Raw genomic sequence first — 127,662 nt, 5'->3', positions numbered from 1 at the left:
TCCTATACACCCACAAGGCCCCCTTTCCTTTGTACACTGCCTCTTTTATTATATCACGTATTATGATAATGTATGCACATGTATTTACATTTGCCAAATAGATCTGCCCCTCTGATAAATAACTTTTTGCCAGATCCAGATGGTTTTTATGTTGCCTCCAGTTCCCCTAGAGACATAGATTGTAACAAAGTACAGTGTAGTAAAAGGGTCAAAAGTGCTGTAAAAAGGTTGCAAATCATGTAGTAGCTTCATTTTGAAAGTGCTGGTGATGTCAAGCCCTTTTAACCATGAAGTTGGCTCCCTATAGCCACATAGATTGTATTAACTTTGACATAATGAAAAAAGAAATCCTATTACACCAGTGCCTTCCTCCACATACCTGCTCCAGAATGAAAACATTCCAGTCACTAGTTAAAAGCACAGCAGCTCTAGTCAAAACTTTGATTTTAAAGTTTGATTCTCTTTTGTGAGACCTTCTGCCTGTACTGACATGCACACGCATGATCACAACAGACTTTATTTGCACGTCTTTCGTTTTTGGTTTATTAATGCAGCCAGGCTGTTAGCTTTGCTTTCCCCTTCCAGTGCTGTCTTGTTGGACTGGATCACTCTCTGGCACTCTGGAGTCACAGGGAGAGACTTCTCCCCTGCTTTCCCCCACCTAAATACACCAACACTCAAACACTGTCATCCATCCGCACACACACACAGCTGCTGCAGCTACCTCAAGCCACCTTACCAGCAGTCCCGTCACACAGACGGCTCCACCTCCACAACAAGGTAATTGTATAGATTAGCAATGATGTGTATACTTGTCAGGACTATGAGTCCTGGTCTGATCATGGATTTGATATGCAGGCTTCACTATAGGGTGCAGAAATATGAAAAAAAAAAAGATAATCTGCAGTCCATACCATACAAGAGCTATTGTTTCTTAAGACCTATACATCTTGTTATCTGTCCTGGGACTGATTGATCAATGCTCATGTGATCAATAGAACCCTTTCATTGTCCTGTCCTTGGAAGGGCCTTTTTACATATCCTTAGAAGATTAACATCCCTGATCAATAGAACACACACAAACCAGCTACCTCATATCCCGTTAGTGTGAAAATAAACCACAACTGCTCTGTTTTGATTTTAACAGCTGTTGGCTTTGGAGGCCCAGCTAAATCTGAGCCCTGACCTTGATCCTCATTCAATTTGTCCACTTACTGCTCACCCACTCGTGTCTTTGTGAAAGCATTCAACTACAGTAGGTGCACGAATGCTCAAACAGCTGCACTAGGACCTTTGGACTTTGAGTTTGTTGGCTCTGTGTTGTACAGAAGACAGAAAACTAAGACCAACCTCGTAGAATTAGTGCAGCATGTCTAATAAATTGATCAAATGAAACTAATTACATCTGGTGATTTCTTTGAGCAAATTTAACCAGACTGAATTTCTGTCACAGTGTCATTAACACAAGAGGCAAATGCCACACACAACATATATATCAATTCTGCTTTCAACCCCCCAAAATCACATGTATTCTCACAAAAACATGTGCAAATAGTCCTCCAGCTCCAGATTACAGCATTGTGGAGTGCAGCAGGCGACAGGGGCTTACACATCAAAGCAGAAAGACAGATACAGTTGCCTTAACAACCAATGCAACATATTTACTGGGTCTTGCTACTCTGCCCCTTCAGTTCGCATCATCTTATAGCTACTGTGTTATTGCTATTGTCAGGATTCAGTTGAGTCTCAGGGAAACTGAGCCTGGTGCAGACGAGACAAAAAATACTCAAAAAAATTAATGTTGCCAGTAAATAAAAATTGTTAATCTTAAAAAATTGAAATTGGCTTCTTCAGGTCTGGTGAACCTAATTAGATTGGCACTACTGGGAAAGGTTGCAGAAACATAGATATATTGTCCTCATCAATGTAGGAAGCTGTTCCCTTTATTTAAAACTGGTCATTCAATGAAAACCAAACAAAAATCATAACAAGACTTTTATTTTAATAGTGGACCCGTGTTGGTGACCGCACATACCTTTTGTTTAATTTAACAGTACCTTCCTGACATATCCATTGTCTTCTGTGTCAAGTATTTAATATTTGATTGTCATTATTTCAACCAGAAACCACAGGAAAACACACATAGTAAGCTCTTAGCATAATGGCTTGTCATTTGTACCACCACCAATATTACAAGACATGTAATATTAGTCCTGCTGTCCAAACGGTCTGCAGTATCAGACTGCTTATCTTACAGCCAGAATGATAAAACATCCGTTGGAGTCAAACACTGATAAGTGATTTTGGTGGATAAGAGTAAATAGATAGGCAGAGGGAATAAGAAACCAATTTTTCATGCAACTTCAGATAGCTAAATTGTATGTGGTGTTGACTTTATGTTTCTCTCTTTCCTTTCCTTATTCTTTGACTATAAGCAATGGAAAAAGTCACAGTCTTCTTGCATCAAAAAGAATCTGGCATTTATTCTGAGCTTTGAAAATGGGTTTAGTTCTTATCTCTAACGGTGCGCATGATAATTTCCACCATGCCTACTGCTCGTTCTTCTAAGCTGGGTCACATTTGCCTTCTGTGTGTGTGTTGATATGTGTGCAAAATAGCAACACAGAGTTAGAGGGAAAGAGGCATAACGACAAATCGGGCAGAGTTAAATGTGTTTGTGTGTGTGTGTGTGTGCCTGTGTCTTCTGACAGCCTGAGAGTAAACAGAAACGATATTAATCCCCCCTTTTGCTCCCCCTGCCCTTGTGTTTTCGTCATTTTTAATAACATGGTTTCTATTCAACAATTAATCCAATTAACAAGGATCCAGATAATTAATGAACATGCGTTTAGCCCCTTCTGTAGAGAGCCTGTTAGCTCACTCACAATGAGCTTGGAGTGCCCTGGGTTTTCAACTGAAAGTATGCTGATGCAGACAATGGGGGCCCTCAGTAGGTTCCCTGTAGCTAGTTGCAGCCTGTCTCAGGGGCCACAGCTGCAGAAAAGTGAGTGGGAGCTGGTGACTTTGTTGAGGCAAAGCTGTCTGTGATAACGGCTGTGCCTCTGCAGGAGGCGAACAAAGGCCCACAGGCTCTGATAACATGTATACATACAAACAAGAACAGCATCTTTCCTTTTTTATTTTGACTTACTAGTTTGGGGACTGTGGGGAAAAAGTACTGGAAGAATCTGGGTCATTTACATTTTGAGGAAGGTGTGAGCGCAGCGCAAGAGAAATAAATATCCTTCTAGCAACCACAGCATATACAGAACATATACAGGGAAATACATAATGCACCTATTTTTCATTTTAATGTATGATAAGGTTAAAGTATGATAAGAATGACATAACAAATACCCTTTTTGTGCTCGTATGGAGCACAAACATGCACTGCTCCACTCTGTTTTGTGTGTGTTCATATTGAAATAGCATGTGTGCATCTGTTATTGTCAGTGACTGCACATTAATTATTTGTCATAAAAATCCTGAGGTAAGGATTGTTGACAGTAACAACATGGATATGGGTTATGGAAGTGAAAGTGATGGTGGGACAGGACGATCTGATTTATATGGGATGGGAATTTTTAAAAGCAGCAAATTTAAGGACCTCTAAACCTTGTTATACACACTCACTTTAAATGTCAACGCACCCGATCTTATGCGTTGTGCTGACATTTCACCATGTTGCCATTTAACTGTGTCTATGTTTTCACTGTCAAATGACTTCACGATCATAAAATTAAATGACTGATCAGTGTCCCACTGCAGCAACACAGGAGCGGCTGACATGGTTAACAGGTTTATGAGCCGAGATCAAATCAGTTTTATTCTCTTTCAATTGTCTGACAACACAAAACAGAGAATATATGCAAATGAGAACAACTAAGCCGTGAGCCTGGCTATACCCTTAATAGGTGATCATAAAGAGCAGGAAGAATTGAAACAGTGATTACCAACTGTTGGTAAGGGGGACCTCTACATCATGTTGTATGAGACACGTATCTGCAGGATGGATTACAGGGTTAATAAAGAAGGCCGGGAGGGGAACAAATTTGAGCTATACCAATATTTTCCCACAGGTTCTTTGGCCTATTTGTGGCAGGAGAGGGATACGAAGTAGATCATGATGTGTGTAGGACAGGACTTTCAATAAAACTGTAAAAATGTAACTGGTCTATTTTATATTTTTAACAACCACAGGTTATATTAGACATAAGAAAGAGTGTATTTTGTTCATACACTACAGGTCATACTGTAAGGGAGATGTGACAGCTAGTGGAGCATTACATTATGACACGGCACGAGGAAATATCTATCACAATGGAATCCGAAGCTGCAACATTCCAGCTCTTTTGCACTACTAGTAACTGTTTTGTACTTTCACCACTGCTGCTATTCACCATGCTCTGTTTTGTTAAAGGTCACCTTGGGTGTTGTAGTCTCGATGCTCCAATGGATTGGCAATCGGTTGATGGAAATGGCTCTTGGTCTGCCTTTTGTTGCCCACATGGGAGAGGAGAAGGCGATTTGGGGAGGGAGGGGGATAGCTGGAGCAATGAATGAAGGATGTTATACCCCCCTACCTCAAACCTACTAATCATCATTCAGCAGGAAGAAATGACACATACCATTTTACAGTAAGAGACACTTGAACAAGCTGAGGAAAAACAACTTTCACCCACTCATCCTTCCTCATTCTGTCCCTTGTGGAGATCACAACGCTGTCAATACAGCTTAAAGAAGCCCAGCCAATGCTAAATCTGTCCTCAGCAATTGTTAACAGTGCGGAGCCGTTCCTGTTCCTACAGAAGATGCCTGTATTTGTTTACTTGCTCGTTCGCCTGTTTGTGTGCACCTGCCAGCCCATAGCAGGGAGCGACACGAGTGTTTGTGAGTGATAAGACCTGTAGGAGAGGAAGAGTAGGAAGAAGAACAGAGAAAGTTGGGGAAGGAGAGTGACAGAGAGAGGCAGAGAATCTTCATTGATCACATCTGCTCAGACAAGGATTGATCCTGTGGTGTGGTCTACTCTGGGATCTGAGCACACTGACAGTCACACACATGAGTAAAGATAAGAGAATCACTCACAAACCCAAACAGTAAATCAGTATGTGAAATTTTAGCAGAATTTATTATTATTTAAGGGGCGCTTTATAGAAGACTGTGCAAGGAAATCAGAATATCAGCTTCTCTTTCAAATTGTTTACATTATTTCTCTGCTCCTGAATTGAACCTCTGAATCAGACACCTGGCATGTGGAGAGGCAGATAGATAAATCTCCATTGTGGTGTCCTGCCTCACACATGCTCAGTAGCTCCCTGGACGTGGAGGGAGTCCACCAGGCACATGTGAACAAGACAAATCATTCCCAGTGGGGCATTTATTTCTGTTGCACAGCACAATCCCCTCATTGTTGGTCCTAACAATCTGCCTTTTGAGACTATAACATTGTAATAAGACAGCAGAGCAGAAGAAGGGACAAGAAGAAAAAAAAGAGGAAGGATGTGATAAAGGGGGAGACAAATGAAGACTCCCTCAATGCTTAATAAATCCTCCACTGTACACAGGGTTATGTTACAACACACAACTCTGATCATATTAAGTGTGACCCTCATGGATGAATTATTTGATTTTCAACACAAAGCGAAACACATTCAGCTTGTTTGTTCAGATAAGGGAGTGTGGTGATGTCGTTAAGTGCCAGTTGTCGCCTCAGTTCTCCTCTGTTTTTCACTTGTGAAGGGAAAACAGATAAACAAGCGGTGGAGCCTGTAGCCCCCGCCACCACCCCCACCATCTCCTCCTCCTCCTCTTCTTTGCTCTCTTTTTCCTCCTTCTCCAGCTGACTGCTCCTAAATCTCGGTTCTGGCCAGAGTTAGACAGCTCTCTCTACCAGGTGACACAACATCACACTTCCCTTCATCCATCCATCTTGACGCGGCCCACACAGTCTCTCCTTCCCTTCATTACTCTCCGCACTGGATTCATCTTTGACTGCTGGTTTGTCTCAGAGCTCCGCGCAACATATCTACCTGTCTCCCTCTTTATTCAACTTGTTCTTTCTCTCAAACGCTCTTACACACACACACACACACACACACACACACACACACACACACAGAAACACACACAAACATTTTCACGCCTTTCCTCTCCTGTAATTGTCTTTTCCTTCCTTCCTCTGTCTTAGCCTTTTCTCTACTTTTCTCAATCTCTTTTTTCCCCTCCGTCAACAGAACGCTATCGGCGTGCTTGTGGAGCTTTTGTTGCTCAGCTCACCACAATACAAAAGCCTTTGTCGGCCTGCCACCACTGTGATGTGGTGAGACAGAGATGCGCAAGGACAAATTTGAGCTCTGTGGAGCCAGTTTCCAAAAAGTCACTGTTCCTCCTGAGATAATGGCTCAACCTGAGTGCTGGAGTAGCTGGTGAGCTATGAGCCAGGTACGCCGGTAAACACTTGCCTGCATATTGGACTGTGTCGGTCTGTGTAGCTGTATGAAATCTGTGTATAAATCGCCCCATGTCAGTGCAATGCTTAGCATTTCCATCAGTCAAATAGCTTGCATGTGTTCTTCAGTGGGAGTTATTGCTGGCTGCAGGGCAGTGGCAACTGTTGTAAGGGGCTGAACTAGCTAGGCTAATAATAAACCCGCAGCTGAGTGAGTGCCCACAGGCCTCAAATCGTCTGGAGTTGACCCCTGGAGTCTAGTTGCAATGGGGAGTGAGGATTAGGCCAGGTTGTGGATTAGAGGATTTCACCCTTGTAAAGACGAAGACAGGTGTGCAGGAATACAGCATTAACATTGTGGTTGTAGCAACCTGAATGCACCACTTTGGACGCCTGTGGAAAACATGCTCACTGACAGTGTGATACATAAAGTGTTTTTCTCCCCAAATCCAGTTAGCAGTAGATGTTATACTACAAACAAACAAGAACACATGCACATAAGTGTGAGCAGTGAAACAAAGTAGAAACAGTACATATGAGCTGAGGAAGAGGAACAAAAGAGAAATGGATAAGTATAGAGAAGTAACATGTTTGATCAATACAATCTATAGTTCACAATGAACAAGAAATAAACAATTATAAATTAAAAAAAAAAAAAAAAAACTCAGAAATCCTCTCAAGTGAAAATAATGTGGTTTTATCTGCGACAGATAGTATCTGCTGTAAGGAAGTAGAGCATGATGTTATAACCTGGAGGAAATAGTCTGAATGGGAAGCAATTTATTTCCTTGTGTACATTGGGGCACCTGCAGGCATAATATGATCAATTGCTTATTATGACTAAGGGAAAAGGGTCAGACTTTGGTGATCATAACCATTTTTGCTGTGTAGTAAATTTAGATTTGAAGTATTTGTTAAAGTCTGAGAGCAGGACAAGATAAGGGAGAAATTCAAGTAATGTCACACTTGGTCTTTCCAGCCTGTAGGTCTGGACCAGCCATGCGTTGATATGTTTGATAGGCCAAATAATCTCAGTGGCTGCCTCCATTCCTGCTCATTTCACAGCTTGCGTGTATAAGCAATTATAATATGGTGTTTGTTTTTTGGTATTTGCCATTTTTGGTTGTGTGTTGTAAAATGTTCATATCCTGGCTAAGGCCTGTAGATGTGTGTGCAGCTCGACACAAGACCATATTCTTCGAGGCTCCTTTCCAGACTGTCACCTTTCTTAATGAGCCTCAGTCGATTTCTGAAGAGGTCGAAACACACACCATTTAGCATTGAATGCACATTTGTGCCTGTGATGTGACCTGATTAAGCCAAAGCAATCAGAGTGCCTGGCCCTTTAAGTGTTAAGAAGTGTACTCAAGGCAATTTCTTCACGTTAAAGGTTGTATGGGCTCTAATGAACAGATGGAACACCTGAGTAAAATTTCTGACCAACCTTGTTCAGAAAAATTAAATCTGACACATAACAAAAATGTTTTTCATTTTTCACTTCGTTCTAAATTTCAAGTTGTCCTCGACCCTCTAAGCTCTCCTTTCATGCTGCCAGCTGCTGGACTGTGGCTCAGTAAAATTGGACAGGTGAAACGGGACAGCGGGGCATCAGTGATACAGTTTGACAGAACTGCAGGCTCAGAGTTTGATCCGCTCCTCAAGTGAGAACAGAGGCGAAATTCTACCCAATTTAAGAAGTAGTTCATGTGCCTGTACCATTGCTATATTTGTTTTGCTATGAAGCAGCAGTTATTAAGGTGAAATATATGTTTTGTGTTGAAAGGGGACCGCTCTGCACACCTTTTCGTCTTTCACTGCATCAAGCAGATCAAACAGCAGGCAGAGAGCAGCGCGGCCGGGTTCAGCAGGGTGGAACACCTATTCTGTAACATTCTTTTCCAAGATGTGCTGAGGTTGAAATATGAGCGTTATGAACCTGTCTTCTGGTTGAGAACAGATTCCTCCGCAGGCCTGTAAAGTTTCTTTCACTGGAGACATGACTTACAATAAGAAACTGTGCAAGTGTCCTTGTGAGTGTCAGAAATCAATTACGCTATGTTTCCCCTGTGGGTCGCGGGGTTGTATATGTATATCCGCAAGTGTGTGGCTCTGTGTGTGTGTAGGGAAAATACAGTCACTAAAACTTCCACTGTAACTGCAAAGAAGTTTTCACTGTTACTTTAACACAGTAGAAAGGGAAGAAGGAGACAAGCACCTTTAATCTGTGCAGTGTGAGAACGCAAAGTTGGTTTAAATATGTCTAGTGAGTTTCTGGCTGGTCTTGATAAACAAAGAATGCACGTATGCTGTCATGCACAAACGCTCACAAATAAGCCTGCATTCACACAAGTGTTTGCTAAGATCACTGTGGGGTATCTGAGTTCAAAGGAAGGTAACCAAAGTCTGCATATAAGTGTGTGTTTGTCTAGAGGAATGCTGTTGGTTGTCATTCTTGTAGGTCTTCCTCTGCATGTTTAGACAGGCTCTGTCTCCAGCTGGGTTTGTGACAGAATGGGTACAGTGGTACAATACAATACAAAACAGCAGAGCAGATTTGATTAGAAGCAGAGCAGGATGAAACAGTGCAGATTTACAAATGGCCACAGAAAAGACAGGCCTGCATCAATGAGATCCCTCCTTTCCCCACCTCTCAAATGCCATTAGCACCTTTTCAATTAAAATCTTTGTACAGATAAAAGCTTTCTTTTGTTTAATTATTAATTACATTCTAAAATATCCCATATGATCTAAGTGAAACTTGGTGTCTTCTGAGTCGTACTCATGCCCTGCATGCTTGAAGATAAGATAGCTGGAAAAAATGCTGCAGGAGTGGTTTGAGAAGTTTCTGTGGACCTGTGGACTTTTTACCTTGAAATCGTGTCACCATGCAGTGATGTTTTAACAGTCACCATTCAAGTCTACAGGGTATTTGTGTTTTGACAGTCAATAGATGCATTTTGAGTGTTTAGTTTTACTTCAAATCTTTGTAATTTTCTGTTTGTTTTTTTTTCATACATTTTGAATGAGTGTGTGATTCTTTTCACCCCCTGCATATCTGTTTTTTTTATTTTTTTATTTTGGTTACCTGCTTGAAGTCTGCATCAAGGCTTCCTTATCAGCTAGCTGAAGAAATCACTAAAGTAATCCAAAAAATAACAACAGGCAGATAAGAGATCTGAATGAGGCAAATTTGTTTCAACTTGTATTAACAAGTTATAATTATACATACAGAGAGACACACCTCATGACTCACTGTTATAAATCTAATAGGGTTTAAAAGAATATCCTAAAAAGCCTGTGGTGTGGAGCAGAGGAGGTAGTGTTGGGTTTTAGAGAAGTTAGGGATGGATTTAGAAACAAAAGGAGAACAAATGGAGTGAGGTGGAGATTAAGGGAGTGCTAGGATAAAGAAAGGGATACGATACGGGTTTAATTTAGACATGGAGGTATAGATAAAGGAGGACCGACTAAGAAGTAAAGGCAAGAGTCTGTGTCAGGGTGATTGAATCCTTCAGCTGATCATGCAGGACTCATAGGTAGGCACCATGTATTTGATATTTATGAAGGCATCCTCTCCTCCATAGCGCTCAAACACCTCTAAAGTCTCCTGAATCAGGTCACCAATGTTCTCTCTCTTCTGCTGACTGTAGTCGATGCCATCTCCAGAATTTACTAGGAACAAGAAAACAGAAGAACAGACAGAGTTAGTTAAAAAAAAAAACCTCATATTTTAGCTCAGTCTGGGTAGTCACAGGCTGTGAGGTTGATGGTAGGGCTCACAAAGCACCACCTGTGGCCACGCCGCACTGCTTTTGCTGCGAACTGAGCTGGCAAACGCCATCCTTCCATCTGACTTCAAACCCAATGGACAGACAGAATCTAATTTTCTCCTCTTATGCTATGGCCAGTTGGGACCAAACTGCAGAAGAGTTTTTAACTGTTCAGTTGAAAGTTTAATGAGGCAGCCTGCAGAGAGAGAAGCAGCGTAAAGGACGGAGGAGTTAGTGATGACACTGCTGTTGAGCAACGTTGCGTTGATACAGATAAGGCAGGAGCAGTGACCTGGAGCCGAGCTCTACAGGTAGGAATGTGTGAGCTTAAATGTGTGAACTGGGACTAGAATCAGTAAAACAAACCTAATACAAACCACAGCCTCACACGTGTGAGCATGTTTTTACGTTTCCTAGGTGTTTGTGTACATGCATCATTTTGCAATGGCAAGTAGACACAGAAAACATTATACACCTGAGGTCAGTCATAATGCAGCATAGAAAGCTGCAGAACCTCCCCTCCTGCAGGACACAGACACCCACAGACACACACACACACACACACAGAGTGCCATAAAACACACAAAATTGTACAACAGAGCTCCTGCGCGCTAGGGGAACTTGTTATCGAAAAAACATTCCTGAGGTGTCCAGCCTCCACTCCTTCCTTTTTCCTCCCTTTCACCAGCAGGCACGCTTAAACACACAGAGCCACACAGGCACACAAACACACACACACACACACACACACACACACACACACACACACACACACACACACACACACACACACACACACACACACAAACTACACAGATCGTGACTTTATCAGTGCACAGCAAACTGCCAATCTCATGCCACTGCACTGGGGGCTCAAAACACTTTTCAGAGAGAAGTAAATACAGAGAGGACTGAGACTGGCACACACACACATGCACACACACACATGCGCACGCGCGCACACATACACACACATATCTAGGGTAGTCACAAATATTTGATAAAAATAAAACAAAGTATAAAAAGAGAAGAGAAGAGAAAAGAAAAGAAAAGAAACGAAGAGAGAGTTTGACAAGTGTGACAGAATTAACAGCAGCACTTTAAGGAAGACCCCTCAGCCCCTTCACTCAGTCCTAATTAGACTTGGAGAGAGAAAAGGACATTAAACAATTCTCTTCCACTTTTTTCTAACACTCCATCTTTCTTTTCCAATCTTTTTAGACTGTCAGTGTCCCTGACACACAAAACCTTCCTTCTCTCTCTCTCTCCTCACCTTTCCACCCATCCATGGCCTCCTCATTAAAACACAAAGAGAGCCAGTCCCATAAAGTGGGCTGTTAAGCAGTAACACATCTATGATCTCAGCTTTCTGCTCAGCATTCACTCTCCTGTTCTACATCAAAGACACTGGGAAGAATCCTCCTGCCGTGCTTTGACCGTTGGTTAGCCTAGATGCAGTGCAGCTTTAATAGCTTTGGCTTTATTTAGTAGCTATTTAGTGGTTTCCTTGTACAGGAACAGCAACAATAACTGCGTGTGCTAAGGAATGCAGCTTTTACATAAGAAAAGCTCATGTTCACACTAAACACTCTGCTGTGTTTCATTCTTGAGTTACCCACAACACTGCACCCTACTAGTTAGCAGATTCTTAAACAGCATCTAAAATGCAGCCTGAGTCCTGCAGTCTGAGCAATAAGAGAGGAAGGGCAGAACAATCGGAGGAATGACAAACATATGCTGTGATGTGTGTAGGCTGGATGGGAGAGCAGCAAAAAACAAAGAATAAAGTGACAGGAGTCAGGCAGGTCACTCACAGTCTGTTTCAGCACGCTGGTGTATGTGTGTGTGTGCGCACACGTGTGTGTTTGCGTGCGTGCATGCATGTTGGTGTGGGATAAAAAGCCAAGCCCGCGGAGATCCACCCCCTGTTAGTGTGGAAATGGGCAGCCAAAGCCAGCCCAGAGGGAGAGCTTGGCCTTCAGACGGAGAACACGGGGAGCCAGGGAAGAGGTGTAGTTTGGGAAGCAACAAAGCTCAGACTCCGTTTACTGAGGCCTGGAGGGGGGAGCAAGGAGGTCCTGCAAGGGGGGAATTGTTGCTGTTGCTATACTGAGCATTTCAGCCCTTTCCAAATGCATTTCTATTGCAGAGCTGTTGTGAGGGCAGCATCAAAAAGAAGAGGCCAGAGGATTTTGCAACGATTCTCAATATTTAAAGAGCAGAAAAAAAAGAAGTGCGTTTAAGGAGGGTTGGAGGGTGTTAAAAGCTGCCTCTCCAAACGTCCTTCAGCAAAATAACTTTTCTTTCTCGCCCCCCCCCTCCCTCCGCTGTGTTTTTTCTTCCCCTGCTTTCAGCAATATCTGCATCCCAGGGCTGAAAGAGGTAGAGAAAAAAAAATCTTTAAAAACAATCATAAAAAATCCCGCCCTGTGAACAGAGGGAAGAGGGCCCTAGTAGGAGTTGGCTGTCTGTTCCTGTGAGGAAGAGGAAGGGTCGATACAGATGCAGACAGGGGAGGATTCTCAGTGGAGTGACATTAGTTACACAGACGATGGAGGAAGAAAAAGAAGGTGGCACAGAGAAGGTGCTTTGTTTCTGCCTTTAATGCTAAATCCCCAGGATTGGATGAGTCTTTAGAACACAAACCAGGGAGGTGAGAAGAGAAATGGGCGAAAGAAAAAAAGACCTATCTATCTATCTATCTATCTATCTATCTATCTATCTATCTATCTATCTATCTATCTATCTATCTATCTATCTATCTGTCCTTTCATTAAGGCAACAGTGTTTTCTACGACCAACACTAAACATAACTACACATAACAACAGCTGCAGCCTTCCTCCATCTCTACCCTGCTCTTTCTCCATCCCTCAGTCCCCACAGTCCAGAGCAACCTGTCTTCCCACGTCAAACTGAAGACAAGCAGTCACAGATGCAGGCAGCGCTGTGTGTTTCAAATATAAAGAGGGTAGATTTTAACATTCGCTGTTGGCTTCATGGGTCAGATGATCAGACCTCTTTACAGTTTCATTTTTTCAGTGAAACTAATAAAGCTGTACTGGTGACCCTGACTTAGGAGTTGGGACAGAGGTCATTATGTGTATGTTGTAGGGATACAATCTCCTCTCCTTGCAGGAACAGGGTGACACACACACACACACACACACACTTAGCTCTAAATTCCAGAGCTAATTCAATATAATATCAACCTACTTGCCATTGTTTCTAATCAACTTACCCCTGATTGTGGAAGTTCCTTAAAAGCAGCTTAGAGAAGCAGGCAACCGCAACACAAAAGCGCTTTGATCACAGCAGCCAGATGCAGAAAAGAATCAATGAATGCGAGAGACCTGTTTTTTCTCCATGGGTTTTGGCCTTGCTTGAAAAGGGAAATGGTGGAATGCAAGTTATGACTGTGATGGAACAGCTTAAGTTCCAGGAATACTTTGTGCAGAAGCTGACTGTGGCTGCACAGAGTGACTGCACATGCCATTCTTTCTTCTATCACAAACCACAAAATGACAACCTTTCACAACCAGCCCAATTTTTTGATGATTTTATATCCAAATAAATAATATTCTGCCTAAAAAATGTTAGATAAATAAGCCAAAACTACATGAACACAATGAGGGTCACGTTCATATATTTTCTGTTTCACTTAGATTTTACACCTTTCAATAAGGCAGATTATGCAAAGAAACACTGCAGTTATTTTCTCTAAATGTATGGCTAAACACAAATAAAATAAAATCAGTCATAAGCTATGAAGCAAAATCAGATCCCAAGTGGCCCTTTGAAAATGCATATTTGACATTCTGAAGGTGTGACTATGCATATGAATTCCAATTACATGATCAACAGGAAAACAATCTGGATATTTAGACTATAAATGTGGATACTATGTGTAAACCAGGCCATATGGACAGGAAGAGGGAGAGGATCATAATAGTGATGCTAATGTGTGTGTGTGTGTTTGAAAGTCACAGAGGGTGTGAATAGGTGGTGGGGAGTGGATGGGACAACTGGAGGAGGCCTGGGATTAACAGCAGGGCTCTAATTAAAAGGGCCTCACAGTTAGGCGCCAGGCAAACCTCTCATAAAGAGACTCACACTGTGGCGGGGAGGTGGGTGAGACAAGGTGTGTGTGTGTATGTGTGTGTGTGTGTGTGTGTGTGTGTGTGTGTGTGTTTGTGTGCACGTGCGCCTAACCACAAGGGTCTGTCAAGGGAACTCAGAAAGACAGCTGCAAGAGAATATCTTAACTGTGTGTGTGTGTGTGTGTGAGTGTGTGTGTGTGTGTGTGTATAGAAGTATATATGTCCACATACAGACAAACATGTGGAGATTGAACACTAATTACATGTGACAAGAATAGAAAGATCTAGAGCGCATGCAAAAAAAGGAAGGCAGAGTATAGATATGTGTGTGTGGGTGTGTATGTACTTTATGTAATGTTAATATTTTTGTAAAATCCAATAAATATTTGTCATAAAAAAGAGAAAAAAGGGAAGAAAACAACCCAGGTTGACCTGGCATAGAGGTAAAAGTATTCTGCTCATTTATCTAAGTAAAGATAATACAACATCAAGTTGAAGAAAACTACAAAGAAAATGTGAAGAATAAACAAAATTACTGATGCAAAAACAGTGTTACAGCGTTGCTTGGTCTAACTACTCCATATATTGTTAGGGATGTTAAATTGCAGCAATGCTTTAACTTTAACTTATTATGTTTTACATGCAAAGTAATAAAATAGATTTAGGAAATTGTTATAGATATTAGATATTATTGAATGTTACAAAGTACTATGAAGACAAAAGAAATGATAAATAAATACTATTGAAGTAGCAGTACTTAAAACCTGTACTAAAGTATAGCACAATTTGTTACCTTCCACTTCTGCCTAAAACACTCTTCTTTTCCTCATACTGGTATTTCCCTCTGCCAAAGTCCCCAGGCGCTTTTTCCTCTAATGGATAAGCCAGAGGCTGACGGACGGCACAGCTGGGGCTCACATATACAATCATGCTCACAAACACAGACACACACATACACCCACAGCTGGAACTGTGCTTATTCCTACTCTGTTGCTTTTCCATCTCAACCTTTGTGAGTAATCAATAACACCATTTCAGCTTAACACAGCTAGCCACAATGAGGGCTGCAGCTTTCAGTTATATCACAACACACACAAACACACATGCACAGAAATCCATGCAAGGTTGCGAGTACAGAACTAAAACAATATGCTTAAGGCCAGCAGAAGTTTATTAAACCCCCAACCTCTGCACCAGGCATCATCTGTCTGCTCATGCTTAGTGAAGTCTAACCTTTGCTGTAGGTCACTGATCTCATTTTCCATGTGTTTATCCAGCCCAGCAGCATTCGGCGTATGGACTAGCTGCAGCTCAGTGCCATTTCAACCTAGTGAAAGTTGGACATCAGCAAAGCAGTATGCCAGGTAGAGTAAAATGTGTCAAGGTCAGACCGCACAGCAGAAAGTACGATTGGAGGAATGTGTAGACAAGGTTGAGACAAAGACGTAACCTGCTGAGGGGATGCTCCTGAGCTGCACAGGAACTAAAGCTGTTAGGCTCCTATCGATCTGGCTCCCACTGGCTTACTAGTCTACATCTGTACGTAGGTACACAGGAATTGAATTCCAATTCCACACTTCCGCCAAAATCGTGCCGTGTCTTTGGCTAATCTTTCCTTAGAAATCCCAGGCTGTAGGAGGGATTTCAAGCCCTGCTGAGCAAAGGTGAAAGGACAGCTCTTCCATACCTCACAAAACCCTCCTCTTGCTAATCTCTTTCAACTGACCACATAGACCTGGCCTTAAACAACAGCAATATCAGTTTGCTCAATTTAGTCATGGAATTAATGCACAAAAAGGGCTCGTCTTACATGATGGATCAATGCTATTTTCCAAGCTGTTACCAAGTCCATTATTGTTTCAATTACCACCATTCAGATAATGGTTATCCGAGTTCCATCTCATCCAACAGTAGCCTGCCTGATACACGCATCTGTGAATCAGCTTCAGTTTGCTTGTCACAGGACTAAAGAAAAGAGTCTCCTCAGGTTATGTTCATTTTTATATAAAAGAGATGGAATAGATGGGCAGCTACTTTTTAAATATTTTCAAATTAGATTTAATATTGTTCAGGGTGCATAAGTGCAGGCAAGTCAGTGGTGACAAATGATCTCTGTGGCCTGCTGTAGAGAAGTTTTCTGGGCCAGAAAGTAGACAGGGTATTTCTTCACAGGTTTGAACAGATAGTAGGCTGTGAGTAAGCCAGCATTGGCTACAGACCTACGCCACAGTGCAACAGTAAATCCGTACTCTGGATTCAGCTGTGCTGCACACTGAGAAGTGGTTCTCAAGGAACAAATATTTTTCTCCCAAAAGTTATGGATCATGGGTTAACAATAGAAGACTGCAGTTAGTCCAAATTACAGGTCTTTGGACAAATACCAACAGAACTAAAAACTGCAAGAAAAAATGTTGCCTTCACATTAAAACACAAAAGAATTAACCACAGAGGACCTACTCTTTCCCACTCTGCCCATCTCTGTGTCTCCCGGGCTGGGAGGAGAGTGTCAGTGCTGTCAGGTGTGAGTCAATGCCGTCAGATGCGATCTCATTACGCCAGCTTACCTCAAGGTTAGCAGTGGGCTGCTGGCTAGGCACAAAATCGATCCGCACCAGGGACAGGCGTTAAAGGCCATCGCGGTGTGCAGCGTGCACATCTGGACACAAGCCAAACAAGAACTGCGCTTTGAAATGCAAAGCCCCACTAGTACAGGCGTAAGCTTATAACATATATCCACAGAGCTCTGAAAGCACACTGTATACTTTGAAGCCATGTGGGATTAGTGCAGATGAACATATTAACATTAAGCATACTAGCACAAGAAAAATTTTGCAAACATTTTACTTGGAGCCACAACTGACCAGAAGGCTTTAACTTTTTGCAGCTTTAACGTTTTTCTTTATTCATACAGATAATGACAGAACTGAGTCTGAAACAGCTAAAGTAAAGGCCTGCAAAAATATAAGACATCATACACACTTCCTCAACACCTAGCCTGATGTAACCTGTGAGCCACATTTTACATCACCCTCATATCCTTTAATAATGTTGTCTTTTCTATATAAAGCAAACAAATGCTTCCTGGCAGAAGAAAGGCTGTCTTCTAATGTCTGACACATTTGAGAGGAATCCAATAAGCATTGTCAAGCTTTTTCATGCTTCAATCCATCAGACAATCAAAGTTTTATCTCAAGTTCAAAGAAGGTGTCCGACTCTACGTACATTCCTCAGAAAATCATAATTTCTTCTGCAGGTATGACAATACACAGGCATCAATTTCATTTAATGGCTGTCACAAATAATATGTTGTATTTGTGTTTTTATTCTGGGTGGTTTACAACCTTCAGTACCAGAAGCTATTGGTGGAAAAATTAATATTCATAGGAAACAGCTTGACTAGTGCACCTTCGCTCTAGCAGCAGGTGTCCATACACGGGGGATAACGGCACCTTGCTAAGGCTACCCACCAGCCCTTCCTCTCATTTACACATGTTAATGGGTACACAGAGCATATGTTTAAGTTGCTACAAGGAAACTATTCTGTTTTCTTTTTTCTTTTTTGAGATTTACGTTCGCTGAGAAATGAAGGCTTTTGAATAAAACATTACGGCACAGCTTGGACACGGCGTTGCTATTCTGTTCCATTAACACTGCCGCAGTGTAAGTCTGGATGCACAAATATTACATTTACACTCACATTATAGTCTAAATACTGTGAGGAAACAGATTAATGGAATATATTGTGGAGGCCTTCTATTGGTGCCACAGAATAAGGAAAGGGAAATCGAAAGAGCTTTACAATGGGGAAAAATAAAAAAAAAAAAAACAGAATTCAAATCAAGATGTGACTGTAATTTAATTTGAAATCCTGTAATCCAGGGTATTTCTTAACAGATGTATTATTTGAATAAGATAATACATAGTTCAAACAGAAGCTATCTAACTTATAGTTTGAGCTACAAAAACAGAAGATATGACAAAATCCTTACTGCTGAACGATGGAGACGAAGGTATAGAAAGAGACCAGAAAAGAGTTCAGAGGGTCAGAACAAACTGAAGGTGTTACAAAGCGGGTTAGAGGCAGGCCTCCTGCACCATCTGAAAAATATAAAGAAAAGCATTGGATGGGCTGCTGAAAGAGGAGTGACCTGGATGACAAAGGGAGGAATAGAATCAGAGGCATCATTCTTGTAGAGACAGCAGATGTCCAGACAGAAAATCATGTGAGTTTGAGGTGGAAAAACTGACAGAGGGAGAGACGGAATGAGAGACGTGAGAAGAAGAGTGACAGAGAGAGAGGAGGCTGAGCGGCGAAGCAAATTCGAAGCGAGATTCCATTTGTCCTCTTCACTCATCACAAGAGGAACATTTGAAGTGACACACTAATTTAAGTAAGTGACAAATCAAAGTCTATCAGTGATATTACCCTAAAGCGGGGCGAGTATCCTCTGCTCTTCACATTTTTGCAAGTCATTGAAGGAACGTGATTATAGTTTAAACATCAAAGAAATAAGGTGTGTTTTATCTCTTCACATGCACTGTATTATCTTCTTTCACCAAAAACAGTGTCATTACTGCAGTGTGAAAAACACCTGAGACACACACACCTGCCTACACACTCATACGAATACACAATAACTCTCTCTCTCTCACACACACACACACACACACACACACACACACACACACACACACACACACACACACACAAAGTAATGTCCACACACAGTGATGGGCTATGTGCCTGGCTAATAAAATCACTTTAGTCTTCATAACCACTTTAGCCTTGGAAGCAGACATCAGTGGAAGGACAGAAACACACACACACACATTTGAGTACAGGAATGAACAGTGAGCGGTCCAGCCCTTCCATTAGCCTAATGAAGTGGCTTCCTAAGATGGATGACATGACATCACCTCCACCACCAATCACAATATCACCCCTAAAAAACCTTCCACTAAAAGCCCCACCCTTCGCCCATTGCTTACTGCACCAAATGGACGTTGAGCATTCCCGAGCCCATTCGGTCCCCACACAACACTTTTATTGGTCTGGTTATTTATCTCTTTAATGCAATTGGCTTGAGTGGATGACTATGGATGCAGGAGAGCTAGTAAATCACAGTGGGCTGGGGGTGCCAGTGTGATTAAAAGAACTTTGGTCCAATAATGACAATGGCACCAAGCGGACAGCATGCAGTGTGTGGCATTCAGAGCAGGAACAAGCAGGGAGAGGGCATGGCAGAATGAGAGTACATGGACAATGAAGACTGAAAGCAAGTCCACACAAATGCAAATAAACGGGAAAATGCAGTTTTCAAGTTTTGAAGCACTGAAAAAGGACACTCCCTCCTAAGTACATAAACAACAGATGAAACTAAACTTTAAAGAATGCTGAGCTATGCTAATATATTAAATGACACGTGACCTCAGGTCCTTCTTTGTCAGGCGATAACGGTTTAAAAGTCCATCTGATGTGTCACGCTCGCGCTGGTGACAAACAATGGTAAGAAATGCAGTAAAACTAATGGCACAAATTTTGCTTGAAGAGATTTATATCCCTTTTGATTGCTACTATGGACAAGAAGCTTTTAGCGAACAAATAACACTATAAGGTCTTTTCACATTAATCTGTACGTGGCTTAAAATGGTTCCTGGTTGTGGGGACATGTCTTCGTCTTTCTCTCCGATCCATCCACTCTGTCCCTGGAGGAAAAGAACAGTGTTTATGGGTGGAAGGATGCAGGTACAGGCATCCATAAACAGTCCGTGCTTTACAGGCCGCAGCACGGCCCAAGGGCCCGCCAAGGTTTACGAGCGCCCAGGTCTTTTAAAGCAGCAGTGTTTAAGGATGGTATTTACATAAAGCAAAATAAGGTGCTACAGAAATGTTTATTAGTATTATTGTTTGTTAACACTAATCATTTAAAACCGAAACTGATTACGAAATGCTGTATAAACTGTGATGCCACAAAACCTTTGTAGCACAAGCATATGCAATTAAACCCACACAACCTTACTCAGTTTTATGTCAGTTCTATTTGGCCTCTATCATCATTGGACTTTGTGCCTTCAGCCAGATCTTTCCCTTTTTTTCTCCAGAGTTTTTCTTCTTCTCTTCCTCTCACTCCACACAGAAAAAGGCAAGTTGCTGATGAAAATGCAGAAGCACTATTAAAAAAACAGGCGTAGCTGCTCAACTGGCCAACTGATCTGTGCATGTGTGTGTGTATAGGGGTAATGTTTGTGTGCATCACCTTAACAGTATGTTTATTTATTATTAGCAGATGTTGCGGCCCAGTGGGGAAGATACAGTCCACAGATAAGCAGGGGGAGAGGGAAGAGCAGGGATGGGAGGATGGGGTGAAGGGGGCGGGTGGGTTTGGGTGGGTATTGAGATGTGCTGGGACAGCAGTACCACCCCAATATGAGTCATCGGACACACTGTCAGCAGCCTTCCAACATCACACACTGACTCATTACGCTGGAGGAGAATAGATGACAACAGTAGCCGTGATCAAGGGGAATGGAAGAGGCGCATCAGTGAGAGACAGACAGGGAGGACGTAGTCAGAATCAGCACTTATGGTGGTGGCACTTCTCTCAGGTCTATAGTGATGATGGCACAAAAACCTACAGATGCTTAGACATACATGCACAGCATGCTGAATATTCTCATGCAGAACTCTCTTCTCCTTTTTTTTCCTCCTAAAGGATTACTGAGCACATTTTAGGAGAATGTCCTCCCAAGAACAGTAACAGCATCAGCCATTTCAGAACATTTGTGAAAGACACTGATAAATGATGTCATCCTGTCAAAAGGGGCATCAGATCAGAAAATGCTTAAAGACAAAGGCATTTTGTCATATAGTTTAGAGGACAACTAAAGTTAGGACTCACTGCATCTTTAACAATATGTTTTACAGTTAGTTAAAATAGCAAGTGTTAACAACTGCTTAACTGAAATCTACTAAACTGCCTTGCAACAATGTCCTTGTATAATATATGTGATTCTAATACCAACATATTTTCACCAACATGTGATCAGTAAAAGTAAAGTAAATTTTCATACTTGAACTAACTGACAAAAGACTAAAATCTTGATTCAATATCAAACTATGCGCTACTGTACAGAGCGTCAATCCACTTGTTAAGGCAAATTTCAGCTGTGGGAACTGAACTGACAAAAAGGGCATATCGATATTGCTCTCTGGAAGACCCACTACTTTTCTAGGAAGTCCAAATGTTTACGACTGCTAAAAAAAAAAAAAGAGATCACCACCTGGTGTGTTGACAGAGGAGACAAATTCATAACATATGTCATAACAAATGCCATCTCAGGTGGGAAGCAAAAATGAAATGCCATGATTTAGCCGATTTACAGAAGAGATACTTGCATTCATTTCATTATGCAATCTTCTTACATGCTGCTGAGACTATGCACATGTTGTAGCGCTAAATGATGGAAACACAAGAATTAGCATTTCCTTTTGCCATATTTTAGAAAAACAGCTTTAATCTTTCAAACAACGCACATCCTTTGTAGTATTCTCACACAAGACAAATGCCTATACATGTGCATGTATGAATGTTTGTGTATGTATACAAGATAATCTGCGTCATTTGGTTGGAGCTTGAAGATGAGTGATAAATGAGTTTGCTGCCATGTCCTTCTACAAAAAAAAAAAAAAAAATCACCATGCAATTTCTACACAGAGCACACATCCCTCCAGACCAACCATGCACTTGTCTGTCGCTATGTTCACACTTGGCAGGTTTCATTCATAACGTCCAAATAAGTGTAATACATGCATATTATGGCAAGCTGAAACTTATAAGGTTTTCTCATTCGAAGTTGATGTTTGTGTCCATGTAGTCCCTGGGCTGACTGCTGTCTCCTGGTCAAGTGGAAAGCCGGACCATTAGGTTGGTAGATAAGGGACAATTTATTTGGCTCTTTTCTGGCTGTGGCTGTATTATCTGCCGTGATGCTATTTGTCTGAGAGCAGCCGAGCCGCCGGTCTGACAGGATGGGGAGAGATGAATGATGGGCTCTGAGACACAGCCAGTTTTGCTTCGCTGACAAACTGGGGCAAGAGCTGGAGGGATGTCGCGTGAGGAACGAAGAGACAGAGCAGGGGTGGAGGTAGGGCAGGGAATGAACACATACGGGAGACCACAGTGGTAGCCGGTTCGCCTGAGGACACAATTTACAGCACCTGCTGGCTGTGACTGATCAGAGGAAGAGAAGAGAGGGTAATGGTGTAAGGTTTGACATGAAATGAAGTGAGGGGATCAAGGAGAGGGTTAACCAGAGACACAGGCAAAAATGGAGTGCATGACAGAGAAAGGAGGGATATTGGGGTGGAGGAGGATAATAAAGACAGAGTGAAGAGTAGACGGGGTGGAAACGAACGGGACTAAGAACCAAAAAAAAAAAAAAAAAAAACAGAAAGCAAGTGAGAGATGAATAAAGACAAAAGGTCACTGGTGCAGGAATGTGTGAGGAAAAGAGATGGAGGGAATATATATTTGTCCCCTGATGGGAGTGTGTTAGGAGTCCATCTGTAGAGAAATGAGATCAGTACCTGACTTAGTGGTAGAGGAAGGCTTTCCTGCCCTGCGGCTTACACACTGACTGAACACCATCTCCCCAGTCTCTATTTCTCTTTCTGATTTCATACAACCTGCAGTGCGTTTAGTTTGCTGGACAATTCTCTGTGCATGTTGAGGTTTCTGTGCACGTGTGTGCACAAACGTGAATGCAGGTAAAGCCTTATTACCCAGACCATGGTCCCACTCCACCTCACTATCTTTTTTGCTCCATCCCAGCTGAGACCACAGAGGAATCTCCTCACAGAATCACCCACTAAATCATCTTTCCACCAACAGACACCTTGGCAAACATTCTTACTGGGAGCTTTCATTTCCAATCTAAACACACAGAAAGGTGGGTGTGCATGGCTGTGTGTGTATGTGTGTGTGTTTTGGGAAAAAGTCAACTAGTGAAGCAGCATGCCTAATGATATTTTTAATTATTTGCAAGTAGGTGTATATGCAGACCTGGACTGTGTTCAAAAGTCCATTACAGCAGAGTCCTGAATTTCTGCTCAGGGATTAGTAAAGCTTATCTTATCTTGTTAATAATGTGTAAATCTATTGCTATGAAAACACTGAAAGTGCTGTCCATGATTGGATTTATCATTTGTGCAGTTTAGAATAAGAATTATGCTAATCTACCTGATGCCATTCAGTCATTTCATATTAAGTCATATTAAGTCAATGGTATTTAACCAAAATACATGGTGATATTATTATGACATGTAATTTAAAATCATGTTTTTATAATTTTGAACTATTTTCTATTTTTCAAAGTAATGTTAATTTTGTCAGCCGCAGCAGTTACACCTGGCAATAAATGAGTATAAGTATTTAGCAGTACCTACATATACTGTTACTAGTGCACCTGTTTTAATGTAATAACATGTAAGTCACTTTGAAACATTAAACACTAGCCTAAGCTAAGTTTGAAGTAAGTACATGTAAGTGTACCTACTGTGGACACGATCACTTTTCTCAGATTAGAACACAGACCACAGGGTTAGGTAATGTTGTACACAAACCAACTGAACATTGTACTTCACCTGACACATACCCTTACATACAGAATACCACAACACAAATCTTCCCCTCTCAGGAAACCAGATGAAGAGAGAAACAGGCCCAGGCTTGGTGCTGGTGATGTGGTGACGGAGTGTGGGGAGGAGAGGAAGGTGAGCCAGAGGGGAGAGGCAGATTAGAGTGCCTGGAGGCTGCTGAGGAGGAGAAGGAGGAAGAAAAAGCGGAAAAGAGATGAAACATGCAAGAAGCGCAGCGGAGGAGTTAGCTAAGGGTTCATCGTATCTGACTATGATTACTCTGCCGCTGGGCTTACCTGATTACAGCACAGTGCTGGAGGACAATGAATAGACATACACACATGAATTCGTGTGCACAGACTCCCACATATAAGCTGCACACACCGAGGGCCTGAGGGGAAGCAGCAGCTGCAACTTGCTTTTCTGGATGGATTTGGACATCAGGGTAGATTGTTTATATCTACAAATACTTCTGTATTACATAAGGTGTGTGTGTGTGTTACATTCAAGAGGAAGAAATACATCAGATGTATTAGTGAGTTCACCAAAGCTATTCCCCCACCTCAGTCTACTCTGCTTTCAGAGCAATCAAGCATAGGCTCATATAATACACGCTCCCTTCTTGCTCAAACGTTCCTCTTGATCTATGTTTCATGCCTTGGCTGGGGTGTAGCAGAACGAGCTGAGGCACACGGCACTGCAGCACTCGTATAAAGTCACAAAATTATCCTGGCCTTATGAGGATGAGGAAGAGCGAGTAGTTAATTAATCACCAGTGTCTCATTTTCTCTTTATAACACTCATTTACTGTGTGGCTCATTTTTGTGTGTCACCCTGCCCTCGCTGTCTCTTCTCATTGCTGTCTATCGGGTTATATGGACAACAGCGGGGACTGTTGGTGGTTTTCTAATAGGTGATAGCTTTTTTTTTTTTTTTTTTTTTTTTTTTTGTCATCATCATGGTTCCCTGAAAGAAGCTGTGGATCTAAACCTGCATATAGTTTCTCAGCTGGATGGTTAGTCAATTTGAGACAGAAGATATTTAGGCATTTTGAAGAATCTGGTGTTGTCTGTGATCTTCAAACTACACTTTTTTGTTCAAGTATTGATTTTAAAATTTGAGTTACACCTAAACTGTTGTGTCAAAACAACAGTTTTTCTTTCATTGCAGACAGCTCTGGTGCAGGAATAATATGTCTATAAATCTATTGACAGAAAAGAATCGATAGTTTAAGTCATGTTTCAAGTGCAAACATTCTGAAATAACTTTTCTAATGTGAAGATTTTCAGCTTTTCTCTGATTTATATAATAAAAATTTAAATGTTTGGGTTTTGGACACAAGAAGACATCATAATGGGTTCTAGGAAAAATGAATATAATTTAAAAAAAAAAAATGTGTATCAATAATTTATGAAAATTTTCTGCAAGTTTCTCAGTAATAAAATGAATCCATAGCTGTGCACTGAAGTCCATCTTTCCCATGTCTTCTTAAATCTTGACTTCAAAGTGATGTATAAATATAAAGCATAGTACATTGTAAATCAATCCTTTGCAAATTATGATTTCAGGATTCAGGCCTTTATTAGCATTATCACAAGTGCGTAAAATGTGAAAAATAATTTGAGTTCCTTGCCCATGAGAGAGGGCACGAAGTAGAGTTGATTAGTCATTTGTGGGGAAGATCATTTATATTAATAACAAGTGGGAATCGCCTGCAGTCGTGCCTCAGCTCATGTCCCTGTGATGAATGCTTTATTGGTTGGGGTCCAATCTTTCCTGAATATTCAGTATACACACATATATATATATATATATATATATATATATATATATATATATATATATATATATATATATATATATATATATATATATATATATATATATATATATATATATATATATATATATATATATATTTAGATTTAATGCAGTTATGAATTTCATTCCGTAAACATTTCCTTTGAACCTATATTGGAGTAGGGCCAAATAATTAAATTCTCAGAAAGTTTACATCTTACTGCAAGAATTTGGCTCTTCAATGTCAGAACACACTGACCAACAACACCAGACAAAACTTAGATACATAAATTAGTTACTTATGAACTGCACCCTATGCAATCTGGGAAATTAACAGAGTGATATGAATGTTTGTCTATTCCAGCGATAGTGATTCAGTTACTTATGGATCGTCTCTGTCTCCCTATCTCTGACTCTCAGTTGTCGCAGGCACTTTATGTGGCTCCCTAAGGAGAAAGATTACACCGCTCGATCTGCTACAGTGCAATCAGACTTGAGACAGAGCCTTGAACTACACGGCCCACGGGCCTCTTTTAGCTGTATCCTGCAGTGAAGCAGCTGGGTATGGGTGTGAGTTAGAAAGAGGCAGTTGCAAAGTGAAAAGTAAGACTAAGAGGTGAAGAGAAGCGAGTCAAATATTATGGAATATGCCCCTTGAATAATCAACCTCCCAAATCAATTTGTTCAACGTCCAAGACACGCAGGCAGACTACAGACGAATGCATGGAGTGGGTGGCCGCTCAGCACGCAAGTCCATATCTCAGACAAACACACGACAGCCAGAGAGTCTGCCCAAGTCTAGAGAAGACATGGCCAGGAGGGATGCATATACTTTTTATTTTGCTTCTTTTTGTTCTGCTCATTTTTTCTTTTTTGATCAGCACTGCAATGCATAAACTTTTCTGCACTTCTTTAAACTATGACAAACTTGTTTCATTGTAGCTACCTTAGATGGCCAAAAGTGTGTGGACAGCCAAACAAAATACACAATTTGACGCTTTTGAACGTTTCATCCATATGTGACAGTAAATTTAATGAGAGGAATGATACCACACTCCTATGACTGGTAAGTATAATAAAACAGCCAGTGGCTTGGCTTCCCTTAGCAACTTTAAATGGTAAAATCCACCTAAAAGCCCCTCTAAGGTCGACTCATTAAAATGTTTTGTTAAATAATGTAAAATAACCACAGAATGTTATTTTGTATGGATAAAAGAAATTAGATGTATGGTTCAATATTTGAAAGTGCTGGTAGATGGATTTTGTTACCTTTGCACAGAGTTAAGGTTCCAGACTTTATGCTAAGCTAAATCTACTTACCTATTGGCCCTAGCTTCATTTTTATTGTACAGATATGAAGTGATATGAACTTATCTAACTCTCAGCAAAGAAACAGAAAAACATACTTCCCAATATGTTGAACAGTTCCTTTATTTGCTGCCACATTCACTGTTCTGACATTTCCACAAGATTTTGCAACCTGGCTGCAGAGATTTGCTCCCAATCAACCACAAGAGCGTTAGTAAGGTCAGGCACTGACGTTGGGCAACAAGGCCTGGATTGCACCAAAAAATGTTCAGTGGGCTTGAGGTCAGAGCTCTGCAGGCCAGTCAGGTTCTTCCACACCAAACACACCATCATTTTGTTACAGACTATAAATGGTGCATGTGGGTACTGTCATGTTGAAGCTGGAAAAAGTCTTGGGTTGGAAGCACAAATACTGAATGCTGTTGCTTTAAGATGTCAAACCCCAAACTCTGGAAATCTGTGAGAACTACACAAAACATTTGTATTTGAAATTATTTACTCTATAACTATAACTTGGAAATGTTTTTGTTCTTTTTATTTCAATCAAAACATCGTGACAGTAAAGGTTCCCTGAAAAGTGAGAGCAAGACAGAGAAAGATGCAGTGCAGTACAAGCAGATAGACTAGAAAAGGCCTGCAGGCAGCAACTGGCCCACTGTGCCCTGCTCAATAAAGGCTGCCACTTTATGACGCCGCCTCTCGGCAGTTTGATTTTAATACTCTTCCTCTCTCTGCCTCTTTCCTTCTGTCTCTCCCAGTTCCTTTATCTGTTTCTTTTGCCACAAAAAGCTCTGTATAGTTATTTTGTTTTTGAAGTTTTCTTCTACCTGTCTTTTCTGCCTTTTTTCTCACATATTCCTATATGGTGGAAATAGATTTAGAGTAGGCCTAACGTGGGGGTGGGAGGGTGAAGACTAGCTCTGGCCTAACCAGATTAGCAAGTATCCTATTTCTCACGCTGACAAATTAATTTCCGTACAAATTAAATGAAGGAACCCCCCTTGATAACTCCCTAGTAAATTGAAGATGGTTTTGAAGAATGAAATAAAACAGGAAAAAAAATCTAATTACCAAGGGAGTAAAAGAAAGGTAGGCTAATAAATTAGACACAAATAAAGCTGGGTAGCAAGAATCCTATATGGTCAATGAAACTGAGTAATGTGACACATAGAGGTTGCTACTGTGGTAGATATGGGTTCAGCAGAGATTCGGAGAAAGGGAGATGAAAGGGAGAGAAACACAGAAACAAAAACCAGCCTTGTCTATTACAGGATGTGCTATTTTCCTGCAGGCAATGTCGAGGCAGAGGTAAAATACAATAATAAATGTGTGGGAGAGGGCAGGAGATGGAGGATGGGGAAGCCGAAGAGAAAATAAACAGCACTCAGACAGACAAAAAAAGAGAAGGTTGGATAAAGAAGAGAAGAGTGGCAGGCGACCTGTCTGGGCTCAGGCTGTCCAGATCCACTGACATTTACAGAGTGGCCAATCGCTCCTTTCCATCCTTCCCTTGAAAAGTTCAAATGCTCACAGATCCACAGAGGAAATGCTACGCCATGTGGATTAATGCACTCTCTCACATTTGTTTGCAACCCCCCACCCCCGTCCCTCTTTGTCACATCTGTCACTCTGCATGTTTGTGCATCAGTCTGGTTTCAACTCTGTCTCCTACCTGTGTCTCAACAACGTAGTAGAAATTCCCAGTCTGACTCAGAGACATAGTAAAACTTTCCCTCTGTGTGTGTTCCCAGTGAGCTCTGGCCCAGCTGGTAGTTAGACAGGAAGGGCAGTGCAGAAACACAGGGAGGCTCAGACAGACCTAATTAGAACTGAGCAGTCACCCAGCTTTTTGCCCAGTAGGGGATCTCCCCACTACCACCTCCATGCCATTTACCCCCCACCACTTCACACACACAAACATGCACACACTGCCACATGCTTGCTGATACTCTGGCTGGCTCACTGGCTTGGAGGAGACACTGAATGCACTTCCTCTGACCTCAGTGTTTTCATTGTTTTTGTGGTGGCACAGAGGAAAACTAATATCATCGGTGTTTTTTCTCACTTATCATTATGAACAATGGTCTCAGCCTAGAAGGTATTGCTATTAAATGGAGCACAAGGCCACTACTTTCCTAAGTGTGTGTTTTAAACAGCTGTATGAAGATAGTAAGTTCTAACATATAAAATGGGCTGGTTCTCTGTTTTAGCACTTCAGGAAACATGGTAAAAACATTGAGCTGTTACAGTTCAGAAACTAATATGAAGAGAACACAGTATTTTGTCATAAACACCAGGGTGTCAAGCATGTCTCTCAACAACCAAGACTATGTCAGACCTTTACCTGAATAGCAGTCACTATAGTGATGGTGACTAGAGAATATCAGTGCATTGAATTTCTGACTCGAGTCAATTGCTTGAAAAACATCAATGCTGCGTTCGATGCACATCGGAGGTCGGTAATGTCCAAATTTGGATCTCAAAGCATTCTGAGATCGATGGTGGGAAATGTAAACAATCAACATGGCTGACTGCAAAAACGTAATTGAGCCGAGGTGTGTTGTAGAGCTCATGAACGAGAAAGAAAGATTGTGTTATTTATTTGTTCAAAAGTGATACAGCTGGGCTATAATTTACAGGACAAACAGAATTACTTATTTATCGACACGTAAGGAGAGCACACTGTTATGTTTCTTTAATCTATGCTGATGATAAAAATCAGACAAAAAGGTATTTAATTACCATTAAATATATTTTAGCACATTTGCTGATGATCTCTCCAGCTGTGGTGCTTGAACTTTCTCTGTCTGCTCCACATGAAGCCTAGAGGGAATCTGGCTGCAGAGATGATGGTCAGCCTGCCCTCTTCATCACCTCTTAATCAGAGTGCTGGCACTGACTGGCCAGAATTGGATCAACCTCACTGACCCCTGCTGCTGCTTTCCTTCCAGAGGTCAGCCTCACATCACTGCACTGTCTCTGAGGCAGCGGCACGCTCTATTAAATCAAAACTTATTTCTCCCTCTTCCTGCCTCCCTCTTTGTCTTTATCTCCCTCTGGCTTGGTGTATTAACCTGGGCATGATCTTTCACAGCTCAGACCTTAGTTACTGGAGTTCTTTCTCTTTATTCTGAGCAGTGCTTGAGTTTTGTGTAATAGCAGACATTAGTCTAGACAGAATTTTTTGTGCATCAGTCGATATTACCTAGAGCAATATTTATGGCAAATGATTAACAAAACCAGCTTGTTCTTTTGACCATAGGTAAAACAGGCATGCAGGCATAGTTCCTTTGATTAGATTCGATTGCGGGATAGCTGTAGTGTAAACAACGCTGATTGCACATTGTCTGCAGGAACCCTTACTTGATGTCCGAGATTAGGTTTTGATTCGCACTCCAGTAACTGGTAAACAATAAAAATCAAAAAATCAAATAAATAACCCTACCAGCTGCCAAGAGCAAGTTTTAGTAACAAACATGATTACATGTTTTTCATCTGAAAAGGCCACTATAATATTTAGACTAATTTTAACGCAAATAATCAATTAATAGTAGTTACTTATTTTATGCGCTTCAAGCTTAACTCAGTGTGACATATAGTAAATTGAAATGACAAGAGCACATTGTGTTATAACCTTAAAAAAAGCACTCTGTGGAAACAGATTACTGCTGGTCATTGGTGAATGTACTTGAATGTACTGAGAAATAATTAAAACCCTCACAGCTTTTGGACCGTTTCCATTTCACCCTTTCTTTTTGAAATTATTTCATTGGTTGTTGGATTGGTAAAGAAATGACAAACTTGCTTTTTGGTTCTACTGTTTCATTCACTTTTAAAATTTGAATCCAGACATACGGTGCACATGTCTGCATTACATGTACTTTAGATGCATGTAGATAATACCACTAAGCCACAGATAACCCTGATTTATCCACCAAATACAAACCTTCCCATAAATTGGAGTTATTTTCAGACATTATTTTCATGTTATAGCTCAAGCCTGCACTGTGTGATGACAGCACATGAAGCAGGTGTCACAGTAGGTTTTAACAAACACTCACAGACACATATAATGTAAAGACCTGCTTTCCTGATTTCCATATTAGAGCCACAACCAATATGTTGCCCAATGCTTTGCTGTGGAGTCATTCCCCTCAGGTATGTAAGCTCTTCATTAAAGCTGTGGCAATCGGGAGGTGGTGGGGGGGAGCGCTGCTCCTCGTAAAGAGAATAGATTACTTCCCCATCTTTCACAGAAAGCTGTTTGCTAGACTAGACACCCTCCTCCATTTTCATTAGCAGCTTGACTACTATATATTCTCCATATAATTGAGGTTGAAACCTTCTGCACTGTAATGGGGCTTTCTATAACAATCTTTTAAAAGCAAAAGCCTGCCACAAGCCCATATCATGCAGTGATATGGGCTCGTTTTGTGTATGGTGTATGTGTGTATATGGGTGTGTGTCTGCATTAGTATCAGACAAATCCCTTCTTGTCATCTTCTCATGCTATTTTTCAAAGGCAGCTTTGAATAAACAAAGACATGTCCTCACTTTTTAAAAACCTATATCTGAAAAATTAAAGATGGAGATAAGAAATCAAATCTCTGCTTTTTGTCAGGAAGATGCTGATTTGCAATGCACAAACAATTCAACAAACAATTAAAAACACCAAAGCTGTTTTTGTCAGGAATAACCATGCACTTAAATCGACTGTGAGATTTGACAACATAAGCATAATCTTTTAAAATCCCTTTTACATGCTTACTCTCGCAGAGTTTAAAAAGTCTCCTAATCGTGATTTTATTTCACTTCTGTTCTGTTGCTTTTATGTTCAGTCTAATGATGTTTTATGTTTGCTATGATAAGATATTTGTGCAACAGTGAGATTATAATGTTTATGATTCTTTTCTAAGCAAACAAACAACAGTATAGGTCAAAGAGATGGGCTAATCTGTGGCCTAAAGTTATGAAAACATGCACTGAAATACCATCACATAAATACTAATCTTGCATATTTGCTATAGGCAGAACATTGGGCTGCACCTCAACACACATGGCCATGGTTCACTCAAGCTTGTCGCCTTAAATTAATAGGCGAGAGAGATACTACACCATGGTATAATCCTGCATGTGTTAACTTGCAAAACACAACACAGGCACACATGTCCCTATCATCTTCAATTCACCTCAGTTCCTCAATCAGACTCAACATCTGAGAAGCCGACATCTAAGGCAGATGTAAGTTGATGAAAGGTAGCTGTCAGGACAGCCAGTGTTAACTTAAGGCAAATTGCCTGGTTAGTGCAGTTTAAATAACTAATGAAACATTTTGAGTCTGTTATAAAGCAGCTCTTTGTAGATTTTTCATTTTTTTTCTTCCAGGGGGAGAAAGGCTAATATGACCAAGGATGACTAGGATGACTAATATGATTTGGATTTGCGTTCCACTACAGAATGAGCACAAATACAGAGGAAATGCTGTGGCTTAATATGACAAAGAACAGTCTGCTCTCTGCAACAATAATGAAATCCATCAGAGAGATAAAAGTCATATATAACAGCATTGTCCTACCCATATGGTGCTATCATCCAAACCTTTGAAAACAAGTTCCTCAGTACCTGCCTGCACTCTCACTGCATCTTTTACTTCCATCCTATTAGCCTAGCTCGCACCATCAAACCGTTTTCCAACATGGACAACTCAGCGTCCCAAAGCTACTGTGGGTGATTTGTGGTGGTGTGTAAATTGGAAGTTGCGGTCTGAGTCAAAGCAGAGTCATAAATAGAAGGGAGGAGACGACGACAGCATTCTGCCAGATTCTGGAGGGGAATTAATGGAGGCCAGGAGCCTCAAGTAGCTGACAAACACATTCTTAATAACTATCTCATCAAACACATCACTCTGCTTGCTCCGTACGCCAAAGTGTAGAATAGCAAAGTGAGGAGGAGTGGGGGTCCAGGCAGGCAAGACATGCAGACAAGAGAAGATACAGATATTGACTGTAGCCCTGCCAAGATTAATTCAACATGTTGCTGTTTGAAAAAAAAAAAAAAAAAAAAACTCTTCACTTTAAATTCTTTCTTTTTTATTATTTATGTGGCTTTATCATTCGAAATCATTTCCAGGCATCCTTTGTGTGTTCTATATTAAACAACCCTAGCAAAAATTATGCATTATATACAAATTCTAGCATTCAATTTATTTATTCAGAGTGACTTGCAACTGCATCATATAACAAACTTCAGTTTCCAGATAATAAAAAGCATGCAACCAAAAACAAGAGGTTCAAAGGAAAGGGCTTTAGAGGCCTTGTGGTGTATGCAGACTGAATGCAAAGTGAATCTTTCCTTCACTTCTGTGAATTTGAGATGTGAATATATTTTTTGCAGTCTATGTGTGTTTGCATTAAAGAGGCAAAGTCCCAACACTATAAACATTAGCACTAGATAGCAAACAGCATTTATGGCACTGTGTGTGTGGTGTAGCCTCAGTTCAGACTACTCTCATCAAATCTGAAAAAAGCTACACTGTCACACACCAGTCACACAGTTGGCATAGAACTGCCACTGGTGTTTTAACATTCATTCTGATATGTCAGCTACTGTAAGTGCCTTTTTACTTTCATTCTGCTTAAGGTGTTCCGCAAAAACACTTATGCACTGCACCTAAGTCTTTCTATGACAGGGAAAACCCTGAACACACATGAAATGCTGATTCAGACCAGGGTCCCCCAGCCCAGTCTGACTCCTGTCCTGTCAAAGACAGTCTGTTTGCTTAAATTAATGTGATAGTATGAACACAGCTTGCTCTGGCCTGTGCATATCCATAATGTATGAGTTGACATGTTATTGGGTGTATGTCCACCACAATTTGTGTGTTCTGCACTGTAAAGTGATAACACATTGACATCTGTGTCATATACTGTATGCGCATACGTGTGTCGTTAGCTGCATAGCCCAACCCTCCAGGGGACCATCACTGTGTGAGTGTTTGAGAGAATAATAAATTCGAGAAGGGCAGGGAGATGAGAGGCTGCGACCACCAATCGATCCCTCTGCTGTTTCTCAAATTAAGAGGGAGGGATCACTGTGAGGGATGGACAGAGAAAGACAGAGACAGAGGGGAAGGCAGAGACAAAGAGACAGGGGCTGTTGAAGTATCTTGCGGCAGACGGCATTTCAGTTTGGAGAAGGTGGAGTCATAAGAGAAACAAATATATAGACGCACAGGAAGAGAACGAGATATAGAAAGAGACACAGATACTGTAACAAAGATTGAGGGAAGAAGAGTGAAAGGCAGCCATATGCTGACAGGAGTCCAATTAAGTGTCATCCCACTGGAGGAAACCATCCCCATCCTCTTCTGCCCGGCCTGCATGCCCTCAGCTTTCAAGGACACAGTGTTGGTTACATGGCGCCTCAGAGACAAAAGCATCATCACAAATTCAATAAGACCACACATATGTAGTAGCACTATTTCAATAAAGCACAAAAGCACAAATAACATTTTAACAGACTTGCTACAAAAATAGACATTTATACACACACAGCTGCAATTGTGCAGATCTCCTGAGGGGCTCAGCCTTTGGACGACCGGGGGACAAATTGGTGCCAAAGATGGCTGGCGCCAGCAGTTACTGATCCCCAGGTGCAGATGTGTGCCAGGGGCTAACCCATTCATCTCAGCTCTGCCCACCCACCAGGTGTTGCCCAGGGGCGCCACATACACTGCCCTGGAGTAAGCTAGACATCAAATACAAATACACACATCATGTCTCCATGCAAAAGACGACACAGAGAGATACACAAGCACACACAAGCACGTAGGCACAGAAATGTGTACATAAACTGTCTAGCCCATGTCTCACACACGTGGGATGTGGCCTTGGGGGCAGATGACTGTCTATTAGAGAAGCCTGGTTAATGAGTGAGGCCTCCGGCTCTAGTGGCTTTGGACTATAGCAGAGTGACTGAATGACTGTCTATGGTACTACAGTGGGATTAGAGGGATGCTTCATATTGACATAGAGAATAATTCAACATACTTTAATAAATCCCTTTCACATTCTGTGGAAGTGTGAGAGGAAACAGCAAATGGAAGAGAATAATGGAGGTCAAAGGTGATGGGTCCCTTGTGAGTGCTTATAAGCTCAAGACAGCAAAGCCCACACTTACACAAACAAATGCAATAATGCATATATCTGTACACATGCAAATACATACATACACATGCAGTGAATGGAAACAAGTGGTTCTTTTGACTGCAGGCACTGCAGCCTGAGGACAGGAGAAAACCCCAGAGAGAAACTATGGACACAGAAGAAAGGCAGAAAGAAACCGACAAAGATAGGAGGGGATGATTAAGAAAAAGAATGACTGTAAGAGTGGGGAAAGCCAGACTGCTTTTTTCAACGTGAAAAATGTGGAGAGACCCTGTTACAAAATTTCTGGCCTGCCTTAGAATTAATCTGGGCCGGGATGCAAACAACACAGTGGCTCAGCCTCGATGGGGTGCTGCATGTGGAGTGTGTGCTTAAGTGTGTGTTTGTGTGTGTGTGTGGGTGGCTGAAGGATTGGTTGCCAGGGAGATTCTGACATATCGAGCCCCACTCCCTGCTGCCCTCAGTTTAGCCTCGACAAGTCAGAGAAAACGCTCTGCAGCGGCCCGGCTAATTTACTGTCTCTTCCCTCTCATTCACTCCCACCTCCGTCTCTGCCTCTTCCTCTTATCATTGTCTTCTCCTCTTTGCATCAAAGTTGCAGGATTCTCTATTTGTAAATTATGCTTTTATCAATCATCATATATATTTTTAATCAGCTTCAGCTTTCCTTCTAAACCCATCCAGCCAAACAATCTATTTCCCCCTTCCTCTCATTTCACCTGGCATGTCTTCTTACATCCCCCTGTTTTCACTTTCCCCTTCTACACAAACTTCTATCTATCCTTCCCACTGTTCCTTATTTTTCTATCCCTCTTAGGTAGGGTGGCGTGGTTGGAACCTGTTGTTCTCATCTGGTGACAGCCAAACAGGGCCTGTTGTAATTAGTGTGGAATTCAAATGAGCTTATCAGGTCAAAAGCAGCTTAGTCCTCTAGGACCCTAGCAGGGTGGAAATTAGCCCTGCTCTGAGACAAAACACACACATGCATGCACATTACACAATACGACATTGTGCATACCGATGATACAAGCCAGATTCATTAACAAACATTTGCTGACAAATTCAGCCCCACTCTCTCCTCTCATTAAAGGATTAGTTCATTTCACATCAGGCAGTTAACAAAAAAGTGAATTATTAATGTGAGTGGCAACAATAACAAAAAAGGCAACAGCGGCAATGAAAGACTGTCATTGTGCTCAGTGAAAAAGTAGCTGGAGAAAGGGAAGCCAGACAAAGACAAATCAACATGTGCATGTGTATATATGCAAACACACACACGCACAATAACCATTAACATGCACAGATAAATAAACTTTTGATTTTCCAGAATGGACTCTCTCATTTATTAACAAAAATCTCAGACTTTAATCTCCTCTTTATTGGCAGCGTGCTGTGGTGGACGGGCTGAGGAAGCCAGACAGCACCTATCTCCATTAAATATCTCCACCAATTAGTTCTGGAAAAGTTGCAGCATTACGCAGAAAGGAGAGAGAAGACGAGGTACATTGATTAAGCACTGCAACAGCTGTACTAAAAAGATTATATTGAGTAATTTTAATTGTACTTGTTAGCCGTCTTCAAACATGAAGAGTTTTTTCTTTCTGTAGCCAAAATCTATAGGCAGAGACGGAGGTATTGGTTAAGGGTGTACAAAGTATATGATTGTACTTCAGAGTGTAATGTTGGGAGAACTGAAGACAGTAAAGCATTATGGGACACTTACTGTGATACTTCTGCATGTACATGCTTAAGTGTGTGTGTTTCCCAACTAGGAGACAAATGGAAGGCAGAAACTCCCATGCTCACAATGTTTAGAGCTTGAAAACAGAACTGTGAAGCAACGTGTGTGAGGCAGCAACTAAGTGCGTTTCGCTCTTTGTTCTGTCTGAAGTATAGCACAACCTGCTGAAACAGGAACGGCGTATCACTGGGGAAATATTCGTAACACATAGGCCTTTTCATTTAGCAGACTAGTAGTACCAATACAAATTTACAAATCAATGTAAAGCCTCTGTCCTGGCTTATTCTTGTGTTATTAAAATAGTGGCCTTAGCAGACTAAAAGAGAGCAGGCATAAACTAAGAGCCGGAGAAAGAGAAAAACAGTGAGCGCAGCACTGTTCCAAGGTGAGGGACACAGACAGCCACAGACAGACCCTGGTCATGGACCCTGAGAGTTAATGAAGCAGTCCTTCCCTATTATATCTGCCTGCATCCACTACAGCACAAGGTAACAGACAACCACACAATACTCTTCTTTCCTCCTCTCAGTCCCCTCCGTTGCCCTGAAAACTAATCCTGCACACAACTCATCCCTCACAACGCACACTGTAAACCACACCTGCCTCTGTCCCACACAAAGGTATAAATCTGTCCTTGTTTCCAGGTAATAAAGAACTTCTGATATAGTGAGAGAGCAACAGAGAGAAAAAGAAAGAATTAGGGGTGTTGGTGGTGAAAGGGGGTTCTGCGAATGAACTGCAGTAGCAAAGAATAAAAAAGATTTACTGAGGAAGTGGAGAAAACCTTATGACTAATGAAATGAATAAAAGCTTCCTGGTGCTGATGCCACATGTACGATGGTCAAGATGAGCACGAGTGACGACTCCAGTTGGAAATAACATGAGAAATCTGAAGATGACCAGTACCGGTCAAGGTTAATTAACAAAAAGGTTAAAAAATAAAATTAAATATGTCACATCATCTTGTGTTACCAATTCTTAAAAAAACTCATTTACATTCATGTACAAAGCACCATGAATAAGACAAGAATATCACCAGGAGGAGCTGGAGCTGGCTGCCACTGTGACTCATCTCTAGATAACTAGCAGAAAATGGATGGATAGGTGGATAAGAATATATTAATATAAAGAAACTTTTACGTAGTGGGCATGATGGTTAATTAAAAAGTTCCTTACTATAGTATTACAATTTTGAAAAATTAAAAACCAAAGTAAGTCCTGTTCCTACCTTGTGAAAAGGGTTGAATATACAGGGGTGAATAAAGAGTTTCTATGTTTTCATTCCAAATGCAACATGTATGCTGTCAAACTGATAAATGTGTTTTTAATATGCCTTTTTTTTTCCTAAATTCTCTTTTACTAAATTCAGCATGTTGGTTGTCAAATTGATGAATATGTTTTGTTAATTTGCTTGTGCTTTGCTTATAGTGTGCCAAGTTCTGTTGACCACTGTGCAGATAAGGTTAAATCACTCATACTATTTGAAGTCTGCTAAAGTGACTTGCTAGACTTTTTGGAGCCTCCCTTCAGTGATACAGAAGCCATTCAAGTTATGAGAGTGTCTGAGACAAGGGGATATTGCCTTATTACTGCTTTGGGTTTCCGCAGTACTTCACACATTGTATCTGATAACATTTCCACTAATATCAATATTGTATAACTCAAATGGTTGTCATGTCTCATTTTTCTTTCTTTCATCAGCAAAACAAGTCTGATGAATTGCAATTGCTGTGAAATGACAGCACTTTTCCCTTAACATATCTGATCTAGCTTTATCTTTTACACCTATGCACCAGACTGAGAGGGTGACTTTGTTGTGTTGTGTTTGATTTATGTTTGCACAGACATTCTCATATGTCCATCTGTTAGCACAAGTGTTTGTTAAAGAAAAGCTTTGATTTCCTCCTCGGTAATTGAACCTGTTTTGTCACCCATTTCCAACATAAACTTGACTAATACTGTACAAATCTGTCTTCATCACAATCAAGCAGGCATGAAACAGAAGTCAATATTATGCATCTTCATTCCTGTGGCGATATTTTAAAGTCATTTTGCTTTTATAACACCAGAGTAACAGACCTGAAATGCAGACATAAGGAAATATGCTGAAAACATAAAAGCACTAGAATTGAATTGCATATAAAAATAAACTAAATCAATTTTAAATACAGTGCGTGCTGATTACAATTGTCCACAATGTCAATAAAGTCTCCTGTTGTCTTGAACTTAAGAGTGAAGAACAACCAACGAGCTCTGATCAGAGAACCCCAGATTCCCATAGGCTGCAGTACTTCTTTATTATAGGCAATCACAAGAACAGGATTGTGAATTTGACGGGAACCTAATACATCGCGTGAACTTAAAACAGAACAAAACCTGCTTTTGCTACCTGCCTTGCTAAGGCAGGACTTGTTAAAACAATACAATTATGTTGATGAAGTTTTGTCATGTTTTGGGGGTTAAGTAAGATGTTTAATGGATTATCATCAGCATGGCAACACTAAGTCAACACTCTACCATTCAAAGGTTTGAACATGCTACCAGCCGTGCAACTGAACGTGAAACTGTGCCCACACTTTCGACTGGTAGTACACCACTTATCCTGTAGAGCAGGCCAAAAGGGTTAAAGGGGTTGGAACCTAGAAGTGGAATACACCCTGCACAGGACAGACACACATTCACAGGAGACAAACATTCACACCTTTGGTCAATTTTTTCGAGTCACCAATCAACCTAAAGCACACGTGTGTGTGGACTGTGGGAGGAATCTGGAGTACCAGTCACACAGACACAGGGAGTGTAGCATATGCAATGCAAGCAGAATCACACCCAGGACAGAACCTTGGGGAATAGCACAAGACAGTTTGAGTGATGACACATAATTTTAAATAGTGACTGAAAAAAAAACTCCTGTCTGAAAGGTGAAGGAGGACAACCCTTTAAAGGTCTTAGCCTCTCAACCATATCAAATGCAGCATCGAGATCCAGTACCAACACACAGCGCATGCTCCTGAATCACCATAAAGTGGCAGGGAGGCACAGGGCTGGCCTGGGACAAAAATATTGGCCCTGGAATGTTTTGTCCCAGATGCCTCATGACAATCAGTCAGATACCACCCAAGCTGAGTAATAAATTCTGTGGACAAATGAACCAGTGTGCTCACTCATTCTTGACCAACTCCCAGTATAGAAAATAAACAAATTCGCTACTGTCCTTGCTTTATAGGCCTTTAGTTGGCCAGTTTCTTAAAAGTAAAACAATAAATGAAATTATATCAAGCCACAAAGTCCATCGGCCCCCCAGGAAAATGCCAGTGTACCACTGAGGAGGCATGATGGAGTGTGCTTGAGTTTTGTGATTCCAGCTATTTTCTTAACAGCAAAAGCCAGGTTATTAACCATATCACAGGATGGTAGCATTTTTCAATTTGATTAGGGCTCAAATGACACAGAGGTAATAAGACAGGAGCGAATTTGTTGATTTCCTCATTTCCAAAGTACAGTTTATTACCTGAGCAGGTGATTAATCAGTTTTCATGTCTGCTATTGTTTCCGTCCTTAAGTAAGCTCGATTTCCATTTCACCATGGCAAAATCACATCTCCTGTTTTTCATTTCACAGCCATGTGCGAAACACATGAGAGATCTCAATCTTTAATGTGGCTAATGTCAGAGAGAGGGAGCAGAAAGAGAGGAAGGGAGAAATATGCAAAGACAGAGAGAACAAGACAGAGATGACAGCAGAAGAGAGACAAAGGCGAGAGAAATCGACAGTGATATTCTTGGACTGGATGTGAAGCGGTAAGTATGAGAGACTAGGGGGAGGAGAGAAATGTCACGGCCAACCTCTAATGAAGGGCCTTCCGGGAACTATAGTTAGATAAATTATTTAAAGGCTTTCATTTAAAAATGTCCAAAAAACTATGCTGCGATGATTTGCGCAGGGGCTGGGGAAAGGTCAGCTGTGTGTTGGGAGTGCTTCATTAACCTCCCACCACCTCCCTACCTCAATTATTTCTGTCAAAGAGCACCTGGGGGGAGGAGAAGAAAGATAGAGAGAAAATGCTGCGGTCAAGCTGATACCACTCTGTTGCTGCTGCGGCTGCTGCTCAGGAGATGAGTGCTGACGGGCTTCTACCATGTTTGACTTATCTCAAAACCTAGTGGCGGTCCATTTCAGGTGAAATGTTTGGGTGACTTCAGTGTTGTAAAATCCCCAGAGATGTGCAGGTTAAAGGCTGGATGAACTTGAATGTGTGCTTGCATGACTATGTGTGTGTGTGTCCGTGAATATGTGTGTGTATATATGTGTGTGCGAAGAATAGGGCAGGGAGGAAGCTGCCTGGTGCTCAGGCCTCGGGAGTGTTAAATGCTTTGATCTTTTAAAAATGTTTTCTACAACCGTGAAACTAACAGAGCTGCAAGAAAGTTTGATTGCTCAGACCTGTGCCTGTGCGCACGTGCACACACACGCGCACACACACACACGCACACGTACACACAAACACACACACACACTTGTATGAAGGAACTTTTTTTCACCAGTGCCCTTAACCATGAACAGCAGTAGGTTGAAACTTTTTCTTCTTTTTTTACTTTTTCGCTTACCTCATATCTCCTCCCAGTGCACGCTGACGAACACTCCCACCCTTTAGCCTACTATTATTAAAGCTAAGCTGGTGATAAACGGTTATAAAAAAAAAAACACACAGCTAAAATTCTGAAACAACCAACGTAGTCAGACACGCCAAATGCTCATGGAAATTGAGTAATAAACAGTCTGCAACTTTTTGCCATTAATTTATCTTAACAACACAACACATATATATATACTAGGTCAACAAACGTCCAGTGCCACAAAGTTTGCCAGAATGTGCTAATGAATTTTACTGGTGCACTTTCTGATACAACCTCATGAAAACACACCTGTGAGTGAATAATGTGCACTCATAAATGTGTCCTTCCCAGGGCAGGAATTCATCTTAAACTTCTTTGTCTTTCTCACTTTTTCTGTCTTGTTACTCTGATCCCATCCCACTGAGGCAATAGCAGGCTAATTGTCAGCCTGTTCCTCTAATGCCTGATTTCTGAGTTAGGGGGCAGCTGTCGACTTTCCTGAGCTAGTAAAGAAGGGAAAAGTACAAAAGAGAATGATAAGGAGAGAAAAATAGGTAGATGGAGACTAAATGTGATCTTCCCTTGAAATTCCCCTGAAATGTGATCGCTCTCTGAAATTTCAGTGAACAGTATCAAATGAAAGCAGTTTTTCAGACACATTCAAATACATCTGAATTACAAAAGCATTGTAGTTGGAGGACACTGTTGCAATTTTGACCCACTGATGGAATAAGGTGATTCAGTATTATGTTATTCATATGCCTTGAGATTTTGTATCAGCCTCAATCAGCCCTATTCAGCTGGCAAGTGTCAGGCTGTCATTCACATAACAGCCTTAATATAGACTGCTACATTAAAGAGGTGACTAATCAGGCTGACAGAGAAAGGTGTCACAGAGTGTCAATCCTTCAGGGCTGCTGCCTGTCTCTCAGGGAGCCCACACCATCAGCTCTGACCTCAAAGAACCCGGCACGTGCACACTGCACTGGCACGTGCTGAGTGCACAGGATGCATAAAGTGTGTACCCATAGCTATAACCACAAATCCATATATACGATAATACTTACCAAACCAGACCATGCATCCATATGCAATTACATGCACATGTGTGCACATGTCTTATACATACACAAACCTTCTAAATGCATGCTTCCTAGCAATATATATCTCACTGGGAATCAATGTGAAAGATGACTCTGTTCGATGATAGGCCTCTGTTGATGAGAGCTGATTAAAGAGGTAAAAAATGGAAACTCATCTTGATGTATTTGGGTCAATTTCACGTCCACAGCCGTTGCTTGGTCAGGTCTATTTCTAGCAGAAGTGGTGGCGGTAATTAATGGGTGATAACGGACACATTTAATTGGCTGTAATCTATTCGATGAAGTGAGGAGCTTCCATTCTTTTGAGGACAAAGGCCCACTGGGAGGGTGAAAGAATCAAGCCTCATCTGTAATACTGTAGGCATACAGTACGCAATGGACAATATATCAGCATAACAATGCAGCAACTGTGTGATGTGAAACAATTAAATCACACAGTACATTTAAGACAATGCAAACACACATCATTCACTATGAGCATGACATCTTCCTGCATGAACAAAGTGCAAATCTAACAAGCCAGAATAAAAACTGGCTGGTACTTAACATAAAACTCAATAAATCAGTTCAAGCAAGCAATGCGCTATATGTACTCACTGCTGCTTGGTTCCGCCCGAGAGCTCACTATACAATCTAGATCCTCCATATGATAGAGAACAGAAAATGCAGTCTGCCAAGCTCTCCTCCCAGAAGAGAGAACACTTATTTGCATTGAAATGAACTGAGGCATGTGTGTGTATGTGTGTTTTGTTAGTGGGGTGTGGGGTGGGGGTGTGGGCATGGATCACTAGTGATGGGGTAACTCCTCAAGCTCACCTCTCACATGTATCTCTCTTTACTTACAGAAAATGTATGTTTTCTGTCCATCCCCAGTGCTGCTGCAGTGCTTTCTCATCCCCAGTATGATCTACTGGAAAGTACATGCAGTGCCATTGTAAATCAACATGACCTTAGAAAACTTGCATTAAAATCTGTTATACAATCTGCTGTAGAATTCAGTTTGGAAGAGGTCATGTAGTGTGGATTTCATTTTAGCCATGTTGTATATCAGAGATGTGCAATTCCTTATATACCCTCATATAAGTGATACATTGTATTTGGCAAGAAGTAAAACAACACAAACACTCATGTGGAGATATTCTGATTAAAGTACATATTTCATCTCTATCAGTGTTATGGACCATTAGCTTCAAGCCTGCTAGTGGGTCTAACTTACTTGGCAACAACCCTTGTGATGTCCAGACAAGTCTTTATATCAAATGTGTAAGCCTACTGTTCCTACTCTGCAGGATTGCACAAGCCAGCCTAAGCCTGTAAACTCAGATTTTGCATCATTGGTCTAAAATGATCAATATTTTATGAAAGATGTATCATATTTTCGATATTATCTTAAAGTCTGGCAGCAAATCAGCTATAGGGCATGGATTAGATAATACCCCCAATAAGAAAGACTGTGTTATGATTTTAACTGACAATGCAATTAACCAAGAAAATGTCTATTGAACTTTCTGCAGGTTACACTGGGCTAAGTACAATATCACTCTGTTGTTTTGATTAGTCATTGACTATACCAAACAGAATAAGTACTCCATACTTTGTAGTAAATTGAGATCTGATACTCAATCATCAGCCTTTTGCACACGCTGGCAGGTGTACGGTTACATAATCATAATTTGCACATCTATCAAATGCAAAGAACTGCATTGTGAGATATCTGGCAAAAGGTAGCGCACATGCTATGTAGCTTTCATTTTTCATGAATTATGTTTGAGGGATGTTATTATATTCTGCATAAATTTTACAGTAGGAGTTCAGACATGAAAATAAAATAGTGGGAACTAAACACAGTCAACGTAGTAGCAAACGGGGACACAGCTGGACCCACAGACTATGAAGAAACTCAATTACAAGCAAAGCTCATGCAGTAAAAACCCAGTCTAAGTAAAAGTAACTAATATTTACTGTAATTTAATGTGCTGTAATGTAATGTAGTAGAAAAATAAAATACTGTGACTTATATGATAATATGTTAAATGAGTAATAATACTCTAAAGATTTAGAGTATTATTACTCATCCATTAATGTGTAAACCGAAGCAGTAGTTTGCTCTTGGAGCTGGTTGAGGTGGATGATTTTTCTATCTATTTTATACTTGGCCGCAACTAATAATTAGCATAATTATGGATTCATTAGTTAAGTTAAAGACTGGTTTTAATTTGTATTTCCAATTGATCAACTGACAGCCCAGTGTCCCATCCACAAAGGCTCTGACTGGCTTAGTTGTTCCTCCAACCAGCAAATCGGCCAATCGCTAAAGCGACACCAGGTACTTTTGAACTGGTCATCAAAGTTTGAGATATGGGCAGCGATTCAGAGCTTTGGAACCACACTAAGCTGAGCCTCTATGTGCAAAGCATTATCTATGGATCATAGCATGTCTCCACAGAGTGCTCTTTATAGGTAATCAATAAGCAAGCTGGCTCATGATGGCTCTCACTCATTATAGCTCTTTAATAAAAGGCCACCCTGCAGTGACTTCAGCTCTGGGTAGGAACACACACAGTCATATGAGTAAGCAGATCTCTGTTTAAATACATAAAACACAAACATGGAGGAGACAACAGAATTTGTTGCTCACAGGCAGCTTAGTCCAAATATTCCATAGCTTTTGAAATGCCACTACTCATTTATACCCTTACAGACATTTAGAGACGTCATGTTGGTGTGGACTTCTGAAGTGTCTTTGCCTTAATTAGTATGTGCATCAGCTTTTTGATAGGGTGCTGGTTGAAAATATTGGGAAAATCTCAAATAAAGATGACACACACACACACACACACGCTCTTAAATGTTCCAATCAGTGTACTGCGGCTTGCATTCATCATTAACTACCATTCTCAAGTTGAAAGCATCTTATTTAAAGTCGAGAGAGCTGAACTCCAAATTGTGTGGTCTCACATAACCTTCAACAACATATGCATATGCCTTTCCTCTCTTTGCTCCTCAAGCTGGAGATGTGTATCCTTGTCGCTGTTTCACAGTAGCTCCATAGCAGCTGTGAGCTCCACCTTGTTGCACAGAAAGACCTTATCTCAGGTGACAGAAGCCTCTTTTTTTTCTGCACTTTCTAGTGAAGGATGGAACCTCTTGCAAGAATACAGATCACTTCATCATATGTGTGAGGGACAAGGATGACAAGCTACACATGTCGGTTTTAGTTGAACCATTCACCAGCTTGTCTTCATGTCAGGGAAAACAGAAACATATAAATAGAGAAGGGGAAATGGGATATATAACCCTGCTTCAACGGCCACATATTCAACAAGAACAGTTCTGTCTCATTGGTGCACAGTCCTCTGGGCTATTGCTATGAGTCGTATCCCCTCTCCTCTGGTATGTTATGTAGAACGCATGGTGGAGTTACGCCATTCGGAGAGCCTGTTTGTTCATTACTGAGAGTGTTCACTGGGCTCCCTCCTCTCTGCAGAATGTTTGTCTCACTAGCTATGTGAGACCATTGCACAGGCTTACTACGCGTTGGGCAGGGAGCCTCCAGTCAGCATCCGTGCACACTCCACTAGAGGAGTGTTGTCCTCGACGGCTCTCCTGCACGGTTTGTCAGGAAGACATTTGCGCGGCAGCCTCATGGGCCTCCCCGTGTTCCTGTGTGCGTTTCTATTTACAGGATGTTGCGAGCTCATCCCTCTCTCACGCTGTCATGGGAGTCTCCCAGTCGTAATTTATATGAAACCAGTGCTTACGCATCCCACCTGGTGCTTGCTTTGCTTCGGGTCAGGCGGTTACTTGCATTCCTTTGGTTTTCGGACTCTTCTCCTGGGTGGTCGGGCCCAGTGAGGCGTAGAGCATTAGCAATAGCCCAGAGGGCTGCGCGCCAATGAGACAGAATGTTGGTTACATATCATAACCCAAGATTCTGGGCATAAATGAATGGGGCATAATGATGGGCATAAATGAATTTCTCTTCAGTGCACAGACACGAAGAGGGGATATGACCCATAGCAACAGCCCAAAGGCTGCGCCCAATTCACAGAATCTTCGGTTACGATAAATAACAATGCAATGTTTTAAATTAAATTTTAAATTAAATTTAAAATTACACTATTGCATGTGTCCTGGGTTCACAGAACATACACACACCATGCCCTAAATGAAAATACTTAATACAACAAACTGTGAGCCAAACTGCCACAGTACATCTCTATATGTTGTGCTATAAACATACAAAGAAAGCCATTCCTAAGCTACTGTCTAACACATGCTCAGCTCCTAAACAGACGTAAAACAATCTCTCTACATTTATTTTAAAAATTAAAAACTACTTAAAATGAACAACAGAGAACCTCATGATATCAAATCGAGACTCGATGGCTATGATCTATAAGCATCCTTATCCTGCTGGTATCTAAGGGGAAGATGACCTTTCTTTGCCCAGTGTAGCAGGGCTCCTGGCGGGAACAAAAGTTGTGATGACAAACACATAGGAGAGATCATGACCCTTCAGGGGCTACCACATGCTCTGAACACAAGCTTGAATTTCTGAGCTTGTACACCTGCATGCATGCATCACCACTGACACAAACTGTGTATGTTTGCTTCACATCTATTCCTCTAAATGAATGACTAAATAAGCAGCCATCTGAGTTTGAATTAACAACCTTATGTCAATAAAGTACTAGTCTTACACTTAAGGGAATATGTTAATTTATTTTCTTGAGAACAATAGCACTCTCATGTCTGTACATGAAATGAGGACACCCACTTCAAACCAGTGAGAAAAGCAAAGTAAAAACTATTAACTTCTAAATTTGGTCGAAAATACTGTGTTATCTCTAAGACTGAATTTCTTATAGTAAGAAGCTGATTGAGAAAATTGGTGGTTCACCTCCAAAAGGTGAACATGGCTATTCCATTTGGAACATATTCACACATGACCACACCTTCGCCATCACCGTACACATCATCTTGAGTGACAAGCATGTCAAACATCAACAGAATCTGATAGATACAAAATGCTCAAATAAAGAATACCTTATAGTTCAGCCTTTCTGTTTCTTTCAGTGAGAAATGGTAGAGAAAATATGTGGCTGTGTCAGCCTGCATCCTGGGGGTGTCGGCAGGCCACTGAGTAGTATTGTTACTATTACAAACAATAAAGTGAATGGATGAGTCTAGCACCTAAGCATTATGATCCACAAAGCATCTATCTAGAGCAGATTTTGCACTAGAGAGTGGCAGGCCACATCCAGCATATAGCATGGAGTTTTCAGTTTGCTTGACAGGGCCACTTGGGGGGTAGAAACCTTAATGTTTTAGAAGTTCAACATCTCATTCCATTCCCTGTTGCCCTATTTGCGTAAAGAGAGAGCTAAGAAGAACAGTAGGGCACATAGCATGTTAAGGAGAGATTGGGTTGGACAGTGAGAGAAAGCCATAGGGGAGCCTGGGATGTTCGCCTCTCTATCCACACTGACTAAATATTTGATGGGAGAAGGTGGTACGGAGTAGATGAGCTGAGGTGAGAGGAGGACACTCATGGGTGCATCTCCTCGGGGAGTACGTAAAGTGTCACCGGCGTGCAGGAGCTTGGAGGGATGGGGGTGGGGGGTCAGGATGTTAAAGAAGTTACACAGTCCAGCAAGTGAATTATTCATCTCACTGACGTCAACACTAGAACAGCATTATGGGTGGCCTGCAGTACAGAAGAAAGAGGCCGAAGCTTTTACCACACAGGCTCCACTGAACAAAAACTGAAAGCCATGCATGGTCCCAGATATGTCGGGAAGAAAAAAAACTAAAATGCAGAGACAAAAAACAAGCAGGAGAAGTAGAAGAACACATGGAGAAAGAGATAATATTGTTGGTACTGGAGCTTAGACAGTGTTAATTTTATTAGCCCTGTTGCAGGATATAAATTCAGGGCCTGTTTTTGCTGTTATAAACTATAGAAAAAAACAAAGAAATACTGGAAACATCCATCCATCCATTATCTACCACATATTTCTATCTCCCTGGCATGGTCCAGGGTCGGGGGGGGCTGGTACCGATCCCAGGTGACACTGGGCGAGAGGTGGGGTACAGACTGCTAGTCTATCACAGGGTTAACTCAGAGAGACAAATACTCACCATCACATTCACAGCTACAGGCAATTTAGATTTGCCAATTAACCTAACTCCAACCTACATTTGTTTGGACTGTGGAAGGAAGCTTGGGTAACTGGAGAAAACCCACCCCCCAGACACACACACACACACGCACACAGTGAGAACATGCAAACTCCACACTGATGCTCTTTCCACTCATTTTTATAATTATATTTTATGTTTTCATTTAAATGGTTTTTTTTAAGTCACAATATACAATCTGGTAATCTGGCATTCATCAAGGTCATCTGCATCATGAGTCTGTAAGAGACACAAAGAAATAACCTAGATCATAGCAGGCATACTTCACATTCCACATGGTGGTATGAAGCACACATAAATTATTGATGTTTATAGCCCCTCACTTGACTCTGAAGGCCATGGACAATTTGTGTGTGTGAGGGTTGTACCCTGAATGCATGCCAGTGTAACACAACAGATACTAAGAGTAAATAAGACAGTTATGTGGGAATTTTCTCAGTGTTTGTGCAGCGGTGACTGTGTGGTTGGCTGTATACACACAGAGACACACAGAGACACACAGAGGTCCTGACAATGGTCTTCTGTGCCTGGTGTGGTAACAAGATAATTTACAGATGAAGTTGCAATGAATGAATTATGCAAATAGCGTACAATATGCATTTTAAATTATAACACTGCATTGCCAGAAGCCTAATATTAAAATATTAAAAATATGAAATATTAATCTTTTCTTTCTCAAATGATTTTAACCATTAGCAATGTTGCAGCAGTGAAAGGTGTAAGTGCTTGAAGCACATTTTTTACAGATAAAAACTGCAAGTGGCTCCATTAATTTCAGGGAACACTGTTAACACTTATCAAGCAGTTTTCATGCGAACACATTCAAAAGATGCATTGGTTGTGATTTTACAATTTACAGTTATTTACAATTCATAAATGTGCCATGTTTTTTTTTATGCAGTGTTTCACCATCAATTCATGCAGCTTTCAGGTGAGCTGGCTCTTGTTGAGCTCTTTTTAACAAATATACCCATACAGCTGAAGCTTGAAGGTTCTGGCTTTAGGGCACCATCATTGTTTCCCAGAAAATGCAGTTTGGTCAAACGTAGGTTTTATGGAGTAAAGCACTCAAAGCTGCCATTAAATGGCCAGTAGAGATAATTTTAGGAGCACAGGGTCAGTGAGAAATAGAGATTTAAGTATTATGGCCCCAGTGTGAAAACACCAAATATCCTGACAGCCATAGTTATTCACTGAATGGCTATTACTTCAAACATTTCAAATAAAAAAGTGTCAAATATGGTATTTTATATTTTAGGATTTTTAAATATGAAAATAAAAGTTTTTGCGATATAAGTATTGTTTGTGATATGGAGCCAAAGATTTATGGCACATTGAACCATAATGTTTTATGATTAACCATTAAGTGTAACACAGATTCTACAGTGAAAAATGAAACAGAGGTGAATGTACATATATATAGATATACAGTGGGTACGGAAAGTATTCAGACCCCTTTAAATTTTTCACTCTTTGTGTCATTGCAGCCGTTTGCCAAAATCAAAAAAGTTCATTTTATTTCTCATTAATGTACACTCAGCACCCCATCTTGACAGAAAAAAACAGAAATTTAGAAATTTTTGCAAATTTATTAAAAAAGGAAAAACTGAAATATCACATGGTCATAAGTATTCAGACCCTGTGCTCAGTATTGAGTAGAAGCACCCTTTTGAGCTAGTACAGCCATGAGTCTTTTTGGGAATGATGCAACAAGTTTTTCACACCTGGATTTGGGGATCCTCTGCCATTCTTCCTTGCAGATCCTCTCCAGTTCTGTCAGGTTGGATGGTGAACGTTGGTGGACAGCCATTTTCAGGTCTCTCCAGAGATGCTCAATAGGGTTTAGGTCAGGGATCTGGCTGGGCCAGTCAAGAATGGTCACAGAGTTGTTCCGAAGCCACTCCTTTGTCATTTTAGCTGTGTGCTTAGGGTCATTGTCCTGTTGAAAGGTGAACCTTCGGCCCAGTCTGAGGTCCTGAGCACTCTGGAAGAGGTTTTCTTCCAGGATATCTCTGTACTTGGCCGCATTCATCTTTCCTTCAATTGCAACCAGTCGTCCTGTCCCTGCAGCTGAAAAACACCCCCACAACATGATGCTCCCACCACCATGTTTCACTGTAGGGATTGTATTGGGCAGGTGATGAGCAGTGCCTGGTTTTCTCCACACATACCGCTTACAATTACCGGCAAAAAGTTCAATCTTGGTCTCATCAGACCAGAGAATCTTATTTCCAATAGTCTGGGAGTCCTTCATGTGTCTTTTGGCAAACTCTATGCAGGCTTTCATGTGTCTTGCACTGAGGAGAGGCTTCCATCGGGCCCCTCTGCCATAAAGCCCCGACTGGTGGAGGGCTGCAGTGATAGTTGACTTTGTGGAACTTTCTCCCATCTCCCTACTGCATTTCTGGAGCTCAGCCACAGTGATCTTTGGGTTCTTCTTTACTTCTCTCATCAAGGCTCTTCTCCCACGATTGCTCAGTTTGGCTGGATGGCCAGGTCTAGGAAGAGTTCTGGTTGTCTCAAACTTTTTCCATTTGAGGATTATGGAGGCCACTGTGCTCTTAGGAACCTTGAGTGCTGCAGAAATTCTTTTGTAACCTTGGCCAGATCTGTGCCTTGCCACAATTCTGTCTCTGAGCTCCTTGGGCAGTTCCTTCGACCTCATGATTCTCATTTGCTCTGACATGCACTGTGAGCTGTAAGGTCTTATATAGACAGGTGTGTGCCTTTCCTAATCAAGTCCAATCAGTTTAATTAAACACAGCTGGACTCCAATGAAGGAGCAGAACCATCTCAAGGAGGATCAGAAGAAATGGACAGCATGTGAGTTAAATATGAGTGTCACTGCAAAGGGTCTGAATACTTATGACCATGTGATATTTCAGTTTTTCTTTTTTAATAAATTTGCAAAAATTTCTACATTTCTGTTTTTTTCTGTCAAGATGGGGTGCTGAGTGTACATTAATGAGAAATAAAATGAACTTTTTTGATTTTGGCAAATGGCTGCAATGACACAAAGAGTGAAAAATTTAAAGGGGTCTGAATACTTTCCGTACCCACTGTATATCTATCTAGATAGATAGATAGACAGATAGATATATTGATAGATTTTTTCTTTTTTTGCATGCCCATTAAAATTTGCTCTTGTTACTTGTTTATGGAAACATTATTTTGTGTAATTATTTTGTCTTCAAAAGTGATGCATGATAAAAAAAAATTGTAACAACAGTTACTGCTTATTCATTTTATTTTAATGGCAGCAATCAGAATGAGCGTCTTCATCAAATAAAAGAAATATCACATTTTGTTACACACTCTAGATATATAAGATTCATGTTTTGTGATGTCTAGGGGAATATGAGCTTTGGAGCCAGATGGAAACATTAGATCTGGGAGCTAAAAACTGTTGTCTGGATCCTGGACAAGACTTGGCTAAGACAACCTTAAAGGGATTTGTGTGAGGGTTTTTTGTTTTTTGTTTTTTTTGGCGGGGGAGAGGATTCTCAATGGTGAGCGTTAGAATGTAGAACGTTAGAAGGGAGTTTAATTACATCTATTAAAGATAGTAAGGCCTGTGACTGCCGCATGCTGACGTGCCAGTGTGAGAATGGAGGAGATAAGGTTACCTCTGTCAGTCCCCCTCTGTCTGTCACAGAAGAAAACATGCTGAGAGGGGGGAAATAATAGGGGGTGGATATATAAGCATGCAGACATACAGGAGACAGACACTGAAAATGACAGGAGTGGAGGCATTATGATGGATGACTTGCTTGACAAACTTAAGGAATTCTCAATGAGTGACCTACAAATGTTTTTGTATTTCAAGTCAGAAAAAAAGTAGTGAACTCTCTTTAGATAAGAATATATTTTCTTAATATATTAAAATGCCTTTTAGTAATTTACGAAAGGGTCCAAAATGTAGCTGCCCTTCTCCAAATTTAGACTACATATATAGGAAAAAATCTCATGCTAATGTAAGTCGCCTTACTCTTCTGCTGGACCGTATCCTGACACTGCTTAGAAAAATCTAATTTATTTCTGTTGTTTTACTGTGTGTCCTTGCCTGGGACTAGAAGTTAGGGAGACTGTAAAAATGCTATTTGTTATTTGTTTTGTGAAATTGGGCTTTTTTTACTTTCAAGCGGCAGGCCTGTTTGTGAAGGTGCGGCTGTTTATGAAAGCTGACAGGCAACCTGGTGCAGTGTGCAAATGCTGAGCCAAAGCGGGCTGGACAAATGTCTGCATACACACCAGTATTCTGTCGCTGGCCGCCTGTGGAAATGTCAAACACAGTGATGCGGTGTGAGGCTGCAGCAGAGCTCACTGCTCGCTACTAGGAAGTCATGACACACAAAAAGGCACACATAGGGACAGAGGTACATACACAACAATATACCTAAAATGACATCAAAAACTATCAGACTCATTGGCTCTCAATGACACACACATACACACACACACACACACACACACGGACACTGACGGAAATAACAAACTAGCCTATCGCCGTGATCCATGTTCAAACTGTAATGATTACCTGTCATTTGCAAACACAGCTAATGTTCATGCTATTCATCTCACTCTATTGTCTAATTTCGACACCTCAATAATTGTGTTACACATGTCAGGTCCCAGGAGCCCGGACAATCCTGTGAATCGTTTCAGAGTGCCCCAAATTCATTAATTACAGAGTCTGTTAATCTTATTGAGATGGAAAGGAATGGGAAGAGAAAAGAACCCTCATAACTCATCCAATTAGGTAATTGAGTGGTACTTGGATATAAAAAGAATGAAAGAAGCTGAGATTGAGTACTTGTCGTTCCATACTAGAACTTCATACGTGGGCCAGATTACAAGTAACTATCCAGTGAACGTGATCTTATTCATCCTAACATTCACTTAAAAGCTTTCTCCAGCTCCTTGTTTCTAGTTCATCAATAAATGTAGAAGATTTAGTATTGGAAATGAGTGAGCTCAATGAAGACAGGTGAACTGCTGTAGCACTTTTTAGAAATGTAGAAGTGGTGTGTATGTGCAAATGCATGCAAGAAATTTAGGGGAACGGGGAATTACATTATCCTGGAAGAAAGGCTATGATTAATTGTAACTGACCATCTGGAGCTCTCTGATAAACATTAATTACCAGAAAACAACAAACTCACATTTGTTTGTTCATTCAAACCTGTAGGGTGTCAAAGTACAATGGAGCACATCACTTCTAAGGCATCCTGTGTGATCACTACCTGAGATTACACAATACTTTTTTTAAACTTTTTTTTTTTTACAAAATTTAATTTGGAGGCTTTTGCGACCAAATTGCTATGAAGTGCAGTACACACAACTCTGTTGATCTTTTACATTGAGATGTTGGGGAGAGGTTGGGTTGGCTGGCCTCGGTACTTGAAGTGGTGCTTTGCTAAAGTTGCAAACTGCCTGTGCATAGATGCCAAATTCTGTTTCATCTTAAGCATACTGCCAGCCCCAGGGCTCTGTGCCATTTAAAGAGTGGATCTTATAATTCCCTTAAGTGCTTCAAGTTTCAAAAGGCACTATGTACAAATTAAAGAACAAATCAACAAATACAAAGCCAAGTTCTTTCTGTTCCCCTCAAGTAAGTAAATGTACATTATCTAACCTCATGAAACAATGGCAGCACATATATGTGGGACAAAAAGCAGCTGGAGACTGTCCATCAGAGTCTGCAAAGTAAAAAGTTTGAGAGGGTCAATCATGGACCGTGGGTATAATGTGTTTATCAGTTGAGTGTGTGTAGGTGTGTGTTTCTCTTGAGCAGTCTGACTGCCTGCCTGCAGAGCAACCTAGATTATGCATGAATCTAGCTGCTTATCAGCTGACCTTTAAATTGGAGCCGCAGAGTGACTGCAGGCCCAAGGGCTGACGCTCACACTTGATTGGCTGCTCTGCCTCAGACCTGCTGACAATAGAAATTAACTGAGCCAGGTGGGCATACCCGTAGGCGGAAGGAGTAGAGTATAGGTGTGGAGGGAGATGGGGAGGTGTGTGAGGGGGAGGGGGATGTATTAATATAAACATATATTTCCACAGTTTTCCTCAACAGCCTTTTCCTAAGCTTCACAAAAGAAGGACAGAGTCTTTATGTGCTGTGAAGCATGCTAACATGGAGCAGGTAAGAACAGATGAGCTTAGTATTACCTAGATTTCATAGCTCACTCACTCATGCTGTCTTTTCTTCCATCTCTCTCTTTTCTCTTTCTGTTTCTCCCACTCTGTCTGTACTTTAATGGTGGAAGGGCCGTGGCAGGCTGTGATTGCTTGATATATAGATATCTCCTGTTGGAGAAGGGTACACGGAACAGGAGACGGGGGCTGAAGATGAGGTGTGTGTTCTGTCGTCCACAGGGACAAGAAGCTCTGGGTGTCTGTGGAGGATGATGGATTACACAGGAGCCATGGGTTTAATGTGTGTGTGCTTGTATGTATGTGCATGAGTGTGTGTGAGCATGGTCCCCTGTGCTGTGTCACAGTGTACACAGTGAAAGCATGAAAGTATATTCATTTTTCAGAGCAGCTGGAAAAGGTCATTATATAAAGCTAATGTTTGTGAATGGGAATTCCCAGGAATTATCCTAACAGCACATAAACAACATTACAGTGTCATAGCACTAAACAGGAGCAATATGTTGTAATGTGGACAAGAACACAGGTAGCTGAGTAGACTGGCATACCCCTGGCCTTCCTGTCATAATTTAATAAAAATATATTGGATAGGATTTTCCATGTATATGAGCTCCATCCACAGCTGATAAAAATGCCTTTGCCTTCGTATTAGTGACTGTCCATGTCCTTCTATCAGGGCGCAGGATGGGGTTATGAGGTCAGCCATCTCTTCCTGTTTATTTCCACTTCACCGATCAGTGGGGGCTCTAACTGATCCGCGGTATTTATAAAGATGTGCAACATGAGCTGTGAGCATGAGTGCATGTGTGTGTCATGTGATACACAGATAAAGCAGGCCCCCGGGGGAAGACAGAGTGGCCAACCACAGTGCTGCATCTGTCACCGACACAAAAACCTCACCAGTCACCCAGGCACAGAAGACAGAGAGCCGCTATCACAACCTATGTGTGTTTGTGTGTTTAGGATCACCAGTGCACATGGGTGAGATCTTATCATAGCTGGCCACATTCGTAGCTGGAAGATAAAGGAGACCAAATTAACCAGATCACCACAGAGTGTGTGTGCAATATATGTAGGAGTGTGTGAGTTAGGGAGAGAGAGGGTTTGTCAGTGATGAATAGGGGTTTAAAAACCTACACCTTACAGATAAGCAGAGAAAATCATCACGACAACAACAACAATGCTACAATGGAGGCTCAAATAAATACCAAAGAGCCCTCCAGGCAAACATCAGCTACATTTAGACACAATGTACAGCGATGTAGAGGATGATGTCATCGTGAAAAACAGTCCCCTATGTAGTCCTTGGCCATTTATGCTTCACTTGAAAACTATGAAATAGCGAAGCTGAATGGAAGCTTTTAAGGAGCCAAAGCCTTTAATTAATAAGCTATTCTCAGAATGTACTAGCCAGTGGGTGGTTGAGTCATTTGACATGCCTGAGATTTGCTTAATACAATACTTTTATGTGTCTTTTATTTAAATCATGTCCAACCGTAAAATATTTTGTCTTTGTCACTAAATGTATGTTTAGTGTATGTGTAGGTAAAAGAAAACATCCAGTATATTGGATTTGAATGATTCACACAAACTGATTATCAGCATTAGCCTCAGACATCCAATACTGGTAAGGCTGTAGGGTAAACTAAACTACAGACTAGAGCTGCACAAATATGGTTTTTGTTTTCCTGATGCCAATTCTGACACCTCAACAGATAAAGAGTACCGATCAGACACCAGTATCTTTTTTTTCTATAGGTTTTTCACTGTGTGAAACGTATCAGGATTAGATTAAAGGGTAAGGTAAGGTAACATTGTGACATAATGGAATAAATGTACCTGATAGTGGAAACACTGAATTTTACATTTTTATCAATGTAATTAATGAAAGAAGAATCTGTGTTTAATATAGGTTAGTCATGTCATTTTCATAGATTACATGATTCATTAAAATAGGTAAGTATCATCAGCCGTATTGCCGCCCTATGAACAAATGTTTTCTTCTTAGAAAATTTAAAGTCTCTGTAGAGGAGTTTGTCCTTCCTTTGAGCTCAGAAGAGGAATTTGCTAGATGAGGGAGCACATCTCTCCTTCATAAAGAACGTTGTTGCATTTCATTAGGGATAGAATTCATCACACCAAGCAAACAAGAGAGCCATGCAAATTGCATTGGAGGAATTCTTACACTAACCTTAACATTGTCTATCACGTGCATATAAACACATACATACATACATACACAAATACAGCTGATATGAAAAGGCACAAAGCAAACAAAAGAGAGAGCTGATTCAGGAGACAAAAGGGTACATCAAGGACAGTGATACTGTGTGATTGCTCATTACTGCGCACTTCAAGATGACGCATTACTGTGTCAGTGGCAAGAATGGCAGCCAGCTGCCTGGAGTTAAACAGGCATATATTTTCTCATTGCACAACAGAGCTGTGTCTTCTTCAGAGGCTTAGATCCCAGAGAGGCTGAGCATGTGGGTCAAGAGTGTGTTCTCCTGGTCAGAGGTCCAGTGCTCTGTCTGAGTGAAAAGACACCAGAGGGTCCATTTTGGAGATGTCTGTTAAGTTCCAGCTCCGACCCTGGGAAAATAGCTCAGATAAGGCCTGCATACAGACCAATTTAACAGGTCACAACCTTGTCTCGGAGTGGGAGCGACACAGCAAGAGTGTGTGAACACAGCCTAGGGGATCTGTCCCATGATGAGATGCTGGTGATATCTAACTGTAGCTCTGACCCTACAGCAGTTGCTGTCAGCCTATTGATTCACATCTTGAATAAGTGGGGAGACAGGGACAGTCAGGTTGTGAACTGTAGATTCAACTGGGCCTGTGTTTGAATGTATATGTGTGTATATGTGTGTATATGTGAGAATGTGGTAGATATCTAGTAGAGCATTATGTGCCTGGGGCTGGCAGACCTAAACAACAGTGAAAAGAGAGTGACAGACACAGAACGCTGGAGCCTTCTTCTACACTGAATCCAACAGCTGCATACTGGACACAACAGATCTATTCATGACAGATGTACACAAATGTCAACATACACACACAAAGACTTGGCACATACTGGACAGTGGCCCCGTTGTGGCTCAGAAGATAAGAGGGAAGCCATGTCTCTATGAGTTACATTTGGGGACAGCCAAAGGGAAATGTTACCACACACTACTAGAAAGTCCTCTGTGTCCTCTAGTGTGTTGAACACAATGATGGTGTCTGTCTGCTTGAAGCAGCATGCTGGCTCTGGCTGAGACAGCCAGCTAAGCGTGGGATGGAGCTGGAGGTGTGTATAAGTGATATTAGATAATAGATAGACTTCAGTGAAAGCTTTGATATTAATATAAACAAGCCACAAAAAACAGAAGAGAGACAGAAACAAAGGCACAGACAGAGTGTGTGAGAGAACAACAATCCTAAAATGAATAGCGAACAACAGAGAAAGAACACAGACTTCTGTTTCACAGAGTGTTTTGTCCCTAAAAGAAAGGTTTCCATTCTATGTATTTAAGGTTGTCATTTTCTGTGTTGGCAGGGAGTGGGTGGTGCAGAACATGAACTAACACTTCACCTAACACTAAAACACCAGTTGGAGAGATAATAGCCCTATGAAAGAGCTGCACCTATCTATCAATGAACTTAAATGTAATCTTATTTACATATACATATCCGACTTTGGTTGAACTTTCAGTGTCGCTCAACCACAACTCAAACTAAACTTTAAAGAGAAAAATTCTACTGAATGTTTATAACTTGCTAAAGAGGAAGCACTGTCCTGGATTAACAGACTGTGTTCTGTGCTTTGACCACTATAAAATCACCTCTCTGTCCCAAACTGGTCCCTCTGGGAGTGGTCAATAGCAGGGATGTCTGCCAGGTGAGAGGTTACTCAGGTCTAATCAATGCCCACTACAGGAGAACAGACAAGCAGGCGAGCAGGTAGACAGGCCAGGGTGGTAACTACCAGGGAGAGTAAAAACTATTCCTGGTGGGGTTCATCGGCCAACTATTGAGCCTGTGCTGCAGAGAAGAAACCCACGCTTCAAAACGGTTTAGGGGATTGATTTGACAGCTAATTTACAGAGGAGATTTACATAAGGCCATGCTCTAATTTTTTCTCCATCCTTTGTCTTTCCCTGCTATCTCTTTTGGCTCTCTTCTTCCTTTTTTTAGACCTCAGCAAATAGTAACAGATAATGTACGCGAATTAAAGAGACAAGAGATTCAAATTGGATATTGATTAAGAGACTAAAGCCTTGTGTTTTCTTCTGTTAAAGCCTGTGTTTAAATGATTGATTCACAATGTCACTCTCCACATCCTACTGACTGCGTGGTGAGCAGTGTATGGGATTGGTTGTGCCTCTAAGCCTTGAGTGGGCCCGCATCATGTCACACCACGCTAAGGGCTTTGACACAACCACACAAAGAGGCCTGCCTATCTGATGCCAATCTTCCCAGGTCGTGGTGTCACCCAGGTGGAGGCTTAGAGAGAAAGCAAGGACAAAGTCTCCACCTCAACAGCATAGCACAAAGCAGCCTGACTGACAGTAGAAAGGACAAAATGGAGCTTCTCTGTCAAGTGGATGTTTAAGTGGAGGGAGAAAAAGGAAAAAGGTTTTAGGGACAGGCGCTCACATTGTCTCCACAGAGAAAAGAATGGACAGAAAACAGGGTGCTTTCTGTCTGGAAACCACAAGACTCAAAACAAAAAGAGACACTTTACACCTGTATAACGTTTTGCAAACTGAGCAGTTCTATGGAATCATCTGCTTTAACCTAACCACCAAAATAACACAGGAGACACACTTTATATGAATACCCATCACTGCCTAACAAATGTAATTCACTGATGGAGAAATAGCACTAGTACAAAAAATGATTTATAGCAGAAAGGTTACACAATGACTGTGCACCCAAAAGCACAAAGACACATCATGCTGATGCACCATCTGTTCATGAATTACCACTCAACTGTTTGAATGATTGGAACTCACTGTTCATGTTCTTGAAGATGTTTAGAATAGGGAGGATCTGTCTGTAGTAGGGCACTAGAGCCTCTCCTACCATGTCTCCGGACATCACCAGATGCTGCAGGACTTTCAGCGTGGTGCATATCACCTGCCGGTTCCTTGTATTCAGGGCATCTGGAGGGCAGAACAAATGGCAAAGTTCAGGAATTAAGCTCAGCTAAGGTGGAAGTACAGTAAATGTAGAGTGATTGTGATGTCTGCAACTATATAGCACATGTGAGTGAGTTTAGCTGACACATACAGCCAAAATACACATAAATCTTAACCCCTGCACACTCCCCTTTCCTTGAAAGCATTTCCTTTATAGCTGGGCTTTGATTTAGACTGGCTTGTCTGCAATCAGTGATTTCAAATGCACTGGGGAGGCAGGAGTAAGTGAGAGCCAATCACTGGGCTATTTGGCCTAGAGCTGCACTTAACTCCATCTCCCACTGATAGAGACAACAAAAGAGAACGGTGGAGGGAGAGATGGAGGGCTAGAAAGATCAAGAGAGACAAATATTTAGAGAGCGGGGGGGGGGGGGGCAAAACCCAATGTCATAAAGAGACATGAAGAGATATGACAGGCAGAGAGTGAAGGGTTCAAAAATACTGTAACTGCAATTAGAAACTAAGACTGACATATTTTTTGTTCTTTATTTTACTTATCTGAGCTTCTGCATGAGTGAAGGTAATTCCAATCTAAAACAACCATAACCCAAGTAAGAAAAACAGACTAAAGCTTAAGCTGTCAATTGATTTTTATAAAAAGAGGATGCTAACGGCAGTACAGATTTTGCCAAAAAGCACATACAAAATTCAAAATGAAAACCATGACATTGAAACAACATTTCAAAAGAAAGTGACATAAAGAAGAACAGTTAGCATGTTAGCAGAGGCACCAAGAGTCTGTGGTTGACAGGAGAATAAAATGTAGTAGCAGGTGAGAGAGAGAAGTAGCAAGGGAGAGAGAAACAGCAACAGAACTATCAAGAAACATTAACTACCTGGAATCAAAAAGCTAAACAAAAAAAACAAAATAATATTTTGATACTAGGTTTGTAATTTGATAAAAGACACTAGATAAATGCAAAAAATTAAAGTAACCAGCTTTAAACCAGTTTATTGGCCTCAAAGAGAAATAATGAATGCACAGAGTATCTGCAGTGGTTAACAGATGCAAAAGATGGGGTCCTGACAAATTGTGTTGCCACAGGTTCAACTGAAAACATTTAAGAAATATCCGTTTATAGTTGCACACACAATCTTAACACTCTCTCTCTCTTTTAGTCTATGTTTCCCTATACTTTCTTGACACCTGCTTTTTGAGATGTGAAACATATGGCAGGTATCTTACTAATTCCCTTCAAGTAATGTCACTAGAGGTGCACCGATCCTACCTTTTCCCCCTAATATCAATGCTAATTAATACCAGTGACAGATCTGAAATCACTGCATTTATTTTTACCACATTTAAACTCTGTAATTATCACTGCTTTGGAACTCATGGGATTCATTTGTATGTAAGGTAATGTGAGGCCAAGCATTGCTGTGGTACTAGAATACAGCATCCCCCACATTTATTTTATTTAACAAGGAGAATGCATAATATGTTATTGCACAAATATAACTAAAAGCTCATTTCCATGTTCCGTCCCTGGGTGGAGACCGCCATTAATGTGCAGGTTAACAAAATAAAATATAACAGTCAGTTGTGGTGAATTAACAAACTACACTTTGATAAGAGACACAATAAAATATCAATATTGTGAAAATAAAAACAATTTAGACAACACTAATTTCCAACTAGGGAGTATATATTAGCAATCAAATTATCATTAAGTTCCAGTGCAGGAATACATATCATAACATAGCTGTATAATGTTCACAGACCTAATATGATTGCTACTAAGAGACAGAATATTTTCACCATAGACAATAATAAAGCAATGTTAATTAAACCCTCATAGAATTCATTTCTTTTTCTAGCAAATAAATCAACAGAAACAATTAAAATAATGGCAAAGTACCAAACCGATAATCAGTATGAGTAGTGATTTCAGTGCCATTGTAACAACTCCCATCCCTACCACCATATTCAAATTGCCACAGAAGAATGAGACAGAACCAGAGCAACATCCCTAAATTATTGTGTGACACTCAAAGCACACCGCATCACCCACTGCCCGTATTAAAACAGCTCATATGCAAATACGAAACTGTCACAAACATACACACATAGTTGAATATGCACACAATTACACAAACATGCAAATGCACACACATACCACCACACATCCAAACACATTAAAAGCAATTAGGCAAAATGTCAGCCTGAGTCATGAGCACAGACAGTACTGAACATGGCAGCAACAAAATATGAACAAAGATATTCAGTGAAGAAGTCATATAAACAACAGAAGACAACACACAGGTCAAAGGAATGAAACATTTAACACTGTTCTGTGTGGGTTAATAGTATTTTGTGTGTATTTGTTAGACAATGACCAATTGAACCAGGTCCATTGTTCTTTGTCCATTTGAAAATGACAACATTGCCTATGCATGGCTTTTTCTCTGTCAGTGGCAGTGTCTGTGAGCCCTATTCAAGACCAGTGGAGGAGGTGATGCTGAATAAATAAATGTATTGTGCTTTATGCTATCTCTCCATCTCTGCCTTAGTGTCTGACCAGACAGACAAGCACAGACATATTTGCCATCACCAAGATAAGGTGGAATGTGGAATGACAGGAATTTCAAACCTACATAACAAACAATGAAATTCTAATTACCAGCCAGCGCAAACAATTTTCCCTGGTGTGACATTTGGACTGTGGAACTATTCAATTATTCATCGGCACTCTCGCCTTACTGAGAGAAAAAGAAAAGGAAAAAAATTTAAAGAGCAGGGGAGAAAGCAGCCAAGGGCCCGATATATTAATGTTGGTATAAAACCTGTGTTGCAACAAATCTGAATAAAGTAATCATCTATTCATGTTAGGAACTGTTACATATTCAGTGTGAAAATAAAACAATGGTGACCTTGTATTCTGTTTCCTGTGAAATGTCAGACGTAAAGTGACATGTCGGAGAGTTTGGTGGCGAATTGTTCTCGCTCAGTGTATAAATATACTTTTCAGATCAGAAGAAGATGTTCCCATGCAGAGGCATAACTGAAGATCGTCTTGTAATGGAAGTCTCATTTTGGTTTAAAGCTGAACAAATGTTATGCCAATCAACCGAGGCTCAATAGAGGCATGGCTCTGAATCCCGCTCCCTATTTAAAGAAGCCAGAAAATCCTAAACCACAGCATTTCAGTAACATTTTACCCATTTTGAACAGAACTTCTTTTTGGTCCATTGTTGTGTCATTTTTACTAAAATAAGTTACTTCCACAACTATTGAGGAAAAAACACCTTCTAAAGTTAATCAGAACCACAACAATATAGTAAAGCCTTGTTTTTTTTCCCAGTGATTTAATCTTTATTAGCTTTTTTAACCTATAAGGTAGTTTCTCTTGTATGGGGTGAAGGGAACAGGGTGTACAGTTGGAAAGAGTTCAGTTTTTAAGTCACTGAGGACAGAGCCTTAGAGTATAATGTCAGCCAGAGCTTTCTTCATTGTGTATTCTCATTGGGTGACCTGCAGTCATCATCAAAATTCACCAGGGCCTGACGTGACTCAGTCGCTCTGCAGATAAGAGCCTGCCAGCCACACAGAAGATGTATTAACGTCAGGGGAGAAAAATATATATCTTGCCATTTTAAACTGCAGACAGCTTTTTATTCTCTTCCTCTTTCCACATCCCTTCTTCTTCACTGCTCCATAGAAAAGTAATTAATCTGCAACAGAGACACAGACGGGCAGCTTTGCCTTGTGGATGGTGAAACAGGCCTGATTTTTAATAAACCAAGAAGTTAATAAGGAGCAGGCCATTTAAAATTCCATTATCAGTGCGAAGTGTATGTTTTCATGAGAAGCATAACCATCACCTTTGGTCTGGCCTCCCAGAGGCAAAGTACCAAAACTGCTGAGGGGTTTAAATTTATAAACTACTGTCTAAGTTAGTGAGTGACCTGCTTGCTCTTTGTAAAATGTCAGGTTGTATGCAAAGTGGATTTTTAAAAAAAAAAAAAGACGAAACAGATACTTAGCCATCCAAATATTTAAACTACCGTATCTATGAAAAGATGCTGCGATGCCAGGAGCCTGTGAAACAATGTAATGCATTTTTATGGCATGCAAATGATGATATGATCTATGAAAAGGTTAGAGCCAATGGGATACTTTCGTTTTGTTGGGCCACCCTGGCCACAAGGCCATTAATTACTACTTCCGCAGCACACCACGCAGTTGTGGTTTTTCACTATCTACACAAGCACTGTACATAAGCGATGTTGGCTTACAGCTATGTCCCCTGGTAGAGGTATGGAGTACCAGGGCTATGTTGCATCCATATTTCCCACAGGAAGTCACACAAGTTTCCAGCTGGCATTAGCCTCTGCTGTCCCTTGGTACCGATTCTGTTCATGATTTTCATAGACATGAAAACAGTCGTGGGGAGGAGAAGTGTCCAGTTTAGGCTTCAGAAAAGCAGCAATCAAAAAAAGATGAATGAACAGTTTTAAAGTTAACTATAGTGTATTTAAATATACAGTAACATTCATGCAAACATGAGACTGTAGATATATCAGTTTGTAATTCATGTAAGAGACTTTCAGAGCACTATGTATATGAAACAGACTTTGTGCTAGGGTCAGTCTGTCACTGTGTCTCTGTGTCTCCAGCAGCCCTGCCTAGTGGTGGCTGTTATGCCTCTCTGCCTCGCACACCCACACATAAACAAAGAACACACACACACTTCACATACACCTACACACCACCAGCCAACTGCCCATGACATGAACACTATTCCAGGCTCACTGGGCGCCACTTAAGGGCTCCTGCTTTGAAACTGACACTCCACTTGGCAGCGGTGCCTAACAAAAGAGTGTATGTGTGTTTATGTGTGTGTGTGAGAGTGTGAGAGAGAGAGAGAGAGAGAGAGATAGAGAGAGATTATGTTTTTCTGTATGTGTGTTGAAATTTTCTAAAAAAGTCTGCTAACTTCTCTGTACATTGATCTTAACTGTATTTGCCACATAAGAAACTTTTCCTGTTCACATCAGTGTAAATTCTGATGTGTATTTTTGAAGTCATAGACAACTTCACCCTGAGAAATGACCTTTCCGCCCACTTCCATCTGCCAACTAGTGTGTGTGTGTGTTCAGTTTGGAAAGGCAAGAGGGCACAACACTATGATATGTCACCACATTCATGGCAGATTATCAGGCATGCTTTTAGAGGCAGCTTCTCCCAGCAAATGTAAAATCAAGGGCACCTCACCCTGAGGGTTAATGTAATAATAGGAACAGTATGACTGCAAAACCAAATAAGGACTTGTCACAGGACTTGTTGTTCTGCAGTGTTAGAATCTGTTGTCGTGTAAGGCAGGTGAGTCCATTCCTGGTAGAGTCTGTTGTTCTGTTTTGGTTACACTCTCCTACCACGCAACACTGCCTGAGAGGAGTTTGAGAGAGTCATTGTGTGAAAAATATGTTAATATAGATTGATCATATGTATGTTAATACTGACTCATAATATAGTTCTTTTACCATGCCAATTTAGAAAAAAATCCAGTGATACCCCATGTTTAGTTATCTATTCCCAGCTACTATACTGGACCTTTTCAGTTTGTGCCCACATCATCTAGTTGTTTTTTGTTTTTTTTTTTAAATTAGCAGCTAGTTATTCTATCAGGAAATGGGAATGCTTTATAGTCATGAGGATTTGTCAGCAAACATTAATTAAAATATAATGATGCTGTCATCAAATAGTGAATACTAAAATTATGCCATGTAGAAATATTTAAGGCTTTAATTAAACTGAGCAGACAACTTGGTTGTCAATCATTCATAAAATAATAATGATACTTACTTATTGAGAGGTTTGGAGTAGTTCAACCATTTCGTTGCTTTAGTTAACTATATATTTTTTAGTACGGATAAGTGACATAAAGTTACCATATATTGTATTTAAAATGAACAACTTTCATTATCCTTTTCTCTCTCTTCTTTACTTTACAGTTCTGATCTTGTGAAAGTGTGTGTGTTATGTGTGATTGGTACAGTGTGAGTGCAGGCATCCTCCCACACTTACTTTTGATGGGGATGATAAGCTGAGGAATGACAGGCTGGATCTTAGGACCACCATGCTCCAACATGTCATGAACTCCCTGGCGGGCGAAGAACTCGTATGGATGAACAGTCTCACATAAGCCATCAAAGAACAGAGGCAGATAATGGTGGTAGTCCAGCTTTTCAATCTCCACCTGAAGAGAAACATATACATTTACATTACATGCATGTTAGCTGCTTCTTTAGACCAGAGAAGCTGACAGATAGCAGGGATACAGTTTCCATTTTTTGCATAAGGATATTTGTTTGAACATATAGCTGCTGATGACAATAGCAGCAACAGGGATGAATTTGGACAACCTTTACCTATACATGTATCTACCCACTAAATCAGTCAAGCTCACTCATTTTCTCTGTGTACAAAAATGTACACAGTGAAAGACAGCAGATTAAAATTCAATGTTATTGAGAAAATCAGTTACTACTAAGAATCTCCCTTTCAGTCTTTGCCCTTTTTCTTTGTTTGTCCTTGGCCTTGCCTACGATCAAGGGCTGAAGCTCTTCTTACAGCCATTTATAACCCTTAACAGTTAACACATTCTCACACACACAGCTGTTCAGGAGATCATGACACAGCAGCATGTGGCAGCTTGTGGGCTGATATGTTAACACCTGTTTACAGACAGAAAGGCGCACACACACACACAATCGGCCGGTAGATGAAGACACTTGGCCAGCTACGGGCCACAGATAGGCTTTGATGCTGTTTGACTGGGTGTGTGTGGGCACTGTGGGACACATTAAAGAGGAATCTTTCATGTGTGTGAAGCCATCAGAGGAAAACCACTCAGGCACACTGGGTTGCAACAAACAGCTGACCCAAAAAAACCACATCCTTGAGCCTTGTGTGTTTGTGTGCGAGCAGAAAATCATGTACAATGTACACTAACATTCAGACATGGCTTATGGTGTAGCTGTGCACCTGATGTACTTAGTGAGGGTATATCTATAGGAAAGATATCAGCTAACCCTTTCCAATTGTTAAGCATGAAGAGGAAAAATATTTTTAACCTGTAAGAGGAAAGTTTTAACTAAAAACCAAGTAGTTCATCTTTTTTGATTACCTGTTTTGAGCATTACAAGCTCCTTAACATAGACCCTGTCTCTATATAGATTTTTGTATTTCCCCAAAATCCCTTGTATGGTCACATGTTGAGCAGTGAAAAACTGGGTGGAGAGAAATACAATATATTCAGAGAATCTGTGTTTTGTTTCAGAGTCATATTTTCCTGAAATCCAAACAAAAAATGTTTGTTTCTCTGCTCTTGCTGCATGGTCTACATGCTTGTTTGTCTGCTGTACACTCATCAGATTGACAATCGATAAAGATGCAGCAACTGTAGGACCCCAGATCTCTGCCAAGGTGGCCAGGCTGTGCCTATTAAAATTTTTGTCAAAAAGAAAACTATTCATTAATGTGCAACAATTTGCTCTACAAAAGGCTTGTGGACCCAAGTCTTCCAGGTGACCATTAGGTTAGAGGTTGAAAGAACAATTCCATTTTTCATCCAGGCCTAATGAAAAATGGCATCTCTTTGGAGCACATACACGTTGGTCTAAATACATCCATCTAGCAACTTTTCCCATCTCCACAGAGTTCTTGTGGTTCTTCACCACAATTTATTATTTGTTCACTGTAAAAAAAAATTGCTTTTAATTTTTAATAATTACAAATTTAAATATATGTTTTTGCTTTGTCATTATGAGTTATTGAGTGGAGGATGGTTGAGAAAGCTTTCATTTTATCCTCTTAAAATTAAATGTACAACACAATAAATTATGCAAAAATTGACTGAAGGTGAATCCTTTCCAAAGCTGTGGCATTTTTTCACTGGGTCCTGCTGGTCTCTGCTGAAGTGTCATCCAGGCAGTAACGCTCGGTGCTTTTGAGTGTTCAGCCCTCACCCAGGCACCAGTCAGAGTCAAAGCAGGGCAAATCCCCTGCCCTCCAAAATCTGCTGTCAATCCTCCCTGACACATGCCCCCCTAGCCCCTTCCCCCAGGTAAACACAAAGAAGGAGAAGGACAGAACAGGGGAGAAGGAGAGATGGTGAGATGGTCACAAAGACATAGAGCTCACACTGTTAGCACAGGGAGACAAGGCTGATTGCTTTGAGGCAATTTGCCGGCCAACCTTGACCTTTCCGTGCGCTTGGCCAAGATCATCATTGTGAGTCAGGAGGGCTGGAGACAAGAACAAAAGCAAACATGAGCCCGAAGAGAAGGGGAGGAGAGAGTAGAAGGATAGAGAGGCTGAGGAGAGGCAAGATGACACTACAGCATAGCATTGCTTTCTAGCCAGTGGCAGTCGGCGGCACACAGGGACACATCAAGCCATAAGCTACTTTTTTGAATTTCTTTGGATGCAAAAACAACCTTGTATGTTTTTACCCTTAATCAATGGAGTGTCCAGGGCTGCAATTATAGTTTGATTTATCTATTGCTGCAAACCTGTATCTACATTAGGAATATTATTGTAATATTTGTTAATACTGTAAAAAGTGTGGAAAATTCTGACTTTTAATACTAAAAATAAATTAGCAGATTAAGAGGAATTAAAAGTTTGAAATAAAGAAATGCATTAAGTTAAAATTGGTGATTAAAATGTCAAAAGTACAAGCAATTCAAGTGATGATTTTTACTTTTTCATTTATTTGTATAAATTATTGATGTGCTAAATCTTATTGATACAAGTTAAAATATCTAAAAGCAATATTCTTATAAAACCTATGCATTAGGTCTATTGGTAGCAGTACAAAGCCTTGTCTTGCACAAGCCAGTGCATTATCAGGACTCACACTGGGGCCACAGTCTCATCTACCATGTTGTGAGCCTGAGATGTTGTGGGAATAATTACCTGGGAGCATTAATGTGGTGTTGTTGTGAAGACAACCTCTGAACCCTGTGATGCTCTTAATCAAAATCACATAAACAAGCACTTAGGGACTGACTGAAGATTCCAGTTAGCTCTGAAGAAGTGGGAACAATCGGCACACACGCACATATACACACACACACACACTTGGATTTCCATTTCTTGTGGGGACTTTACACTGACTTACATCTATTTCCTCTAGATTTAGCCTAACCACTACTTGCCTAACCCTAACCCTCACCCTATCCTTTCACTAACCCTATACCAAGTAACCACTATAAAGTTCAGTTATTTATTTGGTGGGGACCAGCAAGTAAATAAGGATGGTCAAGTCCCCACAATACGAGTCTGTAAGCAGGTTTTGATTCACAATGTGAGTTATTCCAGGTGCACACACACACACACACGCACACACACACACACACACACACACACGCACACGCACGCACACACACACACACACACATACACATGCACATACACATACACACACACACACACATACACACATTCACAGAGAATCTTAATCAGCAACTGTTCTGAGCGGTAACTCTTGCATCCGTTATCGATTGTATGCCCAGGTTTGTTTGTCTTTGGGTGCCTATGGGAATCCCCCTGGAGTCCAGGGAGTCAATGAGAGTGGAGCACAGAAACACTACCAGCCAAGTAGCAGCAATTAGCCCTGGGACACAGACCTGCATGTCTCCTCTGGTCAGCTGTGCAACAGCAGACATACAGCAACAGACCAGACTAGGAGCAAGCGCGAGGAGAGCCTCTGCTCATTAAACAGCAGGATCAGAAGCTCCTGACAGTCACAGGAGACCAGGCGGAACAAAAACAGCATGTCGTCACTTTAAATACACAATGGCTGGATGTAATTATGTTTGTGTGATTGAATACATATGTGTGCAGCATATGTGTGTACTCTGTGTATGGTTACATGCAGCCTGTATCATGTGTGTGCTCAGATGTGATAAGCTATTGGTGTAGCTTGCCAGGGTGATGTGAGCCATTTATGTAAAAATATAAACAAAGGGCAAAATTACAGAGAGGCTATAAAAAATTAAAAAGGGGATTGTGTATATGTGTTTTGACTGTTAGCTAGTAGATCTTGGACTATCATGGTTTTGGAGGTTTGTGTTTAGATGTCAGTTTGTGAAAATGTCCAAAAAAAAATGGTCCACCGGCTCCTGATCAAAAAGCGGGTGAGAAAAGTGTGGGCTGAGTGAAGAGTCCTCTACAGTTCCACATCCTCCTGCATATTATTCCAGTCAAATCCCTCAAATGTTTGTTGAAGTTCCTTTCTAAATTACATTATGCCAGCATGCGTTCTGTTTCCATTAGAAATGACTCACATTAAAGAAGAAAACAAACCTGTAACTGCAGGTTTAAAGTGTAACTGCCAGGAAACGTTGTCGTCTAATTTTGTGTTCTAACCTTTGCTGTTCCAAGTCACATAGACCCTGCAACAGACTGTATGTCAGCTGTTTGACAGTGATGCTATTCTAATTGATGATGCCATAATAACCTGACCTGGATTCAGCTTTCTGTGAACACAAGGACACATTTCTTTATTTAGAAGAGCTGCTGTCAATTATTTCAGCTTTGAGGGGAGAACAGGCTTCCTACTAGTGCCACACACACTGAGTCATTAATTACACTGTCATTATGGCCAAACAAAAAGCATTAGTTGCTGAAAATATATTATGGAAGACCACAAAGGAATTAAGGATTTGCATATGATAGCAGGTAGATAATGTGGAATGCATCATAAAGATATTTACGTTATGATGTGTATCTCACCCAGGACCCAGGAATGAATTAACAACCACCAATAATAATATTAATTCCTGTGCATCATCATTGTGATCTTTACCTCACTCTGCAACTATGCTGTTTCTCTGATAAACAATGTCACTTTCTAAAACCCCATCTGTGGTTAGTATATTCCACGTTTGTGCACTAACAAATGATGAACACTGATTTTGTTAGTTCTTGATTCCAGTGGCATTTTAGTTCTTGACAATCAGATTGGCTTCTCAGCTTTCCTACTGTGATGGCCAAGGCAAAAGTAAAGGAAGAACTACATTAAAGGACTCAGTAAGCAGCAGTTCAAATCACTAAGACTGCAACATAGACGCTTTGAATAGCAATATCCCATTATTAATCTCACATCTGAATAGCTCCGCCATTAAATTAATCTTTTGGATACCAAAACTGTTCCTTAAGGCCAGCATAAATTTATTGAGCTGCAGAAAGCACAGTTTGATCTCTGTTACAGGCCAGAGATATGTGATAAAAAGTGATATAAAATCAGTGAAGTCAAACATGCAAACAGGACACACAGGCAAGTGAATCATTTTTAGCTATATCAGAAAGTGGCATCATCAAGATGTTACAAACTGAACTGAGCAGGACTCCTTTTAAATTTTCTCAGTCATATCCACAAACATGACTGATAGTGCCCACCCTGCTGCCAGTTGCTGCCAACATAAGTTCTTAAAATCTGCACTGAACTGTTTTCTACATTTAGGTTCTTACAGAAGATGTTAATGTATGCTGACGTCTGCTCATTAAGTAAACAAACACAATGTCAGCAAAATAAGTCCTGGACTTTATTGTGTTATCCTTGACAAATAGGCTGAGATCTAAATGTTTCTTTTTATTATCAACAAAACTAAACTACACTAAACAAAAAAAGCACCCTCTGTGGCTGATTCAAGATGCAATTCATTTCAATTTATTGCAGATATGCTGTACCTCTTGCACGCAGATTTCAATTTCCTTTACAGAGCAGCTTTAATGACAGAACTTCTCAAATACTGCCATGAGTTCAATGCACACAAAACATACCAATAATTCATTCATTCTTATCTAACCTTGTTTCCACATGTACACAGCACACCTCTGGTCACAACAGTTTCAAAACTGAGTCATCAATGCCGTGTGCACTCACTTTCAATACGAAAAAAAGGAGAGCGAAAAGAGAAAAAGATCAGAATATTTAGACTTTTTGGAGGTCACAATAAGAGGAGCAAGACTGGAATAGGCAAACGGTAACTGAGGAAAATAGGAATGAGTCACTCTCGCTATCTCCCCTGACAGCTGTTTCCATCTAACAAGCATGCAAGTATGCTCAATTCAAAGCACTAGTAGTAAAGTGCATGGTGTCAATTGAAATGATACCTAACACATGCTGGATGAGACAAGTTTGGACTTCAATGATAGTTCAAAACCAGGACATAGAAAGTTTTGAATTTTATGTGAACTGGCCATGAACACAAATATAACAACGCACACGCAAACAGAAAGAATAGTATTTAGACACACAGTCATGCCAGTTTTCCCGAATAGTGTGTTCAAGATTAAAGGTAGGAAGGTATTATTAGAGTAGCAAACATTAGCTGGAGTAATTCAAAGAGTGAACCTTTAGACAGTGTTCCTTCAAGACTGTATTTCTTTTAATGTTCAAGAATAACATCTTTATCACACAATTCACTAAACAAACCAAAACATTTCAGTATTCCAAGATGTTTAAAATAAATCAATATGCCACTAAATATTTACTAACCAAGTTTAAAGAGGTCTGACTCAGCTTCAGGCTTTTTTATGCAGATATATACTCTATTTATCCAAAGTATTATCAGAAAAATCATTCCGTTTGTGTTTCTGCAGTTTATTTGGTTTGTTTGTGCACTCTCACTGAGAACCCATCACAATTATCTTTCTATAAGCGAGAAAGCAAATAAAACCAATACATTTTCCACACACATTTCAAACTTGGCAGTCAAATGTTGGCAATATATGGCAATGAAATTGTTTACATTCTTCAAGTAACACAGATTTTGTGGCACACAACACTAATAGTGGCCTCTGTTAGCTACACGAAAACACACAATGTAGCAAAATACAGCAGGCTTATATGGCCGCAGTAATTGAAAAAGTTGGAGTGCTGAGCAAATTGATGGAGTAGAGGCATAGAGGGACGTAATGTTAGAATGAGCTGAAGTGGGTGACGAAGAGACTGTCTGGAACCTGCTCCAATTTTAAAGGTGAGGCACCTAAATAAAGGACTCAACTCAATGTGTGTGAGTGTGTGTGTATGTGTATGTCCTTGTTTTTCCTACATTATGGAGACCAAAAGTAAAGTCCCCATGAGGAACTAAAAACAAAGGTGTTTGTGTTTACGTGTGTGCGCACATGCTCTAGCACGGCCCTCTGCCACTTTGATGGAAGTAGGCCAGGGCAGTGGAGAGAAGCAGGAGGAGGGAAACAAGGGGAGATGAGCATGACAGAAGTTGGGAGAAAAAAAAACATGAGATAAAAGGCTTCATAGATGGAGTTTTCCTTATCTCAGTGAAATGCAGCTTGCACGTGTTGTGGCCTGTGTGCAGTTAATATGCACAGATGATCTGACAGTTCCAGACGCAGACCTTTTAAATGACCTAGCAGTGGTCATAAAGTCACAGCTCACCAGCTAGTGGTGTAATTGCGTTTGTGTCTTGTCTATCCAGGAGCTGCGGCCTCTACTCTTAGCTCCCAGTGATTACAGCTCAGCAGCCGAGCTTGACAACACACAGGCAGAGTGTAATCAAGTCAGAGAGAGGGAGGTGTAATCAGCATTTCCCCTCCAATCAGACCCAAAATCACTGTCTCTAATCTGCAACCAGCCATTGATGGGTTTGATTGATAGGATGGATTTGTTATCTGGCTGTGGGGGTCTGCAGGGAGCAGAACAACAAGCAAGAGCAAGAGACACAGTCAGCTTATCAGCTATCGGTACATTTGTTACCGCTCCCATCGTTGAGCGAACTGAGCTTTTCCTCACAGGCTACAACTGCAGCTCCCCTCTCATTTATCATACAGAAGAATTAAATGTGGACACTTCAAAGTACTTCCACACACAAGGGTCCCTGGGGGCGTGTGTTTTCCCCCTATTTAAAATGGAAAGAGCCGATCCATCACTGGTTGTTTGTGACAAAAACAGAAACCACGTTGTATATGTGTATGTTTTTGTGTTTGAGTGTTCATGCATCTATACATGCATTAATTACTGGTATACATAGTATATGTCTGTGAGTCTGCATGTGTATGTGATTTATACAAGTCAGATGTACAGGGAAGATAAGGGGACAGAATAATGCTTTTTCAGCAAGCAAATACCATGACTGTAGCATCTACTGCCTGCAAGGTTTTGATAAATCTTGCTGCTCCTCTGCCTGCACTGTACTGAAAAATCCTCACAAATGTTCAAACAAATATGCTCATTTTCAATGAGCATGTGATGAATGACCTCCATTGATTTTGTGCATGAAGCCAAAACAATAGAGACCAAGAAAAATGTGTGGTCTGTTAAAGATAACAAGGCAGCTTCACCAGGCTCTGTGACATTCTCTGTGAGGGTTTCAAGACAAAGGATTGACTAAATCAACCAAATAAATATTACCTAACAGATAAAAACAAATAGATAGTACCTAACAGATAAAAACAAATAGATAGTACCTAACAGATAAGAACAAATAGACAGCACATTTGGTGCCATTAACACAGAAAATCACTAACATGCATTTTTTTTGATTGTGACCTTGTCTGTCTTTTTTTTTTTTCAAGCATAATGTCTCTAATGTTGTTAAACATTGGATTTAAATGGTAGTATTTTTCCCAGACCCATCACATTCCTCTTAAAGACAGAAATCTCCCTCCTCCCTCACTTAATTGCCTGCCTAGATCAACAATTCTAATTATGTTGAGGCACCTCGATCAACCAAATGGACAACTAGTTTTTCAGTGACGCAAAACGCACTCGGTGACAAACCCATGGCTAACCAAAAATATATTGCACACAGAGTATTTCAACATTTTGAATTCAACAAGTGACTCTAACTTGCTTGTGTGTCAAGTGTACTGAGCCAATAATGCCCACGCTGAGCTGGGAAGCAGCACAGAGAAATCAGCAGCACCAGTAGCAGCAGGTAGTCTGCTTTTAGGGCCAAGCAGGAGCAGCAGAGGAAGAGAGGCAGTGTCTGTCAAGGCTCTGTCCAGCGCCTAATGGGATGTGCTTGTTGTTGCCAGCGGATAACTCACATCTTGTGTTCTGAACTACAGATCAAAGGGTGCCTGGACTCCACTGAGCTACCAAGGCATGAATGGAAAGGACAGAGACAGGGAGTGGAGATGGAAGGCTATGAAATGGCTAAAACAATAAAAAAGGCAAGCAAACAGGTAAGAAAGCAAGCAAGCAAGAAAGAACAAAAGAAACAAGCATAGACAGAAAGAGAGCGAAAGAAGAAACCAAACAATGTTTTGCATTACACCTCTGTTCACCCTCAGAGAAAGATTACAGCCCATTCTACTAAGTTATGCTTCTATTTAGGTGAGGGGAAAGGGGGGTGCGACACACAGTCATGCCAGCAGAGAGAAGCAAGAAATTGAAAGCCAATTATATCTGTGTCTGTGATGTTTCATTTAAACCTGACCTAGGAAAGCTGGGAGACAACTATAGATGTGAGCTGTAGCACATGTTGGAGCTGCACAAGATCCTGTCACTTACAACATATTTGTCCAGCAGAAACAACAGTCCCTAGTCTGTGAAACACTGTCAGACAAAACAAAAGATTTTTCTTCCTTGTTGGGTCAATAAAGAGTAAAGTTGTGAACTGAGGCATCTTCACATTGTACATAGCATATAGCATATGAGCACATGGTACAACATTATCCCTCTCTGCTGTGGGTCAGTGGTGATGTCATGGCAAAGCTCTTTGTCAGGTGATGTGGAATCAGCCTTTTAGTTATGAGTGGCAGGCAGCTGCGCAGATGTTGGTCAAGAGATAAGACAAGAAAATAGTTTGGTGTGACATCCAAAGCAAAAAAGCAAGAGGAGGGGAGGCCAGCACAAAAAAAGTTAAAGGTTTATGCACAGGGCTACACACAGAAACACACACATATACACACACAGAGCTCAATCATCCACCTGCAGGGAGAAAGATGTATTTCCTCAGCGTTGATGATAGCATCTTCAGTCCCATGGTTCAACACTTTCACTCGAGGCCTTTGAATAAAAGGACTGAATCTAAAGAAGAGGACTGTTTCAGAGAAAGTGACTAATGTGCCTTATGTGTGGGAAGAAAGGTAGCTTTTGAAAAGTCAAGTAAAATGCAGTGTGCATGCTTGTGAGTGCAGGAACACATTAAATTGCTATAATTACAACTGCAAAATGCATGTTTCAGTATAGTCTGAACATATTCTAATAATTAGTTGAATAAGCGAAATATCAAAATTTTCTTCCAGCCTTACAAAATGTAATAAATATAATCAGGATTAAGATACTGGGATGAACTACTGAAAAACACAAAAACAACATTGCCTCTGATACCCTGCATCTGTCACAGGTCATGTTAATCGAAACAGAACAAATAATCCATGTGCAGACTGGAACCAGAAGAGTAGCTTACTACATTTTACTATATCCAAATGCAGGAATATGGTAAACACTGTGTGTTCAACCTAAATGTATCTGCAGCATCCACTACAGTATCAAAGAGCAATGGGAACTTCCATATGGATGAGTGTGGCTTGCAATACAAGAAAAATATTTAATATTTCTAAGCTACAATTTTTTCAGCACATTAAACACACACACATCTAGCCTACATAAAGAACTGCAGTGTGCGCAGGATGTTAAATATTCCCATTTCCATTTTCTATAAGCCAAAATTGATCAATTCTACAGTCTAAAATCACCAACTTGAGGAATATGTGTGTGGAGTCACAATAGGAGGATCAAATACAGCAGGTGAGGGGTGGCATTACAATGGAGAGACAGAATATATGCAGATATATGTCCCTCTATGCACAAAAGCTTTCCATTTAATATTGGTGGCCTGGATTGAAGTGAAATAATTACTACCCAAAGATGCTCATGTGTGCCAGAAAACGCAGCCACATATACTGTACACATGTGCATTCATGCACATGCCCTCACACATCTACTTCCTGTTTGAAAGAAGGAGAGAGTAAGGGGAGCAGAAACAGTGCAGTGAAGCAGATGTAATTACAAAAGGCAATACAAGCCATGTGTCTCCAAGTCTCTCTGACCCACATGGCAGGAGTAAGTCAGGGCTTATCAGGGTGCCACAGAATAGGGAAATCTTCCAGCAGAGATGGCAAGTGCTCCCTGCTCTTTTCAGATGTGACATACTGGGAATATGATAGTGGTGGTGTTGGTTGAGCTCTGAGTGGAGAGGAGAGCAAATGAGGAAATAGTCCCTCCGTTTACTTCTGGTAGCATGCAATCTTTGCTTTGCCCCAGGAAGAGTGATTTGAGGCAGATAAACAACTGTACACCACATGTCATCTCATACACAGACAGGAGGTTTAGTTAGACTATATGCAGGAAGCAACGGTTGACTAGATATGGTTGGTGGCCGCACAACGAGTATTTAGTGAATTCAGTGTTGCTTATTGTGCCTATTAGCCCTATTGCAAAAAACCATATATTTGTATCACTCTTTGTGGTCACAAGTCATGCCAACAAGTACGTAGTCAATGCTGAGTTTGTCTGCTACCGCTGTTGTGGTTGTGTTGCTGTCAGTGGTGTGAAAGATGTGGGGGAGATATTGTTTTTCAGGAAATCCTGTGGAGAGATTTGACAGATATTGTCAGATGACAAAGTGAACACCTAGGAGATGAAGATGGGTATGCTTCTGACAGGTTTATTGCAAAAACTGTAGGTCCGCACTGCTTGACCTCGATGCTGCCTGCCGCTGCAAACACATGAATAGTCCTTCCCCCCACCCCTCCCCCCACATAGACCCCCACACACAAGCACATGCCTTCTGCATGAAGATGCATACATGCACACAGGCTCAGATAAAACATTACACTGTCTCTGATGCCTCCCAGAAAAAAAAAAGGTTATAAGAAAGAGTGCCTATTGCCTTGTCTGTATTACTACTGTCTTCTGTGGTTCATATATATTGTACACTACTAGACATGCACTGGTGCATGTGTAACAGGCAATGTCAGACGATACTCAACAGGTACAAAATACACTTCCTGCCTGTTCCAAACCTTTGGAATAAATAGGACTGAGCAGTGAGAGAACAAGGGAACAACCTGCTCACATTGCATTTTGCCTCCAGGATGCAGTCCCCATTACCTCTGCTGATTCACCTGAGGTAATCGCAATTTGGCTCTGGAGAAACTGGACAGATAAGGAAAAAGGGGGAAAGTCAGCTAAACAGAAAGAATGAGGATACATGGAAAGGTCTTTGAATGAAATATGGCTTATATTATTCCTTCCTGCTCTCCAGACAGGGCCGTCTGTCATGGCCAGGAAGGGGCCAGAGAAAGTGGGCTAAGTGGTTAGACCATTTCTTATGCCTTTCCAAGTGGCTGAATAGATATTAGGATTTTACAGGCTATTACACATGATAATTGCACAGCATATTGAATTTTGGGCAATTTTCTCATAGTAACTTCCTCTTTCTTGCTCTGACTTTTCTATAAATAAACATTTTACAGTATGTAAGTATCAATCATACATGGACTGGGATTTAAAGGTTGTTTATTAAACACAATTAGTATCAATGACATTCATGTGAATTCAATAACAGTGCTATACTAATTGCATGGCTCAAACCCAGCTTTAGCCTGTTAGATATTCATCTAAACCAATTAAGTGAAAGGCAAGTTGGGGTGGGGGCATAATCCTTACTTGAATATTAGAAAGCAGATTCAAGAGCACTGTCAGAAGAGGACCTAGTCCACTCTAAAATAGCATCATGGTTTGCCTGCAATTAAAATCACTCCAAGTGTGTCGGCTACAAACCGTTCAGCCTCTGTAAGAATTTTGTAACAAAGACAAAAAGAGAAGCTATTTGGTACTAAAAACTGGTCAGAAAGAATTAATAGTTGAAGCTATATATCCTTGTCTAACCACATTCATAAGGGACTGTTTATCACATGTAGTTATATGTAGTTTTCTATAGTTTCCCTCAGCTGTTATGTTACACAAAAACAGAAAAGTGACAACAAAAACTTGAAAAACTTCCGCTCCAATTATATGGTAAAAAAAATAAAAACAGGACCAAATGTAATACTATCAACAATCCTTTGCAAATTGGAGAATTCATGATAAAGCCTGCACAGCAGATAAAAAAAAACAAACAAACTGCAATTAAATCTGGGACAGATGTGTTGCCATCACTAAAATTAGCCCAAGTGACTGCAATGTCAAACAATTAAAGAAAGAACAGTGAAACTGCCATATTAGTTGTCAAGCAGTAGCTATGACCAACTTGCTGAGTAACTTAAGTAAGCCTGTTTTCAAAGAGCACAAAGTGGATTTGTAAGAATCTGTCTAAATCACAGTAGCATCTGAGCAGCATCGCTGCATGAACCATCCTGCACACTGGCTCAGCTTAGTTATGATAAAGAGCAGAGAGAGAAGACAGATTATGAAATGCTGATGGAGTATCCTCAGCACTACCATTCATCAACATAATTAACCATAATCAGCACCATCAGCAGAGAAAAAGGTGGATGATGGAAGGGAAAAAAAAGGCTGTCAGTAAAAATGTACTGAATGTGACACTGCTACAAAAAACACTGAGCTCCTGTGATATATAAAATATGCTATCAAACCATTATGGTTGAATCTCACTGTGATGGGATACAGTGAGAATCAGCAGATACAGAATCTATATCTCTGTAAATTCTACACATACTGGTCTATAGTTTGCATTTTTCATTATTTACCAGTGATGTGGGGCTGCTTTGGTTCCCTATGACTTTGTGCTATGTCATCACACATATTTTTCAACAGTAGTAGATTATGAATCTGAGACGCGGTAAGTGTACAGTAAACGTTAATGCTTTATTACTGTAGCTGCATAAACACACACACACTGCAGGACTGTCAAAAGTCGTGCCTCATCAAGTGTCTGTATCTCATTTTCCATCATTTTAATAAGTGTTCATCGGGGTCAGCAGACATGCTGACAGACAGTCTGAAATACCCAGTCAGCTCACGCTATGTCTCCAGCCAAGTTCCTATTACACATGCTGATCTGTTCGTCTTCATTCATTATTAACAGCCAAATGCAGCCAGGGCCATGTAGGGCCACTTTATGGGACTTTAAAATTTAAATACTTCAAAATTCCTGGATAATTTGAACAATGACCTGACAGCAGAAAGGTGCCTCCCTGCATACAATCTGAGAAATATTTAAGCTAATGTCGCAATAACAGCATTAAGGCTTTTGTCAGTGACTCATGCTTTGCATGTGTACGCCACAGCAGCCAGTTATTACCATCCAACAATTAAATTTATCTCAGGATAATATTGCCAAGAAAAAGAACAATAACTGCAAATAGGGTTGGTGGTTGTTCATAGAAAAAGAGAATTATTGAAAACTCTCTGCAAGTGCCCAAGTACTCTGTTATGCAATGATATTTAATAATCTTTAATTCAAATATGTTACAGTTTGATAAAGAAATCATGAATAAAACTCAACCAATAAAACTCAGATTACTTGTGCTGGGTAGACAGTTGGAACTAATATTTATATTCCAATTACATTTTACAGAATTGACTAAAATCCATACTCCACTTAGTAATACTAGTTTTGCTTTGTAATTGTCTTCCTAAAAGGTCGTGAAGTATGTCTGTGTATATATGTTATGTGTTTCACAAGTGTGTCTGCCAGAAGTCAATCCCTTACGACCCTGACCTTTTTAGGAACTAACAGAATTACAGCACATTGAATGCCAATTAAAAAAACACATAAATGGAAAACAAAACAGGCAGAGAAAGCACAGGAGTGTAATTGCCATAAAACTCCTTAAGGTAAACACATGCTCCCGCAGCAGGCCGCCTCAGTGAGATATAGGGAGATGGATGAGGGAGGAGGGGGGTGGGGGGAGGACGTGTGTATTTTTGTGTGCGCACTGAGGTACAGAGAAAAGCTGGGGAGGAGGCAGGAACAGGTGAGGCAGACTAGCCTGTGAATGTGTTGTTAATTAGCCCTGTTTTAATTAGCTCTTTTAGCAGCACACAGAAAAGGGAAGACGGCTGGTGGGGAGCCCTGAAGATCTAGGCAGACTGGCAGGCTGAAAGAGGCCACCAGATTGGCATCCCTAACTGCTGCCTGTCTCAGACCAGCAGCTGGGCACACACATCGCCCTCCGCTGCACTAACCACCCAGAGGAAAAAATTAATTCTGCAACTGGCCCAAGAATAACAATGCACACATACTCACTCATGCTACTTTATTAACTTCAATTCTGTTTTTTTTCCTCCTGTGCCCTCAATCTAACTTTAATTAAATCATGGTCTGCTTTTTTCTCTCTATTTAACAATGCAAAGACAAAATTTGACAGTTGCTTATGATAATGCTCCTGACTCTTAATCTCTGAGGGACGATTTCTGTTTACAGAGTTCACACTTGAGCTACACTGAAAGCTGGGTGAGTGTATATGAGGCCAGCTGATATTTAAAGAGTTTGACTATTTTATGAGTTTCAGTCTAACAAAAAAAAAAAAAGGAAAAGAATGGAGACAATCCCCTCTGAGCAGCAAACAGTGCGTGCCCTGACGGAATGAGCAAATAGGAGCCTAACTGCCTTAGTTTTCTGAGAGGATTTATGACATGGCGTCTTATTATCTGCAGGCGGATTACTGCCATACGCTCCCCTTCCGAAATAAAGAGGTTCCACGCCACATAAAGCCCAAAGTATTTTCAGAGCTGTACCACACTCCCTTGCACTTTCAGTACAAATTTTGAGGATGACTACTCTGTTCCACTTCTTTTGTTAATAATGACAAGTTAGTCACCCTAAGCCTCATGGATCCACTCACCTCTTCTCTTGTTTGCTTTAGCACTTAATGCATCAGAACAATTGAAAGGTCAAGAGGACATGGGCATTTTTTCCCTGGCAACACCAACCTGATGAGCGTTCTACTTGAAATTGATAGTAACTGGCCGATCAGCACCCAAGTTATGTGGTAAATCTTTCTACTGAACAAATATATTAAGCTACCTGCAGATGGAGATAGGGAAAGGCCTGGGGACAAGAGGGAAGAGGGTCTCCTACTTGACTTTGAAGACAGAGCAAGAAGATGGAGAGCTTGAGATGAAGGAGGCTGATTAACATATTGTGCAGTAGAGAGAACCCCTATCTACCAGTCAGACTCCGTCTAGGGAAATATGCAGCAGCCTCCACAGTTAATGGGAGCCAGCATGTTTATTGTCGTGTTAATTAGCAGGGATATGGTTAGGGCTGTAAAGATACCTAGTCTGTAAATTCAGGGACGATGCAAGAAGAAGTCAGCAAAAAAGCTGTAACAGCACACAAGCTTCACAATTCAAACAATTATGACATGTTTTTGGTCAGTCCATTTAACAACACCCCAATGAGCAGTTAGAAATGTCATCTATAATATGGATGAGTAACTGCAAGGTTTAAGCCACATTTCCTAAAGCCTCTGGATAGGTAAATCAGTTATGAGCCAGTTGAGTTGTTTGATCTACTAACTTTGATCGTACAGTATGTAGATCTGGGCAATCTCATTTGACTACACTTCACAGTGTGAAAAAAAACACTTGCAGTGTGAATTTCTATACTGTTTTTCTTTCCTCTGGCTTGAATTCTTATTTCTTACCACAGTGAGTCATTAAAAATGATATAATGCCAGCTCTGCTGCATTTGAGAGACATAAATACGCTGCCAATCCAAGCAGACAATACCCACTCAGCACTGTTGACAGTTTTAACATAAAACTAGAACTAATATTGCACGCAGAGTACATCCCCTTCATGAGTAAGTCCCCTTCATGACATAAAAACATGGACGCAAACGCAGACTAAGAGCGACAGGTAAAAGAAATCCAACACAGCCCTTTGATATCATATCCGATGACTAGAGGAAAGCAAGTTTCAGAAGCAAAGCCTTTGGGCAAGGAAACCTCTCCAGTCATATCCATAATTCATATTTTACCCAACTTTCAGTAATGTTGGATGCCAAATTGGAAATAATGGATTTCCTGGTCTTTCTTTTCTTTCATCACCTCCAAAAAAAAAAAAAAAAAAATTTGAAAAAAAATCTACCAGACCCACATATATTGCTCTGGCCCAGACCAGCAGTATCAGAAGACAGTGGTAGCTCCAGGACTCTAATTGGCCCCATTTCTCTTCCTCTTGTCTCTCTCTTTATGCTCATGAAAGCACTGGCCATTCTGTCTAATACATGTTTCTGAAAAGGGTGGACATAATGTAGCCTGCACTTATCCAAATACAATAAAACTCTTCAAATGAAACCAAAGGGAAAAGACAAGGCCAGTGTCTTGAAAAGTGAGTGTGTGTGCATGTGTGTGTGTATGTACTATATGTGTGTGAAGAACTGACAGAATGGGGATGAGATGGAGAGCAGAGGCAGACAGCGTGTGTGTGCTGGCTGCAGACTGTGAGGCATGAAGGACAGCCATTGAAAGATGTGTCGCGAGCATCTCACGGACACACAGAGAGGGCTATGAGTGCAACAGGGCCACAGGAAGAACAGAGGCTCTTCAAACCTGATTGTGACATGCATCACTCAGGACCAGTGCCTCCCACCCACTGTCCTAGCCAGCCAAATCAATGGACCTATTGTTGTGATGTATGTGATCAGAGGTTTATGGGTGTCCGTGTGCCGCAGTGTCTGGCCACTATAGCTCTGAAACTGTTACTGTTGATTATAAAGGACCGCTTCTGCACAGTCTCGCTCCGCCTCTCTCTCTCTTTATTCTTCCATCTACTGCAGAGCCAATTTGCTAATGGATGCAGCAACCTCGTGATTTATTGTTGTCAAAGATACACTTTAAGTAAAATGCACTAAATGATTTAAGTTTTCAGGCAAAATTTACATTTGAAAGCCGGCCCACTCTGGAGAGTGCCCCACATCAAATATGCAAAGTTGATTATGTGGATCATCTATTTAGTGCTTCTGAATCATTGTTCTAGCCCTCTCAGTGATATTAAACTCTGTAAGGATCGTCTGCGGTTTATGTCTATTCTTGGATTCAGTTTCTGAGATGGAAATTAAAAGAGCTACAAGGGAGATAGTACTGCAACAAAACCCAGACTACACAGAGTATTAAATCTGCCTAAAGGTTAAGGTAGTTTCATTGAATGGTACTGGAAATTTCCAGCTGAGTTATCGTACTGGATGTTGTATGTTTAAAGTAGAACAGCCCGTGTTGAATGTAAGAACCTGTACTCATTTTTATTTTCTGTGTTTTTCTTCTCAGTATTCAGTGTAGACACCAGACGGATGATCAGTTCAATCTCCACTCACTTATATAGGCATGCCATATCTATAACTCTCTCTATCGCTGGCCCTTTTTAACCCTTGTCAGTTATTGCAGACCTGTAGGAATATCTGACAGCTCCCAAGGGGGTCTGGCTGCTGCTGAAACCAAACCAAAATACTGATGTTACCATTTCTGCCTCTCCTACTTTATTTTCCTGTCCACCGATTCTCCCTTGGCACACCTTTATATATACTAGTCACTTTTCTCTGGAGGAGTGAACCACAGTGCAATAATCTTTTAGATACAGTTAATCTACAAACTAATGACCCAGTCTAAAATCTGGAAGCTACTTTCCAAAACAAAAAGAAGAGGCTGTTAAAGAACTACTGCAAAGCAACAACACAAAGAACGAAGATATTAAAGAAGATATGAAAGTAACAGTGAAACATAGCAATTATGTTGCTATGTTTCACTCCAAATGTGGAGCAGGAAAAATCAGTGTCAGTGACATAATTGAGTTACAGCAAATATTCTAGCAAAATATAGTCTACAAAAAAATTTGAATTGTCTCTTGAACCCAGTCTTACATGATTACATTGATAACTGTGACACCCTTGGAGAATATCAAGAACAACCCACCAATCAGACTTAAAACACTGCCGTGATCTATTCCAACACTGGGGGATAAAAAGGCACACACCTAAAGTGCATTCAACACAGATTTCATAATTGACATAGACCTGATCAGAGAGATTTTCCCCCTGTGCCTGAGCACAAACCCAAACACATTTCCATTGTTATTAGTCATTTAAAATGATCTAATGGTGATCATATCTCCACTTGCAGAAAAATCACAACACTAAGAGGCCGTTTCAATTCTGCACTGATGGATGTCAGAATGCCACGCAGGCAACCTGAGGTGCTGTGTCACACTTGGTTGAATATGCTTATCTGCTAACATGTATTTCACTGCTACATCAAAACCGATTATTGCCTAGAAACAAATGCAACATGGAAATGAAAAATAAGAAGAGGAAGAATGCCCTGCTGTGTATGTTTGGGCCATTAACTTCATATTCATTTATAACATATTTGTAAATAAGGTGAAGTACCACACAGGGAAAGCACAGATCAGTCAGCCAATACATGCATATAATATTTTCAGACTCTTGTTCAGACTAGGGTGGTGGGAGCAAATACCCATGCTGACCTTTTCTGTGGGTGACAAAATGAAGCCGTATGGTTCATACCCCCTTTTTTTTTTTTACAGTGGAGGCTTTCGACATCAAGTAACTCACGAGTATATTACATTTACTTTACCCCACTTTCAAAACGCTGTTGTAATATAGAGCTGGGGTCATACAGTCCAAAAAGCAAACCAAAACCGTGGTGGAAAAGGGTCGGAACAAAAGTAACATTTGATACATCTCATTCATGTTTGGCATTTAGATCCCTCGCTGCTCTGCTCTGCTGTACTGTACTGAGGGTAGGCCTGCACATGTGATCAGAGAGATTGGGCAACTGACTTTCTTCCCCTGCACACTACGCCATGTTGAAAGGCTTCATTAAAGCACAGGGCTGGAGATACAGTATCAGAAGCAATTTCCCATGCCTTTTCTTCAGGAAAAAAGGATTTCATTGTTAGAAACAGAGGGAGGAAAGTCTGTGAGGGCCTTTAGATTAGATATAATACAGTGCTCCACTGCCTCTGTGCTGTAATCTATCGTGATAGGCTTGGGCTAATGGGAGTCTGACCTGCAACAGAGCTCATTGAGAGCCATGCAAAGAGGCAGAGTAGATGAAGACAGAAAAAGGAAGGGATGGCAGGAGGGCAAGTAAGAAAGACAGAAGGAGAGAGCAAGAGGAGGAAGATAAAGAGAGATGATGGGAGGGGAAATTGGCTTGAAATTTTCTGACAATGAAATGTCTCCAGTAATTGTTCCTGCTGTGATAAATGGTGTCCCAGTGTTCCATGGGTCTCCTTGTCCTTGGGAGTCAAAGAGATGAGGGAAGGGGAGGAGAGAAGAGAAGAGCAGAGAAGAGAGGGGACACAGGGATGGACTGGTGAAGCAGCATTTGGCTCCAGCTGTAAGCAGTCAACTTTCTGTAGGGGATGGTGTGTCTATACGTGTGTATGCTGGTGTATCTGCATATCTGTGACTGCATTCCTGTGCATTGTGGATGTCAAAGGACTTTTGGTGACGTGAACCAGCAGGCAGCACAGTTGTGAGTGGGGCCCCTGCCCATAGGGGATGAGTCTGACAGAATAAAAACACATCATAACACTGCAGTAATATTCCCCTGACAACCCGCTCCAAGCACTTTGTGCCCCTGAGACATTTTTGTAGCTATCCAGAGGGAAGAACATTTACCACACTGTGACTTCTTCAGCAGACAGTCTTTTAGAGGTCTAGTCATTTAAAAGATACAGTAAATCCAGCGTGGTGTCAGTTTTTACTCAATTTTTTAAAAATTACTTGCATTTTATGATAGGCATTAAGAAAAGAAACACAAGGTGATATATAAAAAAAGATGAGTGAGTAGAACCATTAAGTTAAAAAAAAAAAAACAAGATCTGAACTGCAAGTTATTCTTAATATCATTTTGTCAAAATAATACTATAAAAATTTAATAAACACATGGCTCCACATAATGGTTCAAACTTTTACCTAGCTTTATAATAATCAGTCAGTTGTGTAAAGATGCCGTAATGCAGACACTGCACATTCCACAAGTGAACGAGCCGCATCTAAAAAGCACATTCAGCATGAGAGAGAGTATTTATCAAGTTTATGTTTAACTGACAAGCATAAGGTTAATTGGCATTCATGGCTTTTACTTTAATTAGCACTTGTGTCATTTTGAAAGAAAGAAAATAACGCATGAAAGGCATAGATATAGAACAGATAAGCAAAGTTGGAAATAAGGAAAATATTTCTGTTACATACTTGAAAGAAGAAATGAGTCCTGTGTAAAAGTAGTTAATGCAAATAACATTTATCACTGTGGGACCAAATAGGAACATTAGAAGAGCAGAAAGAGGAAGCTGTTTCTACTGCAATAGGATGTAAGGAAAGCAGAGCCAAGCAGAAAAAGCTGTTCAGGCTCGGGGAAGGATAGTGAAGGCATGAGGAGGAGGACACACTGTAAATGTTAAAGAGACTGCAGAGCCTCGAGTTACCCATGACACACATTAATCATTGGTGGCCTCTCTACGCTGCATACGAATGGATGGTGATGATTCCCCCCACACACCACTATCTTACCGACAGATGTGGCATAAACACAAGTTCAAGTGTCACATAAACCACTATTTTCTCTTCTTTCCACTTCCTGCCTTTTTACTTTTCCCACTCTATGTTTTGTGCATTATTTCATGTCACCTCTCTTCCTCATTCCTGTCTCCTGCCCACACACCTAAACACACATGCACAGTGACATTCATCTTATATTGCTCTCACTCACTCTCTGGTCCCTGCTGGCCTTGGACAGGTCAGTGTCAGGCAGAAAGCGGGTGGCTGAAAGAAAAAGGTTACACTCATTATACAGATTAAACCTGTAAATGCCTTGTCATTGGTGTAATCGATGTGCCACTTCATTGCAGTGACTTATTGATCAAGCTTGTCTGGGGGTCAGACACAGTGCATCATTACAGCTTTGATAGCAGCAGGGACCACCTTTCCTTTCAGACCCTGGCCCATCCCATAGATACAATGGAGCTTTGGAAATGCAAACACAGCAGCTAACACTGTGGATCCCACATACATTAGAAGTCCTTCATTCGTCAGTGGCCATCTACCAGTGTAGCACTTTTGTGTCTGACCGGTGAGTGTGAGAAAATTAAGGAATTTACAGGGATCTCACTTATCGTACAGAAATCGTTTTCCAGCTCTGTTTGATGCTCTCCATTTTAAAAAAAATTCCTCAAGACATAAATGGTGCCAGAACACACACTCACAGTAACATACAATAAAATAAAAGAGAATGACCGCCTGTACAGTTGGTCCTGAATTGAGTCAAGAGGAGAAAACTCACAAAAATGTAATAAAGCATTTGTTTCCTAATTCCCAAAAATAGAGAATAAAATACATTTGTATGAAAACTGACAATCTATGACCTGCCCAATCTTTTCTGAGGGCTCAAATGCACAACAGTTACTTTGTTTTGGGAGATACACTTGGTTTTTTTGAAAAGAAAACTCTTTACTGCAGGGAGAGAAGAAAGGCAGAGCAATTGCCTTGCCTTGCATGTTGCCTGCCTTTCCCAATCCACAGATCACACCAAACCATGACTACAAAGAACATTAATTTGTGATTACAAATAACACAGCTTGCCTTTCTTCACATTCAGGGGAACACTGCCCCTGCCACTCATTGCACTCCTTTAGAACTCCTCTCTCTCTCTCTCTGCAGTACTGGCCTGATGGGGGAGGCATCAGGTGCACCTTTGAATTGAAAAAATAATTGGTTTTGGTAAATGGATAGATGGAAGTTTGTAATCGGCCAAGTTTGTGAAGCTGAGTTTGCATGCTTATCATGTTGAACAGCTGCACTCTCTGGGGTTTCTTTGTTATATGATGACTTTCTAAGAAAGAGCCTTGATTGCTAGGAAGCCATAATATTTTGTTTCAAACCTTGGTTGAAAACACCTCCGAATACATGGAGCATTGTAAATTATGCAACACCAAAAGTTATTTTTTTATGTAACATTTGACTTGACTACATTTTTCTGTGGCTATATTGCTGGATGGTCACAGGAAGATGTGGAAATAGAAGCTTAAACATACAGTACATGTTGCCTCTGGGAGCTCTAGTGAGGAGAGGTTAAGGCATAAAGCAAAAATGACCGGAATCTCCCATCTGTTGCTAAGGGGGAAATCTTTCATGTTAGACAGCTTTCATTTCAAGATGACACGCCCTCCCAGAGGCACAGTATCCTCAATCCATCTGTACACCACAGGTCTACTAACTAAATATCAGCAGAGCTCCACATTGCTGCGAAATGCGTCACTTGAAGATTTGAGCCTTGAAGACGTTTGAAGACGATGAGCACTGTGCTGTAGTATTTGCCACACAGGTGACAGTGTATGAGCCTGGCTTCTCACTACCAGGAATAAGCTCAGTATGAGATAAGCTCAGTATTCTCATACAGTATGAGAAGCCATATTAAAGTCTTCATCATTCACCTTTTTTTTTTTTTTTAACTCACCTTCAGTTATGTATGGAAACAGATGACCGGGAAATTGCACCCTGTCTGACAAATGGCAGTATGGCATTGCTCCATGGGCTGCACACCGGAAAACTGCCTGCTACCGAAGGGGAAGGACGGGAACAAATCGCCTCCCGCTGCTCCAATTACTGAGTACGCTCATCTCACAGAGGAACTGCAGTCAACTCCATGGGAGGGGGATGGAAAAACACTAGCTTGTATGAGGACACATGATGATGGGGTCAAGGATAATATGACATTTCATTCCAATCAGCTATTGGCCTTAATTTGTTATTTCACTAAAGCATGAGCCCATCAGACAGGTGACCAGGGTGGTCAGGACATTGCTGCATAATTCAAGCAGTTAACTGGCAACATAGTAAGAACCACTTTAAAAAAAAAAAGTCTTCTGTGAAAGTGCTAAATATTCTACTCAAGTGTTGGAGAAAGAGAAAAGCCAAGAATTTGCTGTCTAGTTAGGATGTGATATACTTGAGCTCTGCAAGTGGGTGTGACTATTCACTATTAGCTTAACAGGGGAATAGGTGGAATAGGTGGTCCTTAGGGGAATTATGGAGTTCCTAAGTTTTAAAAATAAAATTAGGAAAAAACAGGGAAGGGTAATGTGGGGTCTTTGTTAGATTTAAATGCTGCACTATGTTGTCTGTGACAGACTTTTGGTAATTTATTGCCACAGCCATTATGGTTATTAGAAAACTCACTCAGGAAGACAAATGGCAGCATGGCTAGTCGTTCCGTCAGAGCTGACAAGGGAGACGCTGCACTCTTGGCTATTGACATTTTCACACCTAAAGCCAAGCTCTGCTAGTTGTATAGCAATTCAAACCCCAACTTAATGGCAATGAGCTAAATCTTTCCTTGTCTTGGCATCTAACTTTTCTTTATTTCCTTTTTAAGAGGAGTATTCGGGCAGTCAGCAACAGGATTCAGCCTTTCAGAATGGGCATTTCATGGGCAGATTTTTTTCTCTAGACTGACAGTTTACAATGAATCTAGCCATAAATAACATTAAGAGAGGCCATTAGGAGTGTCTAAATGGAAGCCATTTTTTCTGTATGACTGAAAGTGTAGAGGGAAAAAGGAGGAGACAGAGGAGATTTGAAATCAAGGCACTATGTACCAATGTGCTTTTTCAATTTCAACATTTCTGAGCACTGTGAGTCATATTTCAGTCAGTGGCCCAGAAACAATGACAAATGATTTCAGTTGTTTTGCAACAATTGCAAGTGAAAGGTGACATGGCTATCAGGGAGGGTTTTGGACCCACAATAACACTTTGCCCAGTAGCACAAAGTACAAGGAATAAAAACAATGAGAAAGAATGAGAGAAAACAAAACTAAGTTTAAATCCCCCACATGCAGATGTTTTGTTTGATAATTTCAAAGACATCTTGGTCTACAGTAAAAGTGTTGGACAAACAGACAGAAATACAAAACACTGGATGACTGATACACCAGCATTGAGAAAGGAGCCTAGTTATGTAAATGTGGTGGAAATACTTGTCCGTCTAGACTAACCCATGTTGACCTCCCTATGGCCATCTGCTTACTGGCTCTGTTTACTGGTTGGGTTGGTAGATTGAATTCAGCAGTCCGAACAAATCAGTCATATACAATGTATGAGCAGCATTATTATTTCATGTTGAATATGCATTCATATCAAGCACACACTGTATTTTAGTCTACAGCGATACTGCGACATAGACAAAATAACAGACAGTAATTGTACCACGCAGTTATTCTCAAGTGTGTACTCTTACATGAACGCCTGGGTAAGCCACATGCTGTTGAGTAGTTGAGTGTTGAATTGCTAATGGAATGTCATGTGAAAGGGAAAGCAAGATACATGAAGGTAATGATGATGTGCTGTGCTGATCGCTTCCACAACAGTGTTGTTTGTGGCATGTTTGGGTATTTGTTGAGGAAAAAGGGTAATATACAGCACAGAGGCTGGTTCCATTACCTTGTGTCAGGACACAGCAAGTCAACTCTACTGCACCAGAAAAATTACGACGGTCTGAACAGACAGGCTCACACCATTGTTGACTCGATTCTCATAATAGCAGTGAAGCTTTCCTGGTCACAAACTGATTTAATTCAGACTTTACAAGGCAGGATATGACCCGAGATAGGCCTACATATTGTGACATGTGCATTCTGCATGCTAGGCCTTTATTGAAAATATATATTGGTTTAGTGAAAGCCAAGGTTCAGGGCAGACTGGGGTTAACTGCCATTCTCCAATAGCCCAGATGAGAAACTGATGTTCACAGCGGGAGGTCATTGTGTGTCAGTCCACCAGCTAACACTGGCTCATTGGGAACCTGGCACGCTCCATTTAACTTCACAGGGTATCCACATTCTGCGTGTCTCCCACACATACAAACACACACACACATCGAGGCCCTTGCTGCCCCAGCCTTGCCTGTACGCACGTGCAGGGCTCCATGGCTCCCAAAGCCATCCTAGGAAGCCCGAGTCACTCTGCCTCATTAGGGTAATTGAGACAGGTCCTCCCGAGACTAAAGAGCTGCTGAATTGCTACCCACTCACGCGTTTAAAAGACCGCTTAATCAAACCCTTGTGTGTGTATGTTTTGTTCCCTCTCTTTCTCATCATTCGCTTCCTCTTTCTTGTCATACTTTATTCCTTTTTTCTGCCATTTGCCCCTCTTTGAGGTGTCTGTGTGCTTCTCCATTTTAGAGTGAGGTGTCTGTGTGCTTCTAATTATCAGTAAGAAAATGATCTAGGGGATTTCTATCTCTATACAACACTGCCTTGGTGTTGAGAAAGCCTTTGGTCCATGCAAGTGTGACTGGGTGACAGCAAAGAAAAAAAATGTTGATCTGTGGATGCAGGGAAAAAGGGGAGGGGGAAGAGATTGAGTGAGGGAGTAGAGGAGAATTCACCACCTCAGCGATTCTGGGGGCAGGGCTGCTCCGCGCTGACAAAGACACCCAGATTGCAGCCAGAGGTTGTCTCAGCAAGGCGAGGTGAGACAGAACACCCGTCATGTAACAAGTCAGATTTAGCAATACTGCTGGGTCAGGTCAGACCCAGATTGAAGTTAGAGTCACTGCTGGCACCACACTGCTCGCCTCTTCTCTTGCTCATCCATCTGAACACAAATTACTGAACCTTCCTCCTACCATCCTTCCATCCATTATCTATACTGCTTATCCTATTAAGGGTGGAGGAGGCTGGAGCCAATCCCAGTCAGTGCAGGCAAGAGTCGGGGTACACCATGGACAGGTTGCCAGTTTAGCACATGGCTGACACCGTTCTCCATAAGCTGAGAAATTACTGAACCTTCTTAGTGATACTGGAAAAAGGATAGATCCAGTGTATTGTATTTTCTTTCATAACAGTACCCAAGTAGATGATGATATAAATAAGATGCTGTTTATTTGCTCCCATTAAATAAGGCAATGACAACGCAACATGTTCAACAAACTACCTTGCTCAAAACAGAGAAAAAGGGCAAGAGTGTCACCACAGAGACCTCTCTTTAATCATGTCCTACTTATTTCTCTATTTCAGTCTCTCTCTTTTGCTCTAACACTCACTATATAATTTTTTTTTTACTAACACTATCTTTTTCTTTCCATTTTTCTTATTTCCCAAGCTCCACACATAACAATTCTCTGCCTTCCTTCTCTCTTATCAGTGACAGGCTGGAAACAGAAGCGAGATAAAGAAACGCCAAAGCCAATACAAGGTGCGGTGGTCGAACACCCAGGAAGATTAGTCATTGACAATGTTTGTCAGTTAACAAAGGCAGACGTCCAGCTCAAACTGGTAAATGGTAACAGAAACAATGAGTTGAATTTCTCCTCATAATGCATTATGGGCCCCGGAGCATTAACTGCGAGATCCAGGCACATATGGTTTGTTCCCCAGAGGTGATGCAGGCCAGATTACTAAAATGGAGCTGCTACTGCATACCTTAATCAGTTCCTGTTGCTCAATCACAGACACCCACACATTTACACACATACATACAAACTCAAATACACCAGGGTCTGATTCATCACTCCCCTCTGTGGGAAGAGGAGGCCTTAACACGTGTATCTATCACTTGTTTTTCTGCACTCACTTCTACACAATATCAGATTTATCTCCTTCCTATGAATTTCATCAGTATAGTCAATTGTGTTACCATAACTGATTGGTTGACTGTAAACTATAACAATAACACAACATGGACACAGGATGATGCACAATTATCAAGTCATTTTTATTTCATTCATTTTGCTTTCAGGATGAAGTTATGGTTTGGTACTGTAAATTCTAAATCTAGCGCAACTAGAATTTAACACAGTAAGCTCATATTCTTGATCGAGCCTCATCTATGGCTGACATACAGTAGTTGCACTCAATGTCTCACCAATAATTGCTCCTATTTTGTCATCAATTGATGACACTGAAGTACTCTGCAACCCTTCTGAGGCAATAATATCTGCTGATGTGCTGCAATTGGTGAATTTTTTAAGGTCAAGCTATTTTTTTTTTTTCCATTTTAGATACAGTTTTTTTTATAGGTGGAACAATGTCCACACTATTTGTCAACTGGCCACAATCCTTAGAAATACCATCTGTAAACATGATCCTAACAACATTTTTGTTTAGCTGAGCAACATTTAGCTTGATGTCACAGTGCTACAGAAACAGTAGGGGTAGATGGAAAAAAAATAACAGTAGAATTGCAATTCTTCTTCACTTCTGAATCAATTCACTCATGCTAAAAACATTTTGAAGAACATGTGAAGAAACTAATTCACTTCACAGGTAGAAACCTATTGCCTGTACAGCGTTAACAAAACATAAACACAGCAAAAGACTCAATTTACGACACTGAGCTCTTTTTTCATACAGGACGACTGTGGGATGTGTCCAAGTTAATGAAGTTAACCAAAATAAATAACTGCAAATAAAATAAAATAATTTTAAAAAATGCATACACACACTTTTCTCTGCTTTTTTCTGTTGGTCAGAAAGTGAGTCTCATCAAGACCAGTTAGCTTAACTGTCAGTTATGCTTCATTTGCAGCTCACTGGGCACAAGGAAAGAGTCGTTTGGCACACAGTACACTGAAGTAGCAGTCAAAATATGTTGCCCTCTTTCCTTTTATTGAATTAAGAATCACTTTGAACTGAGAATCGATTTTCAATCAAATCAAACTGTCACACTGCCAAAAACTCCTACCACAAGTAAATAAGGCTGCAAAAAAAGTCTTCAATCACAACCTATAACCAAAGTTACTTTTACTCAAACCGCTTCTGTTTCTGGACAAAAAGCCAGACATCTGTCACAAGTTACCAAGGTTAACTAGACAGATGTGGACTAAGACTGTAATAATCTGGGAAGAATTGATCCATTACTGACAAACTAATCACCACACACAAATCTGCAGATTTTTTGAGGGGAAGTTAGGATAACAGTGTGCATTTACCACAATGTCTTTGTTAATAGACATTAACCTGGGTTGTTCACACAAGCTACAAATATCTGTAGCTGTAGGAATGAAAAAGGGACGCTATAGACAGATGAGCAACTATCCAATCAAGGTACGAAACAGACATGAATGTCGGATCCTTGAGACTGAAAAAATGACAACAAACAGTGACAGTATCACACAACTGCTGTGCACATGCAGGCGGGGGCAAACATATGCTTGCAATCTGAGTGACTACTTTCTTTTCAAAATCTGCAGAGGACTTCTGTGGGCACAGACTCTGTTTCTGCTAATCACGTATTTTTGACAGCATGAACAAGTTTGACATTGACAATTTTACCACTGAGGTCGCTGCTTTCCATTTCCAAATACAAGAAAATCACACAGGAAATATTAAAACTGGTATTAGACAAACAGATGTAGAACAGGTGGGATTTGGTACTGTTCACTGCTTGCAGGTGTATGCATATGCAAGCTTTATTAATACCAACTATCTTGTGCATACAGGCACAGCTTATATACCTAGACTTTGTTCTATGCATGCTTTGATAAATATAGTCCCTGGACTTTAGAGGCTTCTTTTTCCCAACAGGCCACCAAAGACAAAGAGTAAATGTATTCTAGTCAGCCGCCTGCCACTTTAAATGGCATCTCAATCAAGAAAATGGCCTCTACTCCCTTAAAATGTTGCTTTTAGAATTATTGCTGCTGTTAGACGGTGAAGACTAGACCAGAGCACTATGGTCTGAGCATAAAGCCATTTAGTGTATCTTCCAAGCCTTCCATTTTAGTTAACCAAACATAATACTGTTACATTTACCACTATGATGGAAAATGAAATTCCTTTACATGGCAGCACTGAACATTTTGTCCCTTAGTTCCACAAAGGTTTTGGTTTTTCTCTGAGACAGCTCAATTAACTATTGATCAGATTTGTGGACCTGAATGTAAATAATTAACAAAAGTGGAGATAGCATCTGCAGCTCTGCAAACAACTTCAATACAGAGGCTTCTGTGTCTCTGATCAATAGGGCGTGGACAGCGTGCACAGCAGCCACTTTGAGGAGCTCTGCAAGGTGGCCGTGGAAACAGAGAAAATCACATTTTTATCAGACACTGCAGCTGTGTCAGCAAAAACATCAGGCTACAGTAGTTACCAGGCAGTAGCTGTTTTATTGTAGACACTGGAATAGGGAAAGAGACTATTTCTCTTTGACGACCAGCAATAATGAAATTAATTTTCTGACATTGCTTTGCAATAGGTAAATGAAAACTGGAATTATTATCAAACACCGAGGCAAATGGAGAATTTATTGATGCAAAAGCTCCATCGAGAATTTTGTTCTCCAATGTGAGTCCATCATCCTATAAGCAGCTCTGGATAACAATATAAATAAAGAAAAGTACAAAGATCCTTGGAGAAGTACTGTAGGGCACTATTGGGGGGTAAATGAGTGAGGGTCCATAGGTAGTGCCATATTTGAATATGAATGCCTGCTATGATCCACATCAAGGGCACTGACAGGGGCACCTCTGTCTACAACATCCAGTGGTTGTAGTTGTGTGTCTGCATATTCGTGTGTGTGCATGTATGGGTGCACAACTGATCACTCTGCAGCCATCAGCCACCGCATTATTCCAAGGTACTTTGTACAGTGCATTAATCACAGGGACCCTTGAGCGCTTCTACAGATCCAAATATTCCGACCTTGAGGTTACAAGAAAGACATTAGTCCTGATCCACTCAAAGTATTGGAGACAGGGAGAGGGGGCAGAGGGAGGGGGCAGAAAAGCTTTCAAGGTAATGAAATTCTGCCATAATTTAAAGGAAAAGACTTGTGGGGACAAGTCTGAGCTTGAGTAAGAAAAAAAGATTAAATTGTTTTTTTTTTCTTTTTCCCCTTTATTTTAAATTAGGCTTAAGTGCATGTGGGGGGTAGTTTTTCTTTCTCTCTCTTTTTTTTTTTTGAACAAAAGCATGATAACAGCATTAACGTCCAGAATGAATCGAATCATTTCCAAACCTATTAACCTTTGACAGAATGGATGAGTGGACAGGAATGAGAATGGTGCATCGTGAAGGAGAGAAAAAACGAGAGGTAGGTGGAGGAGAGGAGGCAGCAGTGTACAGAAACAAGGATCTGTCTGGCAGGGGCCTTAGCATTTGAGGGGTGAATGCTTCTTGAGAGCATGGCATTAAGGGATCTGATGGAGCTCCCAGTGGTACTCCAAACAAAGCTAAAGCCAAAGTTAAAACCATGTGGGTGGTTGATCTGAATGGAGAAATGCTGGTTTAAAGTGCAGAAGTCTTGTGTCATACACAAGTAAGGTCTCCTGTCAGAAAGTGCTATTGGTGAAAAAATGAAATATTAGTGGGTACTAAGAAGTGAGCTGGGCAAAGGATGCAGAGAAAAGGAGACACAGCTCACTTAATCTCACTTCCTTCTCCTTACTTGTGTCTGTCCTTTCCATCCTGACTGATAGTAGAAGGGTTCCGCAGTTAACCCCATTTATTCTTTATGCTGGCTCCCACTCCCTCCATTTCTATTCCTCCCTCACTGGCTCACACAGCTGCAGCCGGTCCATTAAGTTAATTAAAGGCTCCATTTTGAGCTGGAGCCTGCTCGCAAATCCGTGTGCCAATCAATAGATCTCTGGCTTATTTTGTGGGAGGGAGGGGTGACAGCACTGGTGCTGCATTCAGGGACATGATTTGTAGCCTTGGCAGACAAGCCGTGTCCCTCTCTGTCTTGTCCTCTGTCTCTGTCTAATTTGGTAGCTACCTTGCCCCTTCCACAATCATGTTCCCTCTCTTCACTGTGATGTCATCTATCACTTCTCTCTCCCTTTTTTACCCCCAGCGATCCATGGCTTTTCCCATCTGCCTACAGGGAGTCACAGTCCTGGGCTTCCCTAAGATGCCATGTGTGCATTTGTTTTTGTCACCATCTGCACAGGGGAGCCAGCTGTGTGGGGTTACAGCTGAGGTTCGAGGATTGGGATGGTGGGGAGGGCTGTAGTGGAGCTGAAATCAACAGGATGTCCAGGGTAATGATGTGAGGATGAGAAGAGGAAGTAAGTGAAGGGGACAGTCTCAAGTTGGGAGAGTGCATAGTGATCAAAAGAATGAGATGGTTATTTTCTTTGTCTGCAGCCATGCCTAAAAGTGTCATTATTAGTGGTGCAATGCTGGTTTCAAGACGATTTGGGGAAGTGGCCTGTTATCTACCACAGCATTGTGTGTGGAGGTTTTACAAATAAAGGTCACTATTGCCCAAAGTTTTGGATAATGAAAACCACTTTTACTTGTATTACTGGAACCCTGAGTCCCATATAGGAGGCAGATGATTTTGTTCCATACTGGTGTGTAAGGTGTAAACAGTTTTACAATGACACACTGTAAGTCATCTTCAGAAAAGCTTTTTCTATGAGCCTTCATTTTCTCCAAAAAGAAAAAACAACAAAAAAAAAATGTTTCTTGACATTGTCTCACACGACAGCAAGAGTGGAAGCCCCACAGGCTAAACAACCATCATCAGCTTCATGTGGCGTTCATCTGCCATGAATAATGGCTGAGGGCAGCAGGCGGCGTAGCGGTTCAAGATTCGCAGACGAGCTCTCTCTTCTGGATGCCTCCGTTCCAACTGTCCCTCCATTCCTGCTGTCACATCAGCACCATGGCAGTGGCACAGCTCATCGGGCTTCTTTCCAGCAGTCGTTTGACAATTCTCTCTCTCCAGGGAGGGAGCCCATACAGGCCTTGATGGTTAGCCAGAGTTGTTTGTTGGAGGACTTTTCCTTCCACTTCCTTCCTCTACTCCTCTTTCAGTTTCATCTGCCTTTTTTAAGTGAGAAAGCCTGGTGCTTTTTCCACTTCTCTAATCTAAACTCCCCCCTTCTCTTTTCTCTCTCGGCCCACAAAAAGCCCAGGGGGGCTTGTTCATATTCTCTGCACTTATTGTGTTTCATCTTTTTCCTTATGACACAGAACTTACCCCCAGAGTATCCAGCTTTCAGCCAGGGAGCTGGAGAAAACGCATGGTTAACCCCATTTTATTCTGTCTATTCAATGGTTCCCCCACAAAGCTCTAGTGCTCACAGCAGATAAGAAATCATTCGCATAGACTAAAAGTGAAGGTATGGTATGCATTCAGCAGAAGTAGAAGAGAAGGTCATTTTCTGCAAGAGTGGGGCATTCAAAAGGAGCAGTGCATTTCTAAGCATTATGTTATACTGTACCGTATTGTGCAGCTTCCAAACAATAGAAGATCTCACTTACCTGGGCATTTCTGTAAAACAGCTGTTGTAAAGGTGCTATGCTGCTTTATTTTTGGCTGGCTACAGAATCTGTTCTTAGATTGGTTATTATACATTTTTATTTTTTCTGTAAAGATTTTCAGGATATAGTATTACCAAAATGTCAAACACACGCTAGGTGAAAGATATAACAAATTCAATTCAGTCTTCACAGCCATTACCATACCATGGGCCACTAATAGAAAGTCTTTTATACTGCAATACTGGTCCATATGCATACTGTCAGACAATTTATTGTTGAATAACAAATTTAACCATAACCATGCCATGCAAATAGCTGTCAAAAGAATGCATTACCAACCAGAAAGTTTAACATGTAAATGGTTGGAAGGGGAGTAAAGAAGGAAAGAGAGAACTACTGCTGTTTCTGCAATGACCTCATGTCTCTTTCACCACTCTTTCATCGTTGCTCTATTTCATTTTCTGTCTTTCTATCTTTCACTTTCTTGTATCAAGCACACACTCCCACTGCATTTCTCAAACACATGCTCCCTCATCCTCGGTCACCCTAACCACCTCATTTCTCCAGCCCTCCCTCCTCTCCAACTCTCACTCTGTGCGTAATTCAATCATCCCAAGGAGATGGATATCCGTCCCCTAGGAGCGCTTACGCTCTCCATTTCCTAAAGCGCTTGATCAGATTAATTGATTGTCCCCCTCCCTCATCTCTGCGCCCCTTATGCCGATAGAGGTTGATGTGGTAGCGGAGGGTGTGCAGAAATCAAGTTTGCATTGATATTTTTTATAAAATGGCTTTTTCCTTCTGCCCCCAGACAGACCCTGTAAAAGGACAAAGGGGAATAGATAAAGTGTGTGAGCCAGTATAAGGGGGGTGGTGGTCTACATGGAATGGTGGAAGCCTGCAGAAACAGGCAGAATTTATAAAGAGGACAAAAAAACAACCTGGAGCATAGAGAGGCACTGGCGATCAGGGGACAAGATAAAGCAAATAGGCAATCAAGGAAATGAAATAAACTGATCGTGGCTGTTTAGGCAGTTTATAGTACATGTGAGGTGAGTGTTTGGGCATGCATCTGTGTGCCATGATGTTTGGCTGCACGCATGCAGAGCACAGCAGAGGATAGAGATGGGAGAGTCAAAACAAGCCCCACAGGGAACACAGGAAGACCTCAACTCATCCATTATAACTGAGCGCCAAGCGGCTGCCATGTATCCTGATTGCTGAGTCCCTGTGGACCTGTCTCTCTCTGTCTCTCTCTCTCTCTTTCTTTCGCCCTCTAATACACACACACTCTCTCTCTCCCATCCCTATCTCTACTTCTCTTGCCCTCTTTCTTGCTGCCTTTCTTTTTGGCACTGAGGATCAGAGTAGATTACGATACTGTTCCAGGCCCTTGTCTTCTACGTCATGTCAGGGACCATACATACGCATAAAAATTCACATGCTCAGACACACGTGTACAAGCACAAAAATACAGAGGCACACAAATACACAGAGGATAGGAACTTGTTCACCTCTCTCTTATCTATCTGCCGCACATGTTCCCCATATGTGTAAAGCTTTTACCTGAGTGTGCCATTACAGCTGAGGCTTTTACCTCTGGAGAGCCAAATTACCTTTCAGATACAACCTTCTCTTTTTCAACTTGCCCTTGACATTTACTTCGCTTGCATTTGCCCTGTACATATACACTCGAACCCACACACTTTAAAACCACACATACACCAGCATGTAATCACCTTTACAGACACACACAGTTGCATTAAGTTGCATGTCCTCAGGCTTGACAATTAATTTATTTACTACACAGTCTTTAGCAAATATAGTATGTTTACTGGACAGAACACACATCATAGGCAAGATTATACTGTAACCAAAGAGGAGAGCATTTTCAACTGCAAATATTTTATACTGGGAAATTACAATTTCAAAGGCCTCACTTTAAAATTGTTTTATTTACAAAAAGAAAAAGACTAGTGCTAACCTTAAAGAAATATTAGTCTTATACATTAGCACCAGTTCTCTTCTTATTACCATAAAAATTTTAACAAATATTATAAGATTCTTTCAAAAGGTATACAAAGACACACTATCTTGAATCTAGAAAAGATGTCTGCACAAATAAATGTAAATAATTAGAAATTCATGTTTTCCCTTTTCATAATCAATGGTGTCCTTTATTAGAGTGCCATTATGCAATATATGTGGTATTAACAGTGATTTAAATTAGAACAGGCCAAAAAAAAACTGGCTGGTACCATTAAAAAAATCAACACCACACTCTGCTGCTTTGCTGTTATAAGCAAATTATATGCAAGATTGCTAACCCAAGCCAATTCAATGCTGCCTCCCTGGCATGAAATGGTGGAGAATTTTATTTATTGAGTAGCTCTTAGAGTTAGCAAGCCAAAGCGACTAAGACATATTTTTCAGCAGTTAGTGGGCTTAACTACAACAGAAGCGCAAGTGAATATCCTTATATTTCACATGCAGCAATTAAGATTCCAAAGCTCATTTTGGTTTGTTTCTGTTTCTGTTCTGACAAGTTTAAGTTAGCAGGAACAACAGACATGATTTCATGCTGTACTAGATTCTGTCTAGTAGATTTCTTAATCTTGTTACAAAAGATGTGAATTATATTAAGGATGTGCACTGTCTAAGAACAGGTCTTAAAACTGTAGCAAAAACTGCAAAAAAGTTTACTTCACACTTGCAATTGAATTAAATATATATTACAAATTTGAAATATATTTCAAATTGTAAATCTGAAAATGTTTACGTAAATAAACCTAGTGTGCTAAAGACCACAAGAATGAAACCACAAAGAAGTTGAAAAGTGAAAAATGTATGTTGAGGATCAAATTAGTATATACCAAACCACATTATAACACCACAGCTGAAAAACTGAGATAGCACTATGCAGCAAAACTGATTCTGAGAGTAGTACCCTCCTTTGCCAGAAACAAATTTAGAGAAAACAAAAATGTTTCCCCAGTAGGTTAAGAAAAATTGATTTTCCACCAGAATATTAGCTCATGCAACTGCCTACAGCCCACTGCTGGGTTACTGTAGTGTAAGAGGGGAAATGTTAATGACATGCAGGAGATGATTCATTGGGTGCACAGAAAATCATGCTGCTCCACCGTGCTGCTCGGAGGGGAATGAACATGTAAGTAGAAATAGAAAGACAGGAAGTGTATGCACCTGTACAGAGGAGATGCTGATATTGATTGGACAGACTTGTTTGGCTAAATATGCGAGTGTTTGTCTATTTCATGGTCAATTTGAGAAGTGAGTGGCATTTGCTGTTTGCCACTGTGCAGAGGAAAACATGTACAAACAGCATCTTTACAGGAGGAAAACTGAACCCTTGACCTGAATACACATACTCATCAATACAGACAGTTAAACAGATACACATACACAATACACACACATGCATGCATGCTCTGTATGCTTGAATACTCAGCCCACAAACTAAATAAACACAACATTTATTTTGCTTTCCAAAAGGACTCTCTTACTTTCCCCCCACTTTATTTGCTAGGGGGCTGAGCTCTCAGACTGGGATTGATCCTGAGCTGCTGTCTTGAACCTGTATCCCGAGGGCAGCTCAGTGCAAACATGCAGCAGCCCCTCTCCACTTACTCCAATCACGATTACACTCTCTGTTACACTACATCCACATATACAACCATGAACCAGGAACCATGAACAGATGAATTTTGAGCAAGTGCAATCATCTATAGCTGGCCTTTTTTAACAAAGTAAGGGCAATATGCTTTATATATTAAAAAAAAACTTCTCCATAGTCAAATATAAAAACCACAAGTCACAAAAGGCTTAAACAATAAACTCCTTTTTGTTTATTTGAAAATAGTGTGAGAAGTATTGGGGAACAATCAACAAATATATCAGCTGTACTGGATATGACAGCAACAATTTCATAAACCACATTCCATTGCTTTTTAATGGACAAAGCACAAAATAAATCCATTATTTTTTGTAAAAGGCAAAGACTCATTTGAACATTTTACATGCATAATTCATACAAAAGGAGATGCCTTTACAGTGTTTTCACCTGAAGACAGACAGCTAACTAGGAAGAAAACTCACTTGCCCATCCACCTTTCTTTATTTCTTTGAAGTAGGAAAAAAAAAGGGAGGAAAAGGAAATAATTTGTCTGATTTATTTATCGTTGCCTACTATGAATAAATGCCACTAAGAATTGTTGCTGTATGGCAGTTATGAATATATGGAATAGTTGGCAGCATAGTGGGAGCTGAAAGCAAAATGGTGATTAGAAGAATGCATGCATCCCACGCACGCTATGCCAGTCAGGAACCTAATGGCTCTATGGAGGCTTGAGCACTGAAAAACATATACACTTACAGTACACACTCAAATACATATACAATTACTCCCTTTGTTTTGCTGTGACTGTGCTGAATTCCTCTAGAGTTTGTGATTGATGGCTTTCATGATTGGTGCTGTGACACAAGTGGACCCTTCAAGTGAGCTAATCTACACTGCCTCCTACAGGAAAAAAGCCCACATTGGGCCTGTGAATATGTGAGAAACTCGTCACCTTCAGCCAAGTTGATAATGATGTTGATAAATGATGTTTGCATAGCACCTATCAAGTCTTCAGATTCAACCACCACAACTGCTTGACAACAACAGTGGACTCAAACAGAAGATTGTGTACTATATATTGTATCTCAGAGGCGTGTTAAATTCAAAATGAAATATAATTTAGATGTGCTCAGTCAAATATTTTCCTCATGGACTGATTGATGTTATTTATTTGCAAAGTTTTTATTAGGTCCCAAAATCTTTGCATTTACACTTAAAGGTTATTTGAGGTTACTTACTGTTACTGTTCTAATCTTGTATTGTGTGTATCATTTTTAGCCCCCATGGTATTAAAAATGGTATTGAGTATCTTCCTGGGTATTGTTATCGAGTTTGAAATTCCAGTATTGCGATAACCCTAGGTGTCAGATAGCACGTTTAGAACCTTAGCCTTTTCGTCACAAAACCATAGGCACCAATCCAGTCTTACCAGGGAGCAGCGCCCCTACCTTCCATGCAATGCGGTTGCCTTTGGTGTTGTGCTCCAGTGCCATTGGAAACTCTCCACGCTCGTAGAACTTGCGAAAAGTTGTTGGTTTGGATGGGCGCTCCTGAAAAGCCCCGGCTGCCGGGGGTCCCACCACCTGGTCAAACACAGGGACACAAGAAGAAAAGGGGAATGAAGAGAACAGAGCGAAATAGAGAAATAAACAAAACGAGACATTCACTGCAAGTGAGAGTGTTGTTTTATAAAATCAGAATTGACTGTTTTCTCCTACAAGAATAGAATTACTCCCACAGCCTTTTCTTAAAGTAATTCAGGGAGACACATGTGCCTACTTCCCTGCTCCTCTAAGGAAGGCAAAACACAGATAGTGTATGTGTGTGTGTGTGTGTGTGTGTGTGTGTGTGTGTGTGTGTGTGTGCGTGTGTGTGTGTTGGCCCTGTAGCCACAGGCACTGCCAGAGGCATTGTTAAGATCATCTTTTCTCTGCCTCCATATTGGATATGTGCATTTACTGTGCTACTGAAAGCCAATGGGACACCTGTCACATCCGCCACAGTGTCTGTGGCTACTGATATGAGGGTCATTGGTGGCATCTATACAAGAGATGTACAGAAAGTATATGCAACACACTGAAGATACTGAAGCAGAAAGAAGGCAGAGTGAAAATTTAAAATTTTATACTGTCTTCTACAAGACAATGTTCAATGTTCATGTTTCTATTCAATATAACAACATTTGTAAAATTAACATGTTCAAAGTTAATACAAAGATTATGTGTTACAAATGACAAATGACGTCTCATGAAAGACTCACTGGGTGCATTGTTCAAGTGGAAGCTACTCATGAACTTGGACTCTGGAATTTCGATTCATTTGACTCAAAATATTACTGCTTTCCAGACAGCATGTTGGAGTGGACAAATGACAGGATGTTGGAGCCGATCTCTTCCATGTCTGTGTCCCTTCTGTGCATCCTCTGCCATCTGTGTCGCGCTACCACATGACTGGCAGATGTGTTGCTGTCATTAATCCTGAGATTACCACCCATTGAGAAACGGAGGTTTGCAGCCTGCAGACAGTGAAATGTGTTGTCGTTGGCAGTGCTGTCTAAAATGGGTGTGCAACTTGAGAGAGTTTAAAGACCTTTTGCTCTATTACTATGATGCTACTTAACAGTAGTTTAGTTTTTTTTGTTACATCATACACTAGTGTTGCCTGTTTGTTGCATAATTTAAAATCAAAATAGATATAAAAAAAAGCCTAGAACTTCAAATGTAGCTCAGCAAAACACCACCAAGGAATGATGTAACATTGATTAAAGTTTAAGTTACATGTGCAAAGTGGTGTAGCTGGTGCAGGCAAAGCTAGGCTCAAGAGAACAAGAAGAGAGAAGGAACTATTATGAGGGACCCTGAGTGAGTGTCTTCAAGCACTCACTGCATTTAAACCGCTCTAATGCACCATGGGATTGCAGCACAATCATTTCAAATGAATCTGTTTGGAGCATTTGTTTACCATGCCAGGGAACTCTGAATAATATTATACTGAATTAATAAGCACAGGTTTGTATACCTGCAGGAAAAAGACTACCCAAACTAAATGTCTAACAGTACATGTAAAACAAAGGAAAAGGGTTTAAATCCATCATAACAAATGATACGTGTAAGTCCTGTCTTTAATTTTGAGTATATTTTTGGATGCAGTGTTTTTGGTCAGTTATACAGGTTACACCTACTGTTATGTTTAACACTGTCAGCAGTGCAATTCTGAAAGAGACTGACAATAGGTTACTTTGTATTGGGTTTCAATTAGGCAGACTTGTTTAACATACAGTAGTATTGTCATAAATAGTTAAGTGCCACCTAGGCATGTAAAGATTATTGGACACATTTAAAAGAATCGATACAGGAGTCAGAGTCAAGGCTACATTGGTTCAAAAGCACAGACTAAAGCAAATTGTTAAAAAAAAGGGTCTAAAAATCGATGGTTATCAAAAACTGATCTTTTGCAAGTTTCTTGTAACTTGTCTTTATTTATGTGTCTCGCACCATCCAATCACAAACCTGATCCCACCGTGATCCCCAATCACATGTCAGATCCCACTGTGCTAAACACACCAGCCAGCTGGATGTAATTTACATTCGGTAAAAACAGGGAAGGAAAGGGATTAGAGAAAAAACAACTGCAGTTTGCCAGACAATCAGCGTACCAAACCTCTTTACTCACTTACAAAGATGACACCTCAAATTTAGCTGTATCATTTTTCCATCAAATTGTGGACCATGGAGTGAGACCAAATCATTTGTTTCAGCTGAGCTCATTAAAATTGCTGTTTCTGTCTTGTTACATCAAGTGCAAAGTATAAGTCACACAGTTTGTTTCATTTAGACCCCTTTAAACACTACAACACTATAATCTGATTGCATCCTCTCTTTTCTCTGTTTATTTCTTTCACTGCTGGAGTTGTTTTGTGGCCCTAGCTGTAGAACTAGGAAGCTTTAAAGCTTGCAAGATCAGGTCTGCTCCAGATTGCAGGAATGACAAAGCCCTCATATTCAGGTAGCTATGACGGCGATTGAGCAACGCTGCACGGGTAGGAGGCTAAAAATAGCTCAGACTGGGCAGTGAGAAGAGAATGAACCCAGACTGCATTGACTGGCTGAGCAGCTTTTATGGTCAGGAGTGATGACGCTGCAGTGAATTCCATTGCCTCTGTTCATGGCTGAGGTGTTGCAAGCTTCACGACAGTTTTACTGCTTTCAGTCCAATTATGATCACTAGCACACCAACAGGTATAAAAGTATATACACATGCATTCAATGGCATATTTTCATGTGGCTCTGCACAATGTACAAAAAAGCCAAACATAGGCCTTTTCCTCCAACACTGGTGTGTGCTGCCTTTCCAGGCTGCTTAAGGAGAGTTGTAACAGGAATTCTGTTGTGATGAGATTATCACCTGCCAGCTTCCTAATACATTCCAGTACTCTGCTTGCTCCTGTTCTGCCATTCATGACATTTTGGACTAACGTTGGAGTATGCTAAGAAAAAAAAACACTAAATCCAAAAGAAATATTTATAACCACTAACCTGGTTTATTTTACAGCAGTTTAACAAAGCCCAGAATTTGAATCTGCTGTACTGGAGCATATCAGCACATCATTTTCAGCTCTCCCAAATAGGTTTAACCATTAAATGGTTTCCCTTACTCTGCCTATATTTGTTTTGATGTGAGTGGCCATTAAGGCGGTTGTATTGCTATATGAAATGTTAAGAACACACCCAATCAACGCAGCATACCACTGTGGAATCCAAAATTCAAAAACACTGGCATAAACACAGACAGTGAAAAAGGCAGACAAGGAAGCCTATAACATAGACATATACAAGCAAATTACATCTCACCCCTCCATGGAGACCATAAAGAGAGCCTGTGAGGCGACAGACTATGGAACGGAGATAGAGGTGGTGTAAGGCAATAAAGGGAGGAAGTGTCTGTTTTGTGTGCCCCTGGTGCACACATCAGGGAGTCATAACAAGGCAGTACTGGTCAGATGAGCTCCAGGCTGTCATTTCTCTCTTTCGCCTTCACTCTGCCTCTAGATCTGTTTCCTCCCTAATGCTGTTGTCCACTCCAACTAGCGCTACCGTAAACCTGGCTGCTGCAAGACCCGCAGGGGCAATAACACACAAATATGCACTATCACACACACACACATACACACACACACACACACACATAATGCACATGCTGTGCTCCCCATGGGTGAGAGCCTGCAGAGGTGATTGAACACAGGCAGGGCCTCGTGCTCCTGGTCATTTATAAAGGTGTCACTCTGAGAAAAAGATGCTCCCTCTAAGCTTATTAGTATGGCTTCCATGGCTTTCCTGCTTGATGTTGAAACATGGAGTGGGTGGGGCAGTCAAAAAAACACAGAAAAAGTAGAAAGAAAGAAATTAAGAGGGAGACCAAGATGGGATAAAGATAGAGGGTGAAAGAAACGGCCCAGAGAGACGAAGAACAGAGAGGAGAAAGGAAATCAAGAGATAGAGACAGAGAACTGGGGAGGGTGATGGAGAAATAGTGGATATGAGAGGAAGAGGGAGACAGGGAGACAAGAGGTGTGGCTCATCAATTCTGAGGGTGAGTTCAGTGTGGCGGGGCTGCTGCAGCATGTAGGTGATCCATCACTGTGCCTGGGCCTTCAGGTTCAGCTCTCTCTCATCTCTCCATCTCTCTGCCTCCATACCACCACCCCAAAACACCTCTGAATACCTCTGATGAATATCTGGTGAATGGCTGTCATCTTGTCAACTCTGCTTTGCCATCACTACTATACTTCCTCAAATGAGACCCTTATTAATCTTCTGCTTAATTTCTACCACTTTGCCCCACTGCCTTATGTCTGTAAGGGCAAAAATGCGTCTGGAGAGGAACCAGGGTACCATTCAACATAGTGTGTTGCGTCGCATTTCACTGTTGTTCTCGGTTGAGAGGTTATTGAAATCTTGCTCTATACAAAAGGCCGCCATTCCTGAGGGAGGGAGTCAGGATTGGTGAGTCACAGAGGATGGAATAGACAGGCCGAGGCTCTCCTGATAAGGTCAGCCCACGCATTGCTGCCATAGGCAACAAAATTAGCTCTCTTTATTTCTATGGCATACTGACACAGTCATGTCAGACTGTGCTAGAAATGTATACTTTCTTCTCAAACTGCATTTAAGTAAATAACAACAAACAAACACACAGACAAAATAAGTGGTGTTCAGGCTATTAGGGAATCTCTTAGACAAGATCTTTTTGCTTACTCATTTCCTGTGCAGGCCAAAACACAAACTGTTGGTGGCTGATTCCTTTCAGAAAAATAAATTTGCAATATTTGTGCAGCACTCCATTAATTTCTCATGACCAAACAGCAAGAAGTGCAATCAGTCTGCAAGTGAGTTTCATTATGTGCATAAATTAGCCCTGTTGAGAGAGACATGGTCGGATGAGAACAAATGAGTAAAGTGCTCTCACTGGACAGGAAAACACATACTGATGAAAGGTAACAGTCTTTTGTTCAGGACTCACAGGACCATGGACGTGTGCTCTACAATTGTCATAATGTCAGAGGCTTTAGCATCAACTGTATCGTATAAATGACGACATCACTTGGCAAAGACGACACCACACACCTTATGTCACTACAAAGACACAAGGATGAAAAAGACGACAGCCACCTACTATTGAACATTGCGCAAAAGGGATAACTTTAAAGAAGAACTTCAAAAAGAAGCTTCAAGCATTGAAGAGTTCCCCACTGTTTTCTGTCTCCTCTAGTTTAACCCTATCACTTAAAAGAACAGCACAGACACGGAGTGGGGGGGGGGGCGCGTTAAAAGGATGTGAAAGAAAGAGTTTGAGGTAGGCGTGTGAGGAGATGAGTGTAAGTGAAATTCACTCTGTGTGAGCGAGAAAAAGAGAGTAAGAGAACAAGGGAGAGAGAGGGAGTGAGAATGCCCTGAGTATTTTCCATCTTCTCTGTGTGGCCCACTTATCAGCCAGGCAGCAGGGCAGTCTTGTGCTTACAGAGCCCTATTGGCTGATTCATATCACCAAACCACAGTTGAGAATGTGGCACAGAGTGAATCAACCTACATGGCCAAGGCAGAATATATTAGCTGTTACTACTTGTTAAGTGAATGGGAAACAACATGCACTGAAACATACACATTACTGAACTTGTCAGTTTATTAGGTACACATAGCTTAAATGAATGCTGTTTAATTAAACTACAGTACATATTCCAAAACGATCAGCTAAATCTACACTCCTCTAAAACAGTTTCACCATAAATTAAGCATAATTCCAATAACTGACTACGCAGTTCAGTACTAGATTGAAAAACACAATTTGCTACACCACTGTTTCGTTTGGGCAAGATCATTTTCCAAACTCTACCACCTTTGTTAATTGTGCGCCTGTATATGAATGTCTATGTGTGCGAACAAAGAGAAAAAAGCACACTCTAGTACTAGTTGTTAAGAGAGTGAGGCATGCACTGATCCAATGCTTTGTCTTTACAGCCCCAATCGGTGATGACACCTGAAGGTATTAAAACTCTGCGCTCGGCCATGAAATTAATGAGACACACAAGGAAAACTACATCCCTGACCTGCTGCAGTTGCCACCTCAGCTGCTCAGAAAAAGGAATTTAACTGTCCTCCCAATTTTATTCACCAAATAAGTAGCTTCTTGTCAGTAAACATGCTCATAACTGCATTTAATTTATGGTGGACCGAAAACCCCCTCACAGAATATTAATGTTCTCGAAGTCAGAAGCAACACTTTGTTTTGGAGTGGTTATAGAGTGCTGGCCACAGCTCAGAATAGCTCCATGACTCATTACAAAGTTGAAATCTAAGTTTGTTTTGCAGGTAGTAAGGAAACTGTCAACCAGTCAGAGCATCAGCAATACCAGCAAGTAGGTGAGTGCAGTTGTGACCATATACTGTACTAAGCATGCAGCACTGGGAGCTGTGGATGGTTTGATGTGATAGCAACCACACCGTATAGGTTGCTCCCCATAGGGGGACAAAAGGAAAGGACCACACCCAAAGCAGCAGTAGGCTATCGATTTCACCATGGAGTCAGCGACTGACAGCACCAGAGATGAGAGACGTGCCAGCAGGTCAGTCTGCATCTCACCACACCACGCCACTCCCACACAAGCACAAGTGTCACAGGTAGCCCAGCACTGCCATCCTGAGGAGTGGAGGGAAGCATGGCCGCCCATGGCAGGAGATACAGGTTCTACCTCTGATATGTGAATATTGTTTAACACTGAATAACAATATCTAAGTGATTAGTATGTATTGCAGAATGAACCACAGGCCCTTGGTCTTATCACACACTCAGAGTGACTTTCTTTTCCTGCAAAGAAGCCCTACTGCCTTTAAGGCTGTCTGTTAAAACTGATGGTGGAGGTTTGCTTACAGAGACACCATGCCGAGACCAAAGCCCGGCATGGTCTGAAATGTGACCTTTACATAAATTAAACAGGAGGAAAGCACAGTGAAGGCTACAACCCTGCTAGGAGATACCCTAGGCACAGAGGCTGCCTAACTCAACTGCACGCATCAAGTCACAGACAGAAACACACACACACGCACACACAAATAGACTCAATCTACTCCCTCTGTATATTCCTTACTTCAATGTAACAAAAATGCTTCTTAATCCAAAATCTGTTTGCTAAGAAAAAGGTTCCCAACAGAGGCTGTTACAGAAAACAGTGAGTAATATGGAAGAGAGGTCTGGTATTGAGACCTCCTGCATGGATAATGCTCTGGATGATATTCACCATTCAGATCAACCAGAGAAACAAAGAAAAAGCATTTTTCTGCCTGCGAAGCCTTGAAACCAGGTAACTTTCCCAACGCCTCAAATCTCATACCGTGCTTGCTGAAGCTGCTCTCTCAGACAAGAAGGCAACACTTTTAGTTGAACTACAGGGAGGCACTCACACATATACAAACACATACACACAGACACATAAACAAACAAAAATAAAACTGAGATACAGCTAAGACATGTCCAAAACACTGTGCTGGCAACCTCTGGTTTTTTTGTAGATTTATTCAGAGATCAGGATATATATCCAAGTCATGCAGAGCTAGTTCAGTTTTATCAATTCCTGTTCCTCCAATCCCTTCATCCATCCATCTATCCAATCACTCCTCCCACTCCTCCCAACCCTTGCTCTGCATTGCAGGCTGATGATGCTCTGACAATGAAACAGGTGTCTAGGCTATTAGTATTTCTGTCTTTCTGTGTTACATTCTCTGTACCACACCTCTGATGACAAACATAAATCAGAGCTGTGTGAATGAGCAATAGTCAATTAGTTGCTTGCAACAACAGCATCCGGGCAATATGTCTTTAGTCTCATTGTCAAAAAGTGAATTAATTGCTTATAGTGCAGCAAAAAAATCTTGAAAACAGATTATACCAGAGCAATGGTTAACAAAAGTATATTACTGTTTATTATTTAGGCCAGAGTAAAAAACGACCTTGCATGTTCAGTCTGAGCAGCTAAAATCCCTTTCATCTTCAATCATAAACTGAACTCATCTATTTAAGAGGTGTACCAGCCTCTCCCTCCTGAATCATATTGGCTCTCCAATATCTTTCCTCTCTACTCACTCTAATTTCCTCTCATAAAAAGGCTGCCTTCTATGACTCTCCTTGGCTGGAATTTTTATGTCTTCTTGTGGACCATCTTAGAAGAACTTTGTCAAGGCAATGTGATGATGACCCTTAGACCTCTCATTAAATCTATCCATATCACAGCATCAACTAGAATGCTAATGTAAAAATACAGCCAAGACAGTATAGACAACCTTTAAAAGGTAGCACAGAGCTGACTTTTATCTGTTTCAACTAAAGGTCTTAGTCATAATCTTGTACATTTGCACTCACATCAGCATCCATATCACAACCTTATTCAGGCAGCCAGCCAGACAGTCCAAACAAAGTCAGTTAGATTCAACAACATTAAAGAGATGGGTGTCAAAGTGACAGATGGAAAGTTGAGCATCTGTCACTGTGCTGAACCATTTGGCTGAAATCAAAGGGAGATGAGGGCCTTCAAAGGACAGGCAAAGTCGTGTCTAAGGCCAGACACGCTCTGGTGTGCTCCGCAGATAAGGGCCAAGAGGTTATATTGCTTTTCTTCTCTCTCTCCCTTTGTTCTCCTCTGTCTTAAGGGAGTGGGGAGGAGGACCGCAGAAAGACAGAGCAAAAAGTAGATGAGACATGAAGATAGACACATAGAGAGTGTGGGGGGAGACAGAGAGTGAGTCATGAACAGGTTGCCTGTCTTCCACTGTCACACTATGGCGTGTTGATCAAATACTCGTTAGCTGAATTTGCTTGGTGTTTCCGGATAGCGAGGGTAATGAGCAGAGGTGGTTGGAGCAGAGGGGTGCTGGACCATGATGTGGATTATTTCTGACAGTATCAGAGTACTTTTGCCTTCCAGCCTATCTCCAGCTTGCTACAGTAGAGCCCATGCCTGCAGCATATCTTCGAATGGGAATAGTTTGACTCAGCTAGATGTAAGGCAGGAGCTAAACGGCAGAGTAATCCTCAGTGGAATTTTGAAGAGAATGTGCACACTATTTCAAATCTCAAATGGTTTGCAGGTTTACTTTCTTGGCACAGGGTGAAGAACACCTCAGCCCTGGAGCATCATCTATGAAGTCGGCTGCTGTGCGTTTTAAAGTGTTTTCAGTATGCAGCAGTGTGGCAGTGGTACATTTGCTTTGCCCTCTATCTCTTGTCTCCTTATGGAGCAGATTCCCCTAATAAATATTCTGAAAAAAAAAAAAAAAAAGTATTGCAACATGGTTGTGACGTACAACATGCAACATTTAGTACAAGGTTGCAATAGCTGTGCATCAGTAATATGTAGTGGAGTTTATCATTGTCCCCAACAGTCATTCTGGTCTCTGTGCTGACCAGCAAAATTTCAAAAGGTTAGGTCAAGCCTATTGAGATTTTAAAATATTTTCAGAGTAAGGCGGATGCAAATCAAGGACACACACAAAATTGGAATCAACAAGGTTTGTCAGATACATTGATTTTTCTGCTACTAGTTTCCATTATGTTGATGTAGGCAGTATGTGAGTTGCCATATGGCCCTGTAGTAAAGTGTATGACACTTGCTTCGCACTGGCAGATTAGAACGCTAAGAAGTGCAATACAGCTCAAGAATACAACAAATTAAGGTTCATCTTTAAATTGAACTCTAATGACAAAACCACTGTATCACAAAACACGTCAAATGAAAATGAATTATGAACAGGTAAACTGCCGAATAATTTTTTTTTTTTTTTTTTTTAACAATGTTACTATTTGTGGAACAGTCTTGCACAAGACTGCTGATTTACATAATCGAATCAATGAAACTGGAGAAAATAAGGTTTAAAACTGAAAAGGTAAAAATAAATGGACTGATTTGTGCCACATAAACTCATCACTTTACTGTTATACTGTCATCAAGCCTATTAAAACTGGATAACACAACATTAGCTTACAACATATTAAGCAAATTGGTTTTATGGTAATTCCTCATCATTTACAGGGAATTTGGTGTGTAATGGACAAAATAACCTATGTCACCCTGTATTTGCTTATGCATGTTGATGTGTATGGTTATGTTTAATAAAGCAATATCAGGGTACACATATTCATCTCTACTTATAGTGCCACTGAGACCAAGTGAAAACAAGCACATACCGGTAATTCAGCCGACGCCCCTGTATACTTGCTTTGATATAAGAAGGACACTGCATATAGAAAAGGCATAGGTCTAGATGTCCTCTGCGATGGTTATCACATGACATAGGGCTAATTAACTCTAGAGCAGAAAATAGAGGGCCTGGAAGGAGCAATAAACATTCTCCATTAAAAGCCATCTAATTAGAATGCAAGCTACAAAGGCTTGAAGGAGAACATAACAAACACAGAGGCCAGTGTAATTGTCAACCAAGCTCTGAGGAAAGCAAACATAATAGACATAATCAGCCAAGCACTTCCTATAAGGTCATGATAGAATGTTGTGGAAGCACTTCTCCATATCAGACTGAAGTTTCCAGATGGTGTTTTCCTCAACTGTGGAAAAGGTCACAGACATTTCAACAGTCATGCACTTCAGATAGCATGCCATCAATTATAACCTAATCTATCTGTTGATACCTGGGGAGAGGAGTGTGAAGTACAAAAAAACATGGTGCTTGCAAATTCTGCCAAATTCATCCTTAGTTGAAACTGTGATTTTTAATGTGAGTAAAACACTAAGTGTTTGGTTTCTATGGGATCAAAATATCACCTAAAAATAAACTTCAGTTTTACACACTTTTAATAACAATATTGCATGGACAGAAAATACATTTAAACATATTGAAAATGTGCTTTTATTTGGGTTAGTCTTATTTTTCGACTGTTTTTTTAAGTAAGGAGAGAGGCATCCAAAGTCAACAAAGTCAAAAGTTACGGGGGAAATAGTAAGATTTCCAAGTCAGGCAGTGCTCCATCCACTCAAGGCCTTTAGGCTCCGTGGTTGATCGATAGTAATGGAAATGCCAGCAGGCCTCCAGAGCCCATTGCCAATTTAACCTGTTTCACCATGACTCAATTCTTCCTCAAATAACCCAGCTGCTTACCAGGATGGACTACAGGCTTCTGGTGCTGATAAGATGAGCATGGTGGAGCAGAGGGAAGGAAAAAGATGGATACAGAAAAATAGCTTTAGTGTGTGTATGTGTGTATGTGTGTATGTGTGTGTGTGTGTGTGTGTGTGTGTGTGTGTGTGTGTGTGTGTGTATGTTGTACCAGTGAGCAGCACTGGTTTAGAAAAAATGTGGCAGTTCAAGTGTGTAAGACAAGGTGAGGAAATCTTCAACATGAGATCCAACAGCAGGCACTTACTCAATTTGCCTTTACTTGCATAGGCATGCTTCATATACAACACAGAAAACAGCTTCATGGCCAATTTATGCATCATGCTGGGCACAGGTAAATGTGTTTAGAGTGACAGGGAAGAATGATTTTGACTGCAAGTGAAAATAATAAATAGACAAATTTTTCTCCATAAAAGGTTTCAAGGATTCAATCTTGGTAACCAATTGCCTGCTAACCACATAACTGACAATGGTCATATTTTTATCTCAAACTTGCTGCCTTTTTATCCTTGATGTGTTCATGTTGTTTGTTATCATTTCCACCCAACAGTGTTTCAATTGTTAAAAAACAAATTTAATTATTTTAATTTAGGCTTTAACTGATACACACCAGGCCATTAGACAAATTTTTAAATCTGGATTAAATCTAAACAAAATCAGATTTAATTAGGTTTATATTGCAATTTAATCAGGTTGCACTGAAATTCTAGACTCATTTAAATCCTAATCAAGGATCGATACTAAACTGTCACTTGTTTAACTTGTTCAGATGGCTTAATTTATTAGGATGACACTTGGGCTAGAGCATCAAAGGTAAATAGCTATGATTTAAATCAACACATCTCTGGCAAAGCCGCAACAAAACATGTATCTTAAATATTCACTAAAGTCAGTGTACAATGAAATCAACATGCATTATGTTCTGATTCTGCCTATTATTTTGTAATTATTTTCCTGACTTGGTTCAGGATTTAGACTGCACAGTAATTATCTAGTAACCCAGTTTCTCTTTGTAAAATGTTTTCAACTACAGGGAGCTCCCTGGTTGAATGAAGGTTTTGCAGAGAAAGAACGAGAGCGAGATGAAGACACGGAGAGAGAGAGAGAGAGAGAGAGAGAGAGAGAGAAAGATAAAGACAGAGAGGGAGACAGCATAGGGGGTTGAGACATCTGCTCAGGTATATAATGATGATGCTGTGGGGGAGGAAAGGAATAAGATATGAAGGTCATGTTTGCTAGCATGGAGTCTCCATCTGTCCCCTGGGGTTAGTGAGGTGAGCCGGGGATGATGGCAAGGCTGGGGGAAAGGGGTTGGTGGGGTGTGGAGAGGGTTGTAGCAGACTTGGGGCTCAATTTTTATATCAGAGGCCAAGCAAACAGTAAATGTGTACTTTTATAAAAGCAGCCTATCGGCTCAGTAATCATCAGACCCTCACAAAAGCTGCGGTTGGGGTTAGGTGTAGTTTACGGTTTTCCCTCTGAGCAATACAGTGTAGTATCATGTTCATGCTATTGTATGTGTTGTATATATACCATAGGACCTTTATCCACTCTGTCATGTCTTCTCATAAAGGACCAGTTCCACTGAGAAAGGACTTCATGACCTTGAAAATATCTTTATGGGTTGAGACTGTCTTGTTAAAGCATAAAAGCAGTGCACAAAAAGAGGAAGTATTATAAGATGTGTTATGGCAAACATACAACAAATTAGACTGCATAAATCAATTACAGCGCATGATGATGATCCTGGGTCAAATATTCCCTATTTCAAGAGTCTATAAATCAATTACCCTACCTACCCTACCCTATCCACAGATCATGACTAAGCCAACATTTGATGGGCAAATGTTTCAGTAGGTATTTAAACAGAGAGATGGAATGAGCAATTTGTATCCACATTTCTGAATCGCTAAATCAGCTGTTTCCACCAGCTGGAGAAATAGTCAATAACCTAAGACCTTTGTAGGCAGGATTAAGAATGAGTTCATTATCTTCTTGGCTACATTCATGAAAAATACTACACGCATGGATGATATTGGCCCAGTTACTGTATACAAATGCAATATATTTTTTGGCCACCATGAAAAAACTGGTGTTGAGGCAATGGTAGCTACTGCTAGGTTGCTAGTTGAAAGTGGCTATCACCACTCACTAGCAATTGGTTATGGCAAAACAAAGAACAGTCATGGCTGACTTGATGAAATAAAACAAAACAGTATTGTGATTACGTGTTATTATAATGATGACACACTCTAAACTGTCTGATAATATAAAAAAAATTGGACTCCTGTGGACATTGTTGACAATTGGCCCTATTTTTCTGGTGGCACAACAACTCGCAAACAGCACTCTAACAGTTGGTAATTTCCTGCATTACCAATAAGCCTTTGACACAGAAAATAACAGCTTTGTTCCCCTCTCAGCCAGAAACACAAGGTGACAACCTCCCACCAGAATGTAAAGTGCATCTTTTTTTCTCTTTAAATGCTTGGGGATGAATCACTAGAAAAAAAAAGAGGGGGGGGGGGTACTATTGATTCAATTTCTATGACCACAAATACTTTAAAGTATAATAAGCCTATGCTTCAAGCCCCGGTACACTTTCAAGGCTTGAAATGGCCTTGTCGTTACCTACAAATCACAGCTCTCCACAAAGCTGCCCTTTCTTGAGCGATATGTCAGTGACCACAGGACAGGAGAAAGAAACAGAAGAGAACAGACACAAGCAAGCCTCTGAAAAATGTAATGTTTTTTGTTAAGGATTTAGCCAATGGTATGGCAGTATGGGAGTATCATTCATGTTCCAGACGTTGCAGATCCTTTGGGGTGATGGTGAATATTAAAGGGCTTTGCAGAAGCCTTTCTTGTAGAAAGCTCTTGACAGGAGATTTGTTTATGACCTTCAAAAAAGGGGGAGGAAGTCAATGATAGCTCTGACTTGCATCTCAAAACAGTCCCTGCTGTAAAAAAAGAGATCTAAGGTTTCAACTGCAAGTATTTAGTGTTGTCATCAGAACTGTGCAGTTTTTCCACTTCTATGCATCACATAGGTCTGATTCTTTTAAACGCAGTTTGAATTTAACAAGGCAACAGCTGTTTGCAAAAAAAAAAAAAAGGCCCAGAAGAAGACCTAGCCTAGTTAAACTGTTTACATCAAAGTACCCGGGCTATGGAAGTGAGAGCCAGGGAATTGCTGACAGAAAATATTAAACTGACACTTTCCTCAAATTCATTCATTAAATTATTGCTGACCATGAATTCCTCAACTTCTGATGCACTGCTCTCATTTAACCATGAACCAAGCCAAAGCTGTCAACATAAACATCAAAACAAAATCAAAATCAAAATACAAGGTATTCCCAGAACTTTGTGAATAACTAAGATTTTTCCACATACCTGAATAGAAAAGCAACAATATGCTGCCAAGTTTGCATGCAGGAAAGGAAACTCTAAAAAATAAAAATGTCTTATAATGTTATGTCACACCGCGCTCCCCATATAGAAGAGGAAACTCAGCATGACCAAGAAGGGATTGTTTGAAGAAACAGCTCAGCAATCCGGAGTATGTACAAAAAGTGACATTTATTAACAAAACTAACAAAACAAACCAAATCTCAGGTTACAAAACATGAAAAAAAAGTGCCTTAAAATTGCAGCCTCACAGCAAGCTGTCCTTTCTTTTTTTACCTCACCTATCCAGCCTACCTGGCCTTAATACCTCACCTCCACTAGACCATACCAACTATACCGGTGTCCCTAGGGTGAGCTTGGTTACCTTTTCCCTTCCCATTACCTTCAATACTAGCCAATCTATCTCTCCCACCTATTACTCCATACAGCTACCACAAACAAACAGTGTGATGCCTACAACTCTCTTAGATGTCTATATTCTAAATTTCCCTACAACTAAGCCCCCTACCTTAACTCAAAATGATATCTCCCAGCTACAATTGCCTACCGATGCACACCTGCCTCTAATTGGGCTAATTGCACCCCCTACCTTAACTCAACCACCATCCCACCTGACACTGCCCCAAGGGAAATTCCACTCCTCGCCACCAGGTCCTGCTCCTGAAACTATAAAACACATAACTCAAATAATCACAAATAAATCCATTAACCATAATTAACATTTAGGAACTCCCGGCCTAATGAAAAGGAGGTAACCTTTTCACACTTCCCCCTCCCCTGGGAGCTCGCCATCAGGATGGCGAGACAAAAAGTCTGCTACCACATTGGATTTCCCAGGCCGGTACTGAACCTGGAACCGGTAGGGTTGCATCTCCAATACCCATCTGGCAATCCTGTTGTTTGAGTCTTTCATTTGATGGAGCCACTGCAAGCCCCTGTGATCAGTCTGCAAAACAAAATCTCTCCCAAGTAGATAATATTTAAAAGTCTCCAAGGCCCATTTTATGGCCAGGCACTCCAGCTCAACAGCAGAGTACCGAGTCTCTCTGGGCCACAACTTCCGGCTAACATAAGCCACTGGTTTCTGATCTTCTCCTTTACCCTGAAGCAGCACTGCCCCAAGGCCCACCATGGAAGCATCAGTCTGAACAGTAAAAGGCTGATCAAAGTCTGGACTCTGCAGGACTGGATCCTTACACAGGGCTTCTTTCAGAGCCACAAAAGCTTTCTCGTGCTGCTCTTCCCATGGCAACTGGTTAGGGCTGGACTTGCGGGTCAGATCTGTCAGAGGTGCAGCTCGGGAGGCAAAATGTGGAACAAACCGCCTGTACCAGCCGGCTAACCCCAAAAAAGACTTAAGCTCTGACTTAGTACGGGGGCGAGGGCACTTCATCACAGCCTCCACTTTGTCCTTTTGAGGGCGTATCAACCCATAGCCAAGCAAATAACCCAAATACTTGGCTTCCCGTTGTGCGATACAGCACTTCTTTGGCTGCACCGTCAAACCAGCCCGCTTCAATCGCTGACACACCTCCTCAAGATGCTGCAGATGATCCTCCCAGGTACCGCTATAGACGACAATGTCATCCAAATAAGCGGCTGAAAAAGCTTCTGCCCCCACCAACACTTGATCCATCAGTCTTTGAAAAGTGGCAGGCGCACCCTGTAAACCAAAGGGCATCACAGTAAACTGGAACAAACCCTGAGGAGTCCTAAAAGCCGTGTATGGTCTAGCCTCCGGAGATAAGGGCACCTGCCAATATCCTCGGCACAGATCTAATGTACTAATGTACTGGGCCTTGCCGATACGCTCCACCATTTCATCCAATCGGGGAGTAGGATATGCATCAAAATCTGACTGTGAGTTTAATTTTCGAAAGTCAATGCAAAACCTGATTGCTCCATCTTTTTTTAACACGAGCACTACTGGACTACTCCACTCACTTTGTGACCTTTCAATCACTCCCAGTGCCTTCATCACTTCCAACTCTTCTTTCAAAGCTGGAAGCAGCCTCTCAGGAACTCGATACATCCTTTGACGCACTGGTGTAGGATCTTTTAACCTGATGTTATGCTCCACCAAGGAAGTGTAACCTGGTTTATCAACAAATAAATCAGGAGGGATAATGTCCAATAGCTGCTTCTGCATTGCTGGAGATACATGAGACAAGTTCAATTGCATCTGCATACCCTCTATATTCGGAGGAAGAAACTGCTCAGTTTGATCCTCCTCTTTTTTCACTGCCCTCACCAACAGCTCCTGACTAACGCTGGGTGTTCTGCCTTGCCATTCCTTAAGCAGATTTACATGAAATGTCTGTTTCTTTTTCCGATTGTCAGGCATACTAATCTCATATGTGGCTGGTCCCATTTTCCGCAACACTTGAAAAGGCCCCTGCCACCTCGCCAGCAATTTATTATCTGATGTTGGCAAGAGCAGCAACACCTCTTGTCCCGGATGGAAAACTCTGACTTTTGCCTTCTTATCAAAGTGAAGTTTCTGCCTCACCTGGGCTTTCTCCATATTTTCCTGCACCAACTTAGCCATCTGCTCCATTTTCTTCCTCATTTGCAGCACATATTGGAGGACGGGAACTGGCTGAGGGCTGTTAGGTTGCTCCCAGGCATCTCTCAACACCTCCAGAGGACCCCTCACTTGCCTTCCATACAGGAGTTCGAATGGTGAGTAGCCTGTAGATGCTTGGGGCACTTCTCTGTAAGAAAACATCAGATAAGGCAGCCAACGATCCCAGTCTTTCCCATCTTCAGCAACAAACTTCCTCAGCATGGACTTTAATGTTTGATTATATCGTTCTACCAGGCCGTCTGTCTGGGGATGATAAGGGGTGGTCCTAATTCCCTTAATACCCAGTAAACTGTACACCTGACGTAAAGTCTTTGACAAAAAAGCAGTGCCTTGGTCAGTCACTATTTCTTTGGGAATTCCTACCCTAGCAATAAGCTGCAACAAAGCTTGTGCAATAGCCTGAGCTGTAATTCGTCTAAGTGGGAAAACCTCAGGATATCGTGTAGCATAGTCACACACCACTAAAATATATCTAAACCCCGAATGACTTCTCTCTAAAGGCCCCACAATATCCATTGCTATTCTAGAAAATGGCACATCAACAACCGGCATTGACTGCAATGGAAATGGTCTAACCTTCTTGTTACTGACTAACTGACACTCAGGACATGACCCACAAAATCTCTGGACATCACTATACAAGCCTGGCCAGTAAAATTTGCTTGCAATGCGTCCTAATGTTTTTATACTGCCCAAATGGCCCGCCCAAGGCACACTATGGCCCAACATCAAAACTTTCTCTCTTAAGTTTTGTGGGACTACCAACTGCTCAACGCCCCCCCCTTCTGGTTGATGGTATAACAACCCTCCTTTAATAAAATAACTTTCCCCTATCAAAGAAGGTTCTACCCCTGTCAATACTCCCTCTACTTCCACAGCTTTACTAAAAGCTATCTTAAGGGTAGAATCCTCCTTCTGCAGCTGCTCTAAACCTGTTGGTATCTCCCACCAACTATCTTCCGCTGTTATCATAGGAGGTGGTATCTGGTTCTGCTCTTTCCTCACAATGCCCAGGAGCTTCTCCCTCCTTCGCTGCCTCTTACCCTTTTTAACTCTCCCATTACTCTCTACTGCACAATCTGCCTGGCTAAAAGGAAGCTGTTCTAGAAGGGGCAAATAAGGAGATGCAGCCTTCCCTGCATTTGAACGTGTCACCACCATATTAACAGGTTTACTATCTTGCAACAGCTTTAGCAGTATGGGAACATCCTGACCTAACAATACTGGATGACTCAAATTAGGTACAACCCCCACTTCCAAAAAATAGGTCTGACCCTGCAGTTCTAAATAAACATGAGCGGTCGGGTACGACCGTTGTTCCCCATGAACACACCATACATCTACAACCCCATCCCCAAACTGCTGTGTTTGAACCAGAAAAGGCATGACTAATGTTTGAGTGCTACCTGAGTCTAACAAAGCAGTGGTTGGAGTGCCATTAACAGAAACAGTTGTTATCTGCATCTTCCCCCTCACTTCCTGGACCTCGTTTAGCTGAACAGGTCTAGGCACACAACACATCGTATTGGCACCTTTAACTTTAAGAGCTGGGCATTGAGATTTAATATGCCCCTTTTCCCCACAAAAATAACAAACTGGTGGGCCTTTCTCCTTTCTCCCTCCAATATTAGTTGATTTAGGAATACTAGTCCCTTCCTCTCCTCCTCTTCCACTGTCACTACCAATAAGACCACCCCCACCGTACCCAGCAGACTTACCCCTGGTTATGAATGGGCGGTGAGTCTTTTCATAGCGGAAGACTTTAGGACCTCTTCTAGCTGCTATGAAGGCCTCTACCAGTTCTGCCGCTTGCTGACCAGTCCTGGGATTGTGTTCCTTCACCCACACCCTCACTTCCGGTGACAGAATCCAAAGGTACTGCTCCAAAATCAGCAGCTCCCCCACTTCTTCCACTGTCTTTATAGCCGGTTTGACCCACTTTTTATAAAGATCTTTTAAACGATTATACAACTCACGAGGAGTTTCTCCTGGGCGAATATCTGGCTCCCGAAACCGCTGTCTATACATCTCTTCATTAATTTCATACTTTGATAGGATGGCTTCCTTTACTTTATCATAGTCCAACGACTCGTTGATATCCATCGCCACGTAAGCACTTCTTGCTTTACCCGACAGATAGGGCACCAGATACACTGCCCAATCTTCTTTAGCCCACCTATATGCCACCGCCAATCTTTCAAACGTCGACAAATATTGTTCAATATCATCACTCTCCTCAAACCTCGGAATTGTGGCTCCACCCCACGGTCTAGCTTGTGGGATTGGATTAGATGGGTTCGGCAAGTTAATCTCTGGTCTATCAGGTGAACACGGTACCGGCAACTCCCTTCCTTCTGGACCGCCTTGCTCCGGTTTCCTCCGCTCCATCTCCATCTCATCCCGAACCTGATTGAGCTGCACCTGGACACTTCGCCAACGTTGCTCCTGCTTATAAGCTTCTTTCTCCTGGATTTCCATCTGCCTCTTAATTAATCCATACAATTGATCAAAAGCTCCTTGGTCGAGCCCCTGATGACTTTCCATAGTAGCCGCCACAGTCTCTTTGTCCTTTTGTGCACCCTGGCCATCCGAAGTCGGCCCCTGCTTTAAGTGCACAGCCCTTGACGGCTCAGCCTGCATGGCTCTCTGCACACTCCTGGTTTTATAAGGTCCTGGCTGCTTCTTGGTCTCCAGTGTCGCTCAAGGCAAAACATCCCACCGCTGCCACCAAATGTCACACCGCGCTCCCCATATAGAAGAGGAAACTCAGCATGACCAAGAAGGGATTGTTTGAAGAAACAGCTCAGCAATCCGGAGTATGTACAAAAAGTGACATTTATTAACAAAACTAACAAAACAAACCAAATCTCAGGTTACAAAACATGAAAAAAAAGTGCCTTAAAATTGCAGCCTCACAGCAAGCTGTCCTTTCTTTTTTTTTACCTCACCTATCCAGCCTACCTGGCCTTAATACCTCACCTCCACTAGACCATACCAACTATACCGGTGTCCCTAGGGTGAGCTTGGTTACCTTTTCCCTTCCCATTACCTTCAATACTAGCCAATCTATCTCTCCCACCTATTACTCCATACAGCTACCACAAACAAACAGTGTGATGCCTACAACTCTCTTAGATGTCTATATTCTAAATTTCCCTACAACTAAGCCCCCTACCTTAACTCAAAATGGTATCTCCCAGCTACGATTGCCTACCGATGCACACCTGCCTCTAATTGGGCTAATTGCACCCCCTACCTTAACTCAACCACCATCCCACCTGACACTGCCCCAAGGGAAATTCCACTCCTCGCCACCAGGTCCTGCTCCTGAAACTATAAAACACATAACTCAAATAATCACAAATAAATCCATTAACCATAATTAACATTTAGGAACTCCCGGCCTAATGAAAAGGAGGTAACCTTTTCACATGTTAGCTACCAGTCTTCATTGCCACCCTTAAAGAAACAAACTTTAACAAAGAGCTTTGTGCTGTCTCTAAAAAGATAAGATATCAACATTCCTTATGCAACAGACAGTAAAAGAATTCCACAATCTGTCAATTTGAGCAATGCTTTGTTTCTCATCACACTTTGAGTAAAAGTGCCAAGTTAGAATTAAAAGTATATGAGAATCTCAGACTGTGTTGCTTATACTATATAATACTACATAGTGCTAAAACTGAGCACAACATAAACCTCTTCCTCACACTTGCTGAGGCACAGTAGTTTTTTCAGATGACAAAAGTTGAACAAGTTTAGCTGAACCTGCTTGTGAACAACTGTTTAGCTTCAAGTAAGGCTGACAGACTTGGGACTCATCCATGGAAAATGAGTGAAACTAGTATACTATTACAATATCAGCATTAGAGAAGGAATATAATTAACACAGCTTTCAGTGTTAAAAATGTGTGATGGCACATTTTACTTTTCACATAACCTTGCACAAGCACTGATAAGCTTCAGTTTATGAGCGCCAAAGAAAGGTGCGCCTGTTTAAATGCACTGCCAAGAGGCTTGTTTTCCTTAGCAAATTACAGTCTATCACCATAGCTTCTCCTATAGTTTACCGTGTCTGCCAAAGCACAGCAGGAGGCTATGTGTCAATGGCCTTTGTGGCGAAAAACATTAGAGTCACTAAACTCACTACTCATGCAAATTTAAAAGATCTACCCCCAGATGCCTTTAGTTCAGCTCTAATAATAATCTATTTTTTGACCACACAAAAGCTCGTTTTACTGACCAATCAATACAGCGCATCAATGAAGACTAATGTCTTCTGCTGCATTAACCTATTACACTTTCCTGATCCATCTTCATTTGCAGTAAATGTGAGGAAAGACTTGACTGTCACTGGAAATTAGTCTACTCTTTAAACATAGTTTAACAACACTGAAGGTTCAAGGTGGGGACTACTCTGTAAGGAAATCGAGGGACAGGAAGCGTTGTTTGTCCCACAGTATTTCGAGAGACACCACTGCAACAAATAAGAGCAGAATTCTCTTTAGAATATGTTACAGGTCTGGTTGATGTAGACAAACAAATACAAAATGCTTAGCTTGGAAAACATAAATACTCAAATCATGTGCTGGGTACAGCTTCATCTACCCCCACGCGGTAAACAAGAAAACATTCCCCTTCCATTTCCATGTGCTGTCTCCAATATGTTAAAAAGAAAACATTTCGATTTTTCTTAGCATATGGCTTCTGGTTTTTACAGTGTCTACTCATTGCCTTGAAATGGGTTTTAAAAGTGTCATTTTGGCCCATAAAAGTTATTGGATAATTTTACACTTCTTAAACCTCCATACTTGTATGAAACCCACCCAAGCCTGTGTGACCTAAAGCTTTACACACACACACACACACACACACACACACACACACACACACACACACAAAACCCCCCACAGAAACATTATGGTTGTAGAAAATATGTTCAGGCATTCATGTTTTTTTTCCATTTAGTGTGTTGACAAAGATAACAGTTTCTGCTGAATAACAATTTAGAAACAGCAAAGGAAAGAAAAAGTAACGTTATGGGGATCATTTAAAGTGGGAAGAGGCTGCCCCCGTCTCTTCATCCTTCCCCATCAATCGCACCTTAACCTAGATAGCGGTGCCACAGCATGTGGGAGTTCAGACTATCAGCGTTCATGCACCTACTACACAAAGCACAAATCAACCTCACTCTGTCACAGTGACACTAAAAACTTACACTTTTCCTGGACTGATATTTCTAACATTCAAAAACACAGGTAGTTAAGACTAGACAGCTTAAGCTCACTGACAGAAACAACCTGAATGACCTCACCCTGATTAAGCATGACCCCCTAATATAACATGAATCGCAACTTCCTCAATGAGAAATGGTGTAAAATTGTAAATCTCTTATATTATTAACTATTCAGCTGTCAGTCAGGTGTGTCATAATAAGGCAGTCCAATGCTACATGCTACATACAAAGCTAAAGCTAACGTTAACCACACGGTTGGTAATGTTAACGACGTCAAATAACTTGACTCACCACGGAGTTCTTCATAGTGGCCTTCACTGTGAAGCCTTGGGTTTTCAGTTCCGTTTTCTGCTTCGGCATATCCACAGGTCCTGTCCTCTAAAATGATCCGGAGAATCTACACCAAAAAAAGCACAGCAATGTTGCTAACTAATTAATGACTGTGTGGCTCTTGAAACGTGACGCCCGTTGTGTTTTTTGTAGTGGTTGCTGTGCAACTTCAGAGACGCTTCAGTCTTGTTGCCGCGGAGACGTGTGTCTCCTTGTTACCATAGGAACTCGAGGGCGCTGCTGAAAATATGCAGAGCAAAGTGTCGTGGTTCATAAGTAGAGGATGTGTGAGTGTTCAAAAGCATTGAATAGGTTGTATTTCCTCTGCTTATTGTAAAACTATTAATATTATAGAA

At 41.0% G+C, this 127,662-nt stretch overlaps 1 protein-coding gene across 1 annotated transcript; it reads right to left on the bottom strand.

Annotated features, from left to right (window-relative positions):
* Positions 1-9,240: 9,240 nt before the first annotated feature.
* pacrg (PARK2 co-regulated) lies at positions 9,241-127,440 on the bottom strand. Its single transcript, XM_026305906.1, has 5 exons — positions 127,268-127,440; positions 104,517-104,651; positions 66,267-66,438; positions 60,053-60,202; positions 9,241-10,123 (listed from the first exon to the last, which is right to left on the bottom strand). Exons 1-5 carry the CDS (start codon positions 127,334-127,336, stop codon positions 9,963-9,965), a joined length of 687 nt encoding a protein of 228 aa, XP_026161691.1. The 5' UTR covers positions 127,337-127,440; the 3' UTR covers positions 9,241-9,962.
* Between the last annotated feature and the right edge of the window lie 222 nt (positions 127,441-127,662).

The sequence above is a fragment of the Mastacembelus armatus genome, chromosome 22 (assembly GCF_900324485.2).
Source record: "Mastacembelus armatus chromosome 22, fMasArm1.2, whole genome shotgun sequence".
Classification (NCBI taxonomy): domain Eukaryota; kingdom Metazoa; phylum Chordata; class Actinopteri; order Synbranchiformes; family Mastacembelidae; genus Mastacembelus; species Mastacembelus armatus.
The sequence above is the reverse complement of the archived record's forward strand: the minus strand, read 5'-3'. Positions and strand labels throughout refer to the sequence as shown.

Coding starts and splice junctions, on each gene's coding strand:
- pacrg (XM_026305906.1), bottom strand. CDS start 127,336: ATGCCGAAGCAGAAAACGGAACTGAAAACCCAAGGCTTCACAGTGAAG. Junction 66,439..104,516: donor GCAACCGCATTGCATGGAAG/GTAGGGGCGCTG, acceptor GTTTCTCTTCAG/GTGGAGATTGAAAAGCTGGA. Junction 10,124..60,052: donor CATCTTCAAGAACATGAACA/GTGAGTTCCAAT, acceptor TCTTGTTCCTAG/TAAATTCTGGAGATGGCATC.